This window comes from Oncorhynchus nerka, linkage group LG2, assembly GCF_034236695.1.
Source record: "Oncorhynchus nerka isolate Pitt River linkage group LG2, Oner_Uvic_2.0, whole genome shotgun sequence".
Taxonomy (NCBI): domain Eukaryota; kingdom Metazoa; phylum Chordata; class Actinopteri; order Salmoniformes; family Salmonidae; genus Oncorhynchus; species Oncorhynchus nerka.
The window spans coordinates 79734957-79847273 of NC_088397.1; the positions used below are offsets into that span (position 1 = coordinate 79734957).

A 112317-nucleotide genomic window follows, 5' to 3' on the forward strand; every position below is an offset into this window, starting at 1 on the left:
CTGTATTTTTTAACTATTGCCCTCAGACAAACCATCAAACAGGCAAAGCGTCAATACTGGATTAACATTCAATCCTATTGCAATAGCTCTGATGCTCGTCAGATGTGGCAGGGCTTGAAAAATATTAAGGACTACAAAGGCAAGTGTCTTCACTAATATTTTCAACCTCTCCCTGACCGAGTCTGTAATACCTATATGTTTCAAACAGACCACCATAGTCCCTGTGCCCAAGAAAGCAAAGGTAACCTGCCTAAATTACCTCCGACCCGTAGCACCAACGTCGGTAGCCCTGAAGTGCTTTGAAAGGCTGGTCATAGCTCACATCAACACCATGCCGGAAACCCTCGACCAACTCCAATTCTCATACAGTCTCAACGGATCCACAGATGACACAACCTCAATCGCACTCCACACTGCCCTTTCCCTCCTGGACAAAAGGAACACCTATGTGAGAATTCTGTTAATTGACTACAGCTCAGCTTTCAACACCATAGTGCCCACAAAGTCCATCATTAAGCTAAGGACCCTGTGACGAAACACCTCACTCTGAACCTGGATCCTGGACTTCCTGATGGGCTGCTCCCAGGTGGTAAGGGTAGGCAACAACACATTTGCAACGCTGATCCTCAACACAGGGACCCTCGGGTGCGTGCTCAGTCCCCCCCTGTACTCCCTGTTCACCCATGACTCTGTGGCCAAGCACGACTCCAACACATTAAGTTTGCTGACGACACAACAGTGGTAGGCCTGGTCACCGACAGATGAGACAGCCTATAGGGAGAAGGTCCGAGACCTGGCAGTGTGATGCCAGGACAACAACCTCTCTCTCAATGTGAGCAAGACAAAGGAGCTGATCATGGACTATAGGAAAAGGAGGGCCGAATAGGCCCCCATTAACATTGACTGAGCTGAAGTGGAGCGGGTCGAGAGTTAAGTTCCTTGGTGTCCACATCACCAACAAACTATCATGGTCCAAACACACCAAGACAGTTGTGAAGAGGGAGACTGAAAAGATTTTCCATGGGTCCCCAGATCCTCAAAAATCTCTACAGCTGCACCATCGAGAACATCCTGACCAGTTGCATCACCACCTTGTATGGCAACTGCTCGGCATCTGACCATAAGGAGCTACAGAGGGTGGTCCATATGGCCCAGTACATCACTGAGGTCAAGCTTCCTGCCATCCAGGACCTATATACTAGGCGGTGTCAGAGGAAGGCCCAAAAAATGGTCAAAGACTCAAGTCACCCAAGTCATAGATTGTCCTCTCTTCCACCGCACGGCAAGTGGTACCTGAGGGCCAAGTCTAGGACCAAAAAGCCCCTTAACAGCTTCTACCCCCAAGCCATAATACTGCTGAACAATTAATCAAATGGCCACCCGGACTATTTACATTGACACTCCCCCCCCTTTTTGTTTTTACACTGCTGCTACTCGCTGTTTATTATCTATCCATAGTCACTTTACAAATTACCTTGACTAACCTGAACCCCCGCACATTGACTCAGTCATTTATATAGCCTCATTATTGTAACATAATATTTTTTACTTTGGTTTATTTAGTAAAGATTTTCTTAACTCTATTTATATAATGACACAATGCTAGGCCCAGATGCAGACACAGGAGGTAGATGGTTTGAGCTTTGATATTTATTATAGTCCAAGGGATAGGCAAAAGGCAGGTCGGGGACAGGCAATAGTTCATAACCAGGGCACAGTCCAAAACGGTACAGCGCAGCAGTCAGGCTCGAGGTCAGGGGCAGGCAGAGTGGTCAAGCAGGCAGGCAGGCTCAGAGTCAGGACAGGCAAGGGTCAGAACCAGGACGACGAGAAAACGAGAGACTGGGAAAACCAGGAGCTAAGAGAAAAACGCCGGTTGACTTGGCAAGCAAGACAAACTGGCACAGACAGACAGACAGAAAACACAGGTGTAAATACACAGGGGATAATGGGGAAGATGGGCGACAAGGACAGGTGAAACAGATCAGGGTGTGACAATTTCTTGAACTGCATTGTTGGGTAAGGGTAAGGGCTTGTAAGTAAGTATTTCACGGTAAGGTCTACACCTGTTGAATTCGGCGCATCTGACAAATCAAATTTGATATGATTCGATTTTAGCGATGCAGAAAAATTTACAGTTTTTACATAGAATTAAGCATAATGATAATGGCTCTAGATTGCAGGAAAAAGCTGTTTCAAATGCTAAATACTCCAACCTCCAATGCCCTCCGGCCATCCTCAAATACTGTGTGTGTGTGTGTGTGTGTGTGTGTGTGTGTGTGTGTGTGTGTGTGTGTGTGTGTGTGTGTGTGTGTGTGTGTGTGTGTGTGTGTGTGTGTGTGTGTGTGTGTGTGTGTGTGTGTGTGTGTGTGTGTGTGTGTGTGTGTAGCCTAGTGGTTAAGAGTGTTGGGCCAGTAACCGAGAGGTTGCTGGTCTGAATCCCCGAGCCGAATAGGTGAAAAATCTGTTGATGTACCCTTGAGCAAGGCACTCAGCCCTAATTGCTCTGGATTTTAGCGTCTGCTAAATGGCGTAAATGTATGTGCTCGTGTGTGTGTGTGCTCATGCGTGCACATTTGTGCATGCTTATGTGTAAAGAAGAGGGAATGTTGTCAATTAACTCACTACCAGCAATGAGTGGTTGTTTCTTTACATTACATAGACACTGCAATCTAGAATGTAGGGTATGTAAGTGTGACATATATGGATATAAAGCCATTTCACAAGACAAGCAAAGTAATGTTGAAATGATTGTTTCCCTTTATTCATATCATTGACACATAACAAGCTATCTGTGCATGTATTCCTGGTCAATTATTGTATACTGGCACCTTTGATGTTTCCTGTGGTCTTATGTCTCCTCATTTGGCTGAGAAAGAGATAGGCGAGAGAGAGAAAGAGAAAAGGAACGGAAAGAGAGAGAGAGAGAGAACGTGAGAGGGAGAGATAGTACAAATATGTCAGAGCCTCTCAACTTTAAGCATTGTATACCTGATTTGTGTTTTGCAATATAGTACAATGTTTGAACATGCATTGCACAATATACATACAAGTCGGAAGTTTACATACACTTAGGTTGGAGACATTAAAACTCGTTGTTCAACCACTCCACAAATGTCTTGTTAACAAACTATCGTTTTGGCAAGTCGGTTAGGACATCTACTTTGTGCATGACACAAGTCATTTTCCAACAATTGTTTACAGACAGATTATTTAACTTATAATTCACTGTATCACAATTTCAGTGGGTCAGATGTTTACATACACTAAATTCACTGTGATATTTTAAACAGCTTAGAAAAGTCCAGAAAATTATGTGATGGCTTTAGAAGCTAATACAAACAATAGTACGCAAGTATAAACACCATGGGACCATGCAGCCGTCATACCGCTCTGTCTCCTAGAGATGAACGTGCTTTGGTGTGAAAAGTGCAAATCAATCCCAAAACAACAGCAAAGGACCTTGTGAAGATGCTGGAGGAAACAGATACAAAAGTATCTATATCCACAGTAAAACGAGTCCTATATCAACATAACCTGAAAGGCCACTCAGCAAGGAAGAAGCCACTGCTCCAAAACCGCCATAAAAAAGCCAGACTACGGTTTGCAACTGCACATGGGAACAAAGATCGTACTTTTTGGAGAAATGTCCTCTGGTCTGAAGAAACAAAAATAGAACTGTTTGGCCATAACGACCATTGTTATGTTTGGAGGAAAAAGGGGGAGGCTTGCATGCCGAAGAACACCATCCCAACCGTGAAGCATGGGGGTGGCAGCATCATGTTGTGGGGAGGCTTTGCTGCAGGAGGGACTGGTGCACTTCACAAAATATATGGCATCATGAGGGTGGAAAATTATGTGGATATATTGAAGCAACATCTCAGGACATCAGTCAGGAAGTTGAAGCTTGGTTGCAAATGGACAATGACCCAAGCATACTTCCAAAGTTGTGGCAAAATGGCTTAAGGACAACAAAGTCAAGGTATTGAAGTGGCCATCACAAAGCCCTGACCAGCTCTGTCAGGAGGAATGGGCCAAAATTCACCCAACTTATTGTGGGAAGCTTGCGGAAGGCTACCTGAAACGTTTGACCCAAGTTAAACAATTTAAAAGCAATGCTGCCAAATACTAATTGAGTGTATGTAAACTTCTGTGTGATGTGATAATGTGATAAAAGAAATATGAGCTTAAATAAATCATTCTCTCTGGGGCAGCAGGGTAGCCTAGTGGTTGGAGTGTTGGAGTGTTGGACTAGCAACCGGAAGGTTGCAAGTTCAAATCCCCAAGCTGACAAGGTACAAATCTGTTGTTCTGCCCCTGAACAGGCAGTTAACCCACTGTTCCTAGGCCGTCATTGAAAATAAAAATTTGTTCTTAGCTGACTTGCCTAGTTAATAAAGGTTAAAAAATAAAAATTCTTAAAATAAGTGGTGATCCTAACTGACCTAAGACAGGGAATTGTTACGAGGATTAAATGTCAGGAATTGTGAAAAAATGAGTTTAAATGTATTTGGCTAATGTGTATGTAAACTTCCAACTTCAACTGTATATTAAAGGTAAAACAAAAAGTAATATTTAAAACATATAATCTTGTCTAAACAGAGAACGGGTGATGTTTCAGCTTTGCTTTTTGTTGTTGCAACTATACAGTTTTTTGAGAACTATTCCGTTGGTCTCACCAGGGAAATTAAGCATATATTTCAAATACAGGCCAGTCAGAAGTTTTGACACACCTACTCATTCAAGGGTTTTTCTTTAGTTTTACTATTTTCTACATTGTAGAAAAAATAGTGAAGACATCAAAACTATGAAATAACACAAATGGAATCACGTAGTAACCAAAAAATGGTTAAACAAATCTAAATATATTTTAAATTTGACATTCTTCAAAGTAGCCACCCTTTGTCTTGATGTCAGCTTTGCACACTTTTGGCATTCTCTCAACCAGCTTCATGAGGTAGTCACTTGGAATGCATTTCAATTAACAGGTGTGCCTTGTTAAAAGTTCATTTGTGGAATGTCTTTCCTTCTTAATGCGTTTAAGCCAATCAGTTGTGTTGTAACAAGGTAGGGGTGGTATACAGAAGATAGCCCTATTTGGTAAAATACCAAGTACATATTATGGCAAGAACAGCTCAAATAAGCAAAGAGAAATGACAGTCCATCATTACTTTAAGACATGAAGGTCAGTCAATCTGGAAAATGTAAAGAACTTTGAAAGTTTCTTCAAGTGCAGTCGCAAAAACCATCAAGAGCTATGATGAAACTGGGTCTCATGAGGACAGCCACAGGAAAGGAACATCAAGAGTTACCTCTGCTGAAGAGGATAAGTTCATTAGAGTTACCAGCCTTGGCAATTAACTGCACCTCATATTGCAGCCCAAATAAACACTTTACAGAGTTCAAGTAACAGACACATCTCAACATCAACTGTTCAGAGGAGACTGCGTGAATCAGGCCTTCGTGGTCAAATTGCTGCAAAGAAACCACTACCAAAAGACACCAATAAGAAGAAGAGACTTGTCCTTTGGTCTGATGAGTCCAAATTTGAGAATTTTGGTTCCAACCGCTGTGTCTTTGTGAGACGCAGAGTACGTGAACGGATGATCTCTGCATGTGTGGTTCCCCCCGTGGTTACCCCCATGAAGCATGGAGGTGTGATGGTGGGGGATGCGTTGCTGGTGACACTGTTTGTGATATATTTAGAATTCAAGGCACACTTAACCAGCAAGGCTACCACAACAACGATACACCATCCCATCTGGTTTGCACTTAGTGGGACTATCATTTGTTTTTCAACGGGGCAATGACTCAACACACCTCCAGGCTATATGAGGGCTATTTGACAAAGAAGGAGAGTGATGGAGTGCTGCATCAGATTACCTGGCCCCCATAATCACCTGACCTCAACCCAATTGAGAAGGTTTGGGATGAGTTGGACTGCAGAGTGATGGAAAAGCAGCCAACAAGTGCTCAGCATACGTGGGAACTCCTTCAAGCATTCCAGGTGACTACCTCATGAAGCTGGTTGTAAGAATGTCAAGTGTGTGCAAAGCTGTCATCAAGGCAAATAAGGTTAACCACCTTGTGCTTGATGACAGCTTTGAATAATCTAAAATATATTTGGATTTGTTTATCACTTTTTTGGTTACTACATGATTCCATATGTGTTATTTAATAATTGGGATGTCTTCACTATTATTCTACAATGTAGAAAATAGAAAAATTTCAGAAAAACCCTTGAATGAGTAGGAGTGTCCAAACGTTTGACTGGTACTGTATGCAGTTGAACCAGGCTGTAAATGTCCTGTAATCACCCATGATGACAGACAGTTGTGGCTGTTATGTGCATCTAATTTCATGTGTTATATCTCTATGGTCATGGGTACCTTTCTTCTCTGCTTGCTCCACCATTTCATGGATGATGTCTTCCAGCACGGGGGCCACGTGCTCCAGCTGTTTGGCTGTCAGTCGAACACTTATCTCCACTGTCTTCCCCTGTCCACACACATTTATTAGACTTTTATAACACAAAATAGTCAACAACATAAAACATTCACACATTCTGTGTGTGTGTGTGTGTGTGTGTGTGTGTGTGTGTGTGTGTGTGTGTGTGTGTGTGTGTGTGTGTGTGTGTGTGTGTGTGTGTGTGTGTACTTACAGGAGTTCCACCATCGTCCTCAGGAAGCTGTTGGATGGTGACATCCTGAAACTGTCCATCCTCTGACCGAGGCTCCATGTCCTTCTTCCCCAACTTATCCTGTAGGGCCTAAACACATACACACATATTTTCAAATAATGTGTCTGAATCAACTACTTCTATTATAAGTATTTTAAAGCATTTCTGGAAAAAAACTACTGTTTGAAAACATTTTAAAATACTTACATCAAATACCAAATAGACATGGGTTCAAATTCATGGGAGTATTTATTTGAGTATTTTTTCTATATATTCCAATATTCAACTACTTGTTTTCAAATCAAAAATATCAAAATACTTACTTTCAAATGTCTCTGAATACCCTAAATAGTATTTGAACCCAGGTCTGACACAGATTGTGTAGAACAGACATGCCTCAGCTTTAGAAATCATATCAGCTCTGGTCATGGCATTTTTATCTGCAAAATACAGTACCGTGCACCCTTCTTAACGTGACACTGGTATTCTCCCACTGGGCACAGACATCAGTTCAACATCGAGTTTTCATTTATATTTTGGTTGAGTTGTCAACTAACATGAAATCAACAAAAAATGTCACCCTGTCATTGGTTTTAGGTTAGAAAAAAATACCAAATTCCCTGATGTCGATGACTTTTTGCAAATCCAATCCGTTTTCCACGTTGATTCAACGTCATCACATTGTTTGGTTGATTCAACCAGTTTTATCCCAATGGGTTGGCTGTTTTGTTTACCTCTGTCCCCCCCCTTCCTGTGACTCACTTCACGCTTCTCACCTTCAACTCCCTCATCTCTTTGGGGCTGAAGAAGGAGAAGTGTCCCTCTGCCCGTTCATGCAGCATGGCCACCAGACACACCAGCACCACACAGCCCGTCACCGCTCCACGCATGGTCATCCTGCTTAGTCCTGTCCAACACAAACTTGTTTGTACGATGTTGTTTGACAATTAAAGAATAATGATGCTGACCAAGACAATTGACTTGTGTAATGTAAACATCATGTAATGAAAGTAAACTGATTGCACAGATGGCTGCTCACACAAACACTCAAGCACAAGCACGTACATATGCAGACAGGCACACAAAAAACACACACACGGTGAGTGTAAATAAATACAAAAAGACAAACCGGAAATGAGACTGACAGAGACAGAGATAGATAAAGACAGACAGACAGACAAACAGACAGAAAAAGAGAGACCAACAGAGAAAGAGAGACAGACAGAGACAGACAGATCCATACTTGTTGAACTACCCACTCTGTTTCCCTGTGTGAGTCCCTGCTGGTGATGAGCTAACTGGCTGTGTCCTGTTGTTCTGTCATCCTGCTAGAGACCCTGCTCTTTATATGGATCCACATCCTCATCCCTCGTTCTCTTTTACTGTCCCATCTGACATCTGCTCCTCAACAGCTCTACCAGCCACTCTCATCCAGCTCCCGGAAACACAGGCATGTCTTAATGGGAATGGGCTGCCTTTCTTCTTGAATCAAATCAAATCAAAGTTTATTTGTCACGTGCGCCGAATACAAGAGGTGTAGTAGACCTTACAGTGAAATGCTTACTTACAGGCTCTAACCAAAAGTGCAACTTCTAAGTAAAAAAAAGAAGGCTTAGGTGAACAATAGGTAAGTAAAGAAATAAAAACAACAGTAAAAAGACAGTGAAAAATAACAGTAGCAAAGGGGGTTACTGTGGAAAAAAGTAGAATAATAATAGGATTTATTATGTGTTTACAGTACTATTTCCCTTGTTATTGTCTTACTGCCAGATAATGTCAGAGCACAGACAATTCTGATTAAAGAGGACGTTTTGAGAGAGAAAATTCTATGCCAAATGTACATGCTGTTTTTGACTATGTTTGTTTGTGTGTGCACATGTATGTGTGTGTGTGGGGGGGGGCTGCTTCAGTTATAGCCAATAATACATTCTCAGCTCTTCAGTAATATCCTGTCTACCGTGACGTTTATGACCTGGCATTGTAACACTCAGCTACACACATGGCACCACATACATTCATTTCTTGGTAACAGGTTACCGTGGATGACTTTTACCATACCGTTTCCTGCTGTAACACTTCACTTGTTTACTATTTAATCAATCATTCTTGCATGGTATTTTAGAAAAAACATTTTTAGATATCCTTCATGTGACGTGGACCTTGTCTAAATGGACTGTAGATGGACATAATAAATTCATAGAAATAAATGTCAGATGTGTTTTAGTGACTGGTCCTTTGCTTGTACCGACAGTGTTGTAATTTTCTCTATTTATGTTTATGCAATAAGCGTGATTGACTGAGCACGATGAAACCTTTAATGTCTAGATTTGGCCAGTTATATTTTTTGTTGAGTGGTTAGGGACAGGTTGAAATTTACTGGGGGGAGGGATGGACCAAAATAGGAGAGGGGTTGTCAAACTTAAACATGTTTGCTTTGAGGAGAGTTGTGTTTTTTTTATTGGGCACAGGCAAGGGTAGTGACCAATAAAACAAAGATTTGCTATTGTGTAGCTATTATTAAGCTTAAGCTACTGCAGGCCTATGAAATGAAGGCAGTGCGCCCTGCCCTGGCGGACCTACTGCCTCCGACAGGTGAGGTGAGTTGAAGAAGACTGTTTCAGGCCTACCAGAGTTAATCCTATAATCTAAAAATATAATGCTTATCTTTATACAAAATATTCTGATCGAACATTTACAAATTAGCCTCCTTCTGTATATCTATATCTGTTAGCAGACGCAATAGCCATCTGTCATAAAGAAATTAATGTTGTGTCATAGCACGCCACCAGCATACCTCTATCTCTCGCTATCTCTCTGGGGTTAGGACGAAGCTTCTGTTCCTTATATACAGTTGAAGTTGGAAGTTTACATACACCTTAGCCAAATACATTTAAACCCAGTTTTTCACAATTCCTGACATTTAATCCAAGTACAAATACCCTGTCTTAGGTCAGTTAGAATCACCACTTTATTTTAAGAATGTGAAATGTCAGAATAATAGTAGAGAGAATGATTTATTTCAGTTTTTATTTCTTTCATCACATTCCCAGTGGGTCAGAAGTTTACATACACTCAATTAGTATTTGGTAGCATTGCCTTTAAAATGTTTAACTTGGGTCAAACGTTTCAGGTAGCCTTCCACAAGCTTCCCACAATAAGTTGGGTGAATTTCGGCCCATTCCTCCTGACAGAGCTGGTGTAACTGAGTCAGGTTTGTAGGCCTCCTTGCTAGCACACGCTTTTTCAGTTCTGTCCACAAATGTTCTATAGGATTGAGGTCAGGGCTTTGTGATGGCCACTCCAACACCTTGACTTTGTTGTCCTTAAGCCATTTTGTCACAACTTTGGCAGTATGCTTGGGGTCATTGTCCATTTGGAAGACCCACTTGTGACCAAGCTTTAACTTCCTGACTGATGTCTTGAGATGTTGCTTCAATATATCCACTTAATTTTCCACCCTCATGATGCCATCTATTTTGTGAAGTGCACAAGTCCCTCTTGCAGCAAACACCCCCACAACATGATTCTGCCACCCCCATGCTATACGGTTGGGATGGTGTTCTTCGGCATGCAAGCCCCCCCTTTTTCCTCCAAACATAACGATGGTCATTATGGCCACACAGTTATATTTTTGTTTCATCAAACCAGGGGACATTTCTCCAAAAACTACGATCTTTTCCCCATGTGCAGTTGCCTACCGTAGTCTGGCTTTTTTATGGCGGTTTTGGAGCAGTGGCTTCTTCCTTGCTGAGTGGCCTTTCAGGTTATGTCGATGTAGGACTCGCTTTACTGTGGATATAGATACTTTTGTACCTGTTTCCTCCAGCATCTTCACAAGATCCTTTGCTGTTGTTCTGGAATTGATTTGCACTTTTCACACCAAAGCACGTTCATCTCTAGGAGACACAACGCGTGGTATGACAGCTGCATGGTCACATGGTGTTGCTATTGTTTGTACAGATGAACGTGGATGAACCAGACATGTGGAGGTCTATAATGTTTTTTCTGAGGTCTTGGCTGATTTCTTTTGATTTTCCCATGATGTCAAGCAAAGCGGCAGTTTGACGGTAGGCCTTTGAAGGTAGGCCTTCAAATACATCCACAGGTACACCTCTATTTGACTCAAATGATGCCAATTAGCGTATCAGAAGCATCTAAAGCATGACATAATTTTCTGAAATTTTCCAAGCTGTTTAAAGGCACAGTCAACTTAGTGTATGTAAACTTCTGACGCACTGGAATTGTTATACAGTGAATTCTACGTGAAATAATCTGTCTGTAAACAATTGTTGAAAAAATTACTTGTGTCATGCACAAAGTAGATGTCCTAACTGACTTGCCAAAACTATAGTTGGTTAACAATACATTTGTGGAGTGGTTGAAAATGACTTTTAATGAATCCAACCTAAGTGTATGTAAACTTCCGACTTCAACTGTATATATAAGTTGGTTAGGACATCTACTTTGTGCATGACACAAGTCATTTTTCCAACAATTGTTTACAGACAGATTATTTCACTTATACCTCACTGTATAACAATTCCAGTGGGTCAGAAGTTTACATACATGAGAGGATCTGCAGAGAAGAACTGAAGAAACTCCCCAAATACAGGTGTGCCAAACTTGTAGCGTCATGAAAATTGCTGTGCAGCGACCTGTTTTTGCTTTGTCATTATGCGGTATTGTGTGTAGGGAAAAAAACAATTTAATACATTTTAGAATGAGGCTGTAACGTAACAAAATGTGGAAAAAGTCTAGTACTGAAAGCAAAAGTCTGAATGCACTGTACAAACAGCATGATCACTTTGCTCGTTGTATTAATTCTCGCATCTGCGAGCTCTCCTCCTCTCACCTTTTCCAATTCGCTTGTGGACTTTAGTGCACTGTCTGTGACCAGGCAAAGAAACCTTTCCAAGCCAAACCTTCGTACCAGAACCATTAACCGCTACACACAGCCTACAATGTTTTTTATACATTTATTTTTATTTTTATTTAACCTTTATTTAATTAGGCAAGTCAGTTAAGAACAAATTCTCATTTACAACGACGGGCTACCAAAAGGCAAAAGACCTCCTGCGGGGACGGGGGTTGGGATTAAAAAAATAAATAACATAAATATAGGACAAAACACACATCACGACAACATAGCACTACATAAAGAGAGACCTAAGACAATAACATAGCAAGGCAGCAACACATGACAACACAACATAGTAGCAACACAACATGGTAGCAGCACAAAACATGGTACAAATATTATTGTGCAGAGACAACAGCACAAAGGGCAAGAAGGTAGAGATAACAATACATCACGCAAAGCAGCCACAACTGTCAGTAGGAGTGTCCATGATTGAGTTTTTAAATGAAGAGATTGAGATAAAACTGTCCAGTTTGAGTGTTTGTTGCAGCTCGTTCCAGTCGCTAGCTTCAGCGAACTGAAAAGACGAGCGACCCAGGGATGTGTGTGCTTTGGGGACCTTGAACAGAATGTGACTGGCAGAACGGGTGTTGTATGTGGAGGATGAGGGCTGCAGTAGATATCTCAGATGGGGGGAGTGAGGCCTAGGAGGGTTTTATAAATAAGCATCAACCGGTGGGTCTTGCGACGGGTATATAGAGATGACCAGTTTACAGAGGAGTATAGAGTGCAGTGATGTGTCCTATAAGGAGCATTGTTGGAAAATCTGATGGCTGAATGGTAAAGAACATCTAGCCGCTCGAGAGCACCCTTACCTGCTGATCTACAAATGATGTCTCTGTCATCTAGCATGGGTAGAATGGTCATCTGAATCAGGGTTAGTTTGGCAGCTGGGGTGAAAGAGGAGAAATTACGATAGAGGAAACCAAGTCTAGATTTAACTTTAGCCTGCAGCTTTGATATGTGCTTAGAGAAGGACAGTGTACTGTCTAGCCATACTCCCAAGTACTTGTATGAGGTGACTATCTCAAGCTCTAAACCCTCAGAGGTAGTAATCACACCTGTGGGGAGAGGGGCATTCTTCTTTCCAAACCACATGACCTTTGTTTTGGAGGTGTTCAGAACAAGGTTAAGGGTAGAGAAAGCTTGTTGGACACTAAGAAAGCTTTGTTGTTCGGCATTTAACACAAAATCCGGGGAGTGGCCAGCTGAGTATAAGACTGCATCATCCGCATATAAATGGATGAGAGAGCTTCCTACTGCCTGAGCTATGTTGTTGATGTAAATTGAGAAGAGCGTGGGGCCTAGGATTGAGCCTTGGGATACTCCCTTGGTGACAGGCAGTGGCCGAGACAGCATATTTTCTGACCTTATACACTGCACTCTTTGAGAAAGGTAGGTAGCAAACCAGGTCAAAGACCCCTCAGAGACACCAATTGTCATGTATTGTCATGTTATGTCTTGTCCCTGTGCTTTCTCTTCTCTTCGTTTCCCCCTGCTGGTCGTATTAGGTTACTTTCTCTCTCTCTATCTCTCTCTCTCTCTATCGTTCCGTTCCTGCTCCCAGCTGTTCCTCATTCTCCTAACGACCTTGTTTACTCTCTCACACCTGTCCCCTCTTTTGCCCTCTGATTAAGTCTCTATTTCTCTCTCTGTTTCTGCTTCTGTCCTTGTCGGATTCTTGTTTGCTTTGCCCTTGTCCCGTCCTGTCGTAATCTGCCTCTTCATCAGATGCTGCGTGTGAGCAGGTGTCTCTGTCCTCTACGGCCCGCGCCTACCCGGAGGGACCAGCAGTCTGTTGCCGATAGCCCTGCTATTCTCCTCTACTACTAGAAGGGGGACTCTCCTGTAAAGATAGAGGATTTATGTTTTCCCTGTTTGGACATCTCCTGTAAAGATTGAGGATTTATGTTTTCCCTGTTTGGACATTAAAAGACTCTGTTTCTGTTAAATCGCTTTTGGGTCCTCACTCACCTGCATAACAGAAGAATCCGACCCAGAATGGACCCAGCGACTTCGGATCCTCTCTACTCAGCCGTCGAGATCCAGGGAGCGATGCTAGGCAGACACGAGCAGGAATTGTCTGCTGCTCGACATGCCGTTGAGACCCTGGCCGCCCAAGTCTCCGACCTCTCGAAACATATTCACAATCTCCGCCTCGATCCACCGGCTACTTCCAGGGCTTCCGAGTCTCCGGAGCCCAGAATTAATAACCCACCGTGTTACTCTGGGGAGCCCACTGAATGCTGCTCGTTCCTCACCCAGTGTGATATTGTGTTCTCTCTCCAGCCCAACACGTACTCCAGGGGTACAGCTCGTGACGCCACGTCATATCTCTCCTTACTGGACGGGCTCGTGAGTGGGGCACAGCAATCTGGGAGGCAAGGGCTGAGTGTACTAACCAGTATCAGAACTTTAAGGAGGAGATGATACGGGTTTTTGATCGTTCAGTTTTTGGGAAAGAAGCTTCCAGGGCCCTGTCTTCCCTATGTCAAGGTAATCGATCCATAACGGACTACTCTATAGAGTTTCGCACTCTTGCTGCCTCCAGTGACTGGAACGAGCCGGCGTTGCTCGCTCGTTTTCTGGAGGGTCTCCACGCGGAGGTAAAGGATGAGATTCTCTCCCGGGAGGTTCCTTCCAGCGTGGATTCTTTGATTGAACTCGCTATTCGCATAGAACGACTGGTAGATCTTCGTCACCGAGCTCGTGGAAGAGAGCTCGCGTTATCCGTTTCCCCCCTCTCCGCATCACTACCATCTTCCTCCACTGGCTCAGGTGCTGAGCCCATGCAGCTGGGGGGTATTCGCATCTCGACTAAGGAGAGGGAACGGAGAATCACCAACCGCCTCTGTCTCTATTGCGGTTCCGCTGGTCATTTTGTCATTTCATGTCCAGTAAAAGCCAGAGCTCATCAGTAAGCGGAGGGCTACTGGTGAGCGCTACTACTCAGGTCTCTCCTTCAAGATCCTGTACTACCTTGTCGGTCCATCTACGCTGGACCGGTTCGGCAGCTTCCTGCAGTGCCTTGATAGACTCTGGGGCGGAGGGCTGTTTTATGGACGAAGCCTGGGCTCGGAACATGACATTCCTCTCAGACAGTTAGGGAGCCCACGGCCATGTTCGCCTTGGATGGTAGTCCTCTCCCAGGATTCAGCGTGAAACGCTACCTTTAACCCTCACTGTCTCTGGTAATCATAGCGAAACCATTTCTTTTTGATTTTTCGTTCACCTTTTACACCTGTTGTTTTGGGCCATCCCTGGCTAGTGTGTCATAATCCTTCTATTAATTGGTCTAGTAACTCTATCCTCTCCTGGAACGTCTCTTGTCATGTGAAGTGTTTAATGTCTGCTATTCCACCTGTTTCTTCTGCCCCCTCTTCACAGGAGGAGCCTGGTGATTTGACAGGGGTGCCGGAGGAATATCATGATCTGCGCACGGTCTTCAGTCGGTCCAGGGCCACCTCCCTTCCTCCTCACCGGTCGTATGATTGTAGTATTGATCTCCTTCCGGGTACCACTCCCCGGGGTAGACTATACTCTCTGTCGGCTCCCGAACGTAAGGCTCTCGAAGATTATTTGTCTGTAGCTCTCGACGCCGGTACCGTAGTCCCTTCCTCCTCTCCCGCCGGAGCGGGGTTTTTTTGTTAAGAAAAAGGACGGGACCCTGCGCCCTGCGTGGATTATCGAGGGCTGAATGACATAACGGTTAAGAATCGTTATCCGCTTCCCCTTATGTCTTCAGCCTTCGAGATCCTGCAGGGAGCCAGGTTTTTCACTAAGTTGGACCTTCGTAACGCTTACCATCTCGTGCGCATCAGGGAGGGGGACGAGTGGAAAACGGCGTTTAACACTCCGTTAGGGCACTTTGAATACCGGGTTCTGCCGTTCGGTCTCGCTAACGCTCCAGCTGTCTTTCAGGCATTAGTGAATGATGTACTGAGAGACATGCTGAACATCTTTGTTTTCGTTTACCTTGACGATATCCTGATTTTTTCACCGTCACTCCAGATTCATGTTCAGCACGTTCGACGTGTCCTCCAGCGCCTTTTAGAGAATTGTCTTTATGTGAAGGCTGAGAAGTGAGCTTTTCATGTCTCCTCCGTCACATTTCTCGGTTCTGTTATTTCCGCTGAAGGCATTCAGATGGATCCCGCTAAGGTCCAAGCTGTCAGCGATTGGCCCGTCCCTAAGTCACGTGTCGAGCTGCAGCGCTTTCTCGGTTTCGCGAATTTCTATCGTCGTTTCATTCGTAATTTCGGTCAGGTGGCAGCTCCTCTCACAGCCCTTACTTCTGTCAAGACGTGCTTTAAGTGGTCCGTTTCCGCCCAGGGAGCTTTTGATCTCCTCAAGAAGCGTTTTACATCCGCTCCTATCCTTGTTACACCTGACGTCTCTAGACAGTTCATTGTCGAGGTTGACGCGTCAGAGGTGGGCGTGGGAGCCATTCTGTCCCAGCGCTCCCATTCTGACGATAAGGTCCACCCTTGCGCGTATTTTCTCATCGCCTGTCGCCGTCAGAACGTAACTATGATGTGGGAAACCGCGAACTGCTCGCCATCCGCTTAGCCCTAGGCGAATGGCGACAGTGGTTGGAGGGGGCGACCGTTCCTTTGTCGTTTGGACTGACCATAAGAACCTTGAGTACATCCGTTCTGCCAAACGACTTAATGCGCGTCAGGCTCGTTGGGCGCTGTTTTTCGCTCGTTTCGAGTTCGTTATTTCTTATCGTCCGGGCTCAAAGAACACCAAGCCTGATGCTTTATCCCGTCTCTTCAGTTCTTCAGTAGCCTCCACCGACCCCCGAGGGGATTCTCCCTGAGGGGCGTGTTGTCGGGTTGACTGTCTGGGGAATTGAGAGGCAGGTAAAGCAAGCACTCACTCACACTCCGTCGCCGCGCGCTTGTCCTAGGAACCTTCTTTTCGTTCCCGTTCCTACTCGTCTGGCCGTTCTTCAGTGGGCTCACTCTGCCAAGTTAGCCGGCCACCCCGGCGTTCGGGGTACGCTTGCTTCTATTCGCCAGCGTTTTTGGTGGCCCACTCAGGAGCGTGACACGCGTCGTTTCGTGGCTGCTTGTTCGGACTGCGCGCAGACTAAGTCCGGTAACTCTCCTCCTGCCGGCCGTCTCAGACCGCTTTCCATTCCCTCTCGACCGTGGTCTCACATCGCCTTAGACTTTATTACCGGTCTGCCTTCGTCAGCGGGGAAGACTGTTATTCTAACGGTTGTCGATAGGTTCTCTAAGGCGGCTCATTTTATTCCCCTCGCTAAGCTTCCTTCTGCTAAAGAGACGGCACAAATCATCATTGAGAATGTTTTCAGAATTCATGGCCTTCCGTCAGACGCCGTTTCGGACAGGGGTCCGCAATTCACGTCTCAATTTTGGAGGGAGTTTTGCCGTTTGATTGGGGCTTCCGTCAGTCTCTCTTCCGGTTTTCACCCCCAGTCTAACGGTCAAGCAGAACGGGCCAATCAGACTATTGGTCGCATCTTACGCAGTCTTTCCTTTCGAAACCCTGCGTCTTGGGCAGAACAGCTCTCCTGGGCAGAATACGCTCACAACTCGCTTCCTTCGTCTGCGACCGGGCTATCTCCTTTTCAGAGTAGCCTCGGGTACCAGCCTCCTCTGTTCTCGTCCCAGCTCGCCGAGTCCAGCGTCCCCTCCGCTCAGGCTTTTGTCCAACGTTGTGAGCGCACCTGGAAGAGGGTCAGGTCTGCACTTTGCCGTTATAGGGCGCAGACTGTGAGAGCCGCTAATAAGCGTAGGACTAAGAGTCCTAGGTATTGTCGCGGTCAGAGAGTATGGCTCTCCACTCGTAACCTTCCCCTTATGACAGCTTCTCGCAAATTGACCCCGCGGTTCATTGGTCCGTTCCGTATTTCTCAGGTCGTTAATCCTGTCGCAGTGCGACTTCTTCTTCCGCGACATCTTCGTCGCGTCCACCCGGTCTTCCATGTCTCCTGTGTCAAGCCTTTTCTTCGCGCCCCCGTTCGTCTCCCCCCCCCCCCCCGTCCTTGTCGAGGGCGCACCTATCTACAGGGTCCGGAAGATTATGGACATGCGTCCTCGGGGCCGTGGTCATCAGTACCTAGTGGATTGGGAGGGGTACGGTCCTGAGGAAAGGAGTTGGGTTCCATCTCGGGACGTGCTGGACCGTTCGCTGATCGATGATTTCCTCCGTTGCCGCCAGGTTTCTCTCGAGTGCGCCAGGAGGCGCTCGGTGAGTGGGGGGTACTGTCATGTATTGTCATGTTATGTCTTGTCCCTGTGCTTTCTCTTCTCTTCGTTTCCCCTGCTGGTCGTATTAGGTTACTTTTCTCTCTCTATCTCTCTCTCTCTCTATCGTTCCGTTCCTGCTCCCAGCTGTTCCTCATTCTCCTAACGACCTCGTTTACTCTCTCACACCTGTCCCCTCTTTTGCCCTCTGATTAAGTTTCTATTTCTCTCTCTGTTTCTGCTTCTGTCCTTGTCAGATTCTTGTTTGCTTTGCCCTTGTCCCGTCCTGTCGTAATCTGCCTCTTCATCAGATGCTGCGTGTGAGCAGGTGTCTCTGTCCTCTACGGCTCGCGCCTACCCGGAGGGACCAGCAGTCTGTTGCCGCTAGCCCTGCTATTCTCCTCTACTACTAGAAGGGGGACTCCTGTAAAGATAGAGGATTTATGTTTTCCCTGTTTGGACATCTCCTGTAAAGATTGAGGATTTATGTTTTCCCTGTTTGGACATTAAAAGACTCTGTTTCTGTTAAATCGCTTTTGGGTCCTCACTCACCTGCATAACACCAATATTCATTAGCCGGCCCACAAGAATGGAATGGTCTACCATATCAAAAGCTTTGTCCAAGTCAATAAAAATAGCAGCACAACATTGCTTAGAATCAAGGGCAAAGATGACATCATTGAGGACCTTTAAGGTTGCAGTGACACATCCATAACATGAGATGTCCATAACCTGGACATCAAGAAAACCAGTCAGTTGATTATTGATAAGTTTTTCCAACACTTTTGATAAATAGGGCAACATAGAAATAGGCCTATAACAGTTAGGATCAGCTTGATCTCCCCCTTTAAATAAAGGACGAACCGTGGCTGCCTTCCAAACAATGGGAACCTCCCCAGAAAGGAGAGATGGGTTAAAAAGGTTGGAGATAGGCGATTATAGGTGCAGCAACCTTAAAGAAGAAACGGTCTATCCCAGAAGTTTCAGGAGCTCCTCTAGCACCTCAGATTCAGTGACTGACTGCAGGGAAAAACTTTGTAGCAAGGCAGGGGAAAAAGAGGGAGAAGCATCGGGATAGTTCCATTAGAAGGAGTGGGAGATGAGGAATTGTTGGATGGGCAAGGAGGCATGGCTGAGTCAAATAGGAATCCTGAAGTGGTGATTAAAAAGCTCAGCCATATGCTTCTTGTCAGTAACAACCACATCATCAACTTTAAGGGACATGGGCAGCTGTGAGGAGGAGGGTTTATTCTCCAGGTCTTTAAACGTTTTCCAGAACTTCTTGGGGTTAGACCCACAGAGAGAGAACTGCTCCTTGAACTTTGGCCTTCCGGATAGCCTGAGTGCACTTATTTCTCATTTGTCCGAACGAGAGCCAGTCAGCTTGAGTATGCGTGTGCCGACCCTTTCATCAAATGCAATTCTTGAGGTGGAGTAACTCTGCAAGATCACGGTCGAGCCAGTGGCTGAACTTGTTTTTAATTCTCATTTTCTTTATGAGGGCGTGTTTGTTTACAATAATACTGAAAATATCAAAAAAGAAGCTCCAAGCATCTTCGACAGGGATCAAGCTGATTCTTTACCATTTTACAGAGGCCAGTTCATGAAGGAAGGCTTGCTCATTCAAGTTTTTTAGCAAGCGTCTATGACAAATCAGGACAGATCGTTTCACTGAACAGCCATTATGAACACAGGTTGTAAGACAGTGATCACTAAGGTCATTACAGAAAACACCAGACTGATACCTATCAGGATTATTTGTGAGAAGAAGAGTAGCCTTTTCTGGGTGTTTGGAGTCATACCTTGTGAGATTGGTAATAATCTGAGAAAGATTTAGGGAGTCCCGTTGCTTTAGAACTTGGTCGGGTGGTTTAAGCATGTCCCAGTTTAGGTCACCTAGCAGGACAAATTCAGACTTGATGTAAGGGGCCAGGAGAGAGCTTAGGGCAGGTAGGGTACAGGCCGGTGCTGATGGAGGACGATAGCACCCAGCAACAGTCAACAAAGCTATTTGAAAGTTAAATACTTAAAACCAGCAAATCAAATTGTTTGGGGACAGACTTGGTGGAGACAACAAATATGTTGTTATCATATTATCTAAAGTCATAGCTAGCTACTGGAACTAACGCGTTAGTAAACCCGCTACGATCATGCAGTACAGTGTACAGTCAGCAAGCAGTTTAGCAGTTACACCGACAGGCCACTGTGGCAATAAATTAATCAAATCAAAAGCTTACCTTGACTTGGAAGAGTTCCAGTGTTGGATAGCCATAGCCAGCTAGCTAAAATAGCATCCAACTCTGTTTGAGTAGGCTAAAATTGCTAACTGCATTCGCTGAACGGGGGGAAAAATGACAATGAGATATATAGCTATCTCTATCTCTACTGCTTCTCCTTATTTTTTAAAGAAATCAATTTGTTCAAACCTGTTCAACTATTGTCTTTTTCCAACTTTGAGTCAACTACTCACCACATTGTGTGCACTGCAGGTCTAGCTAGCTGTAGCGTATGCTTTCAGGGCTAGATTCATTCTTGGATCCTTTGATTGGGTGGACAACATGTCAGTTCATGCTGCAAGAGCTCTGATAGGTTTTCAGATTCAGAAAGCTTTAATGTCCTCAAAGAGGCAAGTCATCTTGCAGTAGTCATAAAACATATAACATCTAAAAATGTTAAATAAATAGCAAAGAATATTTAAAAACAAATAGGCAGGGTAAGTGCAATTTCATAGTGCAAGTGCTAAGTGCAATTAGTCCAACATTTGTTAAGTTGCAGAATTGCATTTGGAATAAAAGAGAACAAGGCCCTATTATTTTTAACCTTAGTTAGTCTGTACCTGCATCCAGAGGGAAGGAGCTGGAATTCAGGGTGGAGTGGATGGGAAGAGTCAACCGCTATTTTATTTGGACGTCCTCCGGAAGTTGTCAAAATTACTATGTAAATCTATGGAAGGGGGTGAAAACCAAGAACCTCTTAGATTTTGTATTGAAGTCAATATACCAAGAGGAGGACAGAAGCTAGCTGTCCTCCGTCTCCACCAGGGTGTTATCCTACAGAGTGCTGCTGAGGATACTGTAGACCGTCATTGCAAAATAGTGTGTTTTAATCAATTATTTGGTGACATGTGGATATACTGTATTAATTTAACATATGACGTATACAAGTAAAACATATGTACCAAATAAGGCTCTTGTCACGAGTCCGACCGAGGGTGTTTCCCCTTCCCGGGCAGGTGGCGCTCGGCGGTCGTCGTCACTGGCCTATTAGCTGCCACTGATTGTTTTTCCTCCCCCTCCTTGTATGTTTAGTGGTAGCACCTGTTCATGTTTAATTAGTTTGTCTTTATTAGACAGCCGGCCCGCCTGGTTGTTGTGCGGGATTATTTCTATGTAACCTTCGGCTCTGTTGTAGTTGTACGTGTTAGTGCCTGGTCGTGATTTTTTCCATTGTACTTTTTGATTCCCTGTGGTTGGGAACGTAACTTTTGTGAGCACCCTGTGGTGCGTTGGTGCTATTAAAAGACGCACAGCATTGAACTCTGTCTCCTGCATTTGACTCCACACCCACGACACCCGGAGCATTACAGAATCCCGCACCTATCAGATTGAATGGAGTCAGCAGGAGCAGCAGCCAACCCTCTCCCATCGATGGAGGAACGGGTTCTCCACCACACCACCGTCCTCCATCGGATCGGATCCGCGATGGATCAAGTGATGGAGAGAATGGACAAATGGGAGAGGAGTGGTCTCCTCTCTCCACCTTCGGCACCCACGGTTCCGGACTCCCCATCTCCCGACTCCAGCACTCTCCGTCTGACGCTACCGAGGGCTTATGATGGAGCGGCGGCGGGTTGCCAGGGGTTTCTGCTTCAGCTGGAGCTATACCTGGCCACCATCAGACCCACTCCCTCAGGAGCAGAGAGGGTGAGTGTCCTCATCTCCTGCCTCACGGGTCGTGCTCTGGAGTGGGCGAACGCAGTCTGGAATGGCCCAGACTCAGCGCAGGAGCACTACACAGAGTTTTCCTGACGCTTCCGTGCCGTGTTTGATCACCCTCTAGACGGCCGAGCGGTGGGAGAACGACTATTTCATCTCAGGCAGGAGAGGAGGAGCGCCCAGGATTACGCGCTGGAGTTCCGGACCTTGGCAGCCGGATCTGGGTGGAACGACAGGGCCCTTATGGACCACTACAGGTGTAGTCTCCGAGAGGACGTCCGCCGGGAGTTAGCGTGTCGGGACACCACACTGTCACTGGATAATCTGCTGGTTGCCCGCGGGCGTTCAGAGAGGGTTCTGTGCGTTCCACCACCCAGCCCCTCCGCTCCCATTCCAATGGAGTTGGGAGGGGCTACGCCGAGGGGTACCGGAGGAGGAGGCCTTCCCTGCACCAACTGTGGTCGGAGAGGACACACGTCTGATCGGTGCTGGGGGGGTCCGTCTGGGAGTAGAGATGGCAGGCGGAACGCTTCTCGGTCACCCCAGGTGAGTCAGCATCAAACTCACCCAGAACCCCTTGTTGGCCACATGTTTGTCTTAACCTCTTTCCTTCACTTTTTTCCCTCTTCCCAGCATAGGGGGCTAGTCGATTCAGGCGCAGCTGGGAACTTTATGGATCGCGGACTCGCCCTTAAGTTAGGGGTTCCGCTGGTGCCGATAGATTCTCCTTTCCCCGTGGACAGAGCATTCAAGTTGAAGGCGCTGTTCACTGATGCGCCCGTGTTGGCGCATCCGGACCCCTCTCTAGCATTCATAGTGGAGGTGGACTCGTCCGAGGCTGGGGTGGGTGCCGTGCTATCACAGCGCTCGGGTACGCCACCAAAACTCCGCCCCTGCGCTTTCTTCTCAAGGAAGCTCAGCCCAGCGGAGCGTAACTATGATGTGGGGGACCAGGAGTTGCTAGCGGTGGTTAGAGCTCTGAAGGTGTGGAGACACTGGCTTGAGGGGGCTAAGCACCCTTTTCTCATCTGGACTGACCACCAGAATCTGGAGTATATTCGGGCAGCTAGGAGACTTAACCCACGTCAGGCAAGGTGGGCCATATTCTTCACCCGGTTCCGGTTTACTTTGTCTTATAGACCGGGCTCCCAGAACGTGAAGGCTGACGCACTGTCCCGCCTTTACGACACGGAGGATGGGTCCACCGAACCTACTCCCATCCTTCCCGCCTCAAAGCTGGTAGCCCCAGTGGTGTGGGAGGTGGACTCGGACATCGAGCGGGCGTTACAGGCTGAACCCGCGCCTCCTCAATGTCCAGCGGGGCGAAGGTACGTGCCGCTTGGTGTTCGGGACAAACTGATTCGGTGGGCTCACATCCTACCCTCCTCGGGTCACCCTGGGTTGACGAGGACAGTGGGGAGCCTTCAGGGGAGGTATTGGTGGCCTACGTTGGCTAAGGACGTTAAGGGTTATGTCTCCTCCTGTTCAGTGTGCGCTCAGAGTAAGGCTCCTAGGCACCTTCCTAGAGGGAAGCTACAACCCCTCCCCGTTCCACAGCGGCCATGGTCACATCTGTCCATAGATTTCCTGACCGATCTTCCCCCGTCTCAGGGGAACACCACGGTTCTAGTGATTGTGGATCGGTTCTCTAAGTCCTGCCGTCTCCTCCCGTTGCCTGGTATCCCTACAGCCCTACAGACTGCGGAGGCATTATTCACCCATGTCTTTCGGCAGTACGGGGTGCCGGAGGACATCGTTTCTGATCGGGGCCCCCAATTCACGTCTCGGGTATGGAGAGCGTTCATGGAACGCTTGGGGGTCTCTGTCAGCCTGACCTCCGGTTATCACCCCGAGAGTAATGGGCAGGTGGAGAGAATGAACCAGGAGGTGGGTAGGTTTCTGCGGTCGTATTGCCAGGATCGGCCAGCGGAATGGGCACGATACATTCCCTGGGCTGAAATGGCTCAGAACTCACTACGCCACTCCTCTACTAACGTGTCCCCTTTTCAGTGTGTGTTGGGGTACCAGCCGGTCCTGGCACCATGGCATCCGAGCCAGACCGAGGCTCCTGCGGTGGAGGAATGGGTACAGCGCTCCAAGGAGACCTGGAGGGCCGTCCAGGAATCTCTACGACAAGCGAGTGGACGGCAGAAGAGGAGTGCTGACCGCCACCGCAGTGAGGCCCCCGTGTTTGTACCGGGGGACAGAGTCTGGCTCTCGACCCGAAACCTACCTCTCCGCTTGCCCTGCCGGAAGCTGGGTCCGCAGTGTGTAGGGCCCTTTAAAGTCCTGAGGAGAATAAACGAGGTGTGTTATCGATTACAACTCCCTTCCTATTATCGTATTAACCCCTCGTTTCATGTGTCTCTCCTCAGGCCGGTGGTAGCTGGTCCCCTGCAGGACAGTGAGGTACCGGAGGTCCCTCCCCCTCTGGACATCGAGGGGTCCCCGGCGTACACGATCCGGGCCATTCTGGACTCAAGACGTCGGGTGAGGGGCCTGCAGTACCTTGTGGACTGGGAGGGGTACGGTCCGGAGGAGAGGTGCTGGGTACCGGTGGGGGACATCTTGGATCCATCCATGTTGAGGGATTTCCATCGCCTCCATCCAGATCGCCCTGCACCTCGTCCTCCGGGGCGACCTCGAGGCCGGTGTCGGCACGCTGCGGGAGCCGCGCGTCAGGGGGGGGGGGGGTACTGTCACGAGTCCGACCGAGGTTGTTTCCCCTTCCCGGGCGGGTGGCGCTCGGCGGTCGTCGTCACCGGCCTATTAGCTGCCACTGATTGTTTTTCCTCCCCCTCCTTGTATGTTTAGTGGTAGCACCTGTTCATGTTTAATTAGTTCGTCTTTATTAGACAGCTGGCCCGCCTGGTTGTTGTGCGGGATTATTTCTATGTAACCTTCGGCTCTGTTGTAGAGGTACGTGTTAGTGCCTGGTCGTGATTTTTTCCATTGTACTTTTTGATTCCCTGTGGTTGGGAACGTAACTTTTGTGAGCACCCTGTGGTGCGTTGGTGCTATTAAAAGACGCACAGCATTGAACTCTGTCTCCTGCATTTGACTCCACACCCACGACACCCGGAGCATTACAGCTCTTCATTTCAGAAAGATATGAGGCAAAAATGATAAGAAATTAAACTAAATAAAAAATTGTATATATAAAAAACAAAATCATCCCAAAGTGCTCTAGGATTGACAAGTGATGGTTTTGCCACTGCTAAACTGCTTGCTGCTGACTGCACTGCATGATTGTAATGGGTTTACTAACCTGTTAGTTCTAGTAGCTATGTTGACTATGACGTGACAAAGATGTGTGTAGCAGTTAGCCATCATGACATGAAGGTTTGGCTTGGAAATGTTTTTTCGCCTGTTTAAAGACAGCTGATATCTTGTGCACTGAAGTCCACAAGCAAAGGATTAGGGGAGGAGAGCGCGTAGATACACTAGATGCGAGAAGGAATTATATATACAACAAGCTGTTTGTATATGGCTGCTATGAAAGTGAACTGTGTTTGCATGTGATCAGGGGTGTTTTCATTTCACCTATTCTGTTGAAAAACTTTTCTTAAATGAAAGCCAACAGAACAAAACTGGTATAAACATATATGAATTTGTCAAATAGAAACTCTCGTTTGCAACTGTTGGACTAATGATTATACACCCTAGATTAGCTATCTGCAGAAACAAATTGTGCCAGGCGGTATTGAATGTGTCACTGTCTGTCACCTTAATTACTCAAAATTCTCTCGACCTGTGCATCTAAGTTGTTAACTTTCATTCATAGGCTAGGTTGTAGCAACCTCATAATGGGTGCATGGAAAATGAGATTATCACATAGTAGCCTAAAACTATCGCTGGTACATTGAGCTGGGTGAATGGAGAATGAATGACAGTCATCCAATATGCTGTAATTGAAATAAGGCCATGTGTAGTGCGCAGTAATATTCAATGTGTGAATATACAGTATATTATATATACATCATATGTGACTCGTAATAAGACTAAGAAATTAGCCTATTAAAATGTTTACCTGACTCCATAAAGATAATTAGCGATATGCAAGAGACAATGGTTGAGTTACAGTAATAGGCAATAAAGAAGTATCTGAAAATGGAATTCTAAATACAAGTGTATTCAATTACTTTGTAAAAAGAATGGATTCACATACAAGACATAAAGCTTAAGTTATAAGACGCGGTTAGCCATTGTGGCTGGAACCGCGGATTGTCTCGGATTGTCTCTTGGCACTGTTGTCCAAACCAGTTGTTAGACCTTTTTGCCTAAGCTGTTGATATTTTTTGTTGTTATCCTAGTTTTGTTTTGCCCTGTTGTTTATTTTCAAATACCCAACATATTCAACATGTATTATAAAGAAATGGTTGTATATCAATTACATATACTGTAGTTGAAAAAAGCTTGCTTGCCCAGACTTTGAAAATCTGTACTAAGTTTGGTCTTGATATCAACAACAACAAAAGACATTCAACATTTAGGACATCTACTTTGTGCATGACAAGTATTTTTTCCAACAATTGTTTACAGACAGATTATTCCACTTATAATTCACTGTATCACAATTCCAGTTGGTCAGAAGTTTACATACACTAAGTTGACTGTGCCTTTAAACAGTTAGGAAAATTCCAGAAAATTATGTCATGGCTGGTTCATCCTTGGGAGCAATTTCCAAACGCCTGAAGGTACCACGTTCATCTGTACAAACAATAGTACGCACGTATAAACACCATGGGCCCACGCAGTCATCATACCGCTCAGGGAGGAGACGCGTTCTATCTCCTAGAGATGAACGTACTTTGGTGCGAAAAGTGCAACTCAATCCCATAACAACAGCAAAGGACCTTGTGAAGATGCTGGAGGAAACAGGTACAAAAGTATCTATATCCACAGTAAAACGAGTCCTACATCGACATAACCTGATAGGCTACTCAGCAAGGAAGAAGCCACTGCTCCAAAAGCGCCATAAAAAAGTCAGACTACAGTTTGCAACTGCACATGGGGACAAAGATTGTACTTTTTGGAGAAATGTCCTCTAGTCTGATGAAACAAAAATAGAACTGCGGTAATGAAAATCATTATGTTTGGAGGAAAAAGGGGGAGTATGCAAGCTAAAGAACACCATCCCAACCGTGAAGCATGGGGGTGGCAGCATCATGTTGTGGGGGTACTTTGCTGCAGGAGGGACTGGTGCACTTCACAAAATAGATGGCATCATGAGGGTGGAAGATTATGTGGATATATTGAAGCAACATCTCAAGACATCAGTCAGGAAGTTAAAGCTTGGTTGCAAATGGATCTTCCAAATGGACAATGACCCCAAGCATACTTCCAAAGTTGTGGCAAAATGGCTTAAGGACAACAAAGTCAAGGTATTGAAGTGGCCATCACAAAGCCCTGACCTCAATCCTATAGAAAATGTGTGGGCAAAACTGAAAACGCGTGTGTGAGCAAGGAGGCCTACAAACCTGAATCAGTTACACCAGCTCTGTCAGGAGGAATGGGCCAAAATTCACCCAACTTATTGTGGGAAGCTTGTGGAAGGCGAACCTAAATGTTTGACGCAAGTTAAACAATTGAAAGGCAATGCTACCAAATACTAATTGAGTGTATGTAAACTTCTGACCCACTGGGAATGTGATGAAAGAAATATAAGCTGAAATAAATAATTTTCTCTACTATTATTCTGACATTCACATTCTTAAAATAAAGTGGTGATCCTAACTGACCTAAAACAGAGAGTTTTTTCTAGGATTAAATGTCAGGAATTGTGAATAACTGAGTTTAAATGTATTTGGCTAAGGTGTATGTAAACTTCCGACTTCAACTGTATTTGTAAAGTGACAATATGTAACTTTTTGAGTGACCCTGGTCAAATTCACATAGAATGTGAGTTAGATACATGTATATAATTCTACTTGAAAGCAAGTCTAAGAAGCAGTATAAATGTTCTATGTGTGCTTTTTCTATGCTTCCCGTTCTTAAGCTTTGTTTTTGTGTCCTATACACCAGCTTCACAAAGCTGAAAATACAATATATTTCACAGTGTTTTAGATGATACAATCCTTCTCTACACTATACTGTATTATTTTGTGACATAAACTAAAATTCGGCTAACTATTAGAGTTTTAGCAACTAGGAATTGGCGGAGCGATTTCTGCATAGTGCAACTTTAATATCTTGTTATCTTGCTTGTTGTATTACTCCCTCACGACGCCAGGACAGCGGCGTCAATCACCACCTTCCGGAGACACCTGAAACCCCGACTCTTTAAGGAATACCTAGGATAGGATAAAGTAATCCTTCTCACCCCCCCCCCCCCCCTTAAAAGATTTAGTCATTTAGCAGACGCTCTTATCCAGAGCGACTTACAAATTGGTGCATTCACCTTATGACATCCAGTGGAACAGCCACTTTACAATCGTGCATCTAAATCTTTTAAGGGGGGTGAGAAGGATTACTTTATCCTATCCTAGGTATTCCTTAAAGAGGTAGGGTTTCAGGTGTCTCCGGAAGGTGGTGATTGACTCCGCTGTCCTGGCGTCGTGAGGGAGTTTGTTCCACCATTGGGGGGCCAGAGCAGCGAACAGTTTTGACTGGGCTGAGCGGGAACCGTACTTCCTCAGTGGTAGGGAGGCGAGCAGGCCAGAGGTGGATGAACGCAGTGCCCTTGTTTGGGTGTAGGGCCTGATCAGAGCATGGAGGTACTGAGGTGCCGTTCCCCTCACAGCTCCGTAGGCAAGCACCATGGTCTTGTAGCGGATGCGAGCTTCAACTGGAAGCCAGTGGAGAGAGCGGAGGAGCGGGGTGACGTGAGAGAACTTGGGAAGGTTGAACACCAGACGGGCTGCGGCGTTCTGGATGAGTTGTAGGGGTTTAATGGCACAGGCAGGGAGCCCAGCCAACAGCGAGTTGCAGTAATCCAGACGGGAGATGACAAGTGCCTGGATTAGGACCTGCGCCGCTTCCTGTGTGAGGCAGGGCCGTACTCTGCGGATGTTGTAGAGCATGAACCTACAGGAACGGGCCACAGCCTTGATGTTAGTTGAGAACGACAGGGTGTTGTCCAGGATCACGCCAAGGTTCTTAGCGCTCTGGGAGGAGGACACAATGGAGTTGTCAACCGTAATGGCGAGATCATGGAACGGGCAGTCCTTCCCCGGGAGGAAGAGCAGCTCCGTCTTGCCGAGGTTCAGCTTGAGGTGGTGATCCGTCATCCACACTGATATGTCTGCCAGACATGCAGAGATGCGATTCGCCACCTGGTCATCAGAAGGGGGAAAGGAGAAGATTAATTGTGTGTCGTCTGCATAGCAATGATAGGAGAGACCATGTGAGGTTATGACAGAGCCAAGTGACTCTAGCCAACATGTCAGAATATTACAATGCTTTTCGGCGAAAGCATGAGAAGCTATTATCTGATAGCATGCAACCCCCGAAATACCCAAAGGGGACGTAAACAAAATAATTAGCGTAGCCGGCGCTACACAAAACGCAGAAATAAAATATAAAACATTCATTACATTCGACAAGCTTCTTTGTTGGCACTCCTATATGTCCCATAAACATCACAATTGGGTCTTTTTTTCGATTAAATCCGTCCATGTATACCCAAAATGTCCATTTATGAAGCCCGTCTGATCCAGGAAAAAACTGCTTTCCAAAACGCAACGTCATTTAAAAAAATTAACAAAGTTGCCTATAAACTTTGACAAAACACTTCAAACTACTTTTGTAATCCAACTTTAGGTATTAGTAAACGTTAATAATCGATCAAATTGATCACAGGGCGATCTGTATCCAATAGCAGCAAGTCTTGAAATCATGGTCCATATTCTCCCTTTCATAACTTCCTCCGGTGTACTCGACGACAGGAAGTGCCTATTTCTCATTTGACCAAGGATTAACTTCAACCCAATTGCCAAGACTGGCGACATCGTGTGGAAGCTGTAGGAACTGTTAACAGGACGCTATCTATTTTCCCTTGCCATAGACAATACAGAGACTGGCGGAGTGATATTTTTTTTGTGTTTTTGTGAACAGTTTTCCTTGGGATTTTGCCTCCTACACACATTCTGTTATAGTCACAGACATGATGTAACCAGTTTTATAAACGTCAGAGTGTTTTCTATCCACACATACTAATCATATGCATATACTATATTCCTGGCATGACTAGCAGGACGTTGAAATTTTGCGTGATTTTTAACAAAAAGCTGCGAAAATTCGCAGCCTCTTTAAGATATATTTTAAAATATATTTTATATTTGAGATTCTTCAAAGCAGCTTTGCTCACTCTTGGCATTCTCTCAACCAGCTTAATGAGGTAGTCACATGGAATGCATTTCAATTAACAGGTGTGCCTTGTTAATTTGTGGAATTTCTTTCCTTCTTGCATTTGAGCCAATCAGTTGTGTTGTGACAAGGAAGGGGTGGTATACAGAAGATAGCCCTATTTGGTAAAATACCAAGTCCATATTATGGCAAGAAATACTAAAGTACACAAAGAAGAAGAAGAGACTTGTTTGGGCCAAGAAACACGAGCAATGAACATTGGGGTAGAAATCTGTCCTTTGGTCTGATGAGTCCAAATGTGATATTTTTGGTTCCAACCGCTGTGTCTTTGTGAAACGTAGAGTAGGTGATCGGATGATCTCTGCATGTGTGGCTCCCACCGTGAAGCATGTAGGAGGTGGTATGATTTTGTGAGGGTGCTTTGCTGGTGACACTATCAGTGCTTTATTTAGAATTCAAGGCACACGTAACCAGCATGGCTACCACAGCATTCTGCAGTGATACGCCATCCCATGTGGTTTGCACTTAGTGGGACTATCATTTGTTTTTCAAAAGGACAATCACCTAAAACACACCTCCAGGCTGTGTAAGGGATATTTGATAAAGGAGAGTGATGAAGTGCTGCATCAGATGACCTGGCCTCCACAATTACCCAACCTCAACCCAATTGAGATGGTTTGGGATGTGTTTGACTGCAGAGTGAAGGAAAAGCAGCCAACAAGTGCTCAGCATATGTGGGAACTCCTTCAAGACTGTTGGAAAAGCATTCCTCATGAAGCTGGTTGAGAGAAGGCCAAGAGTGTGCAAAGCTGTCAAGGCAAAGGGTGGCTACTTTGAAGAATCTAGTACCTAACCCAAGTCTAGTACATAAGCAAGGGATGTTACATTACAAGCAATGAGTCTGTCACTAACTTAATGTCTATTCCTTTGCCTCTCCCACAGTTTGACTCAAAATGAAGAGTTTTGGTTAAAACCAGAGCTGCTTTAAAAGTGTAGGTGACTTTGCTAATGATAATGCTTTTTAATCTAATTGCTGTTGACCCACAGCTTCTGATACCATTTTCTGACTTCTCTTGGTTGTGCAGATGTTACTGAGGTCACACTAGACCCAAACAGAGCAAACATAAATATCTCACTGACTGAGGAGACCAGAAAGGGGACATGGGTGGAAGAGAAACAGCCATATCACGATGACCCAGAGAGATTTGAGGATATGTCACAGGTGCTGTGTAGAGAGCCCCCTACCAAATGCCATTACTGGGAGGCGGATTTGATTGGGGAGTGTGATATAGGAGTGTCATTTAAAAGTATCAGCAGGAGATTAAAAGGATTGTAAACTGGGAAGCAATGACAAGTATTGGTGTCTATTGCCTTCCACAATAATACAGAGATTAATATTCTTGACCCAACCCCCAGACCCGAACCCCAGAGAGTAGGAGTGTATCTGGACTGGCCAGATGGCACCTGTGCACATTCCAGGCCACATTCACTGAGCCCCTCTACCTAGCTTTTGGTGTTTTGCATAACTCTTCAGTGTCCCTTGTGGTTACCAGCAGTCCAGTGCCAGCTGTGAATCCAATTTAGTCTTGAATTAAGTAGAATTCCCTATGCTGGATGACAGTGCTTAAGTTGATCTGGATCCTGCTTGAACAGGATCAGGCATCTTTCAATTTTGAACTGTTTCGTTCTGGAAACCATTTGCCAGGATCCGTTACCTCTCATGGCACAAACACTGTGTGCAATGTAAAAATTCCAATTAAATCAGACTTTCACTTTTACTTGAGTCATTTTCTATTTAGGCATCTTTACTTTTACTGAAGTATGACAATTGGGTACTTTCCCCACAACTGGCCATTGCTGTGATGAGAGGCTACAGGCGCCTCTCTCTATCTTTCACAGAACTAGAATGAGAACTTTTTATGATCTCTCTCCCACTCTCTGCTCTGATAAACATGACATGAGCCTGCAACTTTCATCTCTCCAGAGTTGCACTCAATCATTTATTTCCCTATAGAATCAAAGCCGCGGGAAGGGTGTTGGAGGTGCCACAGCACCCCTAAAAATTGAAATACATTTGCCAAAGTTATAGAATGGCTTTGTAATTCAGAAGACTACACCAGGAGTAGGCCTGTAATTTAACTTGGCATGAGTGTATCACCATCGCTGGTGAGTGAGCTGAGCACCATTGGGTGAGTCTGAAATAAAACAAATGTATACCTTTTATTTTACTAGGCATGTCAGTTAAGAACAAATTCTTATTTTCAATGACAGCCTAGGAACAGTGGGTTAACTGCCTTGTTCAGGAGCAGAACAACAGATTTTCACATTGTCAGCTCGGCAATTTGATCTTGCAACCTTTTGGTTACTAGTCCAATGCTCTAACCACTAGGCTACCTGCCATCCCAAATTTCCTCCTCATATTGTACAGTGTCTCCACACACCTAGGCCAAAAGGCTATTGCTGGATTCAAGACAAGGTCGTTTTAATTGATCTCAGATTCTCAGTTTGTCAGTGTCAACATAGCCTGTCATTTCGATCATTTGTGAGGTATTAAAACAAGATTCTGCTAAAGTCTCCAGTCATCTAAAAGTATGTAGAATCACATGAAATGTGTTTATAAAAGGCCCGAAAAGGCTTTTAAAAATTCCTCATCTGTGAAACTTCTCCAAGTGCCTCTACTCTATTTCTCCAAGTGCCTCTACTCTATTTCTCCAAGTGCATCTACTCTATTTCTCCAAGTGCCTCTACTCTATTTCTCCAAGTGCATCTACTCTATTTCTCCAAGTGCATCTACTCTATTTCTCCAAGTGCCTCTACTCTATTTCTCCAAGTGCCTCTACTCTATTTCTCCAAGTGCCTCTACTCTATCTCTCTATTGCTCTATGCCAGCACACAAAAGCGATGTTAATACATGCAAAGCTTTATTATAAAGTTTTGTTTTATTCATCCATTCTAATACCTCAGAACCCCCATGTCCCCCCCCCCCCCCCATGGCTGTGATACTCCATAGAAATCCCCATTGCAATAATTTGCCTAAAACCCATCATAAGCCTCGTTTACAGCATCCCCTCCATGTTCTCTGTCCCTCCCAACTGAGCTCTTCATTCACCAATCACCAGGTAGTGCACGACATGACGCAGAGTTCGTGAATCTCGCGATACAAAGTCGACCCCACGGTAATACCGTTATGTAGCCGCGTGTGGAAAACTAAAAGTCTTTATACATTCGTGAAGCAGAGGAAAGGACAGGTATAGCATCAGAGATTTTGCAATCGTGGTAAGATATTTTTTGTTATACGTTTCAGCATTTGAAATACCAACAAAAACTACTCATCAATAAAATGCTTTGGAAAATAACGTTAGCTTACCCAACTAGCTAACTTATATGGCATATATTCAATTTCAGGGTCGAAAGGTGAAGAGTTAACAAGTTAAGTTACAAAAACGTGTTTGATTTATCATATCAGAATAAAACATTTACTGTAAGCAATTAGCGTTCCATTCCAAATTGACGGTCATTACCCAACGTTAGCGTTCTCAGCAAAGATTGGGAATGTGTTGGCAGCCTCACGACTAGGCCTCAGTCTTGTTAAAAAGCCAGATTTGCCAGATTTGCGAAAGGATTTAATGAACACATTTAACATAGCTATTGATAACAGCCTAATTTGGTAAACATTTGCTATGGGTAATGGACTAGTTTAAATATCTTTACAATGTGCATGCCATGGGTACTGCGTATTGATCCCCACAACACGTGGTGACCGTAGTATTGGTTTAATGACGCGCAAGTTCAAATAGGTTCACGTTACAGTATTTTGGAGAAATACTATCTAGTACCTACACTGAACTTAAATCTAAAGTTGATAGATTCTAAACTCAACATGTAAAGTGTTTTTCATGAGCTGAAATAGAAGCGGTAGCGTCCCACCTCGCCAACAGCCAGTGAAATTGCAGGGCGCCAAATTCAAACAGTAATCTGATTTAAAATTCCTCAAACATACAAGTATTATACACCATTTTAAAGAAACGCCTTGTTAATCCAGCCACAGTGTCTGATTTCAAAAAGGCTTTTTGGCGAAAGCACACTATGTGATTGTTAGGTCAACGCCTAGCCACAGAGAACCATGCAACCATTTTCCAACCAAGGAGAGGTGTCACAAAAGAGAAATAGCGTTAAAATTCATCACTTACCTTTGATATTCATCAGATGGTACTCCAAGGTCTCCATGTTAGACCATTTTTGTTCAATAAAGTTGATCTTTATGTCCAAATACCTCCTTTTGTTTGTGTGTTTAGACCAGTAATACCCCCCCCCCCCCCCAAAAAAAAAAATCACCTTTATTTAACCAGGTAGGCAAGTTGAGAACAAATTCTCATTTACAATTGCGACCTGGCCAAGATAAAGCAAAGCAGTTCGACACATACAACGACACAGAGTTACACATGGAGTAAAACAAACATGCAGTCAATAATACAGTATAAACAAGTCTATATACGATGTGAGCAAATGAGGTGAGATAAGGGAGGTAAAGGCAAAAAAAAGGCCATGGTGGCAAAGTAAATACAATATAGCAAGTAAAACACTGGAATGGTAGATTTGCAGTGGAAGAATGTGCAAAGTAGAAATAAAAATAATGGGGTGCAAAGGAGCAAACTTAATTAAATACAGTAGGGAAAGAGGTAGTTGTTTGGGCTAAATTATAGGTGGGCTATGTGCAGTAATCTGTGAGCTGCTCTGACAGTTGGTGCTTAAAGCTACTAGTGAGGGAGATAAGTGTTTCCAGTTTCAGCGATTTTTGTAGTTCGTTCCAGTCATTGACAGCAGAGAACTGGAAGGAGAGGCGGCCAAAGAAAGAATTGCTTTTGGTGGTCACTAGAGACATATACCTGCTCGAGTGTGAGCTACAGGTGGGGGATGTTATGGTGACCCAAGGCGCGGGCACTAAGTTCAGATAAAGTTTTTAAAAATCCATTACAGTTCATAGAAACATGTCAAACAATGTATATAATCAATCTTTAGGGTGTTTTTATCATAAATCTTCAATAATATTCCAACCGGACAATTCCTTTGTCTTTAGAAATGAAAGGGAACGGCGCTCGCGAGACTGAGCTAATGGCTTTCAGCCAGACCCCTGGTTCAAACAGCTCTTATTCGCTCCCCTTTCATAATAGAAGCCTGAAGCAACGTTCTAAAGTCTGTTGACATCTAGTGGAAGCCTTAGGAAGTGCAATCTGATCCCATAGACACTGTATATTGGATAGGCAATCGTGTAAAAAAAAAAAAAATTCAATACCAATCTCAGATTTCCCACTTCCTGGTTGGATTTTTCTCAGGTTTTTGCCTGCCATGTCAGTTCTGTATACTCAGACATTATTTTAACAGTTTGGAAACTTTAACATTTTCTATCTAAATCTACTAATTATATGCATATTCTAGTTTCTGGGCCTGAGTAGTAGGCAGTTTACTCTGGGAACCTTATTCATCCAAGCTACTCAATACTGCCCCCCCCCCCCCCCGTTCCCAAAGAAGATAAGAAAGGCTGGATTAGGGCATTGCGAATGTATTCAAATCATTTTTGTTATGAACTGTAACTTGTTGCATTTATTTTTGTTGGGTATACATTATCGCGTCACACGACCCGTAGGCTGCGCTGACCATAGTCCACTTCTGACATGTGACTTTATTCTTGCTAAACATCTTTTCTCTTGTCCACTTGGCATTATCTGCACCGCGTGGCTATTTCCATCATGGCAGTATACCGGCTAGGTGATAGTTGAGGGCATATCAGGGCGGAGTTGGGTTTTGTCATTGGTTGATTCCGAAAACGCTTACCTGTACGGTTTGCCCTGTACAACGGCAGTCCCGAAATTCATACTTTTAATAAATATTGAATAGAATTTATGTTTTCATTTGTTGCTGAAGTTCGGTATGTGCCAGTTCAATCGGTCTGCCCATTCAAGAATCTCTGGGAAATCCATACCCTTACTCTAACCATTTATTTAATCTTCAATGTGTGGTTTGGGCGGCTGGAAGCCTAGTGCTTAGAGCGTTGGACCAGTAACTGAAATATTGCTAGATCGAATCCCCGAGCTGACGAGGTGCAAATCTGTCGTTCTGCCCATGTACAAGGCAGTTTACCCACTGTTCGTAGGCCGTCATTGTCAATAAGAATTTGTTCTTACCTGACTTGCCTAGTTAAAATAAAAATGGTTGTCACAAGGATTCTAGATAGCATGGACCCAACTGACTCTCAGTTGCACACGAGGGGGGAAAGTGTATTCGCTATTACGAAATAATAGTAAAAGTATGAATTTCAACACCGTGGAAGGACTGGAGTTGTACAGTTAAATGTTTGCAGAATTACATTTTTTATTCAAATCAACTGATGGTAACTCACCTGGTAGCGGAATGTGTGAGCAACAACGTTATCAAAACTTGACTCTGCCTATGTGTGTGTGAACTGAGTTGCATGTTCCTCAGCTAAATGCAAGCAGAGCGTTATTGCCCAAGCCCCATGTTTCGCTACTTGCATTGTGATTCCATTATTTAGTTTGTCACTGTTTTTACAGTATAGAATGTGGCTAACATTTTAACCTGCTGTTTCAGGTGCTATTGCACATGCTCTTTGAGCATGCAGCAGGGTATGCACTCTTTGTCGTTAAGGAGGTGGAAGAAATTAGCATGCTTTTGCCTCTGGTACGAATAACCACTTTAAATATGTTACAATTTTTATTAGTTTTTACCCATAATTGATGGCCGTTGAGACAAGTTACTAATTACACATATTCCACAGGTTGAATGAAGACTGCGTTCTAAACATGGGGAAATTCCATGATATGGTGAGCCTAGCTGCTTTCTTCCCATTCAAGTCTACTCAGGCTGCGCTAGAAAATATTAACGCCATATCGGAAGTTGAGTTGCTTGCTTTAATTTACTCCATTCTAGTCCTTGCTCAAATGTAATGCCAATCCACTGACTCGCTGTGCTGGCCCATCAAACCTGAACATCTGGGCCTGGCTATCTTTATGATACCAGATGGCATTAGTCAGTATGTATGTTTCAACACACCTCCAACTGATTGTCTTATCTTAGTCTATTATAAATAATGAAAACATTTCCTCATAACACCCGACTTGTTTCAGGTGTGGTCCACGATGACCTGAGGCTGTTCCTGGAGACTAACCTGCCCATAGGGGGGGGGGAGAAGGCGGCGATGCTGGGGGTGGGTGATGCCAAGATAGGAGGAGCTGGGCCTGTCTATCCAGACTGGTGGAGTGGTGTCAGATACTGAGGTGAGGACTCACATGAACTACAGTAAAAGTTTTTTTTTTTTTTTTTTAAATACATTTGGGGGGGGTGTTATCTCGTCTTTTATGTTGTGACTAGTAACTTGTGTGTGGCTGGCGATACCTGGCCTGTGGTGATGTCAAAATAATCAACCCCTGACCCTCGTGATGGTTTATACTGAAAATCTGAACGGCTGCCAGGGCGAATGACCTAGGGCTGTGAAAGTGCCTCCACTGCGCATACTCAATGTCACTACCCATCTCCCCTGAAGGGGTGCGTCTCCACTTCCACTCCCTGGTAAAGGGGCCGACTGCCCAGGCTGCCTCCAAAACCCAACTAGGTCTGGGCCACAGCTACTCCAGGGTCAAGTTCAACGTCAACAGGTCCGACAACATGATCATCCAGTCCATTGCCCTCCTGGACCAGCTGGACAAGGACATCAACACGTTCTCCATGCGTGTGCGGTACGTACAGCTGCTGTGAATGTCAAGTCTCCCTCATAGGGTACGTAGTAGTGGACTCAACAACCATCCACTTGGCAGTCTTGCTAACATGACCAAATGATGACTATACCAAATCTGTCTATCCCCTAAACTCTATATTGAGTGTTCCATCGGTGCTGACAGTCCCGCAGTATAAATGTCAGGTATGCCTTCAACCTGGTTAAGACTATCCTAACATTTCCAAACTTCTGCTCGCCCCTCCCCTTCTGCTTTATAGTGAGTGGTATGGCTACCACTTCCCAGAGCTGATCAAGATAGTGACTGACAACTCTACGTACTGCAAGATGACCCAGCTGATCGGCAACAGAAAGGAGCTGAGCGAGGAGAGTCTAGAGAGCCTGTAGGCGGTAGTGATGGACAGTGCTAAAAGGCAGCCTGGGCCTTTTAGCACTGTCCATCACTACCGCCTACAGGCTCTCTAGACTCTCCTCGCTCAGCTCCTTTCTGTTGCCGATCAGCTGGGTCATCTTGTCCTGGAGGCATCCCGCAGCTCCATGGGTCAGTCGCCAAGCCACACAGTATATTATACACACTTATAAAACCAACCCCTTTTTTGCCCATCTGGGACTTTTAAGTGTCCTATATGACCAACACAGAGGGGAAGAGTATGATAGTTCTCTCATAAACCTGTAGTGTAGGCTCAAATCCTCACTGCGGATCCTGTCGGGAGATACAAAACGTATATTTCAGTAGTCTTCACAGTGGAGATGTTTGTACATTGAATTCCCGTGTCTGGGTATCGAGACTGCTGCTGAAACTTTTCCCCTGTCTTTCTGTAGGCATGGACATCTCCCATAGACCTGATCAACATTGAGAGGTTCTCCAACCGCGTGGTCTCGCTAGCCTCCTACAGGCTGGAACTCCAGGAGTACCTGCGCTCTGAAATGAGCCAGCTGGCCCCCAACCTGGCTGCCCTTATAGGAGATGTGGTGCGTAGTAATTAGGTTCAGCAAATGTCCAATCTACATACTCTTCCTAAGGGGACCGAATGATGTTTATACCAAATCTGTCAATCCCCTGAATTCTTTGTGTTGAGTCTTCCATCGGTGCTGACAGTCCCTGACACCTCAGCTCATGGTGAAATGTTCATCGGCCAACCTCTGACGTGGTGTTTCTTCCTTCTTTAGGTGGGAGCACGTCTGAGCTCTCATGCCGGCAGCCTGGCCAAGTACCCAGCCTCCACCGTGCAGATCCTGGGCGCCGAGAAGGCCCTGTTCAGGTACTGGGGCACCCACTCCCTGCTGGGGAAACTGGCAGCTACTATGTTGTCAGGGCTGGGGCTAAGCAGAGAAGGGTGACTGGTGGTGTGACCCCTTCAGCGTGATCCCTCTCCCTTATGCACCCCCACAGTCTGAGCAGTTGCCTAGTGCGCAGAGGTAGATGCTGTAACTCCTACATGCCAAACTCAACCAATAATTTATTGTGTAGAAAAATCAACAATCAATGGTTGTAACATGTTTCCAAAGTGGCTTTCACTGGAAACCCAATATCCATTCCCCACACACAGGGCTCTGAAGACCCGTGGCAACACTCCTAAGTACGGTCTCATCTTCCACTCAACTTTCATCGGCCGTGCTGCAGCCAAGAACAAAGGGCGTATCTCCTGTTACCTTGCCAACAAGTGCACAATCGCCTCACGAATCGATACCTTCTCTGGTGAGTTAAGATGTCTGTTAACCCATGAGGAGAGCAGAGGACAAACTTAGCTTGGGCCTAGTAGATCACAGTCCTCTCAGCGTTCTGTTTCGGGTCCTGTTTATTATGACCCTTTTGGATTATTTGCAATGATGTTCTTATTTTTCGTCAACAGTAATCTAACTCTGGGTATATGATGGTGACTAGCTAAATACTGAGCAAAGCTTTGGTGTCTTGACTACTGCTGCCCCATGCTCTCCTGCTGTGGTGTTGATGTTTCCTCTCCCTCCCTCTGAAAGAGGTGCCCACCTGTGTGTTTGGTGACCAGCTGCGTGACCAGGTGGAGGAGCGCCTGTCATTCTACGAGATGGGTGAGGCACCTCGCAAGAACCTGGATGTCATGAAAGAGGCTGTGATACAGGTGAGCTATGTCACTGATGTGGGATTAATTTTCTTGGGTTTGTGAGCATGCATTTACAGCGTTTGTACAGTAATAAAAATCTGGGGAAAGTAATGGAATTTTAAAATGTAAGATTTCTAGGCCTGGAAGAGTTTTAGAAAGTCATCAAATCTGAAACGTAATGGACAGTTCTGTATGTCATTTTAAGCATGGGATCAAAGCAGCCTCCCAGTGTCAATACATTACGTGTACTTTTGTATGCGTTGGTCATGAGAAATTTGGTTACAAGTAATGAAATTCCATCTGTCAATGTTACATTTACATTTAAGTCATTTAGCAGACGCTCTTATCCAGAGCGACTTACAAATTGGTGCGTTCACCTTATGACATCCAGTGGAATAGCCACTTTACAATAGTGCATCTAAATCTTTTAAGGGGGGGGGTGAGAAGGATTACTTTATCCTATCCTAGGTATTCCTTAAAGAGGTGGGGTTTCAGGTGTCTCCGGAAGGTGGTGATTGACTCCGCTGTCCTGGCGTCGTGAGGGAGTTTGTTCCACCATTGGGGGGCCAGAGCAGCGAACAGTTTTGACTGGGCTGAGCGGGAACTGTACTTCCTCAGTGGTAGGGAGGCGAGCAGGCCAGAGGTGGATGAACGCAGTGCCCTTGTTTGGGTGTAGGGCCTGATCAGAGCCTGGAGGTACTGAGGTGCCGTTCCCCTCACAGCTCCGTAGGCAAGCACCATGGTCTTGTAGCGGATGCGAGCTTCAACTGGAAGCCAGTGGAGAGAGCGGAGGAGCGGGGTGACGTGAGAGAACTTGGAAGGTTGAACACCAGACGGGCTGCGGCGTTCTGGATGAGTTGTAGGGGTTTAATGGCACAGGCAGGGAGCCCAGCCAACAGCGAGTTGCAGTAATCCAGACGGGAGATGACAAGTGCCTGGATTAGGACCTGCGCCGCTTCCTGTGTGAGGCAGGGCCGTACTCTGCGGATGTTGTAGAGCATGAACCTACAGGAACGGGCCACCGCCTTGATGTTAGTTGAGAACGACAGGGTGTTGTCCAGGATCACGCCCAGGTTCTTAGCGCTCTGGGAGGAGGACACAATGGAGTTGTCAACCGTGATGGCGAGATCATGGAACGGGCAGTCCTTCCCCGGGAGGAAGAGCAGCTCCGTCTTGCCGAGGTTCAGCTTGAGGTGGTGATCCGTCATCCACACTGATATGTCTGCCAGACATGCAGAGATGCGATTCGCCACCTGGTCGTCAGAAGGGGGAAAGATTAATTGTGTGTCGTCTGCATAGCAATGATAGGAGAGACCATGTGAGGTTATGACAGAGCCAAGTGACTTGGTGTATAGCGAGAATAGGAGAGGGCCTAGAACAGAGCCCTGGGGGACACCAGTGGTGAGAGCGCGTAGTGAGGAGACAGATTCTTGCCACGCCACCTGGTAGGAGCGACCTGTCAGGTATGACGCAATCCAAGCGTGGGCCGCGCCGGAGATGCCCAACTCAGAGAGGGTGGAGAGGAGGATTTGATGGTTCACAGTATCGAAGGCAGCCGATAGGTCTAGAAGGATGAGAGCAGAGGAGAGAGAGTTAGCTTTAGCAGTGCGGAGCGCCTCCGTGATACAGAGAAGAGCAGTCTCAGTTGAATGACTAGTCTTGAAACCTGACTGGTTTGGATCAAGAAGGTCATTCTGAGAGAGATAGCGGGAGAGCTGGCCAAGGACGGCACGTTCAAGAGTTTTGGAGAGAAAAGAAAGAAGGGATACTGGTCTGTAGTTGTTGACATCGGAGGGATCGAGTGTAGGTTTTTTCAGAAGGGGTGCAACTCTCGCTCTCTTGAAGACGGAAGGGACGTAGCCAGCGGTCAGGGATGAGTTGATGAGCGAGGTGAGGTAAGGGAGAAGGTCTCCGGAAATGGTCTGGAGAAGAGAGGAGGGGATAGGGTCAAGCGGGCAGGTTGTTGGGCGGCCGGCCGTCACAAGACGCGAGATTTCATCTGGAGAGAGAGGGGAGAAAGAGGTCAGAGCACAGGGTAGGGCAGTGTGAGCAGAACCAGCGGTGTCGTTTGACTTAGCAAACGAGGATCGGATGTCGTCGACCTTCTTTTCAAAATGGTTGACGAAGTCATCTGCAGAGAGGGAGGAGGGGGAGGATTCAGGAGGGAGGAGAAGGTGGCAAAGAGCTTCCTAGGGTTAGAGGCAGATGCTTGGAATTTAGAGTGGTAGAAAGTGGCTTTAGCAGCAGAGACAGAAGAGGAAAATGTAGAGAGCAAGGAGTGAAAGGATGCCAGGTCCGCAGGGAGGCGAGTTTTCCTCCATTTCCGCTCGGCTGCCCGGAGCCCTGTTCTGTGAGCTCGCAATGAGTCGTCGAGCCACGGAGCGGGAGGGGAGGACCGAGCCGGCCTGGAGGATAGGGGACATAGAGAGTCAAAGGATGCGGAGAGGAGGGTTGAGGAGGCAGAATCAGGAGATAGGTTGGAGAAGGTTTGAGCAGAGGGAAGAGATGATAGGATGGAAGAGGAGAGAGTAGCGGGGGAGAGAGAGCGAAGGTTGGGACGGCGCGATACCATCCGAGTAGGGGCAGTGTGGGAAGTGTTGGATGAGAGCGAGAGGGAAAAGGATACAGGGTAGTGGTCGGAGACTTGGAGGGGAGTTGCAATGAGGTTAGTGGAAGAACAGCATCTAGTAAAGATGAGGTCGAGCGTATTGCCTGCCTTGTGAGTAGGGGGGGAAGGTGAGAGGGTGAGGTCAAAAGAGGAGAGGAGTGGAAAGAAGGAGGCAGAGAGGAATGAGTCAAAGGTAGACGTGGGGAGGTTAAAGTCGCCCAGAACTGTGAGAGGTGAGCAGTCCTCAGGAAAGGAGCTTATCAAGGCATCAAGCTCATTGATGAACTCTCCGAGGGAACCTGGAGGGCGATAAATGATAAGGATGTTAAGCTTGAAAGGGCTGGTAACTGTGACAGCATGGAATTCAAAGGAGGCGATAGACAGATGGGTAAGGGGAGAAAGAGAGAATGACCACTTGGGAGAGATTGTGTATGAACCCTGCTTTTATAGGACTCTTTTTCCTTGTAGATGTTTAGCTAATCTGCTGTGAGTGATGACAACACTGTCCCTGACTCAAACGTGGGGGTTTAACTGATTTAATGAGCCTGACACAGCGCCAAAGCACATCAGTGCTACTAGCAGCTAGTCTTCTAGAGGTATTCGCTGTTTACCCATGCTGTTTGGTTTACCACTCCTAGGCTGGAGAGGTGGCAGCTGAGATAAAGATCAGATTGGAGAAAAGGGAAAAGAAACGTAGGAAGCGGGAGAAGAAGCTGGCAGCCCTTTCCACAGGCGATGAAGAGGTATGTATTGGTTTAGCTCTGTCCGGAAACTGAAAGCATGTTTAGATTTGACCCTTCTACGTGGTTCTCTCTGTGTATGACATGCTAAACTAACTTGACTCCGAACCATTGGCTGGTCTTCTACTGTAGACCAAATCACTGAAGTGAATCGGACATTACAGCTCTTGTCATACTGCAATTAAAACTAATGCCATGGGGAAATTATGTAATATCCTAATGTGTTTTCTATTATGGGTTTATGCTAATGGTGAGAAGGGAGAATGTGACGTCACTGTGGTAAAGAAGGAAAAAGAAGCTTGCAGCAGAGGAAGCTGTCCAAATGAAGGAAGAGGCTCTAGTAACAGAGAATGGAGACCCCATAGCCATAAATAAATGAGTGAGGCAATAGAGGTGGCTGAAGAGGCCCCAGAGACCCCCAGACTGAGAAGAAGAAAAAGAAGACATGTTGAATAGAGGATTTGGATGAGACTGAACATTTCTTAGTTTTGTACAGTTGATTTTTTTTATTGCTTATTTTTTACTTAACCCACCCAATGAGGTTGGAAGCAGATTGACTTGTGTAAATCAGTGTTTGTCTCAATTTTATACCTTCCCATCCTCAACGCACTTCACACTGAAAGTGAATATTCAGCTCAGTGCCTTGAAGTTAATGTAATTATACATTCCCATTATGTAAATACTTTCATGTCCATTTTCTCTATCAAATCTGTTCAGCGTCAACTTGCTTTCAACCATTTTTCTACTAAATATATATGCTACCTACCTGATGTGTCTGAAATATACTGAACAAAAATATAAACGCAACATATAAAGTGTTGGTCACATATTTAGTTTCTTCAGCTGAAATAAAGGATGGCAAAAATGTTCCATACACACAGCTAGTTTCTCTCAAATTTGTTTACTTTCCTGCTAGTGAGCATTTCTAATCTGCCTGATTTGTGTGGCATATCCAGAAGCTGATTAAATGGCATGTGTTTAAAGACCACTAAAATGTGCAGTTTTGAGTGAGTTCAATTGGCATGCTGACTGCAGGGATGTTCATTTCTCCACCATAAGCCACTTCAGGTGTCATTTTGGAAGTACGTCCAACCAGCCTCAACTGCAGACCACGTGTATCTGTGCCAGCCCAGGACACATCTGGCTTCTTCACCTGCAGGGTTGTGAGAGCAGCCACTTGGACAGCTGATGAGTCTGGGTTTGTGCAACCAAAGAATTTCTACACACACCTTTTCTCAGTGAAGCTCGTCTGCAATTCTTGACCTGACTTCAGTGGGAAAATGCTCACCTTCGATGGACACGGACATGCTGGAGAAGTGGGCTCTTCACTGATGAATTCTGGTTTCAAGTGTACTGGGCAGACCGTGTATGGCTTTGTGGGTGAGCGGTTTGCTGATGTTAACAGTGCCCCATCGTGGGGTTATGGTATGGGCAGACAAACACAATTGCATTTTATCGATGACAATTTGAATGCAGAGATACGGTGATGAGATCCTGAGACCCCATTATCGTGACATTCACCCGCAGCCTTATGTCATAAGGATCTATGCACAATTCACGGGAGCTGAAAATATCCCAGTACCTCCCATGGTCGTCATACTCGTTACCCATTGAGCATGTTTTGGGATGCTCTGGATATATATTTTAGCTTTATTTAACCAGGTAGGCTAGTTGAGAACAAGTTACAACTGCAACCTGGCCAAGATAAAGCAAAGCAGTGTGACACAGACAAGTTACACATGGAATAAACAAGCCAATGACGGTAGTAAAAAAAAGAGTCAATATACAGTGTGCAAAAGGCATGAGGTAGGCAATAAATAGGCCATAGTAGCGAATAATTACAATTTAGCAGATTAACACGAGTGATAAATGAGCAGATGTGCAAAAGAGCAGAAAAGTACATAAAAACAGTATGGGGATGAGGTAGGGAGATTGGGTGGGCTATTTACAGATGGATTATGTACAGCTGCAGCGATCGGTTAGCTGATGTTTAAAGTTGGTGAGGGAAATATGTCTCCAGCTTCAGCGATTTTTGTAATTTGCTCCAGTCATTGGCAGCAGGGAACTGGAAGGAAAGGTGGCCAAATGGGGTGTTTGCTTTGGGGATGACCCGTGAGATATACCTGCTGGAACGTGTGCTACGTGTGGGTGGTGTTATCGTGACCCGTGAGCTGAGATAAGGCGGAGCTTTACCTAGCATAGACTTATAGATGACCTGGAGCCAGTGTGTCTGGCGAAGAATATGTAGCGAGGGCCAGCCGACTAGAGCATACAGGTCGCAGTGGTGGGTGGTATACGATGATTTGGTAACAAAACGGATGGCACTGTGATAGACTGCATCCAGTTTGCTGAGCAGAGTATTGGAAGCTATTTTGTAAATTACATCGTCGAGGATCGGTAGGATAGTCAGTTTTACTAGGGTACGTTTGGCAGCATGAGTGGAGGTTTTGTTGCAAAATGGAAAGCCGATTCTAGATTTGATTTTGGATTGGAGATGTTTAATATGAGTCTGGAAGGAGAGTTTACAGTCTAGCCAGACACCTAGGTATTTATAGTCCACATATTCTAGGTCAGGACCGTCCAGGTTGGTGATGCTGGTCGTGCGGGCAGCAAACGGTTGAAAAGCATGCATTTGGTTTTACTAGCGTTTAAGAGCAGTTGGAGGCCACGGAAGGAGTGTTGTGTGGCATTGAAGCTCGTTTGGAGGTTATTTAGCACAGTGTCCAAGGAAGGGCCAGAAGTATACAGAATGGTGTTGTCTGCGTAGAGGTGGATCAGGGAATCACCCGCAGCAAGAGCGACATCATTGATATATAGAGAGAAAAGAGTCGGCCTGAGAATTGAATCCTGTGGTACCCCCACAGGGCATGGCCAGCTGGAGAGAAATACTTATTGAAATTTTAGATTATCGTGGATTAATCGGTGGTGACCGTGTTACCTAGCCTCAGTGCAGTGGGCAGCTGGGAGGAGGTGCTCTTGTTCTCCATGGACTTTACAGTGTCCCAAAACTGTTTGGAGTTAGAGCTACAGGATGCAAATTTCTGCTTGAAAATACTAGCCTTTGCTTTCCTGACTGACTGCGTGTATTGGTTCCTGACTTCCCTGAACAGTTGCATATCGCGGGGACTATTCGATGCTATTGCAGTCCGCCACAGTATGTTTTTGTGCTGGTCAAGGGCAGTCAGGTCTGGAGTGAACCAAGGGCTATATCTGTTCTTAGTTCTCAATTTTTTGAAAGGAGCATGCTTATCTAAGATGGTGAGGATATTACTTTTAAAGAACGATCAGGCTCGACTGACGGGATGAGGTCAATATCCTTCCAGGATACCCGGGCTAGGTCGATTAGAAAGGCCTGCTCGCATAAGTGTTTTAGGGAGTGTTTGACAGTGATGAGGGATGGTCGTTTGACCGCAGACCCATAGCGGATACAGGCAGTGATCGCTGAGATCCTGATGGAAAACAGCAGAGGTGTATTTGGAGGGCAAGTTGGTCAGGATAATGTCAATGAGGGTGCCCATGTTTACGGATTTAGGGTTGTACCTGATGGGTTCCTTAATGATTTTGTGAGATTGAGGGCATCTAGCTTAGATTGTAGGACTGCCGGCGTGTTAAGCATATCCCGGTTTAGGTCACCTAACAGAACGAACTCTGAAGCTAGATGGGGGGCAATCAATTCACATATGGTGTCCAGGGCACAGCTGGGAGCAGAGGGGGATTGATAGCAGGTGGCAACAGTGAGAGACTTATTTCTGGAAAGATTCATTTTTAAAATTAGAAGTTTGAACTGTTTGGGTATAGACCTGGAAAGTATGACAGAACTTTGCAGGCTATCTGTGCAGTAGATTGCAACTCATCCCCCTTTGGCAGTTCTATCTTGACGGAAAATGTTGTAGTTGGGTATGGAAATCTCATAATTTTTTGTGGCCTTCCTAAATTAGGCCCTAATCTATGGAATACAGATACCTTATTTCAATTGACTAATTTAGTAAAATCTGTCACAAATTGCATTTATTTTGGTTCAGAGTATTTCCATGTGGCTAGAATTGCAGCTAATGCTTTGTAAAAGGGGATAGTTACCGTTGAAGTTCCCTGAGCCAGGAATGACTGCAGCTAGTTGCACGCTCATTGCATCATTAAAATAAGCAGTAATAAGGCCTCTCTTGAAAAAGCCAAACCTTGACCCAGAAAATATAACAAACTATCGGCCTATATTGAATCTTCCATTCCTCTCAACGTTTTTATAAAAAGTGGTTGCGCAGCAACTCACTGCCTTCCTGAAGACAAACAATGTATATGAAATGTTTCAGTCTGGTTTTAGACCCCATCATAGCACTGAGACTGCACTTGTGATGGTGGTAAATTACCTTTTACTGGCATCAGACCGAGGCTCTGCATCTGTCCTCGTGCTTCTAGACCTTAGTGCTGCTTTTGATACCATTGATCACCACATTCTTATGGAGAGATTGGAAACCCAAATTGGTCTACACAGACGTTCTGGCCTGGTTTAGATCTTATCTGTCAGAAAGATATCCGTTTGTCTCTGTGAATGGTTTGTCCTCTGACAAATCAACTGTAAATTTCGGTGTTCCTCAAGGTTCCGTCTTAGGACCACTATTGTTTTCACTATATACAGTGGGGCAAAAAAGTATTTAGTCAGCCACCAATTGTGCCAGTTCTCCCACTTAAAAAGATGAGAGATGCCTGTAATTTTCATCACAGGTACACTTCAACTATGACAGACAAAATGAGAAATAAAAATCCAGAAAATCACATTGTAGGATTTTTAATGAATTTATTTGCACATTATGGTAGAAAATAAGTATTTGGTCAATAACAAAAGTTTATCTCTATACTTTGTTATATACCCTTTGTTGGCACTGACAGAGGTCAAATGTTTTCTGTAAGTCTTCACAAGGTTTTCACACACTGTTGCTGGTATTTTGGCCCATTCCTCCATGCAGATCTCCTTTAGAGCAGTGATGTTTTGGGGCTGTTGCTGGGAAACACGGACTTTCAACTCCCTCCAAAGATTTTCTATGGGGTTGAGATCTGGAGACTGGCTAGGCCAACCCAGGACCTTGAAATGCTTCTTACGAAGCCACTCCTTCGTTGCCCGGGCGGTGTGTTTGGAATCATTGTCATGCTGAAAGACCCAGCCACGTTTCATCTTCAATGCCCTTGCTGTTGGTAGGCTTTGTTACTTTGGTCCCAGCTCTCTGCAGGTCATTCACTAGGTCTCCCTGTGTGGTTCTGGGATTTTTGCTCACCGTTGTGATCATTTTGACCACACGGGGTGAAATCTTTCGTGGAGCCCCAGATCGAGGGAGATTATCAGTGGTCTTGTATGTCTTCCATTTCCTAATAATTGCTCGCACAGTTGATTTCTTCAAACCAAGCTGCTTACCTATTGCAGATTCAGTCTTCCCAGCCTGGTGCAGGTCTACAATTTTTTTTCTGGTGTCCTTTGACAGCTCTTTGGTCTTGGCCATAGTGGAGTTTGGAGTGTGACTGTTTGAGGTTGTGGACAGGTGTCTTTTATACTGATAACAAGTTCAAACAGGTGCCATTAATACAGGTAACAAGTGGAGGACAGAAGAGCCTCTTAAAGACGAAGTTACAGGTCTGTGAGAGCCAGAAATCTTGCTTGTTTGTAGGTGACCAAATACTTATTTTCCACCATAATTTGCAAATAAATTCATTAAAATCCTACAATGTGATTTTCTGGATTTTCTTTCCTCAATTTGTCTGTCATAGTTGAAGTGTACCTATGTTGAAAATTACAGGCCTCTCTCATATTTCTAAGTGAGAGAACTTGCACAATTGGTGGCTGACTAAATACTTTTTTGCCCCACTGTATTTTACCTCTTGGGGATGTCATTCGAAAACATAATGTTAACTTTCACTGCTATGCGAATGACACACAGCTGTACATTTCAATGAAACATGGTGAAGCCCCAAAATTGCCCTCGCTAGAAGCCTGTGTTTCAGACATAAGGAAGTGGATGGCTGCAAACTTTCTACTTTTAAACTCGGACAAAACAGAGACGCTTGTTCTATGTCCCAAGAAACAAAGAGATCTTCTGTTGAATCTGACAATTAATCTTAATGGTTGTACAGTCGTCTCAAATAAAACTGTGAAGGACCTCGGCGTTACTCTGGACCCTGATCTCTCTTTTGACGAACATATCAAGACTGTTTCAAGGACAGCTTTTTTCCATCTACGTAACATTGCAAAAAATCAGAAACTTTCTGTCCAAAATGAATCGATGCTTTTGTTACTTCTAGGTTAGACTACTGCAATGCTCTACTTTCCGGCTACCTGGATAAAGTACTAAGCAAACTTCAGTTAGTGCTAAATACGGCTGCTAGAATCCTGACTAGAGCCCAAAAAAATTCTATTGCTCCAGTGCTAGCCTCCCTACACTGGCTTCCTGTTTAAGGCAAGGGTTGATTTCAAGGTTTTACTGCTAACCGACAAAGCATTACATGGGCTTGCTCCTACCTATCTTTCTGATTTGGTCCTGCCGTACATACCTACACGTACGCTACGGTCACAAGACGCAGGCCTCCTAATTGCCCCTGGAATTTCTAAAGCAAACAGCTGGAGGCAGGGCTTTCTCCTATAGAGCTCCATTTTTATGGAATGGTCTGCCTACCCATGTCAGAGACGCAGACTCGGTCTCAACCTTTCAGTCTTTACTGAAGACTCATCTCTTCAGTGGGTCATATTATTGAGTGTCGTCTGACCCAGGAGTGTGAAGGTGAACGGAAAGGCTCTGGAGCAACAAACCGCCCTTGCTGTCTCTGCCTGGCCGGTTCCACTCTCCACTGGGATTCTCTGCCTCTAACTCTATTACAGGGGCTGAGTCACTGGCTTACTGGTGCTCTTTCCTGCCGTCCCTAGGAAGGGTGCGTCACTTGAGTGGGTTGAGTCACTAACGTGATCTTCCTGTATGGGTTGCCCCCCCACCTTGGGTTGTGCCATGGCAGAGATCTTTGTGGGCTATACTCGGCCTTGTGTCAGGGTGGTAAGTTGGTGGTTGAAGATATCCCTCTAGTGGTGTGGGGGCTGTGCTTTGGCAAAGTGGGTGGGGTTATATCCTTCCTGTTTGGCCCTGTCCGGCGGTATCATTGGATGGGGCCACAGTGTCTCCTGACCCCTCCTGTCTCAGCCTCCAGTATTTATGCTGCAGTAGTTTGTGTCGGGGGGCTAGGGTCCGTCTGTTATATCTGGAGTACTTCTCCCGTCTTATCCGGTGTCCTGTGTGAATTTAAGTATGCTCTCTCTCGGAGGATGCCTGGCATGGTGACTCCTTGCTGTCCCCAGTCCACCTGGTCGTGCTGCTGCTCCAGTTTCAACTGTTCTGCCTGCGTCTATGGAATCCCGACCTGTTCACCGGACGTGCTACCTGTCCCAGACATATTATTTGACCATGCTGGTCATTTATGAACATTTGAACATCTTGGCCATGTTCTGTTATAATCTCCACCCGGCACAGCCAGAAGAGGACTGGCCACCCCTCATAGCCTGGTTCCTCTCTAGGTTTATTCCTAGGTTTTGGCCTTTCTTGGGAGTTTTTCCTAGCCACCATGTTTCTACACCTGCATTGCTTGCGGTTTGGGGTTTTAGGCTGGGTTTCTGTACAGCACTTTGAGATATCAGCTGATGTACAAAGGGCTATATAAATACATGTGATTTTATCATGTCAACTCAAATCCCTAACAATCTGTATTGTTGCTTTTCTGTAATTGGGTTGTGTACAGTAGTTTACAACTGGAAATATACATTTTAAGAGCCTGTCTTCTGCATAAATGGTTATACATGGTATTCATGAAACTGCAGATTGCAAATTTAAGGGAAAAAAATGTATGAATCAAATCATGGACAGTCCCTGCTTGCTTATCCTTGAGATTGTTGCCCGGTAAACGGGGTGTCATGCGGAGTAGACAATTCCCAAACAGAGCTAATGGAACTTTAGTGAACTTTGAATAACTAAACAAAGTACAAGGCATGTTGTGACTACATGTAAGCAAGCTTTCAAAGCTCAAACCTTTGTATCTTAGTTTCAAAGTGGGAAAGGAGTTTATTTCACCCTGTGAGTTGAGTGACTAAACCAATGGTTGAGTACATGTGTTGAATCACAAGAATATGCTGAGTGACTGGTTTACAGTACGGTATCATGTGGACCTGCAATGTTTTGTATAATAATCCAATAAAATACGTTTATATTTCATAACTGTTCAGAACTTTTATTTGTTGGACAATGAAGATTAAACCAATGTTATTGACATCCAATGCCTGGCTGTCACACGTCAGCCAACTAAAGGTGGGAATCAAATGTTGGAATAAAGGGGCGAAAAATAAAAAACTCAAGCTATCAACAACTTAAGTCACCCTCAATAGAAAAGAGTTCAGATGGGAGAGACCGAAGTTACAAAAAAATCAAATAAAAAGCTTTAAAAAAAGGCTTCACCATGAAAAATGATGCTTAGCAGTAATGTACATCAGGGTCATGTATGCATACAAAAATCATCCACGCCACATGATGCTTGTTCTGGTTCAAGTATATTCACCATCAACTTCATAATTACTTCTCATGATCTTTGATGCTCATCTTCCTGACATTTTGAAATAAAACAAAACATCCTTCAAAAAAATAAAACAAATGCAGAAAACCACATTTCATGTCCTACCAATACATATATACTGTATAAATACATACATAAATATATTTTACATACAACAGCCATAAATTTGAAAAGGGGAATATTGAGTAGGGGGGGGGGGTAGTGTGTTTTAGCTCGGTGCTGTAAAATGGTTTGTCCTTCGATGGTCTGATCAGTCAAGATAGGTGGGCACGCTGCAGTATATACACTCAGACACACAACCCTGTCAGTTGCCCCAGTATGGGGAGCTGCCGTAGCTGGACTTGTTGACCTGGCTCTTCTGCTGGATGCTGCTAGACTGGCCTCGCTGGCTAGGACCGCCCTGCAAACGGAGATGAGGACACCGTCACAAACTGGACATGACCATCACAAGTAAGATACATTTACATTACATTTAAGTCATTTAGCAGACGCTCTTATCCAGAGCGACTTACAAATTGGTGCATTCACCTTATGACATCCAGTGGAGCAGCCACTTTACAATAGTGCATCTAAATCTTTTAAGGGGGGGGGGTGAGAAGGATTACTTTATCCTATCCTAGGTATTCCTTAAAGAGGTGGGGTTTCAGGTGTCTCCGGAAGGTGGTGATTGACTCCACACTGATACAGGTACCACACTGATACACAACAAAGACGTAATGGGAATATAAACCAAAGGTGGGCTATGTGATGGCTTGTATGAGTGCAGACTTGTTCAAGCAGCAATATATCTGATTGACCTAAATCAGTCTTGATTGAAGACTTGACGGGTAGGTGATACTGCTTGGCTGGAACAAAAGCCTGCAACCGCACCAGCGCATTGTAGGATTGTCCACCACCATCTAACCAGTGCCGTTGTGTGGCATGTTAAAGCAAGTTTATACAGTACCTTGTACACTACAGGCAGATGAGTGTTTGAGAGGAGTGTGTGTTACCTGTCCGTCCTGAGCCAGGTGATGGTGCAGCATCTGGGAGTGGGGTTGCTGGTGGGCAGGCTGCAGGATGTGGAGGAAGGGGGCAGGAGCATAGCCCCCTGGGGCCCCTCCAGGACCCCCCAGAGCTGAGGGCAGGTTGAAGGGAGGGGGAGTCCCCGTATGGAAACCCTGCTTATCAAAGGACTGGAGAAAGACGGAAGGAGAGCAAAGTAGAGGTCAGCGATTAGGTTTCTCTGGTGGAAAACAAACATGGAGAAACAAATGCCATCACCGTTAAGCCCTGACAAGGACTTGAATTTCAATTGTAATTGACAAGAGATTATTATTATTGTGTATCTTATCCTAGGGAAATAAGCCCTGGTGGACTAATTGGTATTGTAATGAACTAAACAAAATTAGAAATACAAACATGACTACATCAAAGATCTCACCTGGGTCTTGTTGTAAACACTGCCACTGATTTCTGGGATCCCGGTGTTGCCTGACGTCACAGAGATGCCGCCTAGCGTACGACAAAATATAAAATACTATAGTTGAAAAAAAACATTCAAATCACAGAATTACTTAAGCAATAAGTCCTGAGGTGTGGTAGTGCCTTCGGAAAGTATTAAGACACCTTGACCTTTTCCACATTTTGTTAAGTTACAGCCTTAGTCTAAAATTTATGAAATAGTTTCCCTCCCTCAATCTACACACAATAACCCATAATGACAAAGCAAAAACAGGTTAAGAAATGTTTGCTGATTTATAAAAAGTAAATTAAAACCCGAAATACCACATTTACATAAGTATTCAGACCCTTTACTCAGTACTTTGTTGAAGCACCTTTGACAGCGATTACAGCCTCGAGTCTTATTGGGTATGACGCTACAAGCTTGGCACATCTGTATTTGGGGAGTTTCTCCCATTCTTCTCTGCAGATCCTCTCAAGCTCTATGAGGTTGGATGGGAAGCATTGTTGCACAGCTATTTTCAGGACTCTCCAAAGATATTCGATCGGGTTCAAGTCCGGGCTCTGGCTGGACCACTCAAGGATATTCAGACTTGTCGCAAAGCCACTCGTGTTGTCTGGTCTGTGTGCTTAGTGTCATTGTCCTGTTGGAAGGTGAAACAGCGTGCCAGTCTGAGGTCCTGAGCACTCTGGAGCAGGTTCATCAAGGATCTCTCTGTACTTGGTTTCATCAGACCAGATAATTTGGTTTCTTATGGTCTGAAAGTCTTTCGATGTCTTTTGACAAACCCCAAGTGTGTGGTCATGTGCCTTTTACTGAGGAGTGGATTTCGTATGGCCGCTCTACCATAAAAAGGCCTGATTGGTGGAGTGGTGCAAAGATGGTTGTCATTCTGGAAGGTTCTCCCTTCTCCACAGAGGAACTCTGGAGCCCTGCCAGAGTGACCATCGGGTTCTTGGTCATCTCCCTGACCAAGGCCATTCTCCCCTGATTGCTCAGTTTGGCTGGGCGGCCAGCTCTAGGAAGAGTCTTGGTGGTTCCAAACTTCTTCCTTTTAAGAATGTGTTCTTGGGGACCGCCAATGCTGCATACATTTTTTGGTACTTTTCCCCAGATCTGTACCTCGAGACAATTGTGTCTCAAAACTCTACAGATAATTCCTTCGACTTCATGGCTAGATTTACCACAACTACAATCAAGTTGTAGAAACATCTCAAGGATGATCAATGGAAACAGGATGCACCTGAGCTCAATTTCAAGTCTCATAGCAAAGGGTCTGAATACCCCCTTATTGCTATTATAAACTGGTTACCAACTTAATTAGAACAGTAAAAAGTATTTTTTTGTCATACCCATGGTATAGTCTGATATACCAAAGCTTTCAGCCAATCAGGGCTTGAACCACCTAGTTTATAATGCCTCATAAAGCATGCCAGGACAGCTTATGACACTATACTTTCAAAATAATGTATCAAATATTATTGAAATGACAAATTACTGACAATATTATGTATTTATTTAACCAGGCAAGTCAGCTGAGAACCAGTTACAATTTTCAAAAATTAAAAAGACAGAAACATGGACAACTCAAGAGACAAAATAGTTCAAACATGGTAACAATAGGGGGACATATGGTAGGTAAGATGACAGTGAAGTGATGGGTGATGTACCTTTACCAGCACCTGTAGCAGCAGATTTGGCCTGACTCTGGGATGAGTTGCTGTAGCCTTTGCTGTAGTCCACTCCTGCTTGGCCCTGGGTCAGGTCCTCATACCCTGAGGACACCACAACAACATACTGACATCAACTCTGTCCTTTCCTCAGAGGTCGACTAGATTGTTGGTGTTTGTGTGCGTCTTACTCGCTATCTCACTGTAACCGACCTGAGCTGAAAGTGTGCTGGCCGTAGCCGCTGGGCTGCTGCTGGAAGGGGCTTGCTGATGGGTTACCCAGACCCACACCGTGCTGTTTGGCTGGCCCTTGTCCCTGGGGCATGAACATGGTGTGGCCGTACTGGAAGGCAGCGCCGGGCATCCCGGGATAGTAGGGCAGGCCCGTGTAGCTGTAGCCCGGCGGGAGGAAGGCCTGCTGCTGCTGGCTGCTGTGGTGGCCCTGAGGCTGGGGCTGGCCTTGAGGCTGAGGGGGTTGAGGCTGGGCCTGGGTCTGGCCTTGTTGGGGCTGCTGTTGGGCTGACAAGTTGCTGGGGGGTGCAGGGGAGGTGGAGTCACCCCTGCCAAACTTTGTGACTTCACCTGCAGAAGGGGTGGGAGACATGGAGGTGTCCGCTAAGTGTCTGTGATTGTGTCGGATGCTATTTTCAAACAAATCAAAAAAATGACAGGAACTTGTTTCAATAGGCTGATTCCAATAAGTTGACCGACGAGTTTGAGAGTAGCGCTGCCAGAGTTGCTTACCTGAGTAGGGGTTATTGGCGAGGCTCCCATCTCTGCCAGAGAGTGCTGTGGGGCCAGGGAATGTGATTCCGTAATAATCCTGCAAAGAGGGCTTTACACAGAGACAGGATCAGAAAGGACATCCTAATGCTTGTCCTGTATTTTCACAAACACTTTCATTGATTAGTGAAGGGTAAAGGGTTGAGACTCACCATAGGCAGTCTGGACTGCAGCATGTGGAGGTCCTCATAGCCATAGATCTGCTGTAGAATACACAGGGCAAGTACAGTCAATTGGAGGAATCGTAAGTCCAGATAACAAAAGACATGCTTTGAAAGTAGTTTATGGGACAGGTAAGACAGTTGCACGCACGCACACTAGTGTTACTGAAACCAGATGTAGTATCACAATATTCAAATCAAATGTTATTCGTCACATGCTTCGTAAACAACAGATGTAAACTTAGTCAGTGGTGAAAAAATGGTGATACTTGAGTAAAAGTATAGATACATTAATAAAAAGTTACTCATGTAAAAGTTAGTCACCCATTAGAATACTACTTGAATAAAAGTCTAAAAGTATTTGGTTTTAAATATACTTAAGTATAAAAAGAAAATCTAATTGCTAAAATTAATTTAAATAATTTTTTTAAATATACTTGATTTGACATTTTAGGGATAGCCAGGGGCACACGCCATCACTCAGACAACATTTACAAATGATGCATTTGTCTATAGTAAGACAGTAGGGATGACCACGTGTTCTCTTGATACGTGTGGGAATTGGACCCTTTTCCAGTCCTGCTAAACATTCAAAATGTAACAAGTACTTTTGGGTGTCAGGGACACTTATAATACATATATAGCCAAGTATGTAGTCAAAAGTACATGATTTTCTTTAGGAATGTAGTGAAAGTAAAAGTTGGCAAAAATATAAATAATAAAGTACAGATACCCCCAAAAATGACTCCCTGTCACTTCTTGGTGACAGGGGAGCAGTATTGAGTAGCTTGGATGAATAAGGTGCCCAGAGTAAACTACCTGCTACTCTGTCCCAGATGCTAATATTGCATATTATTAGTAGTATTGGATAGAAAACACTGAAGTTTCTAAAACTGTTTGAATGATGTCTGTGAGTATAACAGAACTCATATGGCAGGTAGAAAACCTGAGAAAAATCCAACAAGGAAGTAGGAATTTTGAGGCTTGTATTTTTTTTTTTTAACTCAGCCCCTATTGTAGATACAGTGGGATATTGGTTATGTTGCACTTCCTAAGGCTTCCACTAGATGTCAACAGCCTTTATAACTTTGTTTGAGGATTCTACTGTGAAGGGGGGCCAGATGAGAGAGGAATGAGTCAGGTGTCTGGAAGATTGCCACAGGCTCTGAGGCGCAGTCACGAGAGAGTTAGCTCTCGTTCCATTGCTTTTCTACAGACATAGGAATTCTCCAGTTGGAACATTATTGAAGATTTATGATAAAAACATCCTAAAGATTGATTCTATACTTAGTTTAACAAGTTTCTACGGGCTGTAACGGAACTTTTTAAACTTTTCGTCCGATGTTCGGCGGGACCGGAACGCGCTTTTGGATTTGTTTACCAAACGCCCTAACAAAAGAAGCTATTTGGACATAAATGATGGACATTATCGAACAAAACAAACATTTATTGTGGAACTGCGATTCATGGGAGTGCATTCTGATGAAGATCATCAAAGGTAAGAGAATATTTATAATGCTATTTATGACTAATGTTGACTACCCAATATGGCAGATATCTTTTTGGCTGCTTTGTTGTCTGAAAGCTGTACTCACAGATTATTGCATGGTTTGCTTTTTCTGTAAAGTTTCTTTGAAATCTGACACAGCGGTTGCATTAAGGAGAAGTATATCTCTAATTCCATATGTAACACTTGTATTTTCATCAACATTTATAATGAGTATTTCTGTAAATAGATGTGGCTCTCTGCACAATCACCGCATGTTTTAGAACTACTGAATGTAACGCGCCAATGTAAAATTAGATTTTTTAAGTATAAATATGCACTTTATCAAACAAAACATACATGTATTGTGTAACATGAAGTCCTATGAGTGTCATCTGATGAAGATCATCAGAGGTTAGTGATTAATTTTACCGCTATTTGTCCTTTTTGTGACTCCTCTCTTTGGCTGGAAAAATGGCTGTGTTTTTCTGTGAGTTGGTGGTGACCTAACATAATCGTTTGTGGTGCTTTCGCTGTAAAGTATTTTTTTAAATCAGACACCGTGGCTGGACTAACGAGAATTTTATCTTTAACCTTTTTGGGATAGGGGGCAGCATTTTCACTTTTGGATGAATAGTGTGCCCAGAGTGAACTGCCTCCTACTCTGTCCCAGATGCTAATATATGCATATTAGTAGTAGTATTGGATAGAAAACACTCTGAAGTTTCTAAAACGGTTTGAATGATTCTACTATAAAGGAGGGGCTCATGAGACCTCTGAGTCAGTGGTCTGGCAGAGAGCCTCGGTTTCATGACGCGCGCTCCCAACAGAGTTACCTCTCGTTCCAATGCTTTTCTGTAGACAAAGGAATTCTCCGGTTGGAACATTGTTATTGTTTTATTTATGTTAAAAACATCCTAACGATTGATTCCATACATCGTTTGACATGTTTCTAAAGGACTAACGGAACTTTTAGAGTTTTTGTCTGGATGAAGTGCCTGCGCCTCATGAAGATGGATTACTGGGCTGAACACGCTAACAACAAGTGGCCATTTGGACATAAATGGAACTGGAGCCAGTTCTGTCAAGTTGTGGGAAGTGGAGGTATGATGTTTTCATTAGAAGGCATGCTGTCGCTTGCTTTTCAAAAGTGGCACATTTGCAAGAAGACTGACTAGCTTACTTCTGCCCCCTTAAGAAGATTCAGACAAATTACTAGACAGACACGATCCTCTCAATCCATATATGACGTGAGACACATTTGACAGAAGTACCGAAAGTAAAAATAATCTAGTTCCAAACTGTTTTTTATGTTGTAGTATTGAAAAAGTACCTAAGTTGTGGTATACCGTGCAACACTAATGCACACACACACTCACTCATTACCGGGTAGGCTGGCAGCAGGCCTCCTGGGCCCATGATGTACTGGTTGGGCAGTAGTGGGGGCCCTCCCTGGGACAGGTTAGGATGAGCTTTACCTGGATAATACAAGGATACACACTGCTTCTAGACAACTACAGTTTCACTTGTATGCTTCATGTTTCTGGCTAACTCTGTGTGTGTGTGTACGAATATATTTGTGAGTACCAGTTGAGGAGGAGAGCAGTGGTGCGGTCCTGGGGGCCGAGGAGAGGTTTGATTGGGCTGTGGTTCCATTGGCGCTGAGCCCCAGTGCTTGGCTGGCGTGTAGCCCGCTGGTGCCACCCATGCTACTGACCATACTGTTCATGTGGCTCATGGTGCCCATGATGTGAGCCATGCTGCTGTTGACCTGGTGCAGAGACTGGGCCGGGGCCTGGTGCAGCGACTGAGCCTGGTGCAGCGACTGAGCCTGGGCCTGGTGCAGCGACTGAGCCTGGGCCTGGTGCAGCGACTGAGCCTGGGCCTGGTGCAGCGACTGGGCCTGGTGCAGCGACTGGGCCTGGTGCAGCGACTGGGCCTGGGCCTGATGCAGCGACTGGGCCGGGGCCTGGCCAGTTGAGTAGGAGCCAGACGAGGGCGCCAGAGAGCTCACACTACTGTCCACACTGGTGTACTACAAAGAGAGGGATAGAGAGAGAGTTAAGGAGGAGATTGCATAGACCTCTCTAAAATAAATGTACGTGTGAGTGTGTGTTAAGCCATACTCACAGTGAGAGAGCTGGAGCCGAGCACTGAGGAATGACTACTGCTGCCATGACTACAAGGTAGAGAGAAGAAGACCCCTTAACTTTATCCACATTTTGTTACGTTACAGCCTTATTCTAAAATGGATTAAATGATTCCCCCCCAATCTAAACACAATATTCCATAATGACCAAGCGAAAACAAGTTTAGAATTTCTTGCAAATTGATTAAAAATAAAAAACAGAATTCATGATTTGGAAAGGCACATGCCTGTCTATATAAAAAGTCCCACAGTTGACAGTGTATGCATGTCAGAGCAAAAACTAAGCCATGAGGTCAAAGGAATTGTCTGTAGAGCTCCGAGACAAGATTGTGTGGAGGCACAAATCTGGGGAAGGGTACCAAAAAATTTCTGCAGCATTGAAGGTCCCCAAGAACACAGTGGCCTCCATCATTCTTAAATGGAAGAAGTTTGGAACCACAAAGAATCATCCTAGAGCTGGCCGCACAGCCAAACTGAGCAATCGAGGGAGAAGAGCCTTGGTCAGGGAAATTTCTGACAGAGCTCCAGAGTTCTTCTGTGTAGATGGGAGAATCTTTCAGAAGGACAACCATCTCTGCAGCACTCCACCAATCAGGCCTTTATGGTAGAGTGGCCAGATGGATGCCACTCCTCAGTAAAAGGAACATAACTGCCCGCTTGGAGTTTGCCAAAAGGCATCTAAAGGACTCAGACCATGAGAAACAAAATCCTCTGGTCTGATGAAACAAAGATTGAACTCCTTGGCTTGAATGCCAAGCGTCACACACGGTTTTTCAGGAGTAGGGACTGGGAGACTAGTCAGGATTAAGGCAAAGATGAACGGAGCAAAGTACAGAGAGATCCTTGATGAAAACCTGTTCCAGATTGCTCAGGACCTCAGACTGGGGTGAAGCTTCACGTTCCAACAGGACAACGACCCTAAGCACACAGCCAAGACAATGCAGGAGTGGCTTCGGAACAAGTCTCTGAATGTCCTTGAGTGGCCCAGCCAGAGCCCGGACTTGAACCCGATCAGAGACCTGAAAATAGCTGTGCAGCCACACTCCCCATCCAACCTGACCGAGCTTGAGAGGATCTGCAGAGAAGATTGAGAGAAACTCCCCAAATACAGGTGTGCCAAGCTTCTAGCGTCATATCCAAAAATACTCAAGGCTGTAATCACTGCCAAAGGTGCTCCAACAAAGTACTCTGTAAAGGGTCTGAAACCTTGTGTAAATGTGATATCAGTTTAACATTTTTTCCACATTTGCAAAAATGTCTAAAAGCCTGTTTTTGCTTTGTCATTATGGGGTATTGTGTGTAGATTGATAAGGGGAAAAAAGTATTTAATCAGTTTTGTAATAAGGTTGTAACGTAACAAAATGTGGAAAAAGGGAAGGGGTCTGAATACTTTCCGAATGCACTGTATAAAGGACATTCATTCATTCATATATACACACCACTTGCCTTCTGCTCTTGATGTAGATATATTCACAATCAAGTATATTCATCTCAATAGATACTAGAAGTTAACTGCATTTGTAGCCATTTGTAGATGTGTGTGTTACCTGCTCAGTGTTGCCAAGCTGGCAGAGGGCATGTCGTGTGGCAGACTGGGAAGTGCTGAGCTGTGGGGGGGTATGGAGGAGGGCATGAGGGCAGAGGGGGCAGGAGCACTGCTGGTACTGATGCTCGGAGAGGGAGATTCTGGCTTTGGAGTGGAGGAGGCTGATGAAGCTGGGAAGAAAGAGAGAGGGAGAAACAATCACAATTTAACTACAAAAGTAGCAGCACTGAATGAATGATTGATTTAATTAAATGTGTTACTTACTGTCCATCGCAGACGTCCTCACACTGTTCAGACCGTTCTGTTGAGACGAGCAAACGACCAAGTTTGTATTCTTCACTCAAGTCAACTTATCTTTATTATCCGACAGTGGGAAATTATTTTATCATACAACAACAACTGGTGCGTCTCACAATTACACAAGCCATGACAGTGTGGAAGGGTCTTATTCATTAGTGCACACCGTAACAAAACGTTTTGCAACGGAAAATAAAAACAAACTCTTCTTATTGGACAAGTTCAGGTCGTTCCTCCATGTTTCAGTCAGTTTGGTGCCGAACGACTACGGTGGCCTTTAATGTTAGATAGATAACCTAAACATTGACTCACCATGATTGGTCCGGGGGCCTCTTTGCTCTGGGAGAAGGCCAGGCGTGAGTGAGGGGCCACAGGCCCACAGTCATAACCGCTTCCCAGTGAGACGAAGGGAGAAGTGGAGGAGGAGGAGGGCACTGAGGAGGAAATGGAGGAGGAGGGAGTGGAGGAGCTGACCATACCCATAGCGGAGGGGGCGAGGCTGGGCATGGCCACCGACGGGGAGTGGTAGATGGGCTCAGAGGAGGACAGAGGGAGGGGAATAGAAAGAGGGGTGCCCATAGATTCACTGGTGACAAACAGAGAAGAAGGTTTTAGTTATAAACATGCCATAAGTACAAGTACATAGTATAAAGTATTCAAATAGACTTCTAGTCCAAGGGGTGTGGTTGCATGGTCTTCAGTCTGTTGGCCACCCCTTTGATCTGTTCAGGAGAGTGCAACATAACAGAATACATATAGCTAGACATAGAATAACATAGAAATGTTGTGCAGAACAGATAGACAATCCTATCAGGCACAAAGGGGAATCACGTAAACTCATTATTCTTCTATCTGCAACATTTAACCTAACTGAATACACCTGTGGTGGAAATTGTGACCCACCTGAGGGGTTTGGAGTAGAGGTTGGTCTGGCTCTGTGGGGCGGGGGCCCTGGAGACCACGCTGACACATGTCTCCACGGGGCCAAAGTCCGGCAGTGCGGCCTCCGAGCCAAAGTCCAGCGCTCCGAACTGAACGTTGAGACCGGGGATGTCGGCAGAGCCGGGCATTTCCACCGCCGACGAAGGGATCTGGACAGGAGGGGAGGGAAAGCTCTCACTCAGAGTGGGCATACTGTTGGTAACATTATCATTTACAATCCTTGCATCTGAGAAGAACAGCCTGTGTAAGGATCTGCAAAGATTTGCTTATCTTGATCCCCAATACCCTCAAACGCCCTTAGCTTCTTAGTTTAGAGCAGTGCGCTACAATGCTGGGCATTGATCAAATTAAGCATCAAGACATTGATTAGATCAATCCGGTGTGTTAGATGGCGCCGGAGAAGAAGGCTGACGTTTTACGTGTTCCTATCCAATTGTGTTTTTTTGTTCGTTTCTTGGCATTGTTTGTAACTTATTTTGTACATAATGTTGCTGTTACCGTCTCTTATGATCGAAAATAACTTCTGGAGATCAGGACTGAGATTACTTACCAAGGACTGGCAGAATCCTTTTTTTCCTTTAACGAGTGACGAGCTCGATGCGAATGATATACTGCTTTCCCGGGAACAGGTCCAGATCCCCGTCATTTGCGTGAAGAGAAGGCGGAGAAAAAGGGGCCGGAGGGCGGTTTGCCTTCTGAGAATTCGTATGCGATTGAATAAACCCCCACCTCCTTCCATTCTGCTAGCAAACGTGAAATCTTTGGAAAATAAAATCAATGACCTACACGGAAGATTAAACTACCAGCGGGACATTCAAAACTAATATCTTACGCTTCACGGAGTCGTGGCTGAACGACGACGTTATCAACATACAGCTAGCTGGTCATACACTGCACCGGTAGGATAGAACAGCGGCGTCTAGTAAGACAAGGGGCGGCGGACTAGGTATTTTTGTAAATAACAGCTGGTGTACAAAACTCTGGACCACCTATACTCCACACACAAAGCTCTCCCTCGCCCTCCATTTGGCAAATCTGAACACAATTCTATCCTCCTGACTCCTGCTTACAAGCAAAAATTAAAGCAGGAAGCACCAGTGACTAAATCAATTTAAAAAAAAGTGGTCAGATGAAGCAGATGCTAAGCTACAGGACTGTTTTGCTAGCACAGACTGGAATATGTTCCGGGATTCCTCCGATGGTATTTACAACACATCAGTCATTGGCTTCATCAATAAGTGCATTGATTGCGTGATCCCCAGTGACCGTACGTACATACTGGAGGTCGACCGATTATGATTTTTCAACGCCGATACCGATTATTGGAGGACCAAAAAAGCCGATACCGATTAAATCGGCCGATTTAAAAATATATATTTTTACTTTATTTGTAATAATGACAATTACAACAATACTGAATGAACACTTATTTTAACTTAATACAATACATCAATAAATTCAATAAATTCAATTTAGCCTCAAATATATAATGTTCAATTTGGTTTAAATAATGCAAAAACAAAGTGTTGGAGAAGAAAGTAAAAGTGCAATATGTGCTATGTAAGAAAGCTAACGTTTAAATTCCTTGCTCAGATCATGAGAACGCATGAAAGCTGGTGGTTCCTTTTAACAGGAGTCTTCAATATTCCCAGGTAAGAAGTTTTAGGTTGTAGTTATTATTGGAATTATAGGACTATAGGACTATTTCCCTCTATACCATTTGTATTTCATTAACCTTTGACTATTGAATGTTCTTATAGGCACTATAGTATTACCAGTGTAACAGTATAGCTTCTGTCCCTCTCCTCGCTCCTCCCTGGGCTCGAACCAGCAACACAACGATAACAGCCACCCTCGAAGCAGCGTTACCCATGCAGAGCAAGGGAAACAACCACAGACTCAGAGCGAGTGACGTTTTAAACGCTATTAGCGCGCTCTAACTAGCCAGCCATTTCACTTCGGTTACACCAGCCTCATCTCGGGAGTTGATAAGCTTGAAGTCATAAACAGCGCAATACTTGACGCACAACGAAGAGCTGCTGGCAAAATGCACAAAAGTGCTGTTTGAATGAATGTTTGCTTCTGCCTACCACCTGCTTCTGCCTACCATAGCTCAGTCAGATACTTAGATACTTGTATGCTCAGGCAGATTATATGAAACGCAGGACACGCTAGATAATATCTAGTAATATCATCAACCATGTGCAGTTAACTAGTGATTATGATTGATTGTTTTTTATAAGATAAGTTAGCACAGTTTTACCAGCAACTTACCTTTGCTTACTGCATTCGAGTAACAGGCAGTCTCCTTGTGGAGTGCAACGAGAGAGAGGCAGGTCGTTATTGCCTTGGACTAGTTAACTGTAAGAATGGATCCCCCGAGCTGACAAGGTGAAAATCTGTCGTTCCGCCCTGAACGAGGCAGTTAACCCACCGTTCCTAGGTAGTCATTGAAAATAAGAATGTGTTCTTAACCGACTTGTCGAGTTAAAAAGATTCAATGAAGGTGTAAAAATATATATTTTTTTAATTAAAAGAGTGCCAAATCGGTGTCCAAAAATACAGATTTCCAATTGTTATGAAAAATTTAAATCTGCCCTAATTAATCGGCCATTCCGATTAATCGGTCGACCTCTAGTACATACCCCAACCAGAAGCCATGGAGTACAGGAAACATCCGCACTGAGCTAAAGGTTAGAGCTGCCATTTTCAAGGAGCAGGACTCTAACCCGGAAGCTTGTAAGAAATCCCGCTATGCCCTCCGACGAACCATCAAACAGCCAAAGCGTCAATACAAGACTAATATCGAATCGTACTACACCGGCTCTGACGCTCGTCGGATGTGGCAGGGCTTGCAAACTATTACAGACTATAAAGGGAAGCACAGCCGAGAGCTGCCCAGTGACTTACTTACGTCTGTAGCCATGAAGTGCTTTGAAAGGTTAGTCATGACTCGCATCAACACCATTATCCCAGAAACCCTAGACCCACTCCAATTTGCATACCGCCCTAACAGATCCACAAATGATTCAATATCTATTGCACTCCACACTGCCCTTTCCCACCTGGACAAAAGGAACACCTATGTGAGAATGCTATATATTGATTACAGCTCAGCATTCAACACCACAGTGCCCTCAAAGCTCATCAATAAGCTAAGGACCCCGGGACTAAACACCTTCCTCTGCAACTGGATCATGGACTTCCTGACGGGCCACCCCTAGGTGGTAAGGGTAGGTAACAACATCCGCTAATCTGATCCTCAACACAGGGGCCCCTCAGGGGTGCACGGCCAGGCACGACTCCAACACCATCATTAAGTTTGCAGATGACACAACAGTGGTAGGCCTGATCAACGACCACGACGAGACAGCCTATAGGGAGGAGGTCAAAGACCTGGCCGTGTGGTGCCAGGACAACCTCTGCCTCAACGTGATCAAGACAAAGGAGATGATTGTGGACTACAGGAAAAAGAGGACTGAGCACGCCCCCATTCTCATCGACAGGGCTGTAGTGGAGCAGGTTGAGAGTTTCAAGTTCCTTGGTGTCCACATCACCAACAAACTAACATGGTCCAAGCACACCAAGACAGTCGTGAAGCGGACATGACAAAACCTATTCCCCCTCAGGAGACTGAAAAGATTTGGCATGGGTCCTCAGATCCTCAAAAGGTTCTACAGCTGCTCTCGATGGTGCAGCTGTAGAACCTTTTGAGGATCTGAGGACCCATGCCAAATCTTTTCAGTCTCCTGAGGGGGAATAGGTTTTGGTTGCATCACTGCCTGGTATGGCAACTGCTCGGCCTCCGACCGCAAGGCACGACAGTGGGTATTGCGTACGGCCCAGTAAATCACTGGGGCCAAGCTTCCTGCCATCCAGGACCTCTATAACAGGCGATGTCAGAGGAAGGCCCTAAAAATTGTCCAAGACTCCAGCCACCCTAGTCAAATATTGTTCTCGCTGCTACCGCACGGCAAGCGGTACCGGAGCGCCAAGTCTAGGTCCAAGAGGTTTCTAAACAGCTTCTACCCCTAAGCAATTAGACTCCTGAACTAATCAAATGGCTACCCAGACTATTTGCATCCCCCCCTTTTATTCCACTGCTACTCTCTGTTATCATCAGCTATGCATAGTCACTTTAATAACTCTACCTACATGTACATATTACCTCGACTAACCGGTGCCCCCCTGTGTATGTTCTCGCTATAGTTATTTTACTGCTGCTCTTTAATTACTTGTTACTTTTATTTCTTTATTGTATTTTTTTTTTTAAACTGCATTGTTGGTTAGGGGCTCGTAAATAAGCATTTCACTGTAAGGTCTACACCTGGTGTATTCATCCCATGTGACATTTGATTTGATTTAGAACTAAGCTAAGAGCCTTAATAGCAAAGGTTTGACCATTACTGACCTGCACACTGGGTGAATCTCGGAAGTCTTTCCTTGATTCCCCCGTCTTTGATTCCTTGACTTCACACAGGGAATCGAGGAAAGACTTGACTTTGGTTCCTTACCTTGGAGGTGGGAGGTATCCTTCGTTTCTGAGCCTTTAGTTGAGGAACGCGGTGCTGCTGCTGCAGCGAGCTGCTGCCCTGAGGGTCCGGCCCTGCGCTGGGGGCAGGCTTGGCACCGATGGCGGCCAGGGGGGGTCCCTGGCTGGGGGAGGGGGATTGGGCTGGCGGGGGGCTGGACTGGCGCGCCAGGGGCAGAGAGGGGGCGCCGTGTCTCTGGACTAGATGGCTCAGCACCAGGGACGGCTCAGGCTGCAGTCTAAACTCTCCTGGAGGGCAAAAACACACAAACACAGATCAGCCAGGCATATGGACACAAACACCACATGAAGACATATGGTCATTTATTTTTTGAAGCCATATGCCAGGTATTTGAAATGATAGATGAATTTGATAAATCTCTAATTAAATCTGATAAAAAGTGTTTGAGTGTGTGGTGGGTGTTGTTCTATCTTCGTGGGGATGTGAAATCCCACACAAGGACAGTAAAACAAGGAAGATTCTTCCCACGTACCCCACTAGGACAAAGGCTATTTTAAACTTAGGGGTTAGGTTTATGGTTAGGCCTACAATTAGGGTTAGCAGTTAGGTGTTAAGGTTAGGGAAAATAGGATTTTGAATTTAAATAAAGTTTAGGTCCCCACGAGAATAGAAAAACAAGTGTGTGTGTGTCTCACGGCTGAAGTGGGAGGTGAGTGAGGTGGTGGTGGTGCTAGGCTCTGGGGTCTTGATGTCCCAGCTGGAAGTGGAAGGCGGAGGGAGGACCGGGGGCGCTACTCCTAACCCTGGGAGTCTACTCCCCAGAGAGGTGCTGCTGGTCCCCTGTGTGCTGGGAGGGGGGGCTGCCTGGGAGGAGGGGAGAGGACCCAGGCCTGGGCCCTTCAGCTGCTCCAAGATCTGGGCCCCTGGACTGGACTGACTCCTCTTAGACTGACCCAGGTCCCCAAAACCTGCCCCCAGCACTGACGACTGGCAGGGAGCGAGCGAGACAAGAGAGTTAGCTTGGGGTGCTCGCAAATTGTTTAAGACATATTTTCAGAATGAATGGGGCGCTATGATAATACAAGAAAAATATGGTGATCATGTACAGGAAATATGTATTTGAAAACTGTAAAGGAAACGAGTGTGTGGGAGGGTATGCCTCACCAGGGCGGCATGTGCGTAGCTGGTACTGCCTGTGCCGATGGCCGACCCGTTGCGGGCGGGGTGATGGTGGGAGTTTGTGAAGACCAGGCTCTGAGAGGAGGGGGCCTCTTCTCCTCCCACTGGCTTCTGCAGCATAGACACATGGTCCAGGCTACAGGAGATACACATATAATTATTACAAAATAATACTATTTCTATTATACACATACACACAGTCAGAATGGGGACCTGCTTCAGAGATACACATCACAGCCACTATGAGGACCCGGTCTACAGGTGAAGGATCCATTCATCCAGGATATAGTGCATGTATAGACCTGGGCCAAACATATCACTCCATGGAATAAACCTGGCAAAAAGGTAAAACTGTTGTTTTCTGCACCGCTGGGCACTAGTATTGTCCTATATTTTGTGCGCCGCCCTATGGGACTCCCAATCACAGCCGGTTGTGATACAGCCTGGGATCGAACCAGGGTCTGTAGTGATGCCTCTAGCACTGAGATGCAGTGCCTAAGACCCTGCTCCACTCGGGAGCCCATATATATACAAACACAATACCAAAATCAGTGTTGAAATGTGCCCTAGTTGGTTGTGCGGATGTTGAGCAGGGAGTTACCTTTGCCCAGGTGTGATGTGGTTCTGAGGTGCCGATGCACTTGAGGCAGTGAACACTTTGGTCTCAGAGAGCTGAGGGAAGACAGAGAGAGGGTTACGGAGTTGGTGACAAACGCAATAGGCAGAGTTGTGAGATACAAGCAAATCTATGGTTTTGTTAAATTACAATCCAAAATGGCCAATCTAACACTGTCCACTTCAAGGAAAGCTCCGTATCAACTAGCATAAACCTTTTCAACAAACAACTAACGCTGTATGAGAACTAGTATATTGTATTTGTTCCATCTGAAGATAAATCTCAAAAACGTGAACATAAGACTCACAGCTCCTTCCACCCCCTGACCACTACTCCCCAGTACTCAGACTCACATCCTCGCTCCAGTCCTCAGCAGCCCAGTCCTCTAGAGTACTCCTCCAGGCCACTGCATGGTAAACACCAGTGAGGGGTTAGAGGTTATTGAAGGTCAGAGATGAAAGGGGAAAAACAGAGGCTTTATGGAAAGGCGTTAGAATATGAACTGAAGTCCAGGGACATTTCCCTAGCACCAGTCGACAAGGAACATTAAAAACAATGAACACATCCTGACCAATGAATACATCCTGAGAATACATCCAGAGTTTATATTTTTTCAACTCTGCACCTGGGGAAATTGGTGGATGTGTGCACACAATTTTTTGAAAGCCCAGTGTTTCATGGTCCTGGCCTCACCTGTCCCGTCTGTGCTGTTGATGGCTCCTGACTCCCAGGAGTCATCTTGTGTGGTCCCTGTCCTCTGTTCTGCAGTGTAGTCTGCTGGGTTAAAGGTCCTAAGGAGAGGAGGGGTCTAGGTGTAAGAAAAAGCAGTGTACGAGGAACCAGACAGGTGTGTGTGTGTGTGTGTGTGTAAGAGTTGGTATGTGCAGGTGTGTATATTCCATAACTCACCCCATTCCCTGGGCTGAGAACCTGCTTCCCGCTGGCACCCTGCCCCTTCCTCTGCCTCCAGATCCGACTGTAGTACACACACAGACAGACACACACTAGGTCAACACACAGAAAGCATGGAACCAAACAAATTGTGTTTAGTTAAGATACCACAAGTTACCTGGGAGTGTTGACTGGAACATATGAGAAAGTGCCACTAAATGACACTCACCTCTACCCCCTCTCCCACCCCTGCGGCCTCGCTCTGACCCTCTGTCCACAGGGACCGCTTCCACACCATTCTCCTCTGGCCGCACTGCTCAGAGAGACAGAAAGAAAAAGGGAGAGAGGGGAAGGGACAGGACTTAGTAAATGGATAAAATGTGTTGCCTTTTAACCAATTCTGCTAAATAGTGCATCAATGACTAATAATGGCTTAGTGACAAATAGGCCGCCAATAAATTCTTAGTAAATGCTCCATGCAGTGTTACCTAATCCAAGGTATGGTCAATGAAATAAACACAGACTAATACCCTTTACAGACAGATTATATGGTATGTTGGCTATAAAAAAAATGCTGGCAATGTTTTATAGAGCCCAAATCATACAGTCCCATTTTTACCACATTCTTTTATATCGCCCATGCACATGCCGGCAAGTTCAGGAATGGGAGTAGGCATGAGCGATGTGGGTGGACGTCTATTTTAATACATCCATTAAATATATGCCATCACAAAGAAACCCATTATTAATGTGTTTTAGGCAGGTCCTAAGAAACATTATAAGACTAATAAAATGTATTTTCAAAAGAATAGATAGGCATATTTTGAGTTTAATTATGTTACTGGTCTGTGCACCCTACAGCCTACGCCATGCTCATGAAATCAATAGTTATTTTAACAGAGGACTCACTTAGGCTACCCTGATCACAGTCAACACATAAGAATATAATGTAACAGAATAAAAATACAAATAATATTTCCCCACACAACTTCCACTTTTTTGATCCACGTTTTATCTCTTTCCTACCCTCACTCCGCTTTGGCGGGAGCAGGCATAGGGTCTTACATTGAGAGTATCTTCATCGTCAATCTATACTTTCAAAAGCATGCGAGTCATTTCACAACCTCCGCTGGCTTTTGGAGTCATCTCTATTAGAGGTTGACCAATTAATCGGAATGGCCGAATAATTAGGGCCGATTTCAAGTTCTCATCGGTATTTTTGGACACCGATTTGGCCGTTTTTTTTATTTTATTTTTTTACACCTTTATTTAACTAGGCAAGTCAGTTAAGAACACGTTCTTATTTTCAATGATGGCCTAGGAACAGTGGGTTAACTGCCTTGTTCAGGGGCAGAATGACAGATTTTTATCTGGTCAGCTAGGGGATTCAATCTTGCAACCTTAACTAGTACAACGCTCTAACCACCGGATTACATTGCACTCCACGAGGAGACTGCCTGTTACGCGAATGCAGTAAGAAGCCAAGGTAAGTTGCTAGCTAGCATTAAACTTATCTTATAAAAAACAATCAATCAATCACTAGTTAACTACACATGGTTGACGATATTACTAGTTTATCTAGCGTGTCCTGTCCTGCGTTGCATATAATCGATGCGGTGCGTGTTCGCAAAAAAGGACTGTCTTGCACCAATGTGTACCTAACCATAAACATCAATGCCTTCCTTAAAATCAATAAACAAGTATATCTTTTTAAACCGGCATATTTAGTTAATATTGCCTGCTAACCTAGCTTGTTACGAACTCTGTGAAGACTATTTCTTCCAAACAAAGACAGCCAACTTCGCCAAACGGGGGATGATTTAACAAAAGCGCATTTGTGAAAAAAGCACAATCGTTGCACGACTGTACCTAATCATAAACATCAATGCCTTTCTTAAAATCAATACACAGAAGTATATATTTTTAAACCTGCATATTTTGCTAAAATAAATCCAGGTTAGCAGGCAATATTAACCAGGTGAAATTGTATCACTTCTCTTGCATTCATTGCACGCAGAGTCAGTGTATATGCAACAGTTTGGGCCACCTAATTTGCCAGAATTTTACATAATTATGACATAACATTGAAGGTTGTGCAATGTAACAGGAATATTTAGACTTATGGATGCCACCCGTTAGATAAAATACGGAACGGTTCCGTATTTCACTGAATGAATAAACGTCTTGTTTTTTAGATGATAGTTTCCGGATTCTACCATATTAATGACCTAAGGCTTGTATTTCTGTGTGTTATTATGTTATAATTAAGTCTATGATTTGATAGAGCAGTCTGACTGAGCGATGGTAGGCAGCTGCAGGCTCGTAAGCATTCATTCAAACAGAACTTTTGTGTGTTTTGCCAGCAGCTCCTCGCTGTGCTTCAAGCATTGAGCTGTTTATGACTTCAAGCCTATCAACTCCCGAGATTAGGCTGGTGTAACCGATGTGAAATCGCTATCTAGTTAGCGGGGTGCGCGCTAATAGCTTTTCAAACATCACTCGCTCCGAGACTTGGAATGGTTGTTCCACTTGCTCTGCAAGGGCTGCGGCTTTTGTGGAGCGATGGGTAACGCTGCTTCGAGGGTGGCTGTTGTCGATGTGTTCCTTGTTCGAGCCCAGGTAGGGGCGAGGAGAGGGACGGAAGCTATACTGTTACACTGGCAATACTAAAGTGCCTATAAGAACATCCAATAGTCAAAGGTATATGAAATACAAATCGTATAGAGAAATTGTCCTATAATAACTACAACCTAAAAACTCTTACCTTGGAATATTGAAGTCTCATGTTAAAAGGAACCACCAACTTTCATATGTTCTCATGTTCTGAGCAAGGAACTTAAACATTAGCTTTTTTACATGGCACATATTGCACTTTTACTTTCTCCAACACTTTGTTTTTGCATTATTTAAACCAAATTGAACATGTTTCATTTTATTTGAGGCTAAATTGATTTTATTGATGTATTATATTAAGTTAAATATGTGTTCATTCAGTATTGTTGTAATTGTCATTATTACAAATAAAAATAAAATAAAAATATATTTTTTTTAAATCCGTCGATTGATTGGTATCAGCTTTTTTTGGTCCTCTAGGTCTAAACTTTATTTAGGCTACATTATTGAATGCTAAATGTTTCTGATCAGTGATAGATGAGCAAAGGAATAGATGAGTTAAACCACCTCCACTTATTTGCCCAGCCAGAGAATTAACCAAATATACATATGGAGAGTCAGTTAAACAAAACAGGCTTTTGGTTGGGAGTAGACCTAGGCTACAACTGCAAGTCAAGAGAAAAATTATCCACTTGTTAAGCTACATTACATGCTGGCAAAATGTTCTGATCAGTGCTAATGAATGAGCCAACTAGACAAGATGATCATGAGCAGAACGCACCTCAACTTAACTAACATTTCCACAGCCTAATTGTAGCCTAACCAAGAGCCAAACAGCAAATGAGTGAAAAGAAAAATCTGAAATGTATGGATTTATCAAGACAAGTCCCCACGCTTGTCTCAAAGCAGCAGGAAACAGTGCTAAAATAGTTGACCACACGTCAGACTATTGCTTCAAATATATTATAATAATTGGAAGACCGTTTCACTAAGCAACAATTTGATGCCTTCAATGACATTCGCCTACTTTATTCCCATATTTTTCGTAATTCTGTAATTTATTCCCAGTTATTCTCTATGGAGCCATCCAGTTGTGGCTAAGAAAACAGTACATGTGGTGGGCTATGCAAAGAAATAGGTGAAGTGACATGCCTCGCAAAGTTTAGAGGATAGTAGTAACGTCCGCTGCCTAGCAACCATCAAGAGCTTAAGAGCATAGTGCGCGCCAATCTCGTCTCAACATTACGGCTACATTTCATACTAAGCCGAAGGCAGGCCTTTACCGCAATCATGACTAGATCGGTTTGCGTAAATAAAAGTTTAGGCCTTGATACCGGCAACACCATTCAGATATAAAGAAAAGGCGGAAAAAGTTGCTGGGATGCTAAAGTTGTCGGGAAAACATATTGGTTTGAAAGGTGTAGAACTGTAATAAACAACTGAAATCCTTTGACTTATCATTCACCCTGGCTCTTAGGTGATCAATTAGGCAGTGTTAATTAACATATGGATAGAATGAGAGACTCCGTGGCCCCCTACCTCTCTCCCCCTGGCGACTGCGATTGCTGGCCCCTCTGCCTCTCCGGTTGCTTCCCCCGCGGCCCCTGCTGACCTCCCTCTCTCCTCCTCTTTTCTCCCGGTTCTCCTTGCCCTCCGCAGGGCCTTCCTTCGCTAGGGGTTTCTTTTTCCCCACTGTCTCCCATGAGGTCTGAGAGAGAAAGAGAGGTTTTAAAAAGTTTGATCTCTTCTTATTGACACATCCTCACTTGCTTTGAAAGGGGGGTGTATAGGGAAATGGGAACAAGAGGTGGAGGGATGGAATTAGAGGGGGTGATAAGAGTAGAGGATGGGAAAGAGAACGACAGATTAAAAGGTTACAAGTCAGATCCTACAACTGCTTGAACTTCTTCCTTTCCCATGAACTTCAAAGTACAAAATAGTCAATGTGAGATAATGTATTTATGTAATCGACATAAATGGTTGTGACCCTGTATACCCCTCCTACTGCAGTGTCACAACGTCACTGACAAAGACAAACATCATGAAGGATTCATGACCACAGGGTTGCGGGAGCAGCAGTAGTAGATTGGGCTTGATTGGAAGGGCTGTGACAAGGGTTGTTGAGCGATTCATTGCCTACAGAAAATGTAGCTACTCCATTGTTCCTGAAAGCATGGGGGGAGGCCGATGATAGAGGGCACCATCAGACCAACTCCTTGAACTTTGCAGTTGTCACTCAAAAACACCATTTTCTGCACGTGCCGCACAAAAACCTGTCCCTGATATTCACACCTCAATACAACACATTACATTTAACTTCACACTTTTTGGATATTGGATGTAGAACTCATTCTGATATGACATTTCTGACATCACGCTCTGAACTCCCATGTTCTATTTGTAGGACACGTAGAGATGCATTGTGTCATTAATTTCGATATGAGAAACATGGGTTTTGTTTTCACATGTTATTTCTGCACTTGTTTGCACTATGCTATATTCTTTGGGCACCATGTTGTTTCAATAAATATCTTCAGGCCTCAGTTTTGGATCTATTCCTTTTTTGACAGCGTGCAGGTCTTTATTTCTTCCAGTATTGTTATTTTGACTTCTACGCACCTGGAACAGACACTTTCAGTAGTAAGGACCTTAAAAGAGAGCAGAAGGCCTCTGATCAGATGTGAGTAACATACAATTATTTAGTAATCACACAGTGAGAAAATCTGTTCGCATCTCACTTTCATAGCTCAATGAGTGACACACTGAGTCTGCGCACTTTTCATCAATTCCCCCCCACCACTCCAATTCCCCCCCACCACTACCACCACTCCCTACCCCAAACATACATACATACATATATATATATATATTTTTTTTTACAGATCTACACGATTCACATGGATTACTTATTTGGAGATAAAAACGGCAAATATCTCAGAAAAGTGATGTTCGCTTCCCTGAATAAACCAGAAAATGAACGCAAGATGGCGCCGATAGAGATGGCAGCTTCGCTTCTAGTCCTTAGGAAACTGTGCAGGACTGTATATGTTTTATTTCTTACACTGTTAGCCCAGAAAACCTTAAGTGTTATTACATACAGCCAGGAAGAACTATTGGATATCAGAGAGATGTCAATTTACCACCACAACCAGACTCTACGACCAGGAATATGACTTTCCCAAAGCGGATCCTTTGTCTGCACCTCCCAGGGCATCTGAACTGATTCCAGAGGCCGACACAAAACAATGCAGCCAGAGGAGAGGGTGCCGGAGTGGTCTTCTAGTGAGGCTTCGGATGCGCCCACACCACCCACCGCTTCCGAGTATACTACTCACTAATGTCCAGTCCCTAGTTAACAAAGTCGATGAAATCAGGGCAAGAGTTGCTTTCCAAAGAGATATCCGAGATTGTAACATACTCCGTTTCACGGAAACATGGCTAGCATGGGACATGCTGTCGGAGTCCGTACAGGAACAATGGGATTTTCAGCGCATCTCACCGACAGAAATAAACATCTCTCCGGTAAGAAGAAGGGCCGGGGAGTATGTTTCATGATTAACAACTCATGGTGTAATTGTAACAACATGCAAGAACTCAAGTCCCTTTGTTCACCTGACCTAGAATTCCTCACAATCAAATGCCGACCTTATTATCTCCCAAGAGAACTCTCCTCCGTTATCGTGACATTCGTGTATATCCCCCCGCAAGCGGATACAAAGATGGCCATCAAGGAACTTCACTGGACTATGCAAACTGGAAACCATATATCCTGAGGCTGCATATATTGTAGCTGGGGATGTTCTCAAATCAGCTTTGTTAAAAAGGCTACCTAAATTCTACCAGCATATCGATTGCAGTACACGAGCGAGTAACACGCTCGACCATTGCTACTCTACCTTCTACAATGCATACAAGGCCCCCCCCACCCTCATTTTGGCAAATCCGACCATGACTCCATCTTGTTGCTCCCCTCCTATAGGCAGAAACTAAAACAGGAAGCGTCCGTGCTTAGGTCTATCCAACGCTGTCTGACCAATCGGATTCCACGCTTCAAGATCACTTCGATCACGTGGACTGGGATATGTTCCGGGTAGCCTCAGACAATAACATTGACGTATACTCTGACTCAGTGAGCAAGTGTATAAGGAAGTGTATAGGAGATGTTGTACCCACTGTGACTATTAAAACCAGAAACTGTGGATTGATGGCAGCATTCGCGCAAAACTGAAAGCATGTACCACCGCATTTAATCATGGCAAGATGACAGAATACAATCAGTGTAGTTATTCCCTCCATAAGGCAATCAAACAAGCAAAGCATCAGTATAGAGACAAAGTGGAGTCGCAATTCAACGGCTCAAACACGAGACGTATGTGGCAGGGTCTACAGACAATCATGGATTACAAAAAGCAAACAAGCCCTGTTGCGGATATCGACGTCTTGCTTCCAGCCAAACTAAACAACTTCTTTGCGCACTTTGAGGACAATACAGTGCCACCACACAGCCCGCTACCAAAGACTGTAGGCTCTCCTTCTCCGTGGCTGACGTGAGTTAAACATTTAAATACATCAACCCTCGCAAAGCTGCCGGCCCAGACGTCATCCTCAGAGCATGCGCAGCACAGCTGGCTGGTGTGTTTACGGACACACTCAATCCCTATCCCAGTCTGCTGTCCCCACATGCTTCAAGATGGCCACCATTGTTCCTGTTCCCAAGAAAGTAAGGTAACTGAATTAAATGACTATCACCCTGTAGCACTCACTTCTGTCATCATGAAGTCCTTCGAGAGACTAATCAAGGATCATATCACCTCCACCCTAGCGGTCACCCTAAACCCACTCCAATTTGCTTACCGCCCCAATTGGTCCAAAGACGATGCAATCCCCATCATACTGCACACTGCCCTATTCCATCTGGACAAGAGGAATGCCTACGTTAGAATGCTGTTTATTGACTACAGCTTAGCATTCAACACCATAGTACCCTCCAAACTCATCATTAAGCTTGAGACCCTGGGTCTCGACCTCGCCCTGTGCAACTGGGTCCTGGACTTCCTGATGGGCCACCCCCAGGTGGTGAAGGTAGGAAACAACATGTCCAGTTTGCTGATCCTCAACACTGCGGCCACACAAGGGTGCGTTCTCAGCCCCCTCCTGTAATCCCTGTTCACCTACGACTGAGTGGCCATGCACCCCTCCAACTCAATCATCAAGTTTGCAGATGACACTACAGTGGTAGGCTTGATTACCAACAACAGGGAGGAGGTGAGGGCCCTCGGAGTGTGGTGTCAGGAAAATAACCTCTCACTCAATGTCAGTAAATCAAAAGAGATGATCGTGGACTTCAGGAAACAGCAAAGGGGGCATCCCCCTATCCACATCGATGGGACAGCAGTGGAGAAGGTGGAAAGTGTTAAGTTCCTCTGTGTACATATCACCAACAAACTGAAATGGTGCACGCACACAGACCTCAGGAGGCTGAAAAAATGTGGCTTGTCACCGATCACTAACTTTAACAAGTGCACAATTGAGAGCATCCTGTCGGGCTGTATCACCGCCTGCTACGGCAACTGCACCGTCCTCAACAGCAGGGCTCTCCAGAAGGTGGTGCGGTCTGCACAACATATCACCGGGGGTAAACTACTTGTTGAAGGACACCTACAACAACCGATGTCACAGGAAGGCAAAAACAAATCATCAAGGACAATAACCACCCGAGCCACTGCCTGTTCACCCCGCTTCCATCCAGAAGGCGAGGTCAGTACAGGTGCATCAAAGCTGGGACAGAGAGATAGAAGCTGTTTTTCAATCTCAAGGCCATCAGATTGGTAAACAGCCACCACTAACAGAGAGGTGCCAGCCTACCTACAGACTTGATATCACTGGCCACTTTAATAAACATCTAGTCACTTCAATAATGCCACTTTAAGAATGTTTACACATCTCGCATTACTCATCTCATATGTGTATACTATATTCTTTACTATCTTTTGCATCTTAACCGCTCTGTCACTGCTCATTCATATATTTTATACTTATATATTCTTATCCCATTCCATTACTAGATTGTGTATTAGGTTTTATTGTGGAATTGTTAGATATTACCTGTTAGATACTGCTGCACTGTCAGATCTAGAAGAATAAGCATTTCACCACACTCGCAATAACATCTGCAAACCATGTGTATGTGACCAATAAAATTTGATTTGAGCTGTTATGTTTCAGAGGAGACATATACATCAGGGTCATATTCAGTAGAGCACAAAACATATGAAAACGTAGTACATTGTTTTGTGCCAGAAAACAAAAATGAGCCTTTGAGGCGACTGTGCAAAACTAAGCTAGCTACGACTAGCTGCCCATCACCCAGAGGGAAGGAAAGTGGTTGAAGGAAATTGAAAAAGGTAGCATTAGCATTAGTCCCCTGTGCCCTACCGTGTCAGAGGTGCTCTCAAGAAGGAAGTTGATGGCTCTGTTAACATCCTCGTTGCAGTCATGGAGCGCTACCATGCACTCGTCCTGGTTCTTTCCGGTCACCTCCATCAGCTATGGACATACACACACGGGCACACACAAATAGACACGGGTGCTTCATTTGAATCCACAACAAAACATGACAGAATATACAAGGACCCTATGTATACTGATGTTGATAGTATGTACTGCTTGTGTGTGTATCACAGAAGGAAATATTTGTCACTTCTAGTTGCATAGACAGTATTAGAAAAGGTCTGCACTCTTAGAATGTAGGTGTGTGGGGGAGGGGGACATTTTATTCTAAAATTGCATAATATATATAATTTTTAAATTATATTAGTGCGGACCCTCTTTCTCTAGTACATGCAGTCACAAACATACACTCACAGGCTTAGAATGGTTTCCAAAGTTAACAGGAGAGCACAGCATAAGTGTGTTCATTCCTGCTGATTCCAGATGGAATTAAGGTAGGCCTCTTAATGGGCAACAAACATCGCAACAGACACACGCCAACATTCAGCACTGACACAATGGCCTCAGCAATGCCCGCCCATTCACCTGGTTCACTTTGTCCTCAAAATCAGAATCATTCTTGTCATAGATCATCTGGGCGAGCCGGATCTGCTCTGCGGTCGCCTGCAGGCGAGAAGAGGTAGAGCGAGGAAGGATAAATGAGGAGGAAAAGAGGAAGGTGGTGGAGGAGGAAAAAAGGAAGGTGGTGGAGGAGGAAAAGAGGAAGGTGGGGGAGGAGGAAAAGAGGAAGGTGGTGGAGGAGGAAAAGAGGAAGGTGGTGGAGGAGGAAAAGAGGAAGGTGGTGGAGGAGGAAAAGAGGAAGGTGGTGGAGGAGGAAAAGAGGAAGGTGGTGGAGGAGGAAAAGAGGAAGGTGGTGGAGGAGGAAAAGAGAAGGGAAGGAAGGAGAAGTCATGTTTTGAAGAAATTCATTAACACCTGAAGACTTGCTAAGTATGATCAAGTGAATTGTACTGTGTGTGTGTGTGTCCCTCACCTGGAGCTGTTTCTGTGGTTGAGTTGTGTGGGTGGCAGCAGGCAGCACTTTATCCCGAGTGCCCCGGGCTTTGTCGCCACCCAACGAGGTCATCATATACAGTATATACAAAACAATGTATGTACAAAATAGAAAAATCTGGAAGACAAAACAGAGAGAAAGAGGGATTGGGTGGGAACAAAGGTCAAATGTGGATAGAAAGTCACCAATAACACAATCAGTATTTCCCTACTCACTGTAGACAGTTAAATAAAGGTTAAATACAAATACAAATAAATGACAGGTATAAGACAAACACTTATTTAAATTTAGGTCTAGGTTGTTAGGATAGTCCTGATTTTATTTTATTGCAGTTTATTTTGAGCTGAAATGCATTCCCTGGTCGTGGACAGGAGTAACCTGTATCAGACATCCACAAGTCAACAAAGTCTGATGGGATTGCGCAACACCAAGTCTAAACACACAGTGATTTGACTGTATTGGCATAAATCTACGGTGAACAGTATCCCTAGACATACTTTATAAACTAGACTGTATAAACCGAGCGTTGAATACGGAGATTGAATAGTGAGATCTTCACACATTACACTGCTTGGTTCATATCGGACAATGCAGCTGCAGGTCAGTGGCTACCATTGGCAACTTGCAGTAATGCATCCAAAAACACTGGCTCTAAAATATGATTATTTAGAGCAGCAACACCAGTTTGCCTTTGCGAAAGCAGTGGACTTGGAAATATATTTGTATTTACAAAGCGAGTTCATTATCATGAAAGCTAATGAGCTATTGGATCATATCACTCGCCAAGAGGTTTCACTGCTGTTGTGCAACAACAAAACAAGTTACCGTAGCTATCGAATTTGGCCTCATCACCTCTAATAGTAGCTGACTACTCATAAATCATTAATCTAGCTACACAATATATGAAATAAACACACTCGAAGGGTAAAAATATAGAAGTGTTAGCCAATATAAATCACGGCCATCAAATGGGTGCAACGCAAACAATAATTATTATTTATAGCTTACCATAATTAAGTTAGAATTAAAAAATAATGCATACCTATATAAATGACATTTATAATAAATTCCGTTCGTCTTCACACGTTCGATACGTTAACTCAAATGCAAGCGCGAGCGTTTCAAATACACGAATGTGGATTCTAGTCCTAGCTGCCAAATAATACACAACAGTGACAGACAGTGGGACCCCTTTGTCCTAGTTAGCTAAGTAGCTAGCTAGCTAGCTGGAAATGCAATTTAGGCTATTTATTGCAAAAAAATATACCAAAACACGACGAACGGACATTCCTGTTCAAACATTATTGAATGTTGACCAACGGGGGTTCTCCCCAAGTGACAATAACAAACAACCGTTCTTCAGGTATCAAATCATGCTAGTTTGCTAGCTAACCACAAAGCTTTATCAATTCAATTCTGACGAAAATGGCCACAGCGTATGATCCAAGCTCCGACATTACTTGCCAGGGAACAAGCCAATAGAAAATAACGAAATAAAGAGTGAAAAGAGGGTTTAAAGAGACGAATGAATCGGTGATATTACACTTCAAGAGGGACAACACTATACAAGGGTTTAAATTAGCTCAAGTATAAAGATAAATATTGAGTGTCTGAACGAGATTTGTTTTTTGTATTACCTGCTAACCGCTAACACGCTCTACTCAAGTCAGCAGCAGACAAGGTCACGTGATATACGGCGTAGCTGCTGTCGTTGCTTTCCTCAGTGGGAGACAAGTGCGCATGCGCGCGTCGTCCTCTTGGGGGTCATTGATATTCACAGCAAGCCATAAAGGGCCGTTGATTTAAGTAAAAGTTTTAGAGTATAGCCAGGGTCACCTATGTCTATGAATAATGTATCAGTAATTTGTCAGTAACACAGAAACCCTGTCCGTACAATGAATTGAACTTTGTAAGTACTGTAGGGCTACAATATCACCCAATGAGCAATTTGAGTAAGTCCAGCACAAATATAATGAAATAAACCACACACAAACAGCAATATGAAATAAGAGAAATATTACATTTTTAATTTATCATTATTTTCATTTTAAAGATTTATAGGTTGGTTTCGGCTGTTGTTGACATCATACAATATCCCCAGGTTCAGTAATTTCTAAAAACATTCATGAGGTGTGTAAAGGTATAAAATAGGTCACCACCAAAGTAAAGACAGGGGTCAGTTCACACACTTCCTGGAACATATACATAAGGTATGCATTTGTCCCTATGCATTTCACACATACACATTTATAAAATACACTTTAAAAGTGGTTATTTGTTCAACTTATGGTCGTAATTGGGTCTCTTTTTGTTCTCGCATTATCATGAAAACTCTCAAAGTTCCAAAAAGCAAAACTATGTCAGCCTACAAGTCTTTCACAGAAAGACTATAGAAAGGCAACAAAGTCACTCAAATATACCCTGCCTTTGCACACAAGGAAAAGAGCAGCTACACTCATCCCTTGATAGAAAAAAAGAAGTGACAAAAACGATGGTGCCTCCAGATGTATTCAACTCCAACCCCTTCCCCCTACATCCTATGCGCTTGTCCAGGGATGTATTCATTCAGACCATGACCATAGCAAACCGTTTTGCATGGAAACCGTTTACTCCAAACGAAAATCCTTTCCAATGAAAACAAGAGTTTCTATTGGACCAATTCAGGTAAGTCTCTCCCTGCTTCATTCTGCTTGCTTCTGTTGGCTTCTAGTGAATACACCTCAGATCTGTTAATATTGGTAAAGTCTTGGCAAAATGGCAACAATGCCATCTGGCTATCAGAGGGCATTGATGGAGCAGTCACCATATTGCTTACACCTATTAAATTCTCTCAAATCTACACAAGTGCCTAGGAGGAAAGGGCAAGGGTCTCATTTGGGATTCAGGCGCTTAAGGTCAGCACTGTCTGCAGGTTTTTATCCTCGTTTTTATATCAGCAGCTGGTTTAGAACATGGAAACCATTGGGTTAAGTCACAAAGCAGGATCAAAGAGTTAGCAAGATAATGTTTCAAAAATGTCCTCAAACAACTCCATATTTCCTAGTTCAAAAAGCAAGAGGGTGTTGAATTTGAAAGGGTCTAAGTAAGGGATAATCCACAACATCAACAGCCATGTATAAATGTTTATCCAAGTTAGCTAGCTGACTTAATGATAATGCTTTGTGATATACACAACCACTGACATGAATGAACCAGTAACTGGGAAGAAAGAGAACCAGCAGACACTGCGTTCCGCACGGCCCCGACGTTGAATGCCCCGGCCGTAAACCATAACTAAGGGTGATAGTGAAAGGGGGAAAATAAATTATAATAAAGATAGTAGTAATATCAACAAGTGTACGTTTATGTCAAATCACACAGTCAGAATCAAAATAAAATAAGGATTCTTCAGGATTATTATTCATTGCAGAATACCTATGGCATTTAGCATCTACAGTCATCACTCCTTTACATCATCAGTCAGGGAAAAACAAAAAAACAAGTGGATGCCGCTGTCTGATTGTTGTACTCATCCTCTGCTTCTTCTCACCTTGCGTCTGTTTGGGTAGTTTTTCCATCGCTACGGCTCTTATTGGTTGCCATGGCACAGGGTGGTACGCTACCAACCAATGACCATGTCCTTTTTCAGTTTCTTAGAAAAGTTTAACTATACTCCTGTTCCTTCTTTCAGAACTTTGTCTCCTATGTTCCCCCCCATCCTCAATATTTTATATTGCCATCAGTTTCGGAGAGAGAGAAGGGGAACAGTAAGGAGTGTGTCTCCAATGTCCGCACAAGGAAACGGTCTATGCCAGTATGACATACTCCCAAAAACAGACAAAAAAAATTGTAATAAAACGTTAAACTTTCATTTGAGTTTTTCAAAAGCGGACCTCTCAGCTCATTACAACATCACTGGTTAATCATCTATATAAAAAAACAGGGAGCAGAGATGAAAGAACTGAATATAAACAGGGCAAAGTGCAAGGGAGGATGGAGGGATGCAACAAGGTGTTGTTGACGAGATACACATTGGCAATATGGAAGCCGTGATAAGAAAAGAGGGGGTCCAAGATCATGCTCCTGAGTCCACTAAGGAGGGACACCAGTGAGTGAAACGCTAAAAGGAGGAAGAGGAGAGAGGGGGGCTGGGTAGTGGGGTAAGAAGAGAATAGCGGAGGAGAATAGAGGAGAAGGGAAGGCTAGCTCCAGAGGGCTGCGTAGTTGCCGTGAAGGCCCGAGCACAGCGGTCCGCCGGCCACAAACAGCTTGGTGCCGGAGTCGTCGTAGCAGTGTGTGTACACGGCGTTGGGAAACGAGTTGATGTCCGAGAAGTAGCTCCTCCACGTCTCGTCATGATTCTGAGGGAGAACGAGAGAAACAGGTGTGAGGGGAGGGGATGACATCAATGTTTCCCCTATATGCATTTAAATTGTGGCCTCCACTGGGGGGGATGGAGGGGGATATATTTCCAGGATGGTAAAAAGTTTTCCAGTGTAAACTTTAACCAGATATAAAGCATGTAGAAAAATTATAACGGAGCAATATTTTTTGGGGAGACCTAACACTGCTGCTGAAAACAAGGGTGAAAGAACACTGAGGGGGAAATGGTTCTTGTCGTCTTGTGATAGCATCTTGTCAAGGCAGGTCCAAGATAGACTACAAACACATGAGGTCAGGAATCACTGAATCACAGTTTCTTTTAGTGTACCCTAAAGTCAGCTGTTCATAAATATGTTCCGTGTCATGATAGTATTGTCAATAGTCACAATCTAGAAATGCTGGAGTAACCAGTATTTCATGCCATTCTTACAACAGCATTAAGGAGATGCACTTTATATACAAAAGTGTGTGCACATCCCTACAAATGACTGGATTCAACTATTTCAGCCACACCAGTTGCTGACAGGTGTATAAAATCGAGCACACAGCCATGCAATCTCCATAGACAAACATTAGCAGTAGAATGGCCTTACAGAAGAGCTCAGTGACTTTCAACGTGGCACCGTTACAGGGCGCCACCTTTCCAAAAAGTCAGTCCGTCAAATTTCTGCCCTGCTAGAGGTGCCCCGGTTAACTGTAAGGCCTGTTATTGTGAAGTGAAAACTTCTAGGAGTAACAACGGCTCAGCCGCGAAGTGGTAGGCCACACAAGCTCACAGAATGGGACCGTCAAGTGCTGAAGCTCGTAGCATGTGTAAAAATCGTCTGTCCTCGGTTGCAACACTCACTCCCGAATGCAGTGCCAACTGTAAAGTTTGGTGGAGAAGGAATAATGGCCTGGGGCTGTTTTTCATGGTTCAGGCTAGGCCCCATTAGTTCCAGAGAAGGAACACTACAACATCCAATGACATTCTAGACGATTCTGTGCTTCCAACTTTGTGGCAACAGTTTGGGGAAAGCCCTTTCATGTTTCAGCATGACAATGTTCATACAGAAATGGCTAGTGGAGATCAATGTGAAAGAACTTGATTGGCCTGCACAGAGCCCTGACCTCAACCTCATTGAACACCTTTGGGATGAATTGGAACGCCTACTGCGAGTCATGCCTAATCACCCAACATCAGTTCCCGACCTCACGAATGCGTCTGTGGCTGAATGGATGCAAGTCCCTGCAGCAATGTTCCAACATCTAGTGGAAAGCCTTCCCAGAATAGTGGAGGCTGTTATAGACCAACTCCATATTAATACCCATGATTTTGGAATGAGATTTGTGAAGAGCAGGCGTCCACATACGTTTGGTCATGTAGTGTACTACAAACAGACCAGCACAGGCTGCTCCTCCCAATCCATGCAGAGGCAGGTATTCACACAGGGTTAATGAACTGGGGACACCTGAACCAGCAGATCTACTAAACTGTGAAAATGTGGATATAACATCAGAGAGGGGAAAGATATTCACAGATCTCTCAGCCATCAATAGCAGTGAGAACGTTAAACAAAAAATGTACACTGGGGCTACAACACGTTGACCCAAGCACTCCTGTTGACCACTCAAACACAGTGAATCAAGTGGCTTATGGAGGACAGGTGATTATGACTTTTACTGCCACTCTGTACTTCACATATGGAAAATTACAATTCCATGTGGTGTATCGTGAAGTCAAACCACTCATTGCCCCCTGACAGTATCAGACTGGGCTTAGTTCATCTCCAACCTGAAGTGCATGCAGTCCAGCATGAAGCCCCTGAGCAGACTGAATACCTGTTTGACTGTAGCACAGTGGGTAAGCTACCAGCCATTTACCACATGCGGCTGGATGACTGTTTACCCCACAGTGTGGGCTCCCAGAAGCATGCCACTCGCCATGAAGATACTACTGCACTGTTGGAGCTAGGAACACAAGCATTTTGCTACACACGCAATAACATCTTGTAAAAAATATGTACATTTGATTTGAAGGAAAAAGTGATCAAGGAGATAAACCGAATGGAAGGACAAGATCTCATCACGAGAGAAGAGGCCATGGAATTGGTCTCAGCCATGGTGGCTGTAAAGAAAAAGGATAGAAGAGTGAGAATATGCATTGATCCAGTCCATCTCAAAGCACTCCTCAGGCCACATCATCCTATGAAAACAGTGGAGCAGGGGATCTCAGACGTGCCTGATGTAAAGCTATTCTTCATGATGGATGCCAAGTTTTGGTTCTGGCAGAGCACACTTGATGAAGCGTCAAAGCTCACCAACTTCTTGACCCCAGGGGGCAGATATCACTTCCTACGCATGCCCTGTGGAATCTCTACAGGAAGTGAAGTGTTTCAGGAGGTGCATGGAGCAGCTCTTCACAGAACAACCCTGTCAAAATCCTTATGGTCGACATCCTGGTCAGGAACACGACGAGCCCCTCCGCCAGATCATAGACAGGATAAAAGCTCTTAATCTCAAACTAAATCCAGACAAATGTCGCTTCAGGGTCTCAGAGGTCCAGTATGTATACCCAGTATGTTCCCAGAAGAGTGGAGGCTGTATTAGCAGCAAAGGGGGGACCAACTTCATATGAACGCCCATGATTTTGGAATGAGAAGAGCAGCGTAAATAGTAATAGCAGGACACTTCAAGTTAAAAGTTCCTGAGATGGGTATACAAAAGGGGAATAATAAATAAAATAATCGTACCAGCCAGCCCTTCCCTGTGGTGAGTTTGAGGATGCCCTCTCCTGGGCGCTGCCGGAACCCGCCGGCCGGGCTGGAAGGGTCCTCCAGGAACCTCTGGGCTCTGATGTCATAGAACAGCAGGGAGCCCTGGCCTGTGCCCACAGTCACTATGTGTTCATAGAAACTCACCGAGCGGATGCCTGTGAACGAGCACACACAAACAAGTTAATACCTTGCCTTTAATAGCTTTATAAACGTCTTTAAAAAAGCTGTAATAAATGTATTTCAAAAGTACTGCCTCTGCACTTCATTGTAATGCTGCGTTCAAATGCTACTCGGAAACTCGCATTTCCCAGTTGGTGAAGTCGTAAATACGACATCAGTGTGTCCAAGTGCTTTTGAATTCGGAACAACTCTTCAACCAATGATATTTTAGCTAGTTAGCTAACGTTGCTAATAATAATAATAATAATAATAATTTAGCAAGCTGACTAACGTTGCTAATAATAATAATTTAGCTAGCTGGCTAATGTTGCTAATAATAAATCTAGCTAGCTAACGTTCCTAATATTTTAGCTAGCTGGCTAACGTTGACAATATAGCCAAACTAACTACATTATTCACATTAAAATAATGTACAAATAATGTAAATGGATTTGTTTAATCATCTTTTGGTTGAAAAGGACAGTGATGAAACGGCACAACTCGTAAATTCGGGTTTCATTATTTTCTCCCGCCTTTCCAACTCGTAATCCCGACATGGAGGGCCATTCAAGTGAAATTTCAGAGTTGGTAACTCCTATTTCCGATAATTCCGACACCACTTGAAGGCAGCATAAGTGCAGAGCGGGTCTTGGCGAATGTTTGGATTTTGTTTTGCTTCTTGGTGGAATGTGTTTGTAGTACCTCGTGTTGCCTCTGGAAAAATGGAATGAAATGAAAGTTACAGAAAGTTTACAGAATGTATGCTATAGTGTTCTATATACCCTGTGTGTGTCAAACATTGTAGTGTGGTGTCAATTCCTTACCACTTCCCCTCTCCCGAGAGCTGACTGATTTGATGTTGTGAGTGGGCTGCCGGGGGTCTAGGAAGGACACATGGGCCTGAGAGCCCACCGCATACACCGACCAGTCCTGACCGTATGCCAGACATACATTCTCCTTGCAGTGAGGCAGCTTTGTGGACAGCAGCTATGAACAACAGATACACAGGCTTGTTAGACGGGGATAGACATGTACAGTACCAGTCAAAAGTTTGCACACACCGGGGCCTCCCGAGTGGTGCAGCGGTCTAAGGCACTGAATCGCAGTGCTAGCTGCGTCACTACAGATCCTGGTTCAATCCCAGGCGGTGTTCCAGCCGACAGCAACCGGGAAACTCAATATGTGCAACTCAATATTAGGAAAGTGTTCCTAATCTTTGGTATACTCAGTGTGTTGTAGGCCACATTTCTAATAATAGCCTATGTAAATAGGCCTACTCTACATGTTGCTGCTTTCATAAGCTTTGTTCAGCTGTAAGTTCTTTTGACTTCTCATAAAAATGTTCCATCTTGATATTGTTTGCTAAATTTCACTTACTGTTCCCTCTAATATTTTCCATTCAAAATAGAGCTGTGATGTAAAGTCAGTCTATAGGCAATTTTCTAATTGTTCCCATTTGAAAGCTGCAATGTTTGTTCATGACACTATTAGCCTATTTGGTAAATACTCTAAATAAATAACTTGTCTTAATGGTTTTGATAGGCTATCAATAGGATTTGGCTTTTGGCCGTTTGGTTGGCAACGGGAAGGAGGGATGCATGCATCCTTTATTTTATAATAGACTAAGCCTTGCCCAACTAAGGTTTGTTCAAACTACTAGTTTCATTTTTCTATCTCGCTATTGTTTGTTCTACCTCTAATTATTCCCTTAGGCCTATCATGTTTTTAGGTTATTCAAAAACAACTTCAAACTTTGAGAGAGCCTAGAACTCAGCTAGATAAATTAATAGTTTAATAATGAAATAGCACGGCGGGAGAAAGACAGCATGCATAAAAAATTAAGTCATATTTATATCAAATGGAGAGAAAATACCAAATGTGGAATTTAAAATAATTAAGACACCAGAGTGTCCTCTATAAAAACTAAAATAGGCTTCAGATCAACTGACATTGAGAGAAAGATAAAAACATTTGACTGGACATTCTGCGCTGCTTTGGTGAAAATCATATCTCTGTCTACATTGTTAAGTTGCATTCTGTAAATTGTTATAACATTTTTAAATACAGTGCATTCGGAAAGTATTCAGACCGCTGGACTTTTCCCACATTTTGTTATGTTACAGACTTATTCTAATATTGATCAAAAATTGGGGTTTTTCGACACCATCACCGTAGGGATGGTGCCTAGGTTCCTCCAGACATTATGCTTGGCATTCAGGCCAAAGAGTCCAATCGTGGTTTCATCAGACCACACATGGCCTTTAGATGCCTTTTGGCAAACACCAAGCAGGCTGTCATGTGCCTTTTTACTGAGGCTTCCATCTGGCCACTACCATAAAGGTCTGATTGTTGGAGTGCTGCAGAGATGGTTGTCCTTCTGGAAGGTTCTCCCATCTACACAGAAGAACTCTGGAGCTCTGTCAGAGTAACCATCGGGTTCTTGGTCACCTCCCCAACCAAGGCTCTTCTCCCCCGATTGCTCAGTTTGGGCTTTCAGACAACTCTAGGATGTCTTGGTGGTTCCGAACTTCTTCCATTTAAGAATGGAGGCCACTGTGTTCTGGTATCTTTCCCCAGATCTGTGCCTCCACTGATTTCTTAGACCTCATGGCTTGGTTTTTGCTTGGACATGCACTGTCAACTGTGGGACCTTATATAGACAGGTATGTTTCTTTCCAAATCATGTCCAATCAATTGAATTTACCACAGGTGTACTCCAATCAAGTTGTACAAACATTTCAAGGATGATCAATGGAAATAGGATGTACCGGAGCTCAAATTCAAGTCTTATAACAAAGGGACTGAACAACTATGTGCGCTAGGGTTTGGCGATGTTACAATGGTATCAGATATCGAAGACGATTGACAACCATCGTCGATTTCAAATAGTCTGTAACACGCAGTAAAGAGCCGACCGGGCAGCCCACAGCAGGCCCTGCCAAATGTCCTATTCCTTTGCTTTGGCATGCATAACCTACATTTTGTTACATTACAGCCTTATTCTAAAATTGATTAAATAAATACAAATCCTCATCAATCTGCACACAATACTCTATAATGACAAAATGAAAACATCCTTTAAGAAATTCAAAAAAAAATAAAAAATGTTTTATTTGCACAATCGTCTTGACCAGAAATGTTTGGTATGCAAGGACATTCAACAAAAATGCAGTACTGTTTAATATTGACTCATGACGACACCAGCCAAGTCTTCATAATCTCCAATGTCCCCAAACAAGTACACAGTCACTGAACCAAACAAGCATTGCTATGCAAAGCGTAAACAGATATACTCAAACAGACCTTGCTCAAGTTTTGCTCTGCCTTCCAAAGGTGGAAATAGCCATCCAGGGACACTGCACCAAGCTCCTGAGAGAAGGCAAAACAAGATAGTGTGTAGGTCCCCATAAGTACAGGGCTATAGTACAACACAGATTTTTACTAGAGAACACAGGCTGTGGTTTGTCTCAGAGGTCTAGGAGGGAGGTATGTCTGACCTTGTGGTTGTTGTTGAAGGCCAGGGCGCGCACTTTGCAGTTGTAGGGGTTGGTGTATTCCTTGGGGATGTCCTCCAGAGCACGGTGGGAGATGTGGGAGTAGCAGGGGACCCCCTCTTCGTCCTGCTGTCTCATGGAGTGGCTCAGAACCACCTCAGACACCTCCCACAGCCCCATTGAACCGTCCCGGGAGCCTGAAGAACAGCAGCACATTGATTGGTTGGTTGATTTTATTCAGAGACAATATTACACACATAAAAAACTATCGCAGATGAACAATAGTGTGAAGGTCTTCCTATGGCTTAGCAGTGTCACCTGACACAGCCATTCTGTCGCTGATCCACGCAATGGAGAAGATCCAATCTTTATGGCCATCCTGAAAAACAGAACTTGTTTCAATGTATGATCAGGCTTGCTTAGGCTGTCTCAGCCACCAGTGCTGTCCCACTTTGTGTAGCTCAGTACCAACACACCAAGAAGAGAGGGGAACCACTCACGTCCCCCACGCAGACGGGATCCAGGGTAGGAAGCCGGTAGACGGCCAGGCTGTTAGGGTTGTCTCCGCCGGTGGCCAACAGAGTGCCGGAAGGGTTAAGCTCGATGGCGTGGATCCCACAGCCTTGCTGGTCCAGCCCAGACACTGAGCCACTACCAGGGAGGAAGGGGGCCCCTATTGTACCCGCAACCCCCCCGGGGGCCCCTCCTCCGCCATGTCGGTCCTTCAGCATTGGGATGCGGGTGATCTGCCCTGTCAGAACATCTGCCACAAATAGCTGGGGAGAGGAAGAAAGAAATCTGGTAAGAGAAAAAGTTAAATGGTCTGGATTCATTGGGGGTCGCATTTTTTTGGTTCATAATAGGTCAGTTCAAGGTTATCCGGTTATGAGCAAATGTTTATACACTTTTTTCCATTTTGAAAGAATAAAGCAGAGGAGAGTAAAACAAGAGGCCAATGTCTCACCGTATTGCACTTGGTTCCACACACCACCTGGCGGTGGTTGAGCCACTGGGAGGCAAACACCTTGTTGAGGCGGCCAAGGGAGAACTCCCGCTCCTTGAGGATGCCCGGGAGGCGGCCAGCAGCAAAGCCCCGCAGGCTACGCTGGAGCCGCCACTCATGCTGCTGCTGCGGCCGAAACTCTCGGCCCCGGAGCGCACACACCACCGAGCACTGACTACGCCACCACTGCTGAGCGTGCCGGGACGAGGAGGACACACGCGTCCGCTTGCTCGCCGACTGGCACCAGGCCACCTGACGGAGGAGAGAGAAAGAGAGGAGAAAGGTTAGTACAAGGTTTAAATTAAATGAACAGCATCAAGTAAATCAAGAACACTGACTATTTAGAACAAGGACATTCCAAGTGAATATGGAACAAAATTTTCATTACATTTGCCATGCTCCTGCAATTCAATAAACAAAGTTGTATTTTAGGCTAGAGAACGTATCTTTGACAGTTTGACTTTATGTGCATGTGTCTGTGTCGCTTCACAGTCCCTGCTGTTCCATATGGTGTATTTTTATCTGTTTTTTAAATCCGATTCTACTGTTTGCATCAGTTACCTGATGTGGAATAGAGTTCCACATAACCATGGCTCTATGTAGTACTGTGCGACTCCCATAGTCTGTTCTTGACTAGGGGATTGTGAAGAGACCTTTGGTGGCATTTCTTGTGTGATATGCATGCGTGTCCGAGCTACGTGCTAGTAGTTTAAACAGACACCTCGGTACATTCAGCATGTCAACACTTCTTACAAAAACAACTAGTGAAGAAGTCAATCTGTGCTTCAATTTGAGCCATGAGAGGTTTATATGCATATCATTAATATTAGCTCTGCGTGTTCATTTAAGGGCCAGACGTGGTGCCCTGTTCTGACCCAATTGTAATTCCTTCTGTGGTACTTGACCACACAACTGAACAGGAGTTCAGGTGTGACAAATATATAGCATGTAGGACCTGCCTTGCGGTTGTTAAAAAGGCAAAGAAACAATTTATTATGGAGAGACTTCTCCCCATCTTAGTTACTGTTGTATCAACATGCTTTGAGCATGACAGTTAACAATCCAGGATTACCACATTTATTATAATTAGTTTAGGTTTAGGATTTAGTGAATGATTTGTCCCAAATACAATGCTTTTATTTTTTAGAAATAGTTAGGACTAACTTATTATTTCCACCCATTCTGAAACTAACTGCAGCTCTTTGCTAGGTGTTGCAGAGATTTCACTCGCTGTAGTAGCTGATGTGTATAGTGTTGAGTCAGCCACATTCATAAACACACTTTACTCAAAGCCAGTGGCATGTCGTTAGTAAAGATTGAAAAAAGTAAGGGGCCTAGACAGCTGCCCTGAGGAATTCCTGATTCTACCTGGATTATGTTGGAGGCTTCCATTAAAGAACACCCTCTGTGTACTGTTAGACAGTTAACTATTTATCCACAATATAGCAGGGGGTATAAAGCCATAACACATACGTTTTTCCATCAGCAGATTATTGATCATAATGTCAAAAGCCGCATTAAATCATGCCTAATTATGCTAATCTTGCCAATGAAAAAAAAATATTAAAAGTAATTGGCAATATCAGTGGGCTTTGTGATGAATGAGCCATCTAATTTAATGAATGACAGAGCTGAGTTTGCCCTTTTGCCCAACATTTCATTTAAGGTGCTCCAAAGCTTTTACTATCATTCATCTTTGTTTCATAGAATAGTTAATTATTTCTATTCACCTTAGTCACATAATTTCTCAATTTGCAGTATGTTTGCCAATCGGTTGTGCTGCCAGACTTATTTGCCATTCATTTTGCCTCATCCCTCTCAAGCATACAATTTTTCAATTGCTCATCAATAGTCATTTCTTAAATGGGTGCATGCTTATTAGTAACTGGAATAAGAAATGTAATAAATATGTCAAGTGCAGTGTCTGCTTGCTCCTCATTACACACTACAGACCAACAAATATGAATTACATCAAAAAACAAACAAATCACTACAAAACTTCTATGACCTCATACACTATATACTGGAACTTGTATACCTTTCTGTTGATATCACGTGTGGTCCTCCCACTACAACTCGCCAGGAAAGCATGCAGTTTATTAGGCTACAGATTAAATAAATTATCATCACAGGATGGTGAAAGTGCAAAGGTGATGAGCTTGATGCTCCTTTCCAATAAATATCGAGGGACTTATTCTGGTGACATCATCGGTGCTTGGCTGCCTTTTGACAAATAAACAATCTTGCTCTTTTTAATCTCATCATGTAGGCTATACATGCGCTCTAGTCAACAGTGTGCCGATACAGTACCTCATCTGCGCGTTTTCAGCTAGAGCACACGTGCCAATACCAGAGGCGACACATGCTATATAAAGCTTCTTTTTTTTAACGTGAGACAAACATCAGTAGAGTTGAAAATGCAATGGAAACCCATTGAATCTGTATTTTTTATTCAGTAGATGGGATTTGAACCGCAAAAGGTATTTTTATGTGCACTATGTCATCACGCACTGCCGTTTACCTGCAACAACTCTATTTAATGGAAACATCTCTGGTGGGAAACTGCGCATGTTGATTTGACGCAGATTTTAGAATATTCGCATGAAAATCTGTCACCAATTGGATGGAAACCTAGCTATTGAGAAGTTAACCTTTCTAACGATACACTTCTTATATCTCAACTCGAATTGTGAGCAGAGCAGACTATAAAAATGTGAGTATCAATGAACATTGATTCTGGGAAATAATTCCTCAGTTTGTCGCACTCGGCATTGCGATACCAATAGAAGCATTTTAGCCAAAGACTGCTATACTTGCTGTTTAGTCTGCGTTTTTAAAATAACCATAAATAACCATAAAGCACAATTATATAAGGAATTGTCAACTCGTTCCTCGTTCTGAGAAATAAGGTATGCTACTCGACTTCAACATGGACAGGCTAGCATGCTGTTCAAACAGTTGGAAACGGACAGACGGGTGTGTTCATAACAATTCAACTGTTCTGCCTTGTAAGCTAGAAAATAGATCCTAGTTGGCTAAACTTGAAATATAATGATTACCTGGCTACCCACTAGCATGTGGGCTTGTGCTTGAGATATTGTTTATGAGACCTGTGTTAATTAAGCAATAAGGCGACGCAATGCGGAGTGCCTGGAAACAGCTCTTAGCCATAGTATATTGGCCATATACCACAAACACCCGAGGTGACTTATTGCTATTATGAACTGGTTACCAATGTAAATAGAGCAGTAAAAATTAGGGATGCACGATATATTGGTAAGCATATCGGAATCGGGCGATATTAGCTAAAAATGCCAACATCGGCATCAGCCCGATGCCTAATTCAACGGAGATGTGCAAAACCGATGTCAAAGCTGTATATAACGTAGGTAGATGACGTAATGACAACACAAAAAAAAAAAAATAGCTCTACACAGCATTCCTAACCTAGCCCACAATGTCTGCTGTGTGGATCGAGCAGTCAACAAGTCAAGCAGTCATTTGAAAGAGTAAGAAAATTTCAGCGAGACAACTTAAAGGCGAAATCCATTAAAGCCAAGATAATGGAATTCATTGCCCTTGAAAATGAACCGTTTTCTGTCGTGGAAGATGTTGGCTTTTGCCGACTGGACGAGCACTGGTACACCTTACCAAGTAGGCACTATTTTTCAGATGCTGCTCTACTGGAGTTACAGCGATGTTAGCCCCATGAGCATTATGAGTCTGATAGCACAGTGGGTCGACTAGGATTTTGTACTGAGGTAAGCCGTATTGCATGCTCAAGAATGTGCCGGTTCTCATACTGCTGCAGCCATTTCAATGGCATTTGAGAACATGTTTGAAACATGAACACTCCGAGCTCCATTCGAACAACTGACTCGAGAAATAAGCTCAACTGCATCTGCAGCAGGCGTCATACCGTGTCATGGCATTGAAATGCCTGCTCAACAAAAATGCCAACAGACCATCAGGTTAAGTCGAAAGAGACTGTGAAAAAGCGATGAGGTGGCATTCTCTCTGAGCCTCTATTGTGTCACCACCATGGTCGATGCCAGGTACAAGGACCGCTACTTCGATGCAGACAAGAAACAGAGTTTACGTGAAATGTTCAAGACACAGCTGGACAAGATGGAAACGGACACAGTGACAGCGTGTACCGAGGAAGAGGACACGGACAGAGCTGAAACTTCACTGCTTGACATGCATGATGAAATCCTGGTTGAGACTAAACAAATGAACAACGAAACAGCACAGCAAGTAAGTGAAATAAATAGGTTTTGATTATGTTTTACTGGTAATGGGGACATAGCTGCAGGCTGCATCACATCCGCAGTGATTGGGAGTCCCATAGTGCGGCGCACAATTGGCTTAGCGTCTTCCGGGTTTGGCCCAGGGTACGTGGTCATTGTAAACAAGAATTTGTTCTTACCTGACTTGCCTAGTTAAATAAAAGGTTACTTAAATATATTTAAGTTTTAAAAACGCAAATGCCAACAAAATAACTTTTTGGTCATTGTGTGTCAACTATTTAACTGTACTAGAATGCTTAAAAGGACAGTAAAATTAAAAATATCGTTATCGTTTCTTTTTGGCAAGGAAAACGTATATCGCCCAAAACTTTAATATCGGTTCATCCCTAGTAAAAAATATATGTTGTCATACCCATGGTATACAGTCTAATATACCACAGTTTTCAGCAACTCAGCATTCAGGGCTTGAACCACACTGTTTATAATTGTCTTTATACCATGGCATTGTTGAATACTTGTTCCTGATTGTATTGAAGAGTATTTTAGAGGACAGATTATTCCCCTATAAAACACACTGTATATTTACAAGGTAGAATTCAATAGCTATAGTTCATTCTTACATGTTCTATTTTGAGCTGTTTTTGAAAGCAAAAGTCAAATTGAAAACATTACTGACATTATGAAAATCAAATTCAACAATGGCAGGCTAGGACAGATGGTTTGGTTAGCAAAACTAGCAAGTCTGTTTGGTTACCTTGACAACTACTGTAGCTATCTATTAAACTTGCTAGCTCCTTCTGGCTCCCAAGTGGTGCAGTCTAAGGCACTGCATCTCAGTGCAAGAGGAGTCACTACAGTCCTTTGTTCGAATCCAGGCTGCATCACAATTGGCCGTGAGTTTGAGTCCCATAGGGCAGCACACAATTGGCCCAGCGTCGTCTGGGTTTGGCCGTCATCGTAAATAAGAATTTGTTCATAACTGACTTGCCTAGTTAAATAGAAGTTAAAAAAAAAAAAAAAAAACAGGTGTCATTCTTGCAGGCCAATTTCTTGGTCGTCAATTCATACTTACATTGTTGTAACATAGGAACTAACAGTGTTATTACTTGGACATTAATGCAGTATGGTCGTGGTACATCAACATGGGAACACGATGCCGGATGTGGCACTGAATTTGGGGGCAATAATTTAACAACTCTTTTTACATACATTTTAAATCACAAAAATGTTTGCCTAACCAACCACATGGATATAGTCTAAAATAAGAACTGAAATTGAGTTTAACGCAACTGCATTCGGTATACAACATATGGCTTAACAACCCTTATCCAGTCGAATAGGACATAACCTAGCTAAAATTCATATGATTTTACACAACTACTGAAATTGTATTCCATTCTCAGAATGATTATTCTATATATTTTTCCATCCATCCCCTACGATCCAATATTACATCCCGTGTTTAGGAAAAAGCATTAGTGGTTGTAGGCCTAGGGCCTAACCAGAAACACTCACACACGTCTAATTTAACTAGCTAACTAAATTAGCTAGCTAACCAGTTAGAGAAACGGTCCATGTAATTTTAAAAAAGACAGTCAAACGACAAAACTTTTAAAATAGAAACATGAACAAACATAAGCTAAGCACACTGGCCTGTGAGCTAGCTAACGTTAGTCATGGCATTCTAGCTAGTAACACGGATTGAGTTCCTTAGGAAGCTAACGTTAATGTTACTAATAGTTATCTAGTTACTGTAACGTTACACTTTAATTTTTTTTGACGTGCTTTATTTATCTGCGTGGCGTTAGCTATCGAGCTAAATTCACTACGAATATGTTAGTAGTTAACTAGCTCAACCAGTCAAGGCAAAGTGGTAACGTTAGCTAGCCAACTAGGCTAACCAAGATTTGCTCGAATGGCTAACGGCAATTGACTGAAACACCAGTCTGTTTCCTCATACCTGTTGTTGTTGGTCCTTGGACTCCCCTGCCTTCCTTTTCCTGCTAACTGTTTTTCTCGCCATAATCTGACACACACAAATCCCTCACCCACATGGAGGCCAAATAATGACGCTAAGTACTGGGTCATATAATGGCGATAAGCTATTTTGTTGTCTTGCTCCGAGTGTAGCAGCGCCCGGCGACGTGGAAGGACGATCACATAAGGGTGAGGTTGACGAGCTAGCTTCCCTTCCACTCCGGCCTCCGAAACTCAAACTCTAGCTACGCGCGTAGATTAGCTTGTAACCTACTAAAATGTGTTTCGGTCGAGGAGCCAAGATATGAGACTCCCCTACAGTACAAATCGATTTTTATATTTTATCCAATTGTTCTTTCTTTACAAATCGCGTCACCAACGGCAACAACATTCTGCCGCGCGCAGCCGCAGTCAAGTTAAACATCAACAAAAACAAGGTCGAACGTGCATGTTTACGATAAAGCGTACGCGTTCACGAACCATTTGTCATTGGCGTCATATTTATGCTTCCGAATTCTTTGCTCCAAGGATGTATTGAAAAAGCACAATATTTTTTCAATTCAGAGTTCATGCAAACATCAAATGTATGAGACTAACAGATTACATTGATCGTGCCAAAATAAATGTGCATCACATAGAATATATTGTAATATTTCCTGGGCAGGGAATCCCCCCAAAACACTATAGAGAAGTCACTCTGTAACAGGCTGACAACACCCCTCGCGTCGCGTGCGCGAGCGTTGCAACATAAATTTAGAAATCTATATTATTCAATTATTGCGCCAACGAACATCTGCGTTGCCAAGGGCTAACACTATTCCACTAACCCAAACCAGCTGTGCCCGTGCGCCATCGTGCATAAATGTATTTTGTCCCCCCACCAAACGCAATCACTACACGCAGGTTAAAATATCAAAACAAACTCTGAACCAATTATATTAATTTGGGGACAGGTCAAAAAGCACGAAACATTTATGGCAATTCAGCTAGCTAGCTTGCACAAACTAATTTGTTCTTTTTAGCTAGCTTGCTGTTGCTAGCTAATTTGTCCTGGGATATAAACACTGAGTTGTTATTTTACCTGAAATGCACAAGGTCCTCTACTCTGCCAATTAATCCACACATAAAACGGTTAACTGAATCGTTTCTAGTCATCTCTCCTCCTTCCAGGCTTTTTCTTCTCTTGACTTTATATTGCGGGGAGGCAGGGTAGCCTAGTGGTTAGAGCATTGGACTAGTAACCGAAAGGTTGCAAATTCAAATCCCAGAGCTGACAAGGTACAAATCTGTCGTTCTGCCCCTGAACAGGCAGTTAACCCACTGTTCCTAGGCCGTCATTGAAAATAAGAATTTGTTCTTAACTGACTTACCTAGTAAAATAAAAGTAAAATTGCGATTGGCAACTTTCATAAATTAGGTGAATTACCGCCACTGACTTCGTTTGTCTTTCAGTCACCCACATGGGTATAACCAATGAGGAGATGGCACGTGGGTACCTGCTTCTATAAACCAATGAGGAGATGGGAGAGGCAGGACTTGCAGCGCGATCTGCTTCAGAAATAGAACTGACTTCTATTTTAGCCCTTGGAAACGCAGACGCTAGTTGGCGCGTGGGTGCAATAATTGAATAACATAGATATCGAAATAGATTTTGCAACGCTCGCACACGCGAGCGGTGAAGTCAGCCTGTAAAATAGAAGTCAGTTCTATTTCTAACGCAGATTGCGCTGCAAGTCCTGCCTCTCCCATCTCCGCATTGGTTTAACAGAAGCAGCTACCCATGTGCCAGCTCCTCATTGGTTACACCCACGTGCCGGTAATGCACCTGATTTATGAAAGTTGCCAATCACAATATAAAGTCGAGAGTGTTGGTCCCATGTTTTATGAGCTGAAATTAAAGATCCCAGAAATGTTCCATATGTACAAAAAGCTTATTCCTCTCAAATTTTGTGCACAAATTTATTTACGGCCCTGTTAATGAGCATTTCTCATTTACCAAGACAATCCATCCATCTGACAGGTGTGGCATAACAAGAAGCTGATTTAACAGCAAGGCCATTACAAAGGTGCATCTGGTGCTGGGGACAATAAAAGGCCACTCTAAAATGTGTAGTTTTGTCATACAACACAATGCCACAGATGTCTCAAGTTTTGAGGGAACGTGCAGTTGTCATGCTGACTGCAGGAATGTCCACCAGCGCTGTTGCCATAGAATTGAATGTTCATTTCTCGACCATATGCCGCTTCCAACGTCATTTTAGAGAATTTGGCTGTACGTCCAACCACCCTCACAACCTCAGACCACGTGTAACCATGTCTGTCCAGGACCTCCACATTCGGGTTCTTCACCTGCGGGATCGTCGTATTTCTGTCTGTGGATAAAACCTCATTCTGATTGGCTGGACCTGGTTCCAAAGTGTGTGGGCCTATTCCCTTTGAGAATGGATAAGTTATTAATTACACTTTTGGAAGGTGTATCAATACACCCAGTCACTACAAAGATACAGGCGTCCTTCCTAACTCAGTTGCTGGAAAGTAAGGAAACCGCTCCGGGATTTCACCATGAGGCCAACAGCAACGGTGACTTTAAAACAGTTACAGAGTTTAATGGCTGTGATAGGAGAAAACTAAGGATAGATGAAAACAATGTAGTTACTCCACAATCCTAACCTGATTGACAGAGTGAAAAGACGTAAGCCTGTACAGAGTGAAAATATTCCAAAACATGCATCCTGTTTGCAATAAGGCACTAACATTAACCTTCAAAGAATGTGGGATAGAAATTGACTTCATGTCCTGAATACAATGTGTTATGTTTGGAGCAAATCCAACACAACACATCACTGAGTCCCACTCTATATATTTTCAAGCATGGTGGTGGCTGCATCATGTTATGGTTATGCTTGTCATCAACAAAGACTAGGAAATCTTTCAGGATAAAATAAAGTGAATAGCACCAAGCACAGGCTACATCTTAAAAGGAAAACCTGGTTCTGTCTGCTTTCCAACAGACACTGGGAGACAAATTCACCTTTTCAGCAGGACTATAACTTAAAACACAAGGCTAAATATACACTGGAGTTGCTTACCAAAACAACATAGAATGTTCCTGAGTGGCCTTGTTACAGTTTATTTAAATTGGCTTGAAAATCTATAACAAGACTTGGAAATGGCTGACAAGCAGTGATCAACAACGAACTTGACAGAGCTTGAAGAATTTTTAAAATAATCATTTGCAGACCTACCCAGAAAGACAAAAGGTGTTGATTCTAACATGTATTGATTGACTCAGAGAGTTCAATACTTATCTAATGAAGATACACTGAGTGTACAAAATATTAAGAACACCTTCCTAATATTGTGTTGAACCCCCCTTTTGCCCTCAGAACAGCCTCAAATCATGGGGGCATGGACTCTACAAGGTGTCAAAAGCATTCCACAGGGATGCTGGCCCATGTTGACTCCCACAGTTGTGTCAAGTTGGCTGGATGTCCTTTGGGTGGTGGACCATTCTTGATATACACAGGAAACCGTTAAGAGTAAAAAAATAAATAAAAAGCAGCGTTGCAGTTCTTGACACAAACTGGTGCGTCTGGCACTTACTACCATACCCTGTTTAAAGGCACTTACAGTTTTTGTCTTGCCCATTCCTCCTTTGAATGGCACACACACAATCATGTCTCAATTGTCTCAAGGCTTAAAAATACATCTTTAGCCTGCCGCTTCATCTACACTGATTGAAGTTGATTTAAAAAGTAACATCAATAAGGGATCGTAGCTTTCACCTGGATTCACTTGGTCAGTATGTCATGGAAAGAGCAGGTGTTCATAATGTTTTGTACACTTGGTTTTTAAAAATTAATTTCTTACAAATGTTAGAATTGTTTTCCACTTTGACAAAGCATTGTGTAGATCGTTGACAAAAAACAAAAAAATCTATTTTAACCCCACCTTGTAACACAACATGTGAAAAAAAAGTCAAGGGGTGTGAATACTTTCTGAAGGCACTGTTTGTGTGCAGCAATGCTTGATTGTGTGTTTGATGTTAACAGACAGGTCTATTTTCTGGGTGACCTGAACATTGACTGATTAGCTACTATCTGTCCTCTCAAGAGGAAGCTTCTAACTGTGACTAATGTCTGTAATATGATCCAGGTTATCGCACAACCAACAAGAGTGCATACCAATAGTGTTAGATGTGAAATCCAGTTGTATTGATCATATCTTCACTAATACTGCTGAGCTTTGCTCCAAAGAAATATCAGTTCCCACTGGCTGTAGTGACCATAACATTGTGGCAATAACAAGGGAAAGCCAAAGTGCCAAAGGTTTGGCCTAAAGTAATACAGTGGGGAGAACAAGTATTTGATACACTGCCGATTTTGCCGGTTTTCCTACTTACAAAGCATGTAGAGGTCTGTAATTTTTATCATAGGTACACTTCAACTGTGAGAGACGGAATCTAAAACAAAAATCCAGAAAATCACATTGTATGATTTTTAAGTAATTAATTTGCACATGCGAGCGGTCTGGTCAGCATGTTAGGCAGAATATGAGTCATTCTGTCAATGAAAGGGATATTTGGTCAATAGAATAAACAATCATGGCATCAAAAGCCTGCAGTTTCACATTACCACAGGTATCAACTGATGAAGTGCTCAAAGCGTTCATGTGCTTACCTGAGGAAAAGTCACCTGGGCTCGATCTCATTGACAAAAAACGACTGACTAGCAGCACCCTATATTGCAGCGCTAATTAAGCTTATTTTTTACTCCCATTACTCAAGGGAAAGTTTCCTAAATGAATGGAAGCATGCAAAATTGTGTCCAATTCCAAAAGACAAAAAAATTACTTTTTAGTGTATCAAAAAGTGGCCTACTGTCGTCATTTGGTAAGGTTTTGGAAGCAATTGTCAGTAACCATGTATGGGAGTATATAGAACAAATGAAAATGCTCAAAGCCTACCAGCATGCATACCGTACGGATCACTCGACTGCAACAGCTCTGGTTGATTTAACAGATCAATAACTTAGGGCCTGGTTGCATAAAACATCTTCAGTGTATCCCTTAAGGATTTACCTCAAGGAATAATTTCCTCTTACCTAGGGGAATTGTTTAAGGCGGTTGCATAGGGCCGCGCAAACGTTTTCCTTAGGTAATGGCATACTTAAGGGGTTTTACAGTAGTTTGAAGGCATGTATGGCAGAAATTCTCTGGTTACCACGATTCACTGTATGAAGGTGATCTCGTCAAATAAAATCACATTTATTTTAGGAGATCACAAAATAGAACTTCTACATTCAAGACAGGATGTTTCTTGGAGTTACTTTTTTCTCAACTAGTTTCTATTACTTTCTACCATGTCAGGTGAGCTTACATAGTAGGTAGCTTGCGAGCTAGCCAGGTAGCCATGGATTGTGCACATTCCATTGTTTAGCTATGTAGCTAGCTAGCTATACACCTAGCTTTCTGGTAGATATTTTCCATTTGCAACCAGGGCAGAGGAAAGCAACATTCAACTCCAAAAATGATATTTAAATTGACACCCATACTGAATGAAGCACTTAAGGGACCTCATGGGCACCCTTAACATTTTCCACTTAATTTAAGAGGGAAATTAGCTGTAAAATGTTGTACTTGCTGTATACAATTGTTTTCCCTCTATTGCTATCCAAATATATGGCAACCATGTTTGCTGATGATACCACTGTCTATGTAACAGGCAATTCTGTAGGGCAGCTGAAAGAGGCTCTTGAAGCTGACATAAGTATTTAAAATTGGATAACCCAGAACAAATGAGTGCTAAATATAAAGGAAACCAAGGCAATGCTAATGTGTACGAAGAGGAGAAGGAAGACGCTACCCTCCTTACAGCTGACAGTTGGCGGGACACCCATAGAAGAGGATTTAGAGACAGGGCTGTTTGTTGTTTAGCAGCACACGGTCTCTCTTGTTCATCACACATTTCACAGCTCTGCAACAAAATCAGAACCTTGTGTATTCACAGGATTGTGAAATATATACCAGAGCAAATTTTAAAACAAACCTCAAGCTCTCATCCATAGTCAAATTAACTACTGTACTGCTCTGTCATCTGGAGTAATGCAAGTGTTGGTGACCTAAACAGACTGCAGATAGCGCAAAATAAGGCAGCCAGAATGGTTCTATGATGTGGTTACAAGAGGTCTTCCAAAGAGTTACATAATGCACTCAAATGGCCGACTGTCAAGGAACTGACAGAAAATACACAAATCATTTTTCATAAAATTAACCACCAACTGGTATATAGGATAAACTGAATATGGTGAAAGACAAACGCTGTCATAACACAGAGCAGAACCTTGGCCTCCTTTAGACCACCAAACCCCAAATTAGAGCTGGGCAAGATAGCTTTTAGTTTCAGGGCAGTAAAGACCTGGAACGTCTTGCCAGAATGTTCCAAAAACTTGCCAAATAGTTGTTTTAAGAGATTAATTCACAAATGTCATGAACAACTGAAGTTGGTCTTAGAGGATATTGTAATATGTTATGTTTAATTTCATATATGCACATGAGGTTCTGGGGGGTCGGGGGGTGTATTATGTATAACTCGTATTATGTATAGGTAATGGGAATGTGAGATCCTAATAAAATCAAAAAAACTGTTAGAGCCCTCTGGATTGATGATGAATTGAAAAACTGCATGGTTCAAAGAAATTATGCCTAAAAGGTGGCAAAGAAGTCAGGCTGCTCAGCTGATTGGTTGACATAACTTAAATTGAGAAATGTTGACTAAACTTAACAAAAAAAAGAAATTATATTACAAAACCAAGATAAATGACATAAAACACAATGGAAAAAGATTTGAGTACCTGATACCATGGGCAGAAAGCCAAATTAATCTCCATCGTTCATTGAAGTTGATGGGTCATTTCTAACAAAATCTTTCAATATTACCAATCACCAGAGTGGTGCAGCAGTCTAAGTCACTGCAGTCCCTGGTTCGAATCCAGGCTGCATCACATCCGGCTCTAATTTTGAGTCCCATAGGGCGGTGCACAATTGTCCCAGCTTTGGCCGGGGTAGGCTGTCATTGTAAATAAGAATGTGTTCTTAACTGACTTGCCTAGTTAAATAAAAAAATATATATATATTTCAATTACTATTTCACTAGGAAAGTGAAATGACAACATTTTATTTTTGTATAAAATATCTAAAAATGAAAGAATTTGGTCAAGTTAATGTGGGAGGTGGAAAAACAATTGTTATCCATAAGATGCCAGGTATAGACAACATTGATGGGAGACTATTGAAAATGGTAGCAGACTGAATTTCCAACCATATTTGCTATATCTTTGGCTAAAGCTTAAATGTGTGTGTGTCCACAGGCGTGGAAGGAAGCTAAAGTAATTCCACTGCCTAAAAATAGTAAAGCACAATTTGCTGGCTCTAACAGCTGCCTGCTCTTAGTAAACTGATGGAGAGAATTGTGTTTGCTATTTTTCAGAGAACAAATTAACTGACTTTCAGTATGCATATAGAGAAGGGCACTCAACTTGTACTGTTCTGACTCAGATGACATTTACATTTTACATTTAAGTCATTTAGCAGACGCTCTTATCCAGAGCGACTTACAAATTGGTGCGTTCACCTTATGACAGATGATTGGTTAAAATACATGGATAATAAGATGATAGTTGGAGCTGTATTGTTAGATTTAAGTGCAGCTTTTGATGTTAATGATCATAAATTGTTATTGAAGAAACTCACTTGCTATGGCTTTAAATCACCTACCATCAAGTAGTTGGAGAATTATTTATGCAATAGAACCCAGTGTTCTTCAATGGAAGCTTCTCTAACAGCAGATATGTACAGTGCGTTGTCCATTAAGAGTAACAGCCAAAGGCAACTGTCCTATCTATTTTTACAATTGATTTGCCACTGGTCTTACACAAAGCTAGAATGACTATGTATGTGGATGATTCCATTACATTTCATCACCCAGTGAGCTCATTGACATTCTAAATAAGGAATTACAGCCAGTCACAGAATGGGTGCTAATAATAAACGGGTCTCAAATACAACTAAAAGCATTGTATTTGGTTTAAAACATTCTAAGACCTACACCTCAACCATTGAGCAAGTTGAGGAAGCTAAACTCCTAGGTATAACATTGGAAGCTCAATTATCATGGTCAAGTCATATTGACAAAGTGGTTCTGAAGTTGTTTAAAAATATATATATATGTTCTGGTTTTTGGCACAACAATAACTTGTACTAGCTGTTCAGGCTCTGGTCTTGTCCCATCTTAATTACTGTCCGTTAATATGGTAAAGTGCAGCAAAAGAAAGATCTCGAAAAGCTACTGCTGACTCATAACAGAGCAGCACACCTTGCCGTTAACTGCACATACAGAACTAACATCAACAACATGCATGCCAGTCTTTCCTGGTTGAGGGTTAATGAGAGATTAAGTGCTTCTCTACTAGTTTTTATGAGATGTAGTAATGTAATGAATATTCCAGATTGTCTGCATAATGAAATAAAATTCAGCTCAGACACCCATATATTATCCACAAGATATTGACATTTAAGTAATTTAGCAGACACTCTCATCCAGAAGGATTTATAGCATTCATCTTAAAATAGCTGGGTGAGACAACCACATATCACAGTCATAGTAAGTACACAATGAAGTAGCTATCAGCAAAGTCAGATATAGTAAGGGGGAAAGATTCAAGTGCGTGTTAGTTCACAAAAGGCTTTTGGAAATATAACACTCAACAAAAATATAAAAACGCAACAACTTCAAAGATTTTACTAAGTTACAGTTCATATAAGGAAATCAGTCAATTGAAACAAATTCATTAGGCCCTAATCAATGGATGGGAATACAGATATGCATATAAAAAAGAAAGGAGGACCAAGGCACTCTTCATATATACTTTATTAAAATGCCTTTATGGCATGTTCAATAGAAACAAAGTTTGTTTTTTTAAACCGACACGTTTCGGCTGCATGGCCTTCGTCAGGGAGTACCAAAAAAAGGAATACACAGCTTTTCAATTAGCCCTAATTGGAAGAGGGAGTGGTTACACAATTGACTGGACACACCTAGTAAGCAATACTATACACATTAAAAGGTGAAATACTGTAGCTATGTTATCATAAAAATACAACTCCAAACTAGAAGTATCAGAACACTAAAAGATAGTTCTAACCTTAAATATGACTGGGAGAAGTGTCAAGAAAAAGAAAGCTATATATTCCATAGTACACTAGAACACAGTAAAACATGAACAACAACAGTCTAACCATAGCTGAGGGAAATTGAGCAAAATCTCCACTAGATGACAGCAAATGGACCCATCACGACCCTACAGGAAGGGTGAGAAATCCATATCTTCATTTAAACCAGGGTATTTAGTGGCCTGTAGTTTGTAAGTCCATATCTTCATTTAAACCAGGGTATATGGTGGCCTGTAGTCTGTAAATCCATATCTTCATTTAAACCAGGGTATATGGTGGCCTGTAGTCTGTAAATCCATATCTTCATTTAAACCAGGGTATATGGTGGCCTGTAGTCTGTAAATCCATATCTTCATTTAAACCAGGGTATATGGTGGCCTGTAGTCTGTAAATCCATATCTTCATTTAAGCCAGGGTATATGGTGGCCTGTAGTCTGTAAATCCATATCTTCATTTAAACCAGGGTATATGGTGGCCTGTAGTCTGTAAATCCATATCTTCATTTAAACCAGGGTATATGGTGGCCTGTAGTCTGTAAATCCATATCTTCATTTAAACCAGGGTATATGGTGGCCTGTAGTCTGTAAATCCATATCTTCATTTAAACCAGGGTATATGGTGGCCTGTAGTCTGTAAATCCATATCTTCATTTAAACCAGGGTATATGGTGGCCTGTAGTCTGTAAATCCATATGTTCATTTAAACCAGGGTATATGGTGGCCTGTAGTCTGTAAATCCATATCTTCATTTAAACCAGGGTATATGGTGGCCTGTAGTCTGTAAATCCATATCTTCATTTAAACCAGGGTATATGGTGGCCTGTAGTCTGTAAATCCATATCTTCATTTAAACCAGGGTATTTAGTGGCCTGTAGTCTGTAAATCCATATCTTCATTTAAACCAGGGTATTTAGTGGCCTGTAGTTTGTAAATCCAAAAACTTTCCCTTTGGTTTAACTGTTTAAGACGGTCCCCTTTTCTAATAGAGGCCGGAATATGATCAATACCCATAGCTTGTAGGGAGGCAGGGTTCCCATGGTGTAGGGACTTGTAGTGCCTTGCCATGGGGTAGTCTTCATTGCCTACCCGTATGGCGTACTTGTGTTCCGCTAAGTGGTCTTGAAGGCATCTCTTTGTCCGTCCAATGTAGAACACCTTGTACTGTGGACATTCCAATCTATAGATGACATGAGTGGTTTTGCAGTTAATGAAATGCTTGACGTAATACTCCATTTAGGAAGCTGTGTCAACAAAATACTTCTTCTGTGCAATATTTCTGCAATGGTTGCAATGGTTACATTTAAAAGAGCCCTTGGGTTTATGGTCAAGCCACGTTCTTTGAGTCACCCGGAAGATAACTGTGGACTAATTTGTAATTTAGGGTAGGACATCTCTTAAAGCTTATGACTGGTGGCTCAGGAAAGACTTGGCGTAGTAGCGTATCACTTTGGATGATTCCCCAATTATTTTAATGATTATTTTAATGCTCTCTGCTTCAGTGCTGTATTTTGTAACAAAATACACTCTCTCTGGTGTATCACAAGGCATTCCCCTTCGCAACAAGTTCTCTCTGTCAAGTAATCCAGCCCTGATACCGGCATCTTTCAGGACCTGAACGCTGTAGACCCGATTCAAGAAGCGATTCTCCAATTCAGCAGATTTGACACTGTAGTCTGTTTCCTGATTGCAAATTCTGTGGACTCTTTGGAATTGGCCAGATGGAATGTTTTCTTTTAGCCATTTGGGGTGAAAGCTGTCTGCCCTCAGAATGGTATTCCCATCTGTAGGCTTCCTAAAGATTGATGTGTGCAAATAACCTTTGTCATTTTTACTAATGTCGAGGTCCAAAAAATGAATGTTATCCTTGCTGTACTCCATAGATAGTTTGATGTTAGGGTTAATGTTGTTAAGGTATTGGTGGAAGGAAATAAGTTCATCTTCTGAGCCGGACCAAAACAGGCAAACATCATCAATATGGAGTCCCCACCATATAATCCGGCCAAAGAAATGGTTATTAGAAGGATCCAAAATGAAGTCATTTTCCCATTTACCCAAGTACAAGCCAGCGTAGGAAGGGCGGTAAGCTCCCATGGCACACCCTGACCTGTTTAAAGAGTCCATTCAGTCAGTGAGACAATGAATTCTGTAGGAGGCATCTCAGTCTCAGTTCGGGTACTCAAGAAACGGTGCATAGCTGCCAAACCCTGTTCATTCAATGCCGGTGTATAGAGACTCCACATCCATGGTGACTAAAAAGGAAGCTGTACCTATATTGTTCAATTCCTTAATTTTGTTCAACACATCTGTTGTATCTTGAAGATGGGCTGGGAGTGACGTCAGAAAAGGCTTAATAAAGTAATCAATGTACTTAGAGATGGGTTCTGTCAGACTTTCATTACCACTAATGACTGGTCTGCTGGGGGATTTAACATTTTTGTGGACCTTTGGAAGAAGGTTAAAAGAAGCCATACTGCCATTGAAAAGACATTTGAACTCATTGTCTGAAATGTAGCCATTCTCCTTAGCTTCTGTGAGGATCCCTTTCAATTCAGTTTTTAGGTCCTCTGTAGGGTTGAAGGTAAGAGATTGGTAGAATTCATTGTTGTCTAATTGACGGTAGGCTTCTGTCACATATTTGTCTTTACTCGACACTACTGTAGGTTAGAACTACTTTTTAGTCTTCTGATACTTCTAGTTTGGAGTTGTATTTTTATGATAACGTAGCTACAGTATTTCACCTTTTAATATGTATAGTATTGCTTACTAGGTGTGTCCAATCAATTGTGTAACCAATCCCTCTTCCAATTAGGGCTAATTGAAAAGCTGTTAAAAAGAGGACCTTGTATTCCTTTTTTTTGTACTCCCTGACGAAGGCCATGTAGCTGAAACGCGTCGGTTTAAAAAAACAACTTTCTTTCTATTGAACATGCCATACTAATAAAGGCATTTTAATCAATTATATGAAGAGTGCCTTGGTCCTCCTTTCTTTTTTATGACCAATTTACCCCTTTTACCAAAGAGTACCTATCTACCAAAATGTACTATCGTGTACCTTAGTAGCGCTTCCCTCCCTCTTTCTACAGATATGCATATGTTGGTCACAGATACCTTAATAAAAAAGGGGCTTCACAAAGGGCCTCAGGATCACATCACAGTATTTCTGTGCAATCAAATTGCCATCGATAAAAAGCAATTGTGTTCGTTGTCCGTAGCTTATGCCTTCCCATACCATAACTCCACCGCTACCTTAGGGAACTCTGTGCACAACGTTGACATCAGCAAGCTGCTTGCCCATACGACACCATCTGCCTGGTACAGTTGAAACCGGGATTCATCCGTGAAGAGCACACTTCTCCAGCATGCCAGTGGCCTTCGAAGGTGAGCATTTGACCATTGAAGTCGATTACGACACCGAACTGCAGTCAGGTCAAGACCCTGGTGGAGGACAACGAGCATGCAAAGGAGCTTCCCTGAGACGGTTTCTGACAGCTTGTGCAGAAATTCTGGTTGCTGGTCTCAAATGAACCCGCAGGTGAAGAAGCCGGATGTGGAGGTTGTGGGCTGGCGTGGTTACATGTGGTCTGCAGTTGTGATGCCGGTTGGACATACTGCCAAATTCTCTAAAACCACATTGGAGGCAGTTTATGGTCTAGAAATGAACAGTAAGTTCTCTGGCAACAGCTCTGGTGGACATTCCTGCAGTCAGCATGTCAATTGCACACTCCCTCAAAATATCTGTGGCAATGTGTTGTGTGACAAAACTGCACATTTTAGAGTGGCCTTCCATTGTCCCCAGCACAAGGTGCACCTGTCTAATGATCATCCAGTTTAATCAGCTTCTTGATATGCCACCCGTCAGGTGCATGGATTATCTTCACAAAGGAGAATTGTTCACTGACAGAGAGAAATAAGCTTTTTATGCGCATGGAACATTTCTGGGATCTTACATTTCAGCTCATGAAACCGACCTGTTGCATTTATATATTTGTTCAGAATACATGTTTTTTTTTGGGGAGGTTCTGTGGGATTATTTAAGATACTCTTTGAAGAGATAGACAGGGACTCTTCTGTCCTAGCTTCAGGGGGAAGCTGGTTCCACCATTGGGGAAAGAGGACAAAGAGGAGCTTGAACTGGGTTGAGTGGGAGCTGCCCTCACAAAGGGGTGAGGGGGTCAAGAGACCAGAGGTGGCAGAACAGAGTACTCTGGTAGGTTTTGAGCAGAGCCTGAAGGTAGGGAGGGGCAGTTCCTCTTGCTGCTCCATAAGCAAGTTCCAATGGTCTTCTAGTGTATGCAAATTTTGACTGGAATCCAGCTGAATGTGCAGAGGAGCGGGGTGACATGGGAGAATTTGGGTAAGTTGAACCCCAGGCAGGCTGCAGCATTATGAATAAATTGCAGGGGTTTGATGGCACAAGCAGGGTGCCCAGCCAACAGCGAGTTGCAGTAGTCCAGATGGGGGATAAGTGTCTGGATTAGGACTTGCGCCGCTTCCTGTGTGAGGTAGGGTCGTACTCTGCGGATGTTGTAAAGCGTGAACGAGTCACTGCTTTAATTTTGGTAGAGAACGGCAGGGTGTTGTCCAAGGTCACACCTTGATTCTTTGTACTCTGGGATGGGGACACTGGAGTTGTCACTATGAGACTCTTTACAGTCCCCAAGTCCAAAACAAATTCACAGCAATGCACAGTATTATACAGAGCCATGATGATCGCATGGAACTCCATTCCATCTCCAATTTCGAACAACAAAATTACCTTAACTGCAGGGACTGTGATGGGACATGTTTTGTTGTATTGTTTATTATATTTTTGTTGTTGAATTGTTTAAATATCATTGTATTTTACATTTGTGTGAATGTCCATGTCTACAAGTGTACCAATGTTTTGTTACTTGTCATGTGTGTTTTGTGCACCCCAGGAAGAGCAGCTGCTGCAAAAGCAAATGGGGATCCAAATCAACTACTGGTGCTTGCCTGTTCATGTCACTGCAACGTTACACAAACCCTTGATTAGGACTCTCAGAACCATTACATTACACACAAAACATTGGACGAAGGCATCTTCTGTATGGGGGAGTTGTGTTAAGAGCTTCGACATTCTGTCTCAATGTTAACACGCGTTGCTTGCGGTACGGTTTTAGAAGCATAAACACCTTATCTTTCATATTAGCGAGAAATCATTTTCAAAAAATATAAAGACCTACACACTTTTATAAGGTTATGGCTAGTGTTCCCATACAGCCATATTTCCATGTTCCAGCGCTTGTTTACCGAAAACAGACTGAAGAGTGCACTACCTGTGCTAATTAGCTATCTCCGGACAGCTGTGTGTAAGCGTTAGGATGCCACAAACGTGTTGTCACTGAAAAATATTGTCAGCTGCAACTGTGTTGAACGTGGTTAAAACAGTCTGCAGTAACAGTCTGCAGTAGTTGTGCATTTTGCAAATATATTTTTGATGTGATATGAAAGAGGGATTTATGTTAATAGAAG

The 112317-nt window shown here is 43.8% G+C and overlaps 3 protein-coding genes, 2 non-coding genes and 1 pseudogene across 10 annotated transcripts; 3 read left to right on the forward strand and 3 right to left on the reverse strand.

Annotated features, from left to right (window-relative positions):
- Window positions 1–1636: 1636 nt before the first annotated feature.
- mlnl (motilin-like) lies at window positions 1637–8045 on the reverse strand. 3 transcript variants are annotated; one of them, XM_065003196.1, is made up of 6 exons: window positions 7939–8045; window positions 7456–7586; window positions 6662–6769; window positions 6390–6498; window positions 2832–2869; window positions 1637–1898 (listed from the first exon to the last, which is right to left on the reverse strand). In XM_065003196.1, exons 2-5 carry the CDS (start codon window positions 7573–7575, stop codon window positions 2862–2864), a joined length of 345 nt encoding a protein of 114 aa, XP_064859268.1. In that variant the 5' UTR covers window positions 7576–7586; window positions 7939–8045; the 3' UTR covers window positions 1637–1898; window positions 2832–2861. The 3 variants fall into 3 exon arrangements, with proteins under 3 accessions (XP_064859268.1, XP_064859264.1, XP_064859265.1); XM_065003192.1 differs by lacking the exon at window positions 1637–1898 and having other exon boundaries at window positions 2738–2869; XM_065003193.1 differs by lacking the exon at window positions 1637–1898 and having other exon boundaries at window positions 2738–2869; window positions 7923–8009.
- Window positions 8046–37590: 29545 nt separating this feature from the next.
- On the forward strand, window positions 37591–44109 carry LOC115131765 (nucleolar protein 56-like; annotated as a pseudogene).
- LOC115146458 (small nucleolar RNA SNORA26) lies at window positions 38401–38525 on the forward strand. The gene has a single exon (XR_003866157.1). It is a non-coding gene; the product is annotated as a small nucleolar RNA SNORA26 (small nucleolar RNA).
- Window positions 42979–43045, forward strand: LOC115146453 (small nucleolar RNA SNORD57). The gene has a single exon (XR_003866156.1). It is a non-coding gene; the product is annotated as a small nucleolar RNA SNORD57 (small nucleolar RNA).
- A 7347-nt stretch (window positions 44110–51456) lies between the features above and the next one.
- LOC115143219 (ubiquitin-associated protein 2-like) lies at window positions 51457–81314 on the reverse strand. Of its 2 annotated transcripts, none has more exons than XM_029683387.2 (27): window positions 81234–81314; window positions 79576–79713; window positions 79128–79205; window positions 78528–78638; window positions 73632–73800; window positions 69709–69792; window positions 69498–69564; window positions 69282–69379; window positions 68942–68994; window positions 68574–68644; window positions 67958–68108; window positions 67489–67780; window positions 66815–67080; window positions 62262–62449; window positions 61671–61944; window positions 61326–61362; window positions 61063–61231; window positions 59497–59545; window positions 58954–59401; window positions 58753–58844; window positions 55872–55922; window positions 55681–55771; window positions 55150–55518; window positions 54937–55041; window positions 53246–53316; window positions 52815–52997; window positions 51457–52222 (listed from the first exon to the last, which is right to left on the reverse strand). In XM_029683387.2, the coding sequence occupies exons 2-27, from the start codon at window positions 79669–79671 to the stop codon at window positions 52127–52129; spliced, it is 3759 nt and encodes a 1252-aa protein (XP_029539247.1). In that variant the 5' UTR covers window positions 79672–79713; window positions 81234–81314; the 3' UTR covers window positions 51457–52126. The 2 variants fall into 2 exon arrangements, with proteins under 2 accessions (XP_029539247.1, XP_029539239.1); XM_029683379.2 differs by having other exon boundaries at window positions 69658–69792.
- Window positions 81315–81597: 283 nt separating this feature from the next.
- LOC115143231 (DDB1- and CUL4-associated factor 12-like) lies at window positions 81598–98037 on the reverse strand. 3 transcript variants are annotated; one of them, XM_065003211.1, is made up of 9 exons: window positions 97581–98036; window positions 91332–91622; window positions 90844–91143; window positions 90686–90746; window positions 90371–90564; window positions 90177–90242; window positions 87698–87860; window positions 86691–86869; window positions 81598–83936 (listed from the first exon to the last, which is right to left on the reverse strand). In XM_065003211.1, exons 1-9 carry the CDS (start codon window positions 97641–97643, stop codon window positions 83778–83780), a joined length of 1476 nt encoding a protein of 491 aa, XP_064859283.1. In that variant the 5' UTR covers window positions 97644–98036; the 3' UTR covers window positions 81598–83777. The 3 variants fall into 3 exon arrangements, with proteins under 3 accessions (XP_064859283.1, XP_029539269.1, XP_064859290.1); XM_029683409.2 differs by having other exon boundaries at window positions 90868–91143; window positions 97581–98035; XM_065003218.1 differs by lacking the exon at window positions 81598–83936 and having other exon boundaries at window positions 86779–87587; window positions 97581–98037.
- Window positions 98038–112317: the final 14280 nt, after the last annotated feature.

Excerpts from the sequence above, each read along its gene's own strand:
- mlnl (XM_065003196.1), bottom strand. The coding sequence starts at position 7,575 with ATGACCATGCGTGGAGCGGTGACGGGCTGTGTGGTGCTGGTGTGTCTG. Across the intron at positions 6,770-7,455 it reads AAGAGATGAGGGAGTTGAAG|GCCCTACAGGATAAGTTGGG; the intron begins GTGAGAAGCGTG and ends GTATGTGTTTAG. Across the intron at positions 6,499-6,661 it reads AGGACGATGGTGGAACTCCT|GGGAAGACAGTGGAGATAAG; the intron begins GTAAGTACACAC and ends GTGTGTGGACAG.
- LOC115143219 (XM_029683379.2), bottom strand. The coding sequence starts at position 79,671 with ATGATGACCTCGTTGGGTGGCGACAAAGCCCGGGGCACTCGGGATAAA. Across the intron at positions 78,639-79,127 it reads TTGAGGACAAAGTGAACCAG|CTGATGGAGGTGACCGGAAA; the intron begins GTGAATGGGCGG and ends GTATGTCCATAG. Across the intron at positions 55,519-55,680 it reads CGCCAATAACCCCTACTCAG|GTGAAGTCACAAAGTTTGGC; the intron begins GTAAGCAACTCT and ends CCCCTTCTGCAG.
- LOC115143231 (XM_065003211.1), bottom strand. The coding sequence starts at position 97,643 with ATGGCGAGAAAAACAGTTAGCAGGAAAAGGAAGGCAGGGGAGTCCAAG. Across the intron at positions 90,747-90,843 it reads GTGGTTCCCCTCTCTTCTTG|GATGGCCATAAAGATTGGAT; the intron begins GTGTGTTGGTAC and ends TCTGTTTTTCAG. Across the intron at positions 90,243-90,370 it reads CCTTCAACAACAACCACAAG|GAGCTTGGTGCAGTGTCCCT; the intron begins GTCAGACATACC and ends GCCTTCTCTCAG.